General features: G+C 44.4%; 3 protein-coding genes across 3 annotated transcripts; 2 read left to right on the top strand and 1 right to left on the bottom strand.

Moving 5' to 3' along the window:
• The first annotated feature begins 4,245 nt into the window (after positions 1-4,245).
• Positions 4,246-27,805, top strand: LOC106596891 (noelin-3). The gene is made up of 7 exons (XM_014188145.2): positions 4,246-4,368; positions 4,482-4,643; positions 11,241-11,384; positions 12,707-12,862; positions 13,626-13,845; positions 23,474-23,580; positions 26,095-27,805. Exons 2-7 carry the CDS (start codon positions 4,575-4,577, stop codon positions 26,770-26,772), a joined length of 1,374 nt encoding a protein of 457 aa, XP_014043620.1. The 5' UTR covers positions 4,246-4,368; positions 4,482-4,574; the 3' UTR covers positions 26,773-27,805.
• A 23,687-nt stretch (positions 27,806-51,492) lies between these two features.
• Positions 51,493-68,353, top strand: LOC123741582 (macrophage mannose receptor 1-like). Its single transcript, XM_045714340.1, has 6 exons — positions 51,493-51,989; positions 52,927-53,104; positions 53,222-53,369; positions 62,211-62,299; positions 62,922-63,105; positions 68,344-68,353. The coding sequence occupies exons 1-6, from the start codon at positions 51,900-51,902 to the stop codon at positions 68,351-68,353; spliced, it is 699 nt and encodes a 232-aa protein (XP_045570296.1). The 5' UTR covers positions 51,493-51,899.
• On the bottom strand, positions 66,257-126,892 carry LOC106596853 (rho GTPase-activating protein 29). Its single transcript, XM_045714450.1, has 24 exons — positions 126,174-126,892; positions 124,617-125,057; positions 120,705-120,848; positions 110,985-111,081; positions 110,432-110,504; positions 110,115-110,190; positions 95,210-95,359; positions 93,522-93,586; positions 92,198-92,308; positions 91,061-91,141; positions 90,443-90,598; positions 89,266-89,403; positions 88,956-89,128; positions 86,476-86,636; positions 84,348-84,440; positions 83,446-83,609; positions 80,006-80,187; positions 77,922-78,066; positions 77,467-77,786; positions 72,623-72,755; positions 71,096-71,275; positions 70,201-70,368; positions 69,877-70,038; positions 66,257-69,706 (listed from the first exon to the last, which is right to left on the bottom strand). Exons 2-24 carry the CDS (start codon positions 124,939-124,941, stop codon positions 68,366-68,368), a joined length of 4,638 nt encoding a protein of 1,545 aa, XP_045570406.1. The 5' UTR covers positions 124,942-125,057; positions 126,174-126,892; the 3' UTR covers positions 66,257-68,365.
• Between the last annotated feature and the right edge of the window lie 17,287 nt (positions 126,893-144,179).

Here is a 144,179-nt window from a genome sequence, read left to right as displayed (position 1 = left end):
GAGCAGAGACTGAAACTTAACATTCAGAAGAACATGGCTGATCAGAGACTGAAACTTAACATTCAGAAGAACATGGCTGACCAGAGACTGAAACTTAACATTCAGAAGAACATGGCTTGAGCACGAAACTTCCTGACTCTTGTGTGAACGATTCCGTAAAGGTCCAATGCAGTTGTTTTTATCTCAATATCAAATCATTTCAACAGCATACCACCCTGCTGGATTGCCTCTGAAGGTAAGCAGAGTCGGTCCTGGTCGGTCCCTGGTTGGGAGACCAGGTGCTGCTAGAAGTGGTGTTGGAGGGCCAGTAGAGGGCACTCTGGTCAAAGGTATTTGGTATTTTATTAGGATCCCTATTAGCTGTTGCAAAAGCAGGAGCTATCCCTCCTGGAATACACACAAAACACAAAACATGACAAAGTACAGAACATTAATAGACAAGAAACGCTCAAGAACAGAACTACATCAATGTATAAATGACACACGTAGCCTACATATCGATACATACACACAAACTATCTAGGTCAAATAGGGGAGAGGCAAGGTGTTGCTTTATCTGTTTTTTGAAACCAGGTTTGCTGTTCATTTGAGCAATATGAGATGGAATGGAGTTCCATGCAATAATAGCTCTATATAATACTGTACACTTACTTGAATTTGTTCTGGATTATGGGGACTGTGAAAAGACCCCTGGTGGCATGTCTGGTGGGGTAAGTGTGTGTGTCAGAGCTGTGTGTAAATTGACTATACAAACAACTTGGAACACATTAGAGTTTCTTCTAAAAAAGAAGAAGTGATGCAGTCAGTCTCTCCTCAACTCTCAGCCAAGAGAGACTGGCATGCATAGCATTTATGTTAGCCCTCTGATTACCATGAAGAGCAATACGTCCCACTCTGTTCTGGGCCAACTGCAGCTTAACTAGGTCTTTCCTTGCAGCACTCGACCACACGACTGGACAATAATCAAAACTAGAGCCTGCAGCGTGTTATAAAAGTTTCATAAAACCAGAGAAGATCCCAATGCCCCAGGGCAGTGAAGGGGACATTGCCCTGCGTCGGGTGCCGTCTTTCGGATGGTACATTAAAATGGGTGTCGTAACCTGAAAACTAGCTGTTTATTGGCAGAGAGGTTTGGAACTCTCTTTGTTATTGGTCTATTAACTTACACCATCTGGTGATGTTGCCAGGTGATCCAAAACCCTAGGCATGCGAAACAAGCTGACTTTTTAAAACAGCTCTTACACTAAAAGGGCATTTTCACAATTTCACAGTATTTTTCCAACCTCATAGTGTGAAAATATAAATACATTATAAAACACAGGGAAATTACATTTTTGACAAGACTGTCCCTTTAAGTTGGACGTATGACTAGTGTAACTAGTCACTACCACCCCCAAGCCACCCTCTTCTTGTGGAGTGGGCCTTGCAGAAAGACAGCCAGGGCCTTGGAGACCAGAGGGGAAGCAAGCTAGATCTGCTCACGGTTTTCTAAAGCTAGCTTCCCATTCCAGGTCAGGCTCATCCATACTACGACAAAGGATATTGCTCATCCGCCTGCCACTAACTCTAGCGTGTCGCACAGTGGCTAGTGAAAAGCCGAACTATTCATTGAAACAATGCTGAAACATCAGCCCACTATGGTGTGAAATAGACCTTTACAGGTGCTGTCTTTATTTTATTACTTTGGGTTTGTGGTTGTCAATAAATGAGCACCTTTTTTCCCCACTCCTAGTCCCGTGTGGCTCAGTTGGTAGAGCATGGTGTTTGCAACACCAGGGTTGTGGGTTTGATTCCCACGGGGGACCAGTACCTAAAAAAAAAATGTATGAAATGTATGCATTCCCTACTGTAAGTCACTCTGGATAAGAGTGTCTGCTAAATGACTAAAATGTAAATAAAATATGTGTGTTACAGTAAGACATACAACATTTTTACTGTGCATGAAGTTTCAAATTAATTAGTCATTACTAAATTTGTAATGTGATAGGAATTTTAACATTACTATTTTTAACACACAAAAAAAACACATTTGATTAATAACATTTTCAATCAGTTGTCTTCCTCAAATGACGAGGATGATGACGCAATCTTTGCTCAGACACGAACTCGGCTAGCCGGACTCTCGCATACTCCTAAAGTTGATGTCCGTGCCCCCGCTGAAATCAAATTAGCATGATAAAAAAAAAAAATCCCCATAAAAATGTGTCAGTTTAAACTAGAGAGATGCGTCTCAATCCACCGCATCCGTCTATGTAACACTTCCGCATCTGACAGAAATGGTGCGATGTTTGTCAGACCATGAGACATCCCAAAAAATTCTCACTAAATCGTCTGTAACGTCTGAACGGTTTGGCTTTACACACCCATCTATGGAAAGATGAGACTCTGACGAAGACGATGTTGTTCTCCATTTTGCTCTACAAACCCCCACAAACGTCTTGGGACTCGTATGAAGTCGATACAGCCGATCTGCCAACTTCTGTCTGCTGCATCCAAACAGACTAATGTGAACCCTCTGTGTAAAGGTGAGACTCTCTAGGATGCCCACAGGCCTCAAAAGAACTCCTCTGAAAGTCCTGTGATACCAGACGAAAACATTTATGGAAGTATATATGGAGACTGTTTAGTCCCAAAAATAAGGGGTTAAATACATTTAAAAAAAATCATAACAATAATAATAATGTTTCCTGATCTTTCTTATGCCTCTCAGACATATGAAAGACATTTCAGAACAAACTTCGTTTAGATTTTTTGGTGTTCCATGTAGTGAATCTGTTATTCATTGCGTTTGTATGGGTTAATAGCAGTAATGCCACAAAAACATTTTTATCAAATCATTTTCTTATATATTTTTGGGATACTTCAAGTGGTATTAAAATTCTAAATCTATTAGCAAATTGATCTTTGATCCCCCCCCTTCCAATAGTCTTGTTTGTCCATTTTGAGACACCTTAGTCAGTATACATCTAAGATAACTCAAGAAATTTTACATTTTACAATATTCTTTCAATTAAAAAATGTGCATGAAAACGATTGGTCTCTTGTTGACAACAAAGACTTTATTGAAGAATCCCTACTGTTGACCAATCACCGACGGAAAGGGGCGTAGACTTCCGCTCTGAACTTTGGCTTGCGTTCCGAAAAAATGTTGTGTGCCCGAACAGACGAAAAAAAAAACTAAACTGAAGTCCCAAAACGAACAGAAACGTCACAAAATGTCGTCATAATAGATGAACGAACTCTAGCAAACTATTAGATCGGAAGGATTCGTTGCCATATAAATGTACCTGGCTAAAAGGTGAGCCACGTTCATCCTAATGGAGAGTGGGGTAAATTGAGCCAAAGCGGTAAATTGAGCCACCCTTGTTTCTGGGGGGAAAACAATATACAAAAAGAATGGTAGTGACCAAAGTTAAATTCATAATGTAGAGGGCTCCACCAGGGTTAGGCTCAATTCAGAACGTTGGAATTCACTCCCATTTAACTCATGAGTTGAAATTCGAATTGAATTGGCCACATCCCCACAGGATGTACAGTATAATTAGAATTTGAGTTTGAGTGACAGGAAGTAGATTTTAATTCAGTACAATTCAAAAAAAATTAAAAAAATCCATTCTGTCGTAGAGAACATGAGACTTTCATTGAATCTGACAGGTCACACTTTTAGATAACAAAGAATATATCACTTTTCTCTGGAAACAATACTCATATACCTTTTAACCTTAGTGTTTAGAATAGACCGTTCTATTTCCACCAACCATTTCATTTGTTTGGCTTCTTTTTTGAAGGCTTTATGGCCAACTTGAGGGTTAAACTAATGCATTCAGGGAAATGTTGTATTTTCCCATATTTAACAAAATGTAAGTGATTACTTAAGTATAATAACTTAGAATATTTGCATACAGCTTTTCCTTTCCATCGATATCTTATATGCATGTATTTAAATATCTTTCTCTCAATTCAATTTAAGGGCTTTATTGCCACGGAAAACATGCTTACATTGCCAATGTCTGTCTGTCTGTCTGTCTGTCTGTCTGTCTGTCTGTCTGTCTGTCTGTCTGTCTGTCTGTCTGTCTGTCTGTCTGTCTGTCTGTCTCTCTCTCTCTCTCTCTCTCTCTCTCTCTCTCTCTCTCCAGTGTATAATATTTATCACAGATTCACAATTGAGCCTTTATTGATCATATTAATTAATCGGGCCGATGAGACGAGTATCCCTAAATTATGTCATATCCGCTTTGCAGGTCCCTGTACATTGCTGATGTTCCACCACCCCTTCTGCTGCCACAAACTTTTCCACCTCGTACTCAGTCACGAGCGGCTGGTGTTGTCTCTCGCGCTGCCTGCATAGCATGCGCGTTCGGAGCAGTGGTAAATGTGATGACTAGTCCGCTGGCATTGATCTACCCTTCGTCTCTTTCTCCGGAGTCGTTAAATAGACGGGCATTTGACCGTTTTTTTTTTTTCTTTCTTCTTCTCAACAGGCACAATCACCAGTCATCTTCCACACTGACTGAGCGACGTGCTTGAAACATACCGAGACAGAGGAACAGGAGGCGACCCCGTTTGTGGGCAGAATGCGGGCGCTGTCCGTGGTGCTGAATCCGCTGCTGTTTCTACTGCTGTTCAGCTATTGCCCTTCTGTGGTGAGTTGAGTTCCACTGACTGCCCTTTTCATCGGCAAGACACTGCGTGAGGAGTTAGACTATTAGCTAGATTAAAAACCAACTGCATAATTATACTTTTAGACAGATAGACTGATACAATGTTGGGATTTGAAGTTCGTATTACAACGGGGTGGTGTTGGAACGATGTTGAGAACACAAATACAAGCTTGAATCGCTTTGTTTGTTTTTCATTGTTTGAAACATCTGTAAGCCATTCAGTGGATACAGTATTGTAATGGATACAGTATTGTAATGCTTTCCCCTCTTAACTGTTGCGTTGGTGTGTTTTGAATTCATTTTTTTTTATACATTTAAGGGAAAATTTAGCAGAACACCCTTAATAAATATATTATATATAATTTTGAAGTACCCTAGTCTACAGTGTTTAAATTGAACTGATTAATGACTGTTAAGACAAAGAGAAACAGACAGCTGCATTTGACTTGTTATGGCTGTCAGACAGATTGTTCAGTCTCCACCACCACCACCCCCCCTCTCTCTCTGTCTCATCCCCTCTGTCTCTCTCTCCCCTTCTTTTTCCCTCTCCCTCCCCCCTCTCTCTCCCCCTCCCCCTCTCTCTCTCTGCCCCCCTCTCACTCTCTGCCTCCATCCCCTCTGTCTCTCTCGCTCTCTCTTTTTCTCTCTCTCTGCCCCCCCTCTCTCTCTGGCCCCCCTCTCTCTCTCTCTCTCTCTGCCCCCCTCCCTCTCTGCCCCCTCTCTCTCTCTCTCTCTCTCTCTCTGTCCCCCTCTCTCTGCCCCCTCTCTCTCTTTCTCTATTCCCCCTCTCTCTGCCCCCCCCTCTCTCTCTCTCTCTCTCTCTTTCTCTCTGTCCCCCCTCTCTCTGCCCTCTCTCTCTCTCTCTATTCCCCCCTCTCTCTGCTCCACCGTCTCTCTCTCTCTCTATTTCCCTCTCCCTCCCCCCTCTCTCTCTCTCTATCCACCCCTCTCTCTCTCCCTCTCTCTCTCTCTATTCCCCTCTCCCCCCTCGCTCTCTCTGCCCCCCTGTCTCCCCACTCTATTTCCCTCTCCCTCCGCCTCCCCTCTCTCTGCACCTCCCTCTCTCTCTCTCTCTCTCCCCCCACTCTATTTCCCTCTCCTCCCCTCTCTCTCTCTATTTCCCTCTCCCTCCCCCTCCCCCTCTCTCTGCACCCCGCTCTCTCTCTCTCTCCCACTCTATTTCCCTCTCCTCCCCTCTCTCTCTCTGTCCCTCTCTCTCTCTCTCTCTCTCTCTCTCTCTCTCTCTCTCTCTCTCTCTCTCTCTCCCCCACTCTATTTCCCTCTCCTCCCCTCTCTCTCTCTCTGTCCCTCTCTCTTTCTCCCTTTGCCAACATCACTGTATATGGTTGTATTCTGATATTGATTCTTGGAAGTTGCCAGAGAAGTAACTATTTTTTAATGTTGGGTTCAATCATTATACAACACAATTACACTGGCCAATTTCCTAATGGTTCTATTAGAAAGAGCATCTAAGACAGCGATGGGCAACTTCATTTGGAATGGGGGGCACAAAAAAAAAATCTGAACACGTCATGAGGGACCACAGTGGCTTGCGGGTCTGTGTACCCACATCCATGCCCACACATGGAGGCAGAGCCGGCCCTAGCCTTTTGGGGGCCTTAAGCAACATTTAGTTGGGAGGCACCTCCACACCTTGAGAGCAAAACATTTTAACAGGGTCAAGAGAAAAAAGCATACGTTTTAGAGCTAATTTCATGCAATTCTAACACATTTTGCCGCATGGTGGAGAGAAATGTTTGCCATTTTTAATATGATATCTGAGCGAGAGTGAATAACAAAAATCAATGGGGGTCCCCTGGTCGGTAATTCCACCTCGATTACTACACGTTGAGATAGCTGGAGTTTTAGCCTGCCTAGTGACATCACCAGGTGGTAAATGAGTTAATAAACCAATAAGAAAGAGAGTTCCAAACCTCTCTGCCAATAACAGCTAGTTGTCAGTTTTCCCCTCCCCACTCAGACCACTCCCAGACAGTCTGAGCAAAATTCTTGCTTGAGAAATTGCTTCTTTGCTAAGAAACTATTTTTTGTTTCTTTTTGACCATTTTAATTTAAATCAATTACTATAAGGAACTTAATTGTTACCCAGAAATGATTTGATAATGAGATTTAAAAAAAATGGCTGCATTGGACCTTTTTAAATATACATTTCGATTTTTTTTTTAAGTCAAAAAATCTTTATCGTCAATTATCTAAAAACCCGTCTATGTGTTGTAGATTATCTAGATTAGACCCTGTAGATTAGACCCTGTAGATTAGACCTTGTAGATTAGACCTTGTAGATTAGACCCTGTAGATTAGACCCTGTAGATTAGGCCCTGTAGATTAGACCCTGTAGATTAGACCTTGTAGATTAGACCCTGTAGATTAGACCTTGTAGATTAGACCTTGTAGATTAGACCCTGTAGATTAGACCCTGTAGATTAGACCCTGTAGATTAGACCTTGTAGATTAGACCCTGTAGATTAGACCCTGTAGATTAGACCCTGTAGATTAGACCCTGTAGATTAGACCTTGTAGATTAGACCCTGTAGATTAGACCTTGTAGATTAGACCCTGTAGATTAGACCCTGTAGATTAGACCTTGTAGATTAGACCTTGTAGATTAGACCCTGTAGATTAGACCCTGTAGATTAGACCCTGCTTCACATCATCTGAGGTTTTTTGTGTTGTACGCGCCATTGTTTGAAACACAACATGCTCTTGAATCCCCGGATGGGTGTCATTTCAATCATAGAATGGACCTATACCTTCAGACCACTGAAATTTCAATTGAAACGATAACTTCTTATTACTATCTAGAAAAAAGAAACGCACACCTTTAAAGGCGAGGTGCTGGCTAGCGGAGTAGAACACTAGAAAATAAAGGAAAGCCGCACACTCTAAGAGCTCAGATGCAAAAATATAATAACCAACGTTTCGACAGCGAAGCTGTCTTCATCAGGGTATCATCACAAACACTGCGAGATGAGTCGTTTATATAGTGTCAAGAGACACACAGGTGTTTGTAATCATGGCCAAGTATGGCCTAATATCATTGGTTAACTCAAATATTTTAAAAAATGGCATACAAAGAACATACAAAAAGACAAACAAATGGATAGCATACGATCATAGCATTTGTAGTCTAAAATGTATCTAACAAACAATTACAATGGCAAAATCACAATAATCACAAGAATGGCTTCAGATCAAAGTCTATGTTGAGACCGAAGGGAGCAAGGGTCTTTAAATTAAAGATCCAGGCAGCCTCTCGTTTTAACAATAAATTATCAAGGTCACCCCCTCTCCTCGGGAGGGTGACATGTTCGATACCAATATAACGCAGAGACGAAATCGGATGGTTTGCTTCCAAAAAGTGGGCCCCAACTGGGTAAGTTAAGCTTTTGCACCTAATGGTGTTACGATGCTCTGAGATACGTACTTTTAATTCACGCTTTGTTTTACCCACATCATTTTTACCACAAGAACAAGTTATAAGATAAATAACTGCCTTAGTGGAACACGTAATAACACCTTTAATTGGGATAGATTTCCCTGTTTGGGGGTGTTTGAAGGATCTACATTTATAAGGGCCATTGCATTGAGCTCAGCCGTTACACTTACAGTTTCCATCCAGTAGGGGGCGCAAATAGACGTTGTGATCAGGAATATCTTGGGGTGGTAAATCAGAGTTTACCAATTGGTCTCTGAGATTTCTGCCCCGCGAGAATACGACCAGGGGAAGATCAGAAAACACATTAACGAGACTATCATCATATTTCAGAATGTGCCAACTTCTTATTATTACCACAAAGATGGCCGCCGGTCCAGCCCACCATCGAATGTCAACTTAAATGGCCACATCTATCGTATTACCTATAGTTCTATGATTTCAATAGGTTTCCTCTTGGAGGATTGACAGTATTATTTTAAAACAACTGATATTCCCATTCAAGTCAACGTTGTCTGATGTGTGGAACTCCAACCATCTTTGTGGTACCGTTTGAAAATACATTTATCTGCCAAAACTTGACACTTGACCCTGTATTCAAAAGGATGATGGCGGACACAACATGAAACCTCCTATTATGTAAAATAGGTTCGGCTACAACATATGCGAATATGAAAATAATCGTTGTCTATGCATTTTTAGATAATATACATTTAAGATTAAAAGATTACATACATAAAATAAAAATAAAAAACGTATTTTAAGAAATTATAAAATAGTTAGACAACACTGTTTGTAAGCATTTAAATGATAGCAATCTCAAGTGTTTATCGTTTCCAGTGATGGTATGGTGGGGTATGCAAAATAGATCAACTCAGAACACCTTTATCTCTTGAATTGTTGGCATTCAGGTCCAAAAAGACTCTGTATGGAAGCTTTCCTTCAAATCAAAAGGGATTCTGTATAAAACAAAAGGGATTGAATTGAAAGAGATTTACCCGCTGGTCCTTCAAGGCTTCCGGAGTTGAAATGGAGTGTGGAGAGACAAGGGGTATCGACATCACCTTCACATAATTTTAGACATAACCATAACCACACAGATACTGTTAACCAGACAGATACTGTTAACCAGACAGATACTGTTAACCATACAGATACTGTTAACCACACAGATACTGTTAACCACACAGATACTGTTAACCACACAGATAATGTTAACCACACAGATACTGTTAACCACACAGATACTGTTAACCATACAGATACTGTTAACCACACAGATACTGTTAACCATACAGATACTGTTAACCAGACAGATACTGTTAACCAGACAGATACTGTTAACCACACAGATACTGTTAACCACACAGATACTGTTAACCACACAGATACTGTTAACCACACAGATACTGTTAACCAGACAGATACTGTTAACCAGACAGATACTGTTAACCATACAGATACTGTTAACCACACAGATACTGTTAACCACACAGATACTGTTAACCACACAGATACTGTTAACCAGACAGATACTGTTAACCATACAGATACTGTTAACCAGACAGATACTGTTAACCACACAGATACTGTTAACCAGACAGATACTGTTAACCACACAGATACTGTTAACCATACAGATACTGTTAACCACACAGATAATGTTAACCAGACAGATACTGTTAACCATACAGATACTGTTAACCAGACAGATACTGTTAACCATACAGATAATGTTAACCAGACAGATACTGTTAACCACACAGATACTGTTAACCACACAGATACTGTTAACCAGACAGATAATGTTAACCAGACAGATACTGTTAACCAGACAGATACTGTTAACCATACAGATACTGTTAATCACACAGATACTGTTAACCACACAGATACTGTTAACCAGACAGATACTGTTAACCATACAGATACTGTTAACCACACAGATACTGTTAACCACACAGATACTGTTAACCACACAGATACTGTTAACCACACAGATACTGTTAACCACACAGATACTGTTAACCACACAGATACTGTTAACCATACAGATACTGTTAACCACACAGATACTGTTAACCACACAGATACTGTTAACCACACAGATAATGTTAACCAGACAGATACTGTTAACCACACAGATACTGTTAACCATACAGATACTGTTAACCACACAGATACTGTTAACCACACAGATACTGTTAACCAGACAGATACTGCTAACCACACAGATACTGTTAACCAGACAGATACTGTTAACCAGACAGATACTGTTAACCAGACAGATACTGTTAACCACACAGATAATGTTAACCAGACAGATACTGTTAACCACACAGATACTGTTAACCACACAGATACTGTTAACCAGACAGATACTGTTAACCATACAGATACTGTTAACCAGACAGATACTGTTAACCATACAGATACTGTTAACCATACAGATACTGCTAACCACACAGATACTGTTAACCAGACAGATACTGTTAACCAGACAGATACTGTTAACCAGACAGATACTGTTAACCATACAGATACTGCTAACCACACAGATACTGTTAACCACACAGATACTGTTAACCATACAGATACTGTTAACCAGACAGATACTGTTAACCATACAGATACTGTTAACCATACAGATACTGCTAACCACACAGATACTGTTAACCACACAGATACTGTTAACCAGACAGATACTGTTAACCAGACAGATACTGTTAACCACACAGATACTGTTAACCAGACAGATACTGTTAACCAGACAGATACTGTTAACCATACAGATACTGCTAACCACACAGATACTGTTAACCAGACAGATACTGTTAACCAGACAGATACTGTTAACCAGACAGATACTGTTAACCATACAGATACTGCTAACCACACAGATACTGTTAACCACACAGATACTGTTAACCATACAGATACTGTGTTAGCCGATGGCCACATGACGGGACTCTTGCATTGGTTAATTATTGTCAGGAGGAATATCCATCAGAGACCATTTTACTGTTTAATGAGCTCACTTGAACATTGTGTGTGTGTGTGTGTGTGTGTGTGTGTGTGTGTGTGTGTGTGTGTGTGTGTGTGTGTGTGTGTGTGTGTGTGAGTAGACAGTCAAGCCTAAGGAAGGCTGGCAGGTGTACAGCTCGGCCCAGGATTCAGAGGGGAGGTGTATCTGTACAGTAGTGGCTCCTGAACAGAACCTCTGCTCCAGAGATGCCAAGGAGGGACAGCTCCGACATCTACTGGAGAAGGTACTGGACACACACACACACACACACACACACACACACACACACACACACACACACACACACACACACACACACACACACACACACACACACACACACACACACACACACACACAGAGATGCACTCTCACACTCATTATGAACCAACGTCACTAGTATTACTCTCATCTATGATAATAATCTATGAAACATGGGCCTTTAATGTATTCTGTCTGTATAGCAAGCCAGGGGGTTTCTCTATCTTATTCACTGTGGTCCAGTGTGGTAAAGTTAACACTAATGTACAAACATGCCTTAGGGCAGTTTCAACCAGGCCATTTCAGGATCCCACCATTGGAAACAGAGGAGTGTGGGTAATGTAGCACAGAGTTTGAGTTTGACGTAGTGGTGATTTTGTTGATTCTTTTCTGTAAAAGTCAAACACAATGGAGGAAGCATTGTAACTAACTGTTGGCTGAACTTGGTCCAGACCCGTTCCACACCAATTGATGAGCTATAAAAAATGTAATAAAAATTAACTTCAAATTAAACCCACCACTGTTGTCCCTATCCATTAAAAATTAAAAATTAAAATAAAAAATATATATATATATGAAAACAAAATGTTACAAAATAAAATCAAAACATTTGAATCTTGTGGGTGCAGAAAACCAATGTTGTGTCTTCTTCTCCTCTTTCATTGAGGTGCAGAACAACTAATGTGATGCCTCTTCTCCTCTTTCGTTGAGGTGCAGAACAACTAATGTGATGCCTCTTCTTCTCTTTCATTGAGGTGAAGAACAACTAATATGATGCCTCTTCTTCTCTTTCGTTGAGGTGCAGAACAACTAATATGATGCCTCTTCTTCTCTTTCATTGAGGTGAAGAACAGCTAATATGATCCCTCTTCTTCTCTTTCATTGAGGTAAAGAACAGCTAATATGATGCCTCTTCTTCTCTTTCGTTGAGGTGCAGAACAACTAATATGATGCCTCTTCTTCTTCTCTTTCGTTAAGGTGCAGAACAACTAATGTGATGCCTCTTCTTCTTCTCTTTAATTGAAGTGCAGAACAACTAATGTGATGCCTCTTCTTCTTCTCTTTAATTGAAGTGCAGAACAACTAATGTGATGCCTCTTCTTCTTCTCTTTAATTGAGGTGCAGAACAACTAATGTGATGCCTCTTCTCCTCTTTCATTGAGGTGCAGAGCAACTAATGTGATGCCTCTTCTTCTCTTTCGTTGAGGTGCAGAACAACTAATGTGATGCCTCTTCTTCTTCTCTTTCGTTAAGGTGCAGAACAACTAATGTGATGCCTCTTCTTCTTCTTCTCTTGTACTGTAGGTCCAGAACATGTCCCAGTCAATCGAGGTGCTAAACCTGCGGACTCAGAGAGACTTCCAGTACATCATGAGGATGGAAGGCCAGTTCAAAGAGCTAAGGTCAAAGTTCAGACAGATAGAGACCAACAGGAAGACACAGGTCAACAGGAACTTCCAGGTCAGTCTGTTTGATAGGTGTCAAGGTTGTTGCCGGTGAATGAGGACCAAAACGCAGCAGGTACGTGAATGCTCATCTTGATTTTTAATTATCTTCAAAATGAACGTACAAAATAACAAAACACGAACGATCAACAAAAACAGTCTGGTAAGGCACAAGGCGAAACACAGAACAATCACCCACAAATCACACACACAAACACACCCTAATATATGGGACTCTCAATCAAAGGCAGATAGACAACACCTGCCTTCAACTGAGAGTCCCAACCCCAATTAACCAAACATAGACATACACTCACTAGACTCCACATAGAACTACCTAGACATAAACCAAAACCCGAAAATACTAAATCAAACACCCTTTACACAAACACACCACCCCGAACCACATAAAACAAATACCCCCTGCCACGCCCTGACCAAACTACAAAACAATTAACCTTATATACTGGCCAGGACGTGACAATAGGAAAATTAGAGGAACATTTGCAGGGACATACAATACCCTTTGACACAAGCTACCAAGCTTTCAAATTAACATATTTTGTGACATCATGGTCAGGTTGTCAACTGATTTTTTTTTTCTTCTAATCTTGTTATGTGATTTATCTGCAATCAGAAAACTCCAGGATGCTAATGATTGATGTTCCGGGATTATAATGATTGATGCTCCATGCAACATTTTGTCCTCTGGAATTGTGTTTGTCCTTCCCCAGGAGTTGAACTGAATTTAATTTAACCCTGTGTTTCCCTCCCTATAGGAGTTGAAGGGTAAGATGGATGCCCTACAGCCTCTGATCCCTGTGTTGGAGCAGTACAAGACAGATGCCCAGCTCATCTCCCAGTTTAAACAGGAGATCAGGAACCTCTCCATGGTGCTCACAGCCATCCAGGAGGAGATAGGAACCTATGACTATGAGGAACTACAACAGAGGGTCCTGAATCTGGAGAGCAGGCTACGCAACTGCATGAGCAAACTCAGTGAGTCACAAGCAAACACACGGACAGACACATCAGTGGCGGTTTGTGACGTTCAGGATTCTTTTTCTGAGCATGGTTTCTATTATAGCATATTGGATGACTGTCATTCATATTCTATTCACCCAGCTCAATGTAACAGCGATAGGTTTAGGCTACTACAGTGGCTTGCGAAGGTATTCACCCCCTTGTCATTTTTCCTATTTTGTTGCCTTACAACCTGGAATTAAAATTAATGTTGGGGGGGGTTGTATCATTTGATTTACACAACATGCCTACCACTTTGAAGATGCAAAATATTTTTTATTGTGAAACAAACAAGAAATAAGACAAAAAAACTGAACTTGAGCATGCATAACTATTCAATAAGTCAATCTTTGTAGAGCCACCTTTTGCAGCAACTACAGCTGCAAGTCTCTTGTTGTATGTCTCTTTAAATTTGGCACATCTAGCCACTGGGATTTTTGTCCATTCTTCAAGGCAATCCTGCTCCAGCTCCTTCAAGCTGGATGTTTTCCTCTGGTCTACAGCAATCTTTGTCATACCGCAGATTCACAATTGGATTGAGGTCTGGGCCATTCCAAGACATTTAAGTGTTTCCCATTAAACCACTCGAGTGTTGCTTTAGCAGTATGCTTAGGGTCATTGTCCTGCTGGAAGGTGAACCTCTGTCCCAATCTCAAATCTCTGGAAGACTGAAACAAGTTTCCCTCTAGAATTTCCCTGTATTTAGAGCCATCCATCATTCCTTCAATTCTGACCAGTTTTCCAGTCCCTGCTGATGGAAAAACATCCCCACAGCATGATGCTGCCACCACCATGTAAACATGTAAAAAACAAACGTAAGCAGAATCCATCTGGATGAGGCAAGGTAGACCAACACAAGATGTGACTGGTCTGGGCCACATCTGATCTTGTGAAGGCTACTGGACACGCACATGGGTTAATCATACATAGACAACATCGGCCTGAACTTGTGAAGATATTTGGACAAGAACATTAGCTAATCAGTTATAGGCACCATTAGACCTGCAGTAGGAGTGTGAAGAAGCTGGATGTAGAGGTCCTGGGCTGGCGTGGTTACACGTGGTCGGCGGTTGTGAGGCCAGTTGGACGTACTGTCAAATTCTCTAAAACAATGTTGGAGGTGGCTTATGGTAGAGAAATTAACATTCAATTCTCTGGCAACAGAACATTCCTGTAGTCACCATGCCAATTACACACCTCCTCAAAACTTGAGGACATCTGTGGCTTTGTGTTGTGTGACAAAACTGCACATTATAGAGTGGCCTTTTAGTGTCCCCAGCACAAGGTGCACCTGTGTTATGATCATGCTGTTTAATCAGCTTCATGATATGCCAAACCTGTCAGGTGGATGGATTATCTTGACAAAGGAGAAATGCTCACTAACAAGGATGTAATCAAATTTGCGCACAACATTTTGAGCGAAATACTGTAAGCTTTTTGTGTGTATGGAAAATGTCTGTGATCTTTTATTTCAGCACATGAAACATGGGACCAACAATTTACATGTTGCGTTTATATTTTTTGTTCAGTATAATTAGCTGCATTGGCTAAGTAAGTGAAAGGTAAACTAAGAAGAAATGAATTTGTTCAAATCTGTTCAACTATTGTCTTTCTCTCTCTACACAACAAGACTGTACATTTGTTTAATCCATGTGTAACTCTGTGTTGTTGTTTTTGTCGCATTGCTTTGCTTTATCTTGGCCAGGTCGCAGTTGTAAATGAGAACTTGTTCTCAACTGGCCTACCTGGTTAAATAAAGGTGGAATAATAATTAAAAGAAAATGTTATGCACTGCAGTGCTATGTAGCTATAGTTTAAGCTTTCAGTACTAGATTCATTCTCTGATCCTTTGATTGGATGGACAACATGTCAGTTCAGTGCTGCAAGAGCTCTGATAGTTTGGAGGACGTCCTCCAGAAGTCATAATTACTGTGTAAGTTTATGGAAGGGGGTGAGAACCTTGAGCCTCCTAGGATTTCTATTGAAGTCAATGTACCCAGAGGAGGGCGGAAGCTAGCTGTCCTCCGGTTACACCATGATGCTACCCTACAGAGTGCTGTTGAGGCTACTGTAGACCTTCGTTGACCTTCAATCAGTTATTTGATGACGTGAATATATTTAGTATAGTTTTATTTAAAAAGGATAACTCTTTAAAACGTTTCACTATTTTTTTTATTTTTGTGAGATTCACTGAGTAAGATAGTCCTCCCCTTGCTCTTCTGAGGAGCCTCCACTGCCACGCACGCAAACACACGCACGCACGCACACGCGCACACACACACACGCACGTTTTAGAACACCTACTCATTCCAGTTTTTTTAAACTATTTTCTATGTTGTAGAATAATATTGAAGACATCAAAACTATGAAATAACACATATGGAATCATGTAGTAACCAAATAAGTGTTTAACAAACGAAAATATATTTTATATTTGAGATTCTTCAAATAGCCACCCTTCCCTTGATGACAGCTTTGCACACTGCTACTACAACTGCTAAAACTGCTGCTATTACTACTACTACTACTGCTAATATTCCTACTACTACTGACACTACTACTACTGCTACTACTACTACTACTGCTACTACTACTACTACTACTACTATTCCTACTACTACTGACACTACTACTACTGCTACTATTCCTACTAATACTGACACTACTAATACTGCTACTACTACTACTACTACTACTATTCATTATACTACTGCTACTACTACTACTACTACTACTATTCCTACTACTACTGACACTACTACTACTGCTACTATTCCTACTAATACCGACACCACTACCACTGCTACCACTACTACTACTACTACTACTACTACTACTACTACTACTACTACTACTATTCCTACTACTACTACTACTACTACTACTACTACTATTCCTACTACTACTACTGCTAATATTCCTACTAATACTGACACTACCACTACTGCTACTACTACTACTACTATTCATACTACTACTACTACTACTACTACTGCTACTAATGCTACTACGACTACTGCTACTACTATTACTACTATTCCTACCACTACTACTGCTACTACTACTACTACTACTACTACTACTACTACTACTACTTCCTACTACTATTCCTACTACTACTACTACTACTACTACATTCCTACTACTACCACACTACCACTATCCCACTACTATCACTACTACCACTACACACCACCTATCCCACCACTACTACTACCACTACTTCCTACCACTATTCCAACCACCACTACTACTACTACTACTACCGCCACCACCACCACTATTCCACTACCACCGACACCACTACTACCACTGCCACTACTACTACTACCACTATCCATACCACCACCACTACCACTACCACCACACACTACTACCACCACCACCACTACTGCTACCACTACTACTGCCACCATGCTACTACGACCACTGCTACTACTATTACCACTATTCCCACCACTACCACTGCTACTACCACTACCACTACTACCACTATTCCCACCACTACCACCGCTACTACTACTACCACTGCTACCACCACTACCACCACTACCACTACTACCACTACCACTACCACCACTACCACTACTGCTACCACCATCACTACCACTATTCCTACTACTACTACTGCTAATATTCCACTACTACCGACACCACTACTACGGCCACTACCACTATTACTACTACTATCTCATACCACCACTACCACTACTACCACCACTACTACCGCTACTACTACTACTACTACCGCTACTACGACTACCGCTACTACTATTACTACTATTCCTACCACTACTACTGCTACTACCACTACTACTACCACTACCACTACTATTCCCACCACTACCACTGCTACTACCACTACTACTATTCCTACTACTACTATTCCCACCACTACCACTGCTACTACTACTACCACTATTCCCACTACCACTACTCACTACCACTACTACCACCAATACTACTGCCACTACCACTACTACTACCGCTACCAATGCTACTACGACCACTGCCACCACTATTACCACTATGCCCACCACCACCACTGCTACTACCACTCCACCACCACCACCACTACCACCACCACTATCCCACCAACACCACTGCCACCACCACTACCACCACTACCACTACCACCACTACCACCGCCACCACTACCACTATTCCTACTACTACCATGCCAATATCCCACTACTACCGACACCACTACCACGGCCACCACTACCACTATTACTACTACTATTCATACCACTACCACTACCACTACCACCACCACCACTGCTACCACCACCACCACCACTGCTACATGCACCACGACCACTGCCACCACCATTACCACTATTCCCACCACCACCACTACCACTACTACACTACCACACCACTACCACCACTACCACACCACCACTACCACCGCTACCACTACCACTACCACCGCCACCAATGCTACCACGACCACTGCCACCACCATTACCACTATTCCCACCACTACTACTGCTACTTCACCATCACCACCACTACCACTACCACCACTATTCCCACCACTACCACTGCCACTACCACTACCACTATCTACCACTACCACTACCACTACCACCGCTACCACTACCACTATTCCCACCACTACCACCGCCAATATTCCCTATACTACCGACACCACCACCACCGCCACCACCACCACTACCACTATTCATACCACTAGTACCACTACCACCACCACCACCACTGCTATTACTACTACTACCACCGCCACCAATGCCACTACGACCACTGCCACCACTATTACTACTATTCCTACCACCACCACTGCCACACATACTACCACAATTACTATACTACTACTACTACTATTCCTACTACTACTACTGCTAATATTCCTACTACTACCGACACCACTACTACTACCGACACCACTACTACTACTACTATCCATACTACTACTACTACCACTACTACTACCACCACCACCACCGCTACTACTACTACTACTACTGCTACTAATGCTACTACGACCACCGCTACCGCCGTTACTACTATTCCACCACTACTACTGCCACTACTACTACTACAACCACTACTACCACTATTCCCACCACTACTACTGCTACCACTATACTACTATTCCCACTACTACCACTACTACTGCTACTACTACAACTATTCCTACCACTACCACTGCTAATATTCCCACCACTACCGACACCACCACTACACCACTACTACTACCACTACTACCACTACCACTACCACCACCACCACTGCTACCACTACCACCACCACCGCCAATATCCCACCACTACCGCCACCACCACTACCACCGCCACTAGTACCACTACCACTATTCATACCACTACCACTACTACTACTACCACTACTACCGCCACTACCACCACTACCACTGCTACTAACGCAACTACGACTACCGCCACTACCATTACCACTATTCCCACCACCACCACTGCTACCACCACTACCACTACCACCGCCATTACGACCACCGCCACCACCACTGCTACTACCACCGCTACTACCACCGCCAATATTCCCACCACTACTACTATTCCCACCGCTACCACCACTACCAATGCCACTGCTACTATTCCCACTACCAATACCACTACCACTATTCCCACCACCACCACTGCTACTACCACTACTACCACTATTCCCACTATTACTGCTACCACTACTACCACCGCTACTACTACTACTACTACTGCTACTATTCCGACTACTACTACTACTACTACTATTCCTACTACTGCTACTACTAATGCTACTATTCCTACTACTACTACTACTACTACTAATCCCCTTCCTACTACTGCTACTAATGCTACTATTCCTACTACTACTACTACTACTACTATTCCTACTACTACTACTACTATTCCTACTACTACTACTACTACTCCTACTACAACTACTACTACTTCTACTACTAATGCTACTGCTACTATTCATACTACTACAACTACTACTACTTCTACTACTAATGCTACTGCTACTACTACTACTATTCCTTCCACTACAACTACTATTCCCACTACTACTACTACTACCATTCCTACTACTAATATTGCAACTGCTACAACTACTACTATTCCTTCTAATACTACTACTAATGCTACTGCTACTACTACTACTATTCCTACCACTACAACTACTATTCCCACTACTACTACTACTACTACTACTAATACTAATACTACTATTCCTACTACTACTACTGCTACTACTACTACTACTACTATTCCTACTACTACTGCTACTATTCTGACTACTACTACTACTACTACTATTCCTACTACTGCTACTACTAATGCTACTATTCCTACTACTACTACTACTACTACTACTACTACTAATCCTATTCTACTACTACTACTACTACTACTAATGCTACTGCTACTATTCCTACTACTACTACTGCTAATATTCCTACTTCTGCTACTACTACTACTACTATTCCTACTAATACTACTACTACTACTGCTACTAATGCTACTGCTACTATTCCTACTACTACTACTACTACTACTACTATTCCTACTACTGCTACTAATGCTACTGCTACTATTCCTACTACTACTACTACTACTACTACTACTATTCCTACTACTGCTACTAATGCTACTGCTACTATTCCTACTACTACTACTACTACTACTACTACCACTATTCCCACTACCACTACCACTAATGCTACTATTCCCACTACTACCACTGCTACCACTAATCCCATTCCTACTACTACTACTACTACTAATGCTACTGCCACTATCTCCCACTACTACCACTGCCAATATCTCCCACTTCCGCTGCCACCACCACTACCACTACTACTACTACCACTACCACCACTACCACTATTCCCACCAATACCACTACCACTACTGCTACTAATGCTACTGCTACTATTCCTACTACTACTACTACTACTACTACTACTATTCCTACTACTGCTACTAATGCTACTGCTACTATTCCTACTACTACTACTACTACTACTACTACTATTCCTACTACTACTACTACTATTCCTACTACTACTATTCATACTACTAATGCTACTGCTACTATTCCTACTACTACTGCTACTTTTTTTACTACTACAACTACTGCTAATATTCCTACTACTGCTATTCCTACTACTACTAATACTACTACTATTCCTACTACTACTACTGCTACTATTCTGACTAATCCTATTCCTACTACTACTACTAATGCTACTGCTACTATTCCTACTACTACTACTGCTAATATTCCTACTTCTGCTACTACTACTACTACTACTACTACTACTACCACTACTGCTATTCCTACTACTACTACTACTACTACTGCTACTAATGCTACTGCTACTATTCCTACTACTACTACTACTACTACTACTACTACTATTCCTACTACTGCTACTAATGCCACTGCTACTATTCCTACTACTACTACTACTACTACTACTACTACTATTCCCACTACTACTACTACTATTCACCACTACTACTACTACTACTAATGCTACTGCTACTATTCCTACTACTACTACTACTACTACTACTACTACTACCACTACTACTAGTCCTACTACTACTACTACTGCTACTAATGCTACTGCTACTATTTCTACTACTACTACTACTACTACTACTATTCCTACTACTGCTACTAATGCCACTGCTACTATTCCTACTATTCCTACTACTACTACTACTATTCCTACTACTAATGCTACTATTCCTACTACTGCTACTAATGCTACTGCTACAATTCCTACTACTCCTGCTACTATTCTTACTACTACAACTACTGCTAATATTCCTACTACTGCTACTACTACTACTACTACTACTACTACTACTACTACTACTGCTACTATTCCTACTACTACAACTACTACTACTTCTACTACTATTGCTACTGCTACTATTCATACTACTACTACTACTACTAAGGGATTAATTGTCATTGTAGTTTGGTCAGGACGTGGCAGAGGGTATTCGTTTTATGTGGTTCGGGGTGGTGTGTTTGTTGAAGGGGCATTTGATTTAAGTATTCCGGGGTTTTTGGGCACTGTTTTATTTTCATGTATTCTATGTTGAGTCTAGTATGTCTGTTTCTATGTTTGGTTAATTGGGGTTGGGACTCTCAGTTGAAGACAGGTGTTGTCTATTTGCCTTTGATTGAGAGTCCCATATATTAGGGTGTGTTTGTGTTTGTCATTTGTGGGAGATTGTTCTGTGTTTATCCTTGTGCCTTGCCAGACTGTTTTGTTGATCATTCGTTCTTTTGTTATTTTGGTGTTCATTTTGAATTTATTAAACGTCAAGATGAGCATACACATACCTGCTGCGTTTTGGTCTCATCACTACGACAACTGTGACAACAACGGAGTTTGGAGTATCTGTCCATAGGACCACTTTAAGCCGTACACTCCACAGAGCTGGGCTTTACGGAGGAGTGGCCAGAAAAAAATATGCAAACATGTTTGGTGTTCGCCAAAAGGCATGTGGGAGACTCCCCAAACATATGGAAGAAGGTACTCTGGTCAGATGAGACTAAAATTTAGCTTTTTTGCCATCAAGGAAAACGCTATGTCTGGTGCAAACCCAACACCTCCCATCACCCCGAGAACACCATCCCTACAGTGAAGCATGATGTTTTTCATCGGCAGGGACTGGGAAACTGGTCAGAATTGAAGGAATGATGGATGGCTCTAAATACAGGGAAATTCTTGAGGGGAAACCAGTTTCACAGATTTGAAATTGGGACAGAGGATCACCTTCCAGCAGGACAATGACCCTAAGCATACTGCTAAAGCAACACTTGAGTGGTTTAATGGGAAACATTTAAATGTCTTGGAATGGCCTAGTGAAAGCCCAGACCTCAATCCAATTGAGAATCTGTGTTATGACTTCTTTACACCAGCGGAACCCATCCACCTTGAAGGAGCTGAGCAGTTTTGCCTTGAAGAATGGGCAAAAATCCCAGTGGCTAGATGTGCCAAGCTTATAGAGACACACCCCAAGAGACTTGCAGCTGTAGTTGCTGCAAAAGGTGGCTCTACAAAGTATTGACTTTGGGAGGGGTGAATAGTTATGCACGCTCAAGTTTTCTGTTTTCTGTGTTATTTCTTGTTTGTTTCTCAATAAAATATTTTGCAACTTCAAAGTGGTAGGCATGTTGTGTAAGTCAGATGATACAAACCCCCCTAAAAATCAATTTTAATTCCAGGTTGTAAGGCAACAAAATAGGAAAAATGCCAAGGGGGTGAATACTTTCACAAGCCACTGTACATGTGGAGGTCTGAAAACTGATCAACTTTGATGTTGGAGTGAACTGTGACGGTCTCTTTTGCACTAGTTTTGACCAGAGCTTTATGGGAATAAGGAATAGCGTTCCATTTGGGACGCAGCCCTGGTCACAGATTAATTTGATAACAGGTGGAGTGTTCCAGTTGTCAGAGTCATGAAATGAGCTGTTAAGAACTAACACAGTCAGGGGAGATCTATTCTGAGTTGTGTGTGTGTGTGTGTGTGTGTGTGTGTGTGTGTGTGTGTGTGTGTGTGTGTGTGTGTGTGTGTGTGTGTGTGTGTGTGAACAGCATGTGGTAAACTGATGAAGATCACTGGACCTGTGACGGTGAAGACCTCTGGTACACGGTTTGGAGCTTGGATGACTGATCCACAGGCCTCCCCTAGAAACAACCGGGTGAGTGGAGGGAGGACCGACCGACCGACAGACCGACAGATATATAGATAGTTTCTTAGACCAGGGGGTTTGATCTAAACACAGACACAAGTGTGATACCTCAGTTTCAAGGGTGTTTATTTAAACCAATAAAGAAAAAGAAAATTAACCGGTCTCCTCCAGCAGACCTCCTCCGGGAGACCTGCTCCGGGAGACCTCCTCCAGGAGACCTCTTCCAGTAGACCTCTCCCAGGAGACCTCTTCCAGGAGACCTCCTCCAGGAGACCTCTTCCAGGAGACCTCTTCCAGTAGACCTCCTCCAAGAGACCTCCTCCAAGAGACCTCTTCCAGGAGACCTCTTCCAGTACACCTCTCCCAGGAGACCTCTTCCAGGAGACCTCCTCCAGGAGACCTCTTCCGGGTTACCACCTTCTGGGCTCCGGGGAATGCTGTCTCCTCTGGGGTAGAACACCGAGGCCCTCGGTTCTAGCTGACCATGAGGACGTATATCAACCTTTCACCTCTTCCAACCTCCCCCTCCTGGCAGCTTTATGGGCCCCATACGGCTGGTGAGCAATCAGCCCCTAGATTACTCTCCAGCCTCAATCAGCCCCAATTAGTCCTGGCTGGTGGACCCGTCCAGACCTGGCACGTCCAGCAGAGGTAGCCACCACCGCGTGATGTAGACTCAGTCTTTCACCAGGCCTCGACGAGACTCCCTCTGGTGGCTAGTCCGCGGTACGCCACAATAGATAGATTAGACAGATAGATAGATGTAGTTCATGGGTGTTATATCTATGAATAATTATAAACTGGGTGGTTCGATCCCTGAATGCTGATTGGCTGACAGCCATGGTATATCAGACTATATATTATGGGTATGACAAAACATTTATTTGTACTACGCTAATTACATTGGTAACCAGTTTATAATAGCAATAAGGCACCTCAGGGGTTTGTGGTATATGGCCAATATACCACGGCTAAAGACTGTGTTCAGGCACTCTGCAATGTGTCCCGCAATGTGTCATGCATAAGAACAGCCCTTAGCTGTGGTATATCTGTAACGGCAGTCGTATAGAGGGGACCAAGGCACGGCAAGGTGAGTGCTCATGATTATTATTTAATGGAAAAATGAAACACTTTACAAAGGAACAAAAACGACAGCAAACAGTTCCGTCAGGCAACAACCACAAAACGGAAAACAACTACCCACAAAACACCATAGAAAACCCCCAACTTAAATATGATCTCCAATTAGAGACAACACGAACCAGTTGCCTCTAATTGGAGATCACCCCAAAACTCAACATAGAAATAGAAAAACAAGAACTAAACATAGAAACAACAAACATAGACTGCCCACCCATATCACCCCCTGTCCTAACTACACAGAGAAAAAACAGCTCTCATAGGTCAGAGCGTGACAATATCGGTCATATACCACAACCCCCTGGTGCCTTATTGCTTAAATATACTTTTGGGCTGGTCTAACTACATCATACTGCTGCTGCTTTCAAAGTGATGGAAAGGCATTTGAGACAAAGAGCTGATGTGGCTTTGTCCAACCTTCTGTTTTGGCTGTATGTGGGTCTTTCCACGAAAAGAGGGCCTTTTGGGTCCCTTTGATATTTTAAGTAGAAATTGTGCACCAATATTGAATTTTATAAACTTGTTATATTACACAAAGTGCACTTTAATACAGACTACATGGATAATTCAGTAATTCAGATTTGTTTTATATGAATAAAGACTTGCTAAAGTGCCAAAATTCAGTATTTTGACCCTCTGTCAACCCTGTGTCACTTCTAGGAATATTTTAACCCAATTAATCCCAAAATGTATCGCAAGTTTGCACCATCATTGCAAAGCCCTAGTTATTTTTGTTTCTTTGACAAAGTCATTTATAAAGATAATAGTGATTCAAAATAGTGTCCCTCATTTTATGGTCAACACTTTTACGTGAACTGAATTCTCCTTTTAATATGGTAAAACTATTTATTTTCAGAATATTTTTTTTCTAAAGAAACATCTAATAGTAAAATAATAGCGTTAACGCAGGTGAGCTGGTTACACTCTTTTTGTCAATTTTTCAGGTGTTTTGTGGTGGAAAACTGAGTGGAACGAGCATAACACGTAAACCCTGTACTAATAGATAGACAGACTAGAAATGTAAAATGTATACATTTTTTTTTATGTGAAGCTTGCATTCAATTGTCACTCCCTGTTTCATACAACACGCTTCCATTCCTCCTGTCACAAGGGAATTTATGGCTGATCCAAGATGAACCCTGTTACTTTATTTGATACTTAATATGCACTTATTACTATAGTATGTATTGTTATTTAACCTCTTGAGATGGGAAAACAAGTTTAACGTACTTTTTATGACAATGTTGAAATTCGGTATAAAATAGTTACAGTACACTTCAAAAGGATTGGTGGAACGACCCATGTGCTATGTTGTGACTAATGTACGTACAGAGTAGACCTTTAAATTGCTTATGTTCTCTTGTACTTGTGTTCTAACCACAGGTCTGGTACATGGATAGCTACACCAACAACAAGATCGTCAAAGAGTACAAGTCCATAGCAGACTTTGTTTCCGGGGCCGAGTCTCGAACCTACAACCTGCCGTTCAAGTGGGCCGGGACCGATCACGTGGTGTACAACGGCTCTCTGTACTACAACAAGGTCCAGAGCAACATCGTGGTGTGTTACCGCTTCGAGACGGGCCGCGTTGTGACCCAGAGAGCCCTGGAGAACGCCGGCTTCCACAACGTCTACCCTTACACCTGGGGAGGCTTCTCCGACATAGACCTCATGGCCGACGAGCTGGGCCTGTGGGCCGTCTACGCCACCAATCAGAACGCAGGAAACATCGTCATCAGCCAGCTCAACCCCGACACGCTACAGGTCCTCGGAACCTGGAACACGGAATATTCCAAACGGAACGCCGGGGAGTCCTTTATGATCTGTGGAACACTCTACATCACCAACTCTCACCTGACTGGTGCTAAGGTTTACTACGCATACTCCACCAAGACCTCTAACTATGAGTACACAGACATTCCCTTCCATAACCAGTTCTTCCACATGTCCATGCTGGACTATAACGCCAGGGACCGGGCGCTGTACGGCTGGAACAATGGACACCAGGTTCTGTTCAACGTCACGTTGTTCCATATCATCAAGACAGAGGACGATTCGTGAGGAGGAAGAACCGCCGAGGAACTCAAAGGATTCCACTGACTAACATTCCTGGTGTTCCGGTGTTCCGTCAGTCATTGTGGGAGTTCTATTGTTGGGTCTCTAAATGGTATTTTTTTGCTATCTTCTTTTGACAATCCATCTTCGGATCTATTGGCTTCCCTTTCAAATTCCTAATGCAAGAATTACTAAAGATGTTGGCCTCTGAACTCTGAACTGTCTCCCAATGTCATGACAGAGTCATGATATTCTATGGTAGTTCTACCTAGCAACCCCAATTTTAAATCATCTGGCCCTCTAACGATGACATCATGCCCTGACAGTCTTCCTCTTGGTTTTTTTTAAATTCATTTTCCTCTCTTTTGACACAAGCCTTTATTTTCACTTTATCCCTTTCCTTTCAGCTACTCTACACTGGACTCTATGAGAGATTGTCTGGGCTGGGTAACATGCCTCTGATTGGCTGGGCTTGGGCAACATGCCTCTGATTGGCTGGGCTTGGGTAACATGCCTCTGGTTGGCGGGGCTTGGGTAACATGCCTCTGGTTGGGTGGGCTTGGGTAACATACCTCTGATTGGGTGGGCTTGGGTAACATACCTCTGATTGGGTGGGCTTGGGTAACTTAGCTTTTGTATCCATTGCAACAGTGTCAATAGGAGTATGCCTTATTCAGTGCAGTCTGTTCTGTAAGTCCATAGGATAACAGGTGTCCTGTCCTGCATGAATGTCTATGATAGCATGTCTAGCTCTCTGTGATTTGCATCCAAAATGGCACCCTAGGTCCCAAAGGGCTCTGGTCAAAAGTAGCACACTATATAGGGAATAGGATGCCATTTTGGATTCAACGTATGGCTGTCCTGATAGCATCTATAACTCTGTCTGTGGACTCTCTCGGCAACCATCTCTCTTTCCCATTGTAACACAATTAATGATTATTGTCTGATTATACTGTATATGGATAAACAGGAAAATACACATTTATATACATAATTACTGTTACATTATGGAAATAAAGTTATTATTGTTCTTGATTAAGTTTTGTAGCCGGAGTATTGATTTGCTCAGAATATTAGTTTGTGTCGAACTGCAATGTTACTACGATGTAGTATCTTTATTTTGTAACTTGATGAGGGAATCGATTGTCTGTGATAACACATTATGCAAACAGTGATCTCTATGGGCCCTATTCAGACTTAAGATAAGTTCACTTAATATGGACTTAAGTCAAACATTTTGCCTTAAAGATGGAATGCGCCGAATGGGGAAACAGCGCCACTGGGCACCTGGTAAAAAAAAAAAGTAGAGTACATATTGCGTTGTTCTATCACGTGTACAATGATGTCAGAGCAATGATGTCAGAGCAATGATGTTAGAGCAATGATGTTAGAGCAATGATGTCAGAGGGTAAAAAAACAGTGTTGGTTGTTTGCTGTGACTTCTTTGTTGTTGTAATATCACCAACGGACGAGGCAGTTTCACCATTAAGGATTCCAGCTTTACTTCCATGTTTTAATGACTTAAGTCCAAGTTTCCAGTGTGAATCGGGTCACAAGAACATGTGATATATTCGCATTTGTTAGTGATCTCTATCAGAAAAAACTGAAGCCTTTCTAATCAGAATTTCAGGAGAATAGCAGAGTAAATGAGCTCCTATGGTGATTACCACTCTATCAGGTCTGACCTGAGTGTTGTTGCCATTGTGTGTGTGTGTGTGTGTGTGTGTGTGTGTGTGTGTGTGTGTGTGTGTCCAGACGACCATGCACCAAAACACCCTGACCTCCCCACCAGAATCCCTACCCACCACCAGTTCCAGAATCCCTACCCACCACCAGCTCCAGAATCCAGAATCCCTACCCACCACCAGCTCCAGAATCCAGAATCCCTACCCACCACCAGCTCCAGAATCCAGAATCCCTACCCACCACCAGCTCCAGAATCCAGAATCCCTACCCACCACCAGCTCCAGAATCCAGAATCCCTACCCACCACCAGCTCTAGAATCCAGAATCCCTACCCACCACCAGCTCCAGAATCCAGAATCCCTACCCACCACCAGCTCCAGAATCCAGAATCCCTACCCACCACCAGCTCCAGAATCCAGAATCCCTACCCACCACCAGCTCCAGAATCCAGAATCCCTACCCACCACCAGCTCCAGAATCCAGAATCCCTACCCACCACCAGCTCCAGAATCCAGAATCCCTACCCACCACCAGCTCCAGAATCCAGAATCCCTACCCACCACCAGCTCTAGAATCCAGAATCCCTACCCACCACCAGCTCTAGAATCCAGAATCCCTACCCACCACCAGTTCCAGAATCCCTACCCACCACCAGCTCTAGAATCCAGAATCCCTACCCACTACCAGCTCCAGAATCCAGAATCCCTACCCACCACCAGTTCCAGAATCCCTACCCACCACCAGTTCCAGAATCCCTACCCACCACCAGCTCCAGAATCCCTACCCACTACCAGCTCTCTCTCCTAAACCAGACAATACCAGAGACATACAGTACCAGAAGCTGTGGTTCAGCTAAGACCAGAGACATACAGTACCAGAGACATACAGTACCAGAGACATACAGTACCAGAGGCTGTGGTATAGCTAAGACCAGAGACATACAGTACCAGAGACATACAGTACCAGAGACATACAGTACCAGAGGCTGTGGTACAGCTAAGACCAGAGACATACAGTACCAGAGGCTGAGGTATAGCTAAGACCAGAGACATACAGTACCAGAGACATACAGTACCAGAGGCTGTGGTTCAGCTAAGACCAGAGACATACAGTACCAGAGACATACAGTACCAGAGACATACAGTACCAGAGGCTGTGGTACAGCTAAGACCAGAGACATACAGTACCAGAGACATACAGTACCAGAGGCTGTGGTACAGCTAAGACCAGAGACATACAGTACCAGAGGCTGTGGTACAGCTAAGACCAGAGACATACAGTACCAGAGGCTGTGGTTTAGCTAAGACCAGAGACATACAGCACCAGTCAAAAGTGTGGACAAACCTACTCATTCCAGAGTTTTTCTTTATTTGGACTATTTTCTACATTGTACAATAATAGTGAAGACATCACAACTATGAAAAATCACATATGGAATCATGTATTAACCCAAAAGTGCTAAACAAATCAAAGTATATTTTATATTCTTCAAAGTAGCCACCCTTTGGCTTGATGACAGCTTTAAACACTCCTGGCATTTTCTCAACCAGCTTCACCTGGAATGCTTTTCCAACAGTCTTGAAGGAGTTCCCACACACACTACCGGTCCAAAGTTTTTGAACACTTACTTATTCAGAGGTTTTTATATATTTTTTACTATTTTCTACATTGTAGAAAAATAGTGAAGACATCAAAACTATAAAATAACACATATGGAATGATGTAGTAACCAAAAGAGTGTTAAACAAATCAAAATATATTTTATATTTGAGATTCTTCAAATGTCAACCCTTTGCCTTGATGACAGCTTTGCACACTCTTGGTATTCACTCAATCAGCTTCATGAAATAGTCACCTGGAATGCATTTCAATTAACAGGTGTGTTTTCTTAAAAGTTGATTTGTGGAATGTCTTTCTACAGTGTAGAAAATAGTAAAAATAAAGAAAACCCCTGTAATGAGTAGCTGTGTCCAAACGTTTGATTGGTACTGTATGTGAAGAAATAAAACTTATTCAGACTTGCCTGTGCTAATGGTTTTCACAGACAAAGTCAAATGATCCAAATCACTTTGCTCGTGATGCATGCCCCTCAAATGATCCAATTGACTTTGCTCGTGATACGCGCCTCTCAAGTGATTCAAATGTAACAACAGCCTGAGAACACTGGAGTTAAAACAACCCCACAGATGTAACCATGTGACATGTTTACTGTTTTATCTGACCTCCACTAGTGCTCCCAAGTCAACAGTCCAATGTGCATTCTACAGGTCACGTTTATCAGTGAGTGATTATATTATCAAGATTAGGATACATTTTTTTGGCACACCTGAGAGTTCCTCAAGGCACACCTTTTGGGAACAACTGCCCAGAACTAGGATCAGCTGTCCCCTCACCTAAACCATTAGTGTGGTTTAGGGCTGTTTAACACCAAGTTTTACAACACCAGGGCTGGTTAACCCCACGTTTTAGAACATCAGGGCTGGTTAACACCCATTTGGACACACCTACTAAACCAGGATACCACATTTATATTTTACCTTTATTTAACTAGGCAAGTCAGTTAAGAACAAATTCTTATTTTCAATGACAGCCTAGGAACAGTGGGTTAACTGCCTTGTTCGGGGGCAGAACAACAGATTTGTGCCTTGTCAGCTCGGGGATTCGATCTAGCAACCTTTCGATTACTAGCCCAACGCTCTAACCACTAAACTACCTGCCACCCCACCTCTGAAGTTTCTCCTGAACCAGGATACCACATCTCCTGAAGTTTCTCCTGAACGAGGATACCACATCTCCTGAAGTCTCTCCTGAACCAGGATACCACATCTCTGAAGTATCTCCTGAACCAGGATACCACATCTCCAGAAGTCTCTCCTGAACCAGAATACCACATCTCTGAAGTATCTCCTGAACCAGAATACCACATCTCTGAAGTTTCTCCTGAACGAGGATACCACATCTCCTGAAGTTTCTCCTGAACGAGGATACCACATCTCCTGAAGTCTCTCCTGAACCAGAATACCACATCTCTGAAGTTTCTCCTGAACGAGGATACCACACGAAGTCTCTCCTGAGAAACCAATTCTCTCCTGAACCAGAATACCACATCTCTGAAGTTTCTCCTGAACGAGGATACCACATCTCCTGAAGTTTCTCCTGAACGAGGATACCACATCTCCTGAAGTCTCTCCTGAACCAGAATACCACATCTCTGAAGTTTCTCCTGAACGAGGATACCACATCTCCTGAAGTCTCTCCTGAACCAGAATACCACATCTCTGAAGTATCTCCTGAACCAGGATACCACATCTCCAGAAGTCTCTCCTGAACGAGGATACCACATCTCCTGAAGTCTCTCCTGAACCAGGATACCACATCTCTGAAGTCTCTCCTGAACGAGGATACCACATCTCTGAAGTCTCTCCTGAACCAGGATACCACATCTCTGAAGTCTCTCCTGAACGAGGATACCACATCTCTGAAGTCTCTCCTGAACGAGGATACCACATCTCCTGAAGTCTCTCCTGAACCAGGATACCCCATCTCTGAAGTCTCTCCTGAACCAGGATACTGCATCCCTGCGCCGGAGACCAGGGTTTGCTTCCCGGTACAGGCTGACCATTTGTGATCTGTCTCCCCCCTCTATATTCTACTGTCTGAATATAAAAATGAATGATTTTTTTTAAATCTTCTCTGCTATTCAACAACAGTCCTGCCCTAAAGTGATGTTGTTCAGAACACCAAATGTTGCCTTCTCGTGATTAATGATGGAACAGCTGTTTCATAGCCATCTCACCCTGTGCGTACAGCACTTTACATTGAACCCGATCAATAGATGTGATTGATGTCTTACTAATGAGACGCCATACTGTCCTCAGAGGATTTCTGCATCCCAAATGGCATCCTATTGCCTCTATAGTGCACTACGTTTGACCAGAGCTGGTCCAAAGTAGTGCACTATACTGTATAGTGAATAGGGTGCATTTTTGGGGTTGAAGACCTGGTCAGCAAACAGCTGATCTGTTGCTCTGGTCTGACGTCAATCAATCAATCAATCAAATGTATTTATAAAGCCCTTTTTACATCAGCCGATGTCACAAAGTGCTTGTACAGAAACCCAGCCTAAAACCCCAAACAGCAAGCAATGCAGATGTAGAAGCACGGTGGCTAGGGGAAAAACTCCCTAGAAAGGCCAGAACCTAGGAAGAAACCTAGAGTGGAACCAGGCTATGAGGGGTAGCCAGTCCTCCTCTGGCTATGCCGGGTGGAGATTATAACAGTACAAGATCTTCAAATGTTCATAGATGACCAGCAAGGTCAAATAATAATAATCACAGTGGTTGTAGAAGGTGCAACAGGTCAGCACCTTAGGAGTAAATGTCAGTTGGCTTTTTCATAGCCGAGCATTCAGAGTTAGAGACAGCAGGTGCGGTAGAGAGCGAGAGTTGAAAACAGCAGGACCGGGACAAGGTAGCACGTCCGATGAACAGGTCAGGGTTCCGTAGCCACAGTTAGAAGAGTTGAAACTGGAGCAGCAGCACGACCAGGTGGACTGAGGACAGCCAGAAGTCATCAGCCCAGGTAGTCCTGAGGCATGGTCCTAGGGCTCAGGTCCTCCGGGAGGGGAGGGAGAGGGAGAGAGAATTAAAGGGAGCATACTTAAATTCACACAGGACACAGGATAAGCTAACTCTCTCTCCTCTGCTCTCATCCTTCTAGACCTATCTGCTGCCTTTGATACCGTGAACCATCAGATCCTCCTCTCCACCCTCTCCGAGCTGGGCATCTCCGGCACCGCGCACGCTTGGATTGCGTCCTACCTGACAGGTCGCTCCTACCAGGTGGCGTGGCGAGAATCTGTCTCCGCACCACGTGCTCTCACCACTGGTGTCCCCCAGGGCTCTGTTCTTGGCCCACTCCTATTCTCGCTATACACCAAGTCACTTGGCTCTGTCATATCCTCACATGGTCTCTCATATCATTGCTATGCAGATGACACACAATTAATCTTCTCCTTTCCCCCTTCTGACAACCAGGTGGCGAATCGCATCTCTGCATGTCTGGCAGACATATCAGTGTGGATGACGGATCACCACCTCAAGCTGAACCTCGGCAAGACGGAGCTGCTCTTCCTCCCGGGGAAGGACTGCCCGTTCCATGATCTCGCCATCACGGTTGACAACTCCCTTGTGTCCTCCTCCCAGAGTGCTAAGAGCCTTGGCGTGACCCTGGACAACACCCTGTCGTTCTCCACCAACATCAAGGCGGTGACCCGATCCTGTAGGTTCATGCTCTACAACATTCGCAGAGTACGACCCTGCCTCACACAGGAAGCGGCGCAGGTCCTAATCCAGGCACTTGTCATCTCCCGTCTGGATTATTGCAACTCGCTGTTGGCTGGGCTCCCTGCCTGTGCCATTAAACCCCTACAACTCATCCAGAACGCCGCAGCCCGTCTGGTGTTCAACCTTCCCAAGTTCTCTCACGTCACCCCGCTCCTCCGCTCTCTCCACTGGCTTCCAGTCGAAGCTCGCATCCGCTACAAGACCATGGTGCTTGCCTACGGAGCTGTGAGGGGAACGGCACCTCCATACCTTCAGGCACTGATCAGGCCCTACACCCAAACAAGGGCACTCCGTTCATCCACCTCTGGCCTGCTCGCCTCCCTACCTCTGAGGAAGCACAGTTCCCGCTCAGCCCAGTCAAAACTGTTCGCTGCTCTGGCACCCCAATGGTGGAACAAGCTCCCTCACGACGCCAGGACAGCGGAGTCAATCACCACCTTCCGGAGACACCTGAAACCCCACCTCTTCAAGGAATACCTGGGATAGGATAAAGTAATCCTTCTAACCCCCCCCTTAAAAGATTTAGATGCACTATTGTAAAGTGGTTGTTCCACTGGATATTATAGGTGAATGCACCAATTTGTAAGTCGCTCTGGATAAGAGCGTCTGCTAAATGACTAAAATGTAAAAAATGATAAGACAGGATAAATACTCCAGATATAACTGACCCTAGCCCCCCCCGACACATAAACTACTGCAGCATAAATACTGGAGGCTGAGAATAGGAGGGGTCGGGAGACACTGTGGCCCCATCCGACGATACCCCCCGGACAGGGCCAAACAAGCAGGATACCACCCCACCCAAAGCACAGCCCCCACACCACTAGAGGGATATCTTCAAACTTACTACCCTGAGACAAGGCTGAGTATAGCCCACAAAGATCTCCCCCATGGCACGAACCCGAGGGGGGCGCCAATCCGGACAGAAAGATCACGTCAGTGACTCAACCCACTCAAGTGACACACCCCTCCTAGGGACGGCATGGAAGAGCACCAGTAAGCCAGTGACTCAGCCCCTGTAATAGGGTTAGAGGCAGAGAATCCCAGTGGAGAGAGGGGAACCAGCCAAGCAGAGACAGCAAGGGTGGTTTGTCGCTCCAGTGCCTTTCCGTTCACCTTCACACTCCTGGGCCAGACTACACTCAATCATAGGACCTACTGAAGAGAGGAGTCTTCAATAACTTCTGATGGACACCTGCTTTAAATGTGCCTCAGTCAGTTTCAAGATGGCTGTGACTATATATAAAATCTATATCAGAGCATGTGTCCATTTGTCTGGATGGGTAGACAGTCAGAACCTCTTGCAGGGCATTGAGGAGTATACACTCTAAAAATGTATGGTTCAACAAGGGTTATTCTATGATCCTCAAAGTTCTTTGAAGAACATACAATTTTTGGCCCTGATACATGGCACCCAAAAGGTTATTCTAAGAACCCCATAGAAGGTGGGGTTCATCGAGGTGCCTCCTTAGTTGGTGGGGGTTCTTGCAGGAACCTAACTGCCCAACTGAAACATTTTTATTTGAAAGGACAGCAGGTGCAAGCACTTAACTGAAAAATGTAAAGAACTTCATAATTTAAGGTAAGGTTTTTCACTTAAATGATTTAAATGTAGATTTTTTCATGATGATACCGTCTATCTTTTCATATTTGTGCAAATCTTTCTAAAACAGAAAATGGACACAATTCAATGGATATCAATCAACAAAGAGGTAAGAATATGTAGGCTATAAGAATATGTTGAAGGCAAGATGTATTGTGGGAAAATGACTGAACGGCTCACTTTGTGTCTGTGTAACCGATGTGAAATGGCTAGTTAGTTAGCGGTGGTGTGCGCTAATAGCGTTTCAATCAGTGACGTCACTCGCTCTGAGACCTGAAGTAGGGTTTCCCCTTGCGTTACAAGGGCCGTGGCTTTTGTGGCGCGATGGGTAACGATGCTTCGTGGGTGTCAGTTGTTGATGTCTGCAAGGGTACCTGGTTCGAGCCCAGGTTGGGGCGAAGAGAGGGATGGAACCTACACTGTTACATCTGCAGGTATACAGATGAGATGGTATTGGTATGTTATGCAGATCACATTTACCATCCTCCTTCCTCCCTGACCTCTTCAATCAATATCCCATAGGCCTCTACAGTATGGACAAGGTATGTGTATGAATACCATTATCAAAACAGCTTTTTATTCACATTTACCACAAAAAAAACCTATGTATGAAGAATGTCGTGTATGTTTTGTTAATTACTGTATAATTGTATAATTACAATTTTTGGAGGGGATTCACACCCTCTCTACACATCTGATGAATATAACAGGAAACCTGTTTGATCACCATGCACTGCAAAATCATTCTGGCTATGGATACGGAGAACATCAACACACCAGAGGATATACTCATTGGACTTGGGGCTCTGCAGGTAGGAACACACCCACACATTCAATACAGGTAGAAACACACCCACACATTCAATACAGGTAGAAACACACCCACACATTCAATACAGGTAGAAACACACCCACACATTCAATACAGGTAATAAACACACCCACACATTCAATACAGGTAGAAACACACCCACACATTCAATACAGGTAGAAACACACCCACACATTAATACAGGTAGAAACACACCCACACATTCAATACAGGTAGAAACACTAACACACATTAATACAGGTAGAAACACTAACACACATTAATACAGGTAGAAACACTAACACACATTAATACAGGTAGAAACACTAACACACATTAATACAGGTAGAAACACACCCACATATTCAATACAGGTAGAAACACACCCACACATTAATACAGGTAGAAACACACCCACACATTCAATACAGATAGAAACACACCCACACATTCAATACAGGTAGAAACACACCCACACATTCAATACAGGTAGAAACACACCCACACATTCAATACAGGTAGGAACACACCCACACATTCAATACAGGTAGAAACACACCCACACATTCAATACAGGTAGAAACACACCCACATTAATACAGGTAGAAACACACACACACATTAAATACAGGTAGAAACACACCCACACATTCAATACAGGTAGAAACACACCCACACATTCAATACAGGTAGAATCACACCCACATTAATACAGGTATAAACACACACACACATTAAATACAGGTAGAAACACACCCACACATTCAATACAGGTAGAAACACACCCACACATTAATACAGGTAGAAACACACCCACACATTCAATACAGGTAGAAACACACCCACACATTCAATACAGGTAGAAACACACCCACACATTCAATACAGGTAGAAACACACCCACACATTCAATACAGGTAGAAACACACCCACACATTCAATACAGGTAGAAACACACCCACACATTAATACAGGTAGAAACACACCCACACATTCAATACAGGTAGAAACACACCCACACATTCAATACAGGTAGAAACAATAACACACATTAATACAGGTAGAAACACACCCACATATTCAATACAGGTAGAAACACACCCACACATTAATACAGGTAGAAACACACCCACACATTCAATACAGATAGAAACACACCCACACATTCAATACAGGTAGGACCACACCCACACATTAATACAGGTAGAAACACACACACACATTCAATACAGGTAGAAACACAAACACACATTAATACAGGTAGGAACACACCCACACATTCAATACAGGTAGAAACACAAAGACATTAATATAGGTAGGAACACACCCACACATTCAATACAGGTAGAAACACACCCACACATTCAATACAGGTAGAAACACAAACACATTAGTACAGGTAGGAACACACCCACAAATTCAATACAGTTAGAAACACAAACACATTAATACAGGTAGGAACACACCCACACATTCAATACAGGTAGAAACACAAACACATTAATACAGGTAGAAACACACACACACATTAAATACAGGTAGAAACACACACACATTCAATACAGGTAGAAACACACCCACACATTCAATACAGGTAGAAACACACCCACACATTCAATACAGGTAGAAACACACCCACACATTCAATACAGGTAGAAACACACCCACACATTCAATACAGGTAGAAACACACCCACACATTCAATACAGGTAGAAACACACCCACACATTCAATACAGGTAGAAACACACCCACACATTAATACAGGTAGAAACACACCCACACATTCAATACAGGTAGAAACACACCCACACATTCAATACAGGTAGAAACAATAACCACACATTAATACAGGTAGAAACACACCCACATATTCAATACAGGTAGAAACACACCCACACATTAATACAGGTAGAAACACACCCACACATTCAATACAGGTAGAAACACACCCACACATTCAATACAGGTAGGAACACACCCACACATTCAATACAGGTAGAAACACACACACACATTCAATACAGGTAGAAACACAAACACACATTAATACAGGTAGGAACACACCCACACATTCAATACAGGTAGAAACACACAACACATTAATATAGGTAGGAACACACCCACACATTCAATACAGGTAGAAACACACCCACACATTCAATACAGGTAGAAACACACCAACACATTAGTACAGGTAGGAACACACCCACAAATTCAATACAGGTAGAAACACACAACACATTAATACAGGTAGGAACACACCCACACATTCAATACAGGTAGAAACACAACACACATTAATACAGGTAGAAACACACCCACACATTCAATACAGGTAGGAACACACACACATTAATACAGGTAGAAACACACCCACACATTCAATACAGGTAGAAACACACCCACATATTCAATACAGGTAGAAACACACCCACACATTCAATACAGGTAGAAACACACCCACACATTCAATACAGGTAGAAACACACCCACACAATCAATACAGGTAGAAACACACCCACACATTCAATACAGGTAGAAACACACTCACACATTCAATACAGGTAGGAACACACACACATTAAATACAGGTAGGACCACACCCACACATTCAATACAGGTAGAAACACACCCACACATTCAATACAGGTAGAAACACAAACACATTAATACAGGTATGAACACAAACATACATTAATACAGGTAGAAACACACCCACACATTCAATACAGGTAGGAACACACCCACACATTCAATACAGGTAGAAACACACCCACACATTCAATACAGGTAGAAACACACCCACACATTCAATACAGGTAGAAACACACCCACACATTCAATACAGGTAGGAACACACCCACACATTCAATACAGGTAGAAACACACCCACACATTCAATACAGGTAGAAACACACCCACACATTAATACAGGTAGAAACACACCCACACATTCAATACAGGTAGAAACACACCCACACATTCAATACAGGTAGAAACACACCCACACATTCAATACAGGTAGAAACACAACCCACACATTAATACAGGTAGAAACACAACACAAATTAATACAGGTAGAAACACAACACACATTAATACAGGTAGAAACACACCCACACATTCAATACAGGTAGAAACACAAACACACATTCAATACAGGTAGAAACACACCCACACATTCAATACAGGTAGAAACACACCAACACATTCAATAGAGGTAGGAACACACCCACACATTCAATACAGGTAGAAACACACCCACACATTCAATACAGGTAGAAACACAAACACATTAGTACAGGTAGAAACACACACACAAATTAAATACAGGTTTAGAAACACACCAACACATTCAATACAGGTAGAAACACACCCACACATTCAATACAGGTAGAATCACACCCACATTAATACAGGTATAAACACACACACACATTAAATACAGGTAGAAACACACCCACACATTCAATACAGGTAGAAACACACCCACACATTAATACAGGTAGAAACACACCCACACATTCAATACAGGTAGAAACACACCCACACATTCAATACAGGTAGAAACACACCCACACATTCAATACAGGTAGAAACACACCCACACATTCAATACAGGTAGAAACACACCCACACATTCAATACAGGTAGAAACACACCCACACATTAATACAGGTAGAAACACACCCACACATTCAATACAGGTAGAAACACACCCACACATTCAATACAGGTAGAAACAATAACACACATTAATACAGGTAGAAACACACCCACATATTCAATACAGGTAGAAACACACCCACACATTAATACAGGTAGAAACACACCCACACATTCAATACAGATAGAAACACACCCACACATTCAATACAGGTAGGACCACACCCACACATTAATACAGGTAGAAACACACACACACATTCAATACAGGTAGAAACACAAACACACATTAATACAGGTAGGAACACACCCACACATTCAATACAGGTAGAAACACAAAGACATTAATATAGGTAGGAACACACCCACACATTCAATACAGGTAGAAACACACCCACACATTCAATACAGGTAGAAACACAAACACATTAGTACAGGTAGGAACACACCCACAAATTCAATACGTTTAGAAACACAAACACATTAATACAGGTAGGAACACACCCACACATTCAATACAGGTAGAAACACAAACACATTAATACAGGTAGAAACACACCCACACATTCAATACAGGTAGGAACACACACACATTAATACAGGTAGAAACACACCCACACATTCAATACAGGTAGAAACACACCCACATTTCAATACAGGTAGAAACACACCCACACATTCAATACAGGTAGAAACACACCCACACATTAAATACAGGTAGAAACACACCCACACAATCAATACAGGTAGAAACACACCCACACATTCAATACAGGTAGAAACACACTCACACATTCAATACAGGTAGGAACACACACACATTAATACAGGTAGGACCACACCCACACATTCAATACAGGTAGAAACACACCCACACATTCAATACAGGTAGAAACACAAACACATTAATACAGGTATGAACACAAACATACATTCAATACAGGTAGAAACACACGCACACATTAATACAGGTAGGAACACACCCACACATTCAATACAGGTAGAAACACACCCACACATTCAATACAGGTAGAAACACACCCACACATTCAATACAGGTAGAAACACACCCACACATTCAATACAGGTAGGAACACACCCACACATTCAATACAGGTAGAAACACACCCACACATTCAATACAGGTAGGAAACACACCCACACATTAATACAGGTAGGAACACACCCACACATTCAATACAGGTAGAAACACACAAACACATTGAATACAGGTAGAAACACACCACACATTCAATACAGGTAGAAACACTAACACACATGAATACAGGTAGGAACACAAACACACATTCAATACAGGTAGAAACACAGCACACATTAATACAGGTAGGAAACACACCCACACATTCAATACAGGTAGAAACACACCCACACATTCAATACAGGTAGAAACACACCCACACATTAATACAGGTAGAAACACACCCACACATTCAATACAGGTAGAAACACACCCACACATTCAATACAGGTAGAAACAAACACACACATTAATACAGGTAGAAACACACACACACATTCAATACAGGTAGAAACACACCCACACATTCAATACAGGTAGAAACACACCCACACATTCAATACAGGTAGAAACACACCCACATTAATACAGGTAGAAACACACACACACATTAAATACAGGTAGAAACACACCCACACATTCAATACAGGTAGAAACACACCCACACATTCAATACAGGTAGAATCACACCCACATTAATACAGGTATAAACACACACACACATTAAATACAGGTAGAAACACACCCACACATTCAATACAGGTAGAAACACACCCACACATTAATACAGGTAGAAACACACCCACACATTCAATACAGGTAGAAACGCACCCACACATTCAATACAGGTAGAAACACACCCACACATTCAATACAGGTAGAAACACACCCACACATTCAATACAGGTAGAAACACACCCACACATTCAATACAGGTAGAAACACACCCACACATTAATACAGGTAGAAACACACCCACACATTCAATACAGGTAGAAACACACCCACACATTCAATACAGGTAGAAACACTAACACACATTAATACAGGTAGAAACACACCCACATATTCAATACAGGTAGAAACACACCCACACATTAATACAGGTAGAAACACACCCACACATTCAATACAGATAGAAACACACCCACACATTCAATACAGGTAGGACCACACCCACACATTAATACAGGTAGAAACACACACACACATTCAATACAGGTAGAAACACAAACACACATTAATACAGGTAGGAACACACCCACACATTCAATACAGGTAGAAACACAAAGACATTAATATAGGTAGGAACACACCCACACATTCAATACAGGTAGAAACACACCCACACATTCAATACAGGTAGAAACACAAACACATTAGTACAGGTAGGAACACACCCACAAATTCAATACGTTTAGAAACACAAACACATTAATACAGGTAGGAACACACCCACACATTCAATACAGGTAGAATCACACCCACATTAATACAGGTATAAACACACACACACATTAAATACAGGTAGAAACACACCCACACATTCAATACAGGTAGAAACACACCCACACATTAATACAGGTAGAAACACACCCACACATTCAATACAGGTAGAAACACACCCACACATTCAATACAGGTAGAAACACACCCACACATTCAATACAGGTAGAAACACACCCACACATTCAATACAGGTAGAAACACACCCACACATTCAATACAGGTAGAAACACACCCACACATTAATACAGGTAGAAACACACCCACACATTCAATACAGGTAGAAACACACCCACACATTCAATACAGGTAGAAACAATAACACACATTAATACAGGTAGAAACACACCCACATATTCAATACAGGTAGAAACACACCCACACATTAATACAGGTAGAAACACACCCACACATTCAATACAGATAGAAACACACCCACACATTCAATACAGGTAGGACCACACCCACACATTAATACAGGTAGAAACACACACACACATTCAATACAGGTAGAAACACAAACACACATTAATACAGGTAGGAACACACCCACACATTCAATACAGGTAGAAACACAAACACATTAATATAGGTAGGAACACACCCACACATTCAATACAGGTAGAAACACACCCACACATTCAATACAGGTAGAAACACAAACACATTAGTACAGGTAGGAACACACCCACAAATTCAATACAGGTAGAAACACAAACACATTAATACAGGTAGGAACACACCCACACATTCAATACAGGTAGAAACACAAACACATTAATACAGGTAGAAACACACCCACACATTCAATACAGGTAGGAACACACACACATTAATACAGGTAGAAACACACCCACACATTCAATACAGTAGAAACACACCCACATATTCAATACAGGTAGAAACACACCCACACATTCAATACAGGTAGAAACACACCCACACATTAAATACAGGTAGAAACACACCCACACAATCAATACAGGTAGAAACACACCCACACATTCAATACAGGTAGAAACACACTCACACATTCAATACAGGTAGGAACACACACACATTAATACAGGTAGGACCACACCCACACATTCAATACAGGTAGAAACACACCCACACATTCAATACAGGTAGAAACACAAACACATTAATACAGGTATGAACACAAACATACATTCAATACAGGTAGAAACACACGCACACATTAATACAGGTAGGAACACACCCACACATTCAATACAGGTAGAAACACACCCACACATTCAATACAGGTAGAAACACACCCACACATTCAATACAGGTAGAAACACACCCACACATTCAATACAGGTAGGAACACACCCACACTTTCAATACAGGTAGAAACACACCCACACATTCAATACAGGTAGAAACACACCCACACATTAATACAGGTAGAAACACACCCACACATTCAATACAGGTAGAAACACACCCACACATTCAATACAGGTAGAAACACACCCACACATTCAATACAGGTAGAAACACTAACACACATTAATACAGGTAGAAACACTAACACAAATTAATACAGGTAGAAACACTAACACACATTAATACAGGTAGAAACACACCCACACATTCAATACAGATAGAAACACACCCACACATTCAATACAGGTAGAAACACACCCACACATTCAATACAGGTAGAAACACACCCACACATTCAATAGAGGTAGGAACACACCCACACATTCAATACAGGTAGAAACACACCCACACATTCAATACAGGTAGAAACACACCCACATTAATACAGGTAGAAACACACACACACATTAAATACAGGTAGAAACACACCCACACATTCAATACAGGTAGAAACACACCCACACATTCAATACAGGTAGAATCACACCCACATTAATACAGGTATAAACACACACACACATTAAATACAGGTAGAAACACACCCACACATTCAATACAGGTAGAAACACACCCACACATTAATACAGGTAGAAACACACCCACACATTCAATACAGGTAGAAACACACCCACACATTCAATACAGGTAGAACACACCCACACATTCAATACAGGTAGAAACACACCCACACATTCAATACAGGTAGAAACACACCCACACATTCAATACAGGTAGAAACACACCCACACATTAATACAGGTAGAAACACACCCACACATTCAATACAGGTAGAAACACACCCACACATTCAATACAGGTAGAAACACTAACACACATTAATACAAGTAGAAACACACCCACATATTCAATACAGGTAGAAACACACCCACACATTAATACAGGTAGAAACACACCCACACATTCAATACAGATAGAAACACACCCACACATTCAATACAGGTAGGACCACACCCACACATTAATACAGGTAGAAACACACACACACATTCAATACAGGTAGAAACACAAACACACATTAATACAGGTAGGAACACACCCACACATTCAATACAGGTAGAAACACAAAGACATTAATATAGGTAGGAACACACCCACACATTCAATACAGGTAGAAACACACCCACACATTCAATACAGGTAGAAACACAAACACATTAGTACAGGTAGGAACACACCCACAAATTCAATACGTTTAGAAACACAAACACATTAATACAGGTAGGAACACACCCACACATTCAATACAGGTAGAAACACAAACACATTAATACAGGTAGAAACACACCCACACATTCAATACAGGAAGGAACACACACACATTAATACAGGTAGAAACACACCCACACATTCAATACAGTAGAAACACACCCACATATTCAATACAGGTAGAAACACACCCACACATTCAATACAGGTAGAAACACACCCACACATTAAATACAGGTAGAAACACACCCACACAATCAATACAGGTAGAAACACACCCACACATTCAATACAGGTAGAAACACACTCACACATTCAATACAGGTAGGAACACACACACATTAATACAGGTAGGACCACACCCACACATTCAATACAGGTAGAAACACACCCACACATTCAATACAGGTAGAAACACAAACACATTAATACAGGTATGAACACAAACATACATTCAATACAGGTAGAAAACACACGCACACATTAATACAGGTAGGAACACACCCACACATTCAATACAGGTAGAAACACACCCACACATTCAATACAGGTAGAAACACACACACACATTAATACAGGTAGAAACACACCCACACATTCAATACAGGTAGAAAAAACACCCACACATTCAATACAGGTAGAAACACACTCACACATTCAATACAGGTAGGAACACACACACATTAATACAGGTAGGACCACACCCACACATTCAATACAGGTAGAAACACACAAACACATGAATACAGGTAGAAACACACACACATTCAATACAGGTAGAAACACAAACACATGAATACAGGTATGAACACAAACATACATTCAATACAGGTAGAAACACACGCACACATTAATACAGGTAGGAACACACCCACACATTCAATACAGGTAGAAACACACCCACACATTCAATACAGGTAGAAACACACCCACACATTAATACAGGTAGAAACACACCCACACATTCAATACAGGTAGAAACACACCCACACATTCAATACAGGTAGAAACAAACACACACATTAATACAGGTAGAAACACACACACACATTCAATACAGGTAGAAAAAAACACCCACACATTCAATACAGGTAGAAACACACCCACACATTCAATACAGGTAGATACACCCACACATTCAATACAGGTAGAAACACACCCACACATTCAATACAGGTAGAAACACACACACATTAATACAGGTAGGATCACACCCACACATCAAATACAGGTAGAAACACACCCACACATTCAATACAGGTAGAAACACACCCACACAATCAATACAGGTAGAAACACACCCACACATTCAATACAGGTAGAAACACACCCACACATTCAATACAGGTAGGAACACACCCACACATTCAATACAGGTAGCAGCACACCCACACATTCAATACAGGTAGAAACACACACACACATTCAATACAGGTAGGAACACACACACATTAATACAGGTAGGACCACACCCACACATTCAATACAGGTAGAAACACACCCACACATTCAATACAGGTAGAAACACACACACATTAATACAGGTAGAAACGCACACATTCAATACAGGTAGAAACACAAACACATTAATACAGGTATGAACACACACATACATTCAATACAGGTAGAAACACACGCACACATTAATACAGGTAGGAACACACCCACACATTCAATACAGGTAGAAACACACCCACACATTCAATACAGGTAGGAACACACCCACACATTCAATACAGGTAGGAACACACCCACACATTCAATAGAGGTAGGAACACACCCACACATTAATACAGGTAGAAACACACACACACATGAATACAGGTAGACACACACACACACATTCAATACAGGTAGAAACACACACACACATTCAATACAGGTAGAAACACACACACATTAATACAGGTAGATACACACACACACATTCAATACAGGTAGAAACACACACACATTAATACAGGTAGATACACACACACACATTCAATACAGGTAGAAACACACACACACATTCAATACAGGTAGAAACACACACACATTAATACAGGTAGAAACACACACACACATTAATACAGGTAGGAACACACACACACATTCAATACAGGTAGAAACAAACACACACATTAATACAGGTAGGAACACAAACACACATTAATGCAGGTAGAATCACACACACACATGAATACAAGTAGAAACACACACACATGAATACAGGCAGAAACACACACACACATTAATACAGGTAGGAACACACACATTAATACAGGTATGAACACACACACATTAATACTATAAGGGCACAAGGCGAGACCCACATGTAGACACAGGAGGCAGATGGTTGAGCTCCGATATTTATTATAAGTAGGCAAAAGCAGGTCGGGGACAGGCGAGAGTTTATAACCAGGTCAGAGTCCAAACAGTACCAGGCGATAGGCAGGCTCGAGGTCAGGACCGGCAGGGGTCAGAAATCAGATCAGAGTCCAAAAACAGTACAAGGGAATGGGCAGGTTTGTATTCAGAAGAGGCAGAGTGGTCAGGCAGGCGGGTTCGGAGTCAGGACAGGCAAGGGGTCGAAACCAGGAGGACTAGAAACAAACAGAGACTGGGAAAAATAGAAGCAAGGAAAAACGCTGGTTCACTTGGCAAACAAGACGAACTGGCACAGAGAGACAGGAAACACAGGGATATATACACTGGGGAAAATAAGCGACACCTGGAGGGGAGGAGACAATCACAATGACAGGTGAACCAGATCAGGATGTGACAAATACAGGTAGGAACACACACACATGAAATACAGGTAGGAACAAAAAACACATTAAGTTAAGGTAGGAAGACACACATGATACACAGGTAGGAAGACACACATTAAATACAGGTAGGAGCACACATTAACACACACAGTAAATACAGGTAAGAATAGGTCTACCTGAAGACCTAGGTCTACCAAAGAACAATGTTCTTTGACTTCTCCAGTGCTTTCAATACCGTACAACCCCACCTGCTGGCCCAAAAGATAAAGGACATACAAGTAAATCTACACACAATCAAATGGATTGTGAACTACCTGACCACAGTTCGTAACACTGAATCAGGTAGTATCAGATCGGATATATACAAACACAAGGGCACCGCAGTGGACAGTCCTTTCAACATTTCTGTTTAACTTTTCCACAAATGACTTAACAAACACAACGGTGAACTGAGCCACTTACAGAAATGATCTGATGACTCTGCTATAGTCAGCTGTGTGATGAGAGGAGACTGCTCATCACAGGGATATAACAGAGTCCTTTGTGAAATGGTTTGAGGCCAAATTCCTTGGACCTGAATTTATTTTGAAGACCAAGGAGCTAGTGGTAGATTTTAGGGAAAAGAAAGATGGTTTTTTTTTATCCCATTTTTTTTTTTGTATTAATGGTGAGGAGATTGGCACTGTTGACTCTTATAAGTTCCTGGGTGTAATAGTGGACAACAGACTGAACTGGAAGGAGAATCCTCACCATGTCTACAAAAAAAACCCAATCCAGATACTATGATGCATATTATTTGATCACGTGTTGGTCATTGTTGCGTGTCCCGTCATTTGTAAGTCATTGATGATGCATGCTGCGATAAAACAATTCTCCAAGTTGGAATAAATAAAAGTAACACTTTACTCTAATCTTTCATGCCAGCGTCCCGGGTTCACTTCTCTGCACCACCGTTCACTTCAAAACTATTTCTCATTAAAAACGAAAAAAAATCTTAACACACCTGAAAACTTGGTTGGATATTGAGAACAAATTCTTAGATAGCATAAAAGTACACAGCTCTGAAGTCAAATTCTGTGTTCTTAAAGGGTTGGTACTGGGCCCTGCTGTTTCTGTATACACTGTATCTATTTATGCTACTGGGACCTGTTTGGTCTGTAGGTTCCAGTAGGATAGTAGACCTAGCTGTAGGTCTATAGGTTCCAGTAGGATAGTAGACCTGGCTGTAGGTCTATAGGTTCCAGTAGGATAGTAGACCTAGCTGGTCTATAGGTTCCAGTAGGATAGTAGACCTAGCTGGTCTATAGGTTCCAATAGGATAGTAGACCTGGCTGTAGGTCTATAGGTTCCAGTAGGATAGTAGACCTAGCTGGTCTATAGGTTCCAGTAGGATAGTAGACCTAGCTGGTCTATAGGTTCCAGTAGGATAGTAGACCTAGCTGGTCTATAGGTTCCAGTAGGATAGTAGACCTAGCTGGTCTATAGGTTCCAGTAGGATAGTAGACCTAGCTGGTCTATAGGTTCCAGTAGGATAGTAGACCTAGCTGGTCTATAGGTTCCAGTAGGATAGTAGACCTAGCTGTAGGTCTATAGGTTCCAGTAGGATAGTAGACCTAGCTGGTCTATAGGTTCCAGTAGGATAGTAGACCTAGCTGGTCTATAGGTTCCAGTAGGATAGTAGACCTAGCTGGTCTATAGGTTCCAGTAGGATAGTAGACCTAGCTGGTCTATAGGTTCCAGTAGGATAGTAGACCTAGCTGGTCTATAGGTTCCAGTAGGATAGTAGACCTAGCTGTAGGTCTATAGGTTCCAGTAGGATAGTAGACCTAGCTGTAGGTCTGTAGGTTCCAGTAGGATAGTAGACCTAGCTGGTCTATAGGTTCCAGTAGGATAGTAGACCTAGCTGTAGGTCTATAGGTTCCAGTAGGATAGTAGACCTAGCTGGTCTATAGGTTCCAGTAGGATAGTAGACCTAGCTGGTCTATAGGTTCCAGTAGGATAGTAGACCTAGCTGGTCTATAGGTTCCAGTAGGATAGTAGACCTAGCTGTAGGTCTATAGGTTCCAGTAGGATAGTAGACCTAGCTGGTCTATAGGTTCCAGTAGGATAGTAGACCTAGCTGGTCTATAGGTTCCAGTAGGATAGTAGACCTAGCTGGTCTATAGGTTCCAGTAGGATAGCAGACCCAGCTGTAGGTCTATAGGTTCCAGTAGGATAGTAGACCTAGCTGGTCTATAGGTTCCAGTAGGATAGTAGACCTAGCTGTAGGTCTATAGGTTCCAGTAGGATAGTAGACCTAGCTGGTCTATAGGTTTCAGTAGGATAGTAGACCTAGCTGTAGGTCTATAGGTTCCAGTAGGATAGCAGACCTAGCTGTAGGTCTATAGGTTCCAGTAGGATAGTAGACCTAGCTGGTCTATAGGTTCCAGTAGGATAGTAGACCTAGCTGGTCTATAGGTTTCAGTAGGATAGTAGACCTAGCTGGTCTATAGGTTTCAGTAGGATAGTAGACCTGGCTGGTATTTGTCTTCCATGGCACTCAGCCAGTTGCTTCCTGTGTCCTGGTGAATCACGTCCCCTCTGTCCTTCCTCTCTTCGAGGGGGCGGGGTGATGGAGGCCACCTTCTCCTTTTAGACACAAACACACACACTCTCTCTGTGTGTGCTCAGGGATGAATCAGAGCTGTCAGCATGACATTTTTTCACAACAGACTAGTTTCTATCCCTCCCTGGGCTCAGGGTCAAGTGTGTGTGTGTGTGTGTGTGTGTGTGTGTGTGTGTGTGTGTGTGTGTGTGTGTGTGTGTGTGTGTGTGTGTGTGTGTGTGTGTGTGTGTGTGTGTGTGTGTGTGTGTGTGTGTGTGTGTGTGTTCCAATTGACACTGAAGGGTAGAGTATACCAATCACTCTTCCTGAAAGAGTGGTGATCATTAAACAGAAAGCTAGTCATTAGCCAGATGTAGTCTGACAGCTAGCCGTTAGCCAGGTATAGTCTGACAGCTAGCCGTTAGCTGGGTGTAGTCGGACAGCTAGCCGTTAGCCAGGTGTAGTCGGACAGCTAGCCATTAGCCAGGTATAGTCTGATTGCTAGCCGTTAGCCGGGTGTAGTCTGACAGCTAGCCGTTAGCCAGGTATAGTCTGACATCTAGCCATTAGCCAGGTGTAGTCGGACACCTAGCTGTTAGCTGGGTGTAGTCGGACAGCTAGCCGTTAGCCGGGTGTAGTCGGACAACTAGCCGTTAGCCGGGTGTAGTCGGACAACTAGCAAATGTAAATGTTGGCTAATCGAAGGTGTTTCAGGGGTCCCTCTCATTCACAAGAAAAGGTTACTAGTGTTGAAATGTCTCATGACATTTGTTAATGGGGGGAAAAAAGATGTCATGTCAAGAAAAGATGTCACAATGTGCTCTGGACAAGTCCGGTCCTGGAGTGTCTTAACAAAATTAAACCAAAATATTTAGTCTGACTTCATCCAGTGTCCAGAAAAATAGATTTGCGGGATATGCAAAATTGTTTGTGCATATTTATTGAGATCACCTCATTTGCATATATTAATAACATATTTCAGAGAGAAAAAAATATATGCCTAAACAGTATTATATTTAGTGTTTACATTCCACTGGTAAAAGTTGATTGTTATATGATTTAAGGGGATAAAAACAGCCTATGAGGGTATGGTGCATGGCCTTAAAAGGATTTAGGTAGCCATACAACAGAGTTATATAGCCCTATAACAGTGTTATGTAGCCCTATGACTGTTAAAAAGCACTTATGAAAGAGGGTTCAATTAAAGTGTTCAAATGTTTGCCTATTATGTCAATGCTGGTTAGTGATTGTTGTAATTTATCTTTGTAGACGGTCCCTTCAATCTCTTCAATGCAGACAGTGGCATTAGACAAGGGCTGGCATGTTGGGTGTCAGAGGGACGTCTCTACTACACCAACATTAGGAAGTGTGCTGGGGTTTCTGGGAAGACAGAGGGTAGTACCCTGGTGAATTCTGACTGTGATGAGAACAGCCACCTTCAGCAGTGGGAGTGTAGTAACAACACACTGCTCGCCCTGAAAGGACAGACTCTGTACCTCCACGTCAACGACAACAATGATCTGGTGCTGTCCAGAGACACTGGGCCTCGGAGTCGCTGGATCATCTCTGGTACAACCGACGGCCCCTACTCAAGGACCCACAGAGGTACGGGATTAGAATGGCCAGTTTCTCGTTTATTAGGATTGTAAAGTGAATTTTACACTAAGTCTCAAAACACTTCACAACAAGCAAGGTTAAAAAAATAAGTTTTTAAAAAAGCAGGAGAAAGATCCAGGTTACATAGAAGTAAATCTGACAGTATATTTCTATCGAAAAAAAACAAAAAAACAAAAGCAAATAGTAACACAGAGACAAACACACATCTCCGTATCTTGCATTACTCATCTCATATGTATAAACTGTACTCTATACTATTTTACGGTATCTTAGTCACTTTAATTGTGTGTAAATATTTCATCACCCATCTCATATGTGCAGTTGAAGTCGGAAGTTTACATACACCTTAGCCAAATACATTTAAACTCAGTTTTTTTTACGATTCCTGACATTTAATCCTAGTAAAAAATTGGTCCGGTATGCTCTGGTGTGAATCACGTTGTACAAACTAGCGAGAGCTTTCCGAGCTAAAGGTTAGCCGATGACCGCTTGTAATGGTTAGCTGACTACTAGCTAGTAGCTAGTTAGCTAGCTAGCTTCTGTTGGGGGATTCCGGTTTCCGAGGTAAATAGAAATACTTTAGAATAAAAACAGATCCACACCACATTGGGTGAGGCGGGTTGCAGGAGAGTATTTAGAAGTTGAGGTTTAGAAAAATATTTTTAAAAAGATAAGCGAAGAAATATATATATATATATAAAAGTATATATAATAAGATATATACACGGGACACGACAAGACGAAGGACAAAGACGTCTGACTGCTACGGATTGATCAGTGTGTTTATTGTAGCACAGTATTTCTACAATGTGTTTATTGTAGCACAGTATTTCTACAATGTGTTTATTGTAGCACAGTATTTCTACAGTGTGTTTATTGTAGCACAGTATTCTACAGTGTGTTTCCCTGTGTTGGTGATCAACAGAAGAGACAGGTTTCTGCTCCAGTCCATGGATTCCCTACGCTAACAGGTGCTTCCTCCTCCAGCGTACTAAGAAGACCTGAACCGAGTGCTCAGACAGAATGTCGCAAGGACGGAGGCGACCTGGCCAGCATACACAACACTGAGCAGCACAGCTTGGTGATGTCACAGCTGGGACATGGTCAGTGAAACACCGACACGCTCGAGCTCACATGTTAGACAGTGAGTGAAAAGGTTAAGTCTAACCCTCCCCTCCTTTCCTTTCCCTTCCCTCCTCCACCCCTCTCCTCTGTTCCAGAGGAAGCTGACGAGCTGTGGATCGGGATGAACGACATCAAGATGCCTCAGCTGTTTGAGTGGAGCGACCAATCCGCTGTCACCTTCACCAGGTGGGACGAAGCCATGCCAAGGGAGGGCAACTGTGTCTTGGTCAGAGGAGAGGTACGGTATACTCCCCACTGTACCATCCCCCTCCTCCACTCTGCCCTCTAACCCTAACACTCCCTAACAACCCTTAACCCTGGCCCTAACACTCCCTAACAACCCTTAACCCTGGCCCTAACACTCCCTAACAACCCTTAACCCTGGCCCTAACACTCCCTAACAACCCTTAACCCTGGCAATAACACTCCCTAACAACCCTTAACCCTGGTCCTAACACCCATTAACACCCCCTAACCCTAACACCCCCCTAACCCTAACACCCCCCTAACCCTAACACCCCCTAACCCTAACACCCCCTAACCCTAACACCCCCTAACCCTAACACCCCCTAACACCCCCCCTAACACCCCCTAACCCTAACACCCCCTAACCCTAACACCCCTAACCCTAACACCCCCTAACCCTAACACCCCTAACCCTAACACCCCCTAACCATAGCCCTAACACCCCTAACCCTGGCCCCTAACACCCCCTACCATGGCCCTAACACCCCCCAACCCTAACACCCCCCTAACCCTAACACCCCCTAACCCTAACACCCCTAACCCTAACACCCCCTAACCCTAACACCCCCTAACCCTAACACCCCCTACCCTAACACCCCCTAACCCTAACACCCCCTAACCCTAACACCCCCTAACCCTAACACCCCCTAACCCTAACACCCCCTAACCCTAACACCCCCTAACCCTAACACCCCTAACCCTAACACCCCCTAACCATGGCCCTAACACTCCCTAACCCTAACACTCCCTAACCCTAACACCCCCTAACCCTAACACCCCTAACACCCCTAACCCTAACACCCCCTAACCCTAACACCCCTAACCCTAACACCCCCTAACCCTAACACCCCCTAACCCTAACACCCCCTAACCCTAACACCCCCTAACCCTAACACCCCCTAACCCTAACACCCCCTAACCCTAACACCCCCTAACCCTAACACCCCCCTAACCCTAACACCCCCTAACCCTAACACCCCCTAACCCTAACACCCCCCTAACCCTAACACCCCCTAACCCTAACACCCCCTAACACCCCCTAACCCTAACACCCCCTAACCCTAACTCCCCTAACCCTGGCCCTAACACCCCTAACCCTAACACCCCCTAACCCTGGCCCTAACACCCCCTAACCCTAACACCCCCTAACCCTAACACCCCCTGACCCTAACACCCCCTAACCCTAACACCCCCTAACACCCCCTAACCCTAACACCCCCTAACCCTAACACCCCCTAACCCTAACACCCCCTAACCCTGGCCACATTATGTCTCTCTGATAAGCTACCCAGGAAAGGGCTGTAAATAGCCCATATTAATATATGTAGCCTTAGAAATAAGGTTCATGAAATCAATAACTTGTTAACATCAGATAACATTCATATGTTAGCCATTTTCTTAGACTCACTTAGATCATTCATTTGATGATACATCAGTAGCAATACAAGGATATAACATCCATAGAAGAGACAGGAATGCTTATGGGGGAGGAGTTGCTGTATATATTCAGAGCCATATCCCTGTAATACTTAGAGAAGATCTTATGTCAAGTGTTATTGAAGTGTTGTGGTTGCAGGTTCAACTGGCACAAGCCTTTTCTTTTGTGGTGTTGCTATAGGCCACCAAGTGCTAACAGTCAGTATCTAAATATAATGTGTGAAATGCTTGATAGTGTATGTGATGTAAACAGAGAGGTCTACTTTCTTGGGGACCTGAATATTGACTGGTTTTCATCAAGCTGTCCGCTCAAGAGGAAGCTTCTTACTGCCCAGGAGTGTGAAGGTGACCGGAAAGGCACTGGAGCAACAAACCGCCCTTGCTGTCTCTGCCTGGCCGGTTCCCCTCTCTCCACTGGGATTCTCTGCCTCTAACCCTATTACAGGGGCTGAGTCACTGGCTTACTGGTGCTCTTCCATGCCGTCCCTAGGAGGGGTGCGTCACTTGAGTGGGTTGAGTCACTGACGTGATCTTCATGTCTGGGTTGGCGACCCCCCTTGGGTTGTGCCGTGGCGGAGATCTTTGTGGGCTATACTCGGCCTTGTCTCAGGATGGTGGTTGGAGATATCCCTCTAGTGGTGTGGGGGCTGTGCTTTGGCAAAGTGGGTGGGGTTATATCCTGCCTGTTTGGCCCCTGTCCGGGGGTATCATCGGATGGGGCCACAGTGTCTCCCGACCCCTCCTGTCTCAGCCTCCAGTATTTATGCTGCAGTAGTTTATGTGTCGGGGGGCTAGGGTCAGTCTGTTATATCTGGAGTATTTCTCCTGTCTTATCCGGTGTCCTGTGTGAATTTTAAGTATGCTCTCTCTAATTCTCTCTCTCTTTCTTTCTCTCTCCAGGAGGACCTGAGCCCTAGGACCATGCCTCAGGACTACCTGGCTTGTTGACTCCTTGCTGTCCCCAGTCCACCTAGCCGTGCTGCTACTCCGGTTTCAACTGTTCTGCCTGCGGCTGTGGAACCCTGACCTGTTCACCGGACGTGCTACCTGTCCCAGACCTGCTGTTTTCAACTCTCTAGAGACAGCAGGAGCGGTAGAGATACTCTGAATGATCGGCTATGAAAAGCCAAATGACATTTACTCCTGAGGTGCTGACCTGTTGCACCCTCGACAACCACTGTGATTATTATTATTTGACCCTGCTGGTCATCTATGAACATTTGAACATCTTGGCCATGTTCTGTTATAATCTCTTCCTTGCGGAGCGGCCTTTCAGGATTGGTTGACTTAGGACTCGTTTTACTGTGGATATAGATACTTATGGACCTGCTTCCTCCAGCATCTTCACAAGGTCCTTTGCTGTAGTTTTGGGATTGATTTGCACTTTTCTCACCAAAGTACGTTCATCTCTAGGAGACAGAACGCGTCTCCTTCCTGAGCGGTATGACGGCTGCGTGGTCCCATGGTGTTTATACTTGCATAGTATTGTTTGTACAGATGAATGCGGTACCTTCAGGCATTTGGAAATTGCTCCCAAGGATGAACCAGACCTGTAGAGGTATACAATTCCTTTTCTGAGGTCTTGGCTGATTTTGTTTTGATTTTCCCATGATGTTAAGCAAAGAGGCACTGAGTTTGAAGGTAGGCCTTGAAATACATCCACAGGTACACCTCCAATTGACTCAAATGATGTAAATTAGCCTATCAGAAGCTTCTAAAGCCATGACATCATTTTCTGGAATTTTCCAAGGTGTTTAAAGGCACAGTCAACTTAGTGTATGTAAACTTCTGACCCTCTGGAATTGTGATACAGTGAGTTATAAGTGAAATAATCTGAGATGTGTGCAAATCTGGTGGCCAACTACAAGAAACGTCTGACCTCTGTGATTGCCAACAAGGGTTTTGCCCCCAAGTACTAAGTCAAGTTTTGCAGAGGGGTCAAATACTTATTTCCATCATTAAAATGCAAATTAATTTATAACATTTCTGATATGCGTTTTTCTGGATTTTTTTTATGTTATTCTGTCTCTCACTGTTCAAATAAACCTACCATTAAAATTATAGACTGATCATTTCTTTGTCAGTGGGCAAACGTACAAAATCAGCAGGGGATCAAATACTTTTTTCCCTCACTGTAAGGTCCCACTGTTGAAAGTGCATGTCAGAGCAAAAACCAAGCCATGAGGTCGAAGGAATTGTCCGTAGAGCTCCGGAGACAGGATTGTGTCGAGGCACAGATCTGGGGAAGGGCACCAAAACATTTCTGCAGCATTGAAGATCCCCAAGAACACAGTGGCCTCCATCATTCTTAAATGGAAGAAGTTTGGAACCACCAAGACTCTTCCTAGAGCTGGCTGCCCGGCCAAACTGAGCAATCGGGGGAGAAGGGCCTTGGTCAGGGAGGTGACCAAGAACCCGATGGTCACTCTGACAGAGCTCCAGAGTTCCTCTGTGGAGATGGGAGAACCTTCCAGAAGGACAACCATCTCTGCAACTCTCTACCAATCAGGCCTTTACGGTAGAGTGGCCAGACGGAAGCCACTCTTCAGTAAAAGACACATGACAGCCCGCTTGGAGTTTGCCAAAAGGCACCTAAAGGACTCTCAGACCATGAGAAACAATATTCTCTGGTCTAATGAAACCAATATTGAACTCCTTGGCCTGAATGCCAAGCGTCATGTCTGGAGGAAACCTGGCACCATTCCTACGGTGAAGCATGTTAGTGTAATTATGATATTTCAGTTTTGTATTTCTAATAAATTAGCAACAATTTCTAAACCTGTTCTTGCTTTGTCATTATGGAGTATTGTGGGTGATTGAAAAGAAAAAACAACAATTGAATCCATTTTAGAATATGGCTGTAACGTAACAAAATGTGGAAAAAGTCAAGGGGTCTGAATCATTTCTGAACGCACTGTATACCTGTATATAGAAGCAGATCCTATTTACATATGTGGAGAGGTTAATAGTCTTATCGGGAGGTTAGATGGGAGGTTGGATGGGAGATTAGATGGGACGTTAGATGGGAGATGAATCGGGAGGTGAATCGGGAGCTTAGATGGGAGCTTAGATGGGAGCTTAGATGGAGATAAGATGGGAGAAGAATCGGGAGGTTAGATGGGAGCTTAGATGGGAGCTTAGATGGGAGCTTAGATGGGAGGTTAGATGGCGATAAGATGGGAGAAGAATCGGGAGGTTAGATGGGAGCTTAGATGGGAGAAGAATCGGGAGGTTAGATGGGAGGTAGATGGGACGTTAGATGGGAGGTGAATCAGGAGGATAGATGGGACGTTAGATGGGAGGTTAGATGGGAAGTTAGATGGGAGGTTAGATGGGACGTTAGATGGGAGGTTAGATGGGAGATGAATCGGGAGGTTAGATGGGAGGTTAGATGGGAGGTGAAATCGGGAGGTTAGATGGGACGTTAGATTGGAAGTTAGATGGGAAGTTAGAAGGGAGAATAGATGGGAGATGAATCGGGAGGTTAGATGGGAGGGTAGATGGGAGGTTAGATGGGAGGTTGGACGGGAGGTTAGACGGGAAGTTAGATGGGAAGTTAGAAGGGAGGTTAGATGGGAGGTGAATCGGGAGGTTAGATGGGAAGTTAGAAGGGAGGTTAGATGGGAGGTTAGATGGGACGTTAGATGGGAGGTTAGATGGGACGCTAGATGACTATATACATTATATTGATGATATTCCATTGCGTGTTACTCTGAATGACTTAATCATCATAGGAAAACCCTTTAAGAATTTACTCTAAAAGGTGTATCATTAATGGTAGGATATGCCCCTTAAGGCTTAAGCGATAACTATGCATTCATATCTGGCAAAGGGAAAAGCTGTGGTGGACTATATAGTTACCCTCCACGACTGTCTATAAACTTGTTTGGAATTTAAGGTTTTACCCCCCTACACAGATGGTTGAAGAATGTGGATGTTTTGACTTAATTGGAGAAGAAAGTAGACTTCCTGATCATTCTCTTTTTTTATTTATGATATTTTCTGTTGGCCATGAACTTTCTCAACCAGGTATTACTGTGCATCACACGGGGCAAAATATACATACCCCGTATAGGACTAAATGTAAGAACAGAAACGGGCCAAATGACTTTCTATGTTCTGAATTAGCATGTAGAGCTCTGGTGGAAATCATTGAACATCTGCAAAGAAACAACATTTTGATTTAGACGTGTGGTATGAAACATTTAGTGATATTATATATTCTGAAACAGGGGGGGGAAAGGATGTGAATAAAGAATGCACCACCAAACCAAACCTTTATTAAAATGATGAGTTAATGATGAGTTAATGAGTTAACGGACTTGTAGTTTGTAATGCACAAGTCTGAGTACTTATTTATACAGTGTAAAGACAAATACAAGAGGACATTTTAGGAAGGAATTTAAGAAAAAACAGCAAGTGTTTGATAAAAAGACTATTTAAAACGGAGATGTCAGAGAGGGCTGTTATTACACCTCGAGCAGATACAGACAAGAAATCCTCAACAAAATGAGCCAAATCAATAAGTTGGTACCAATACGACATAAGAAAATTCCAAATGGAAATCAGAGAAGAGCAGGAAGGGGGGGGGGGCTGAACTCTGACATTATACAGGTACTTAAGAAGTGGGAGAAGGGGTTTGTTCTCAGGAAACGAAAATGAGGCATATTTTAAGGAATCACTTTTATAAAGACATATGTTCCCTGCAAGCTAAACTGGAAGATACTATGTTAGAACCCTCTTATATATTGTAATGAAACATTCTAGAACCCTCTTATATATTGTAATGAAACATTCTAGAACCCTCTTATATATTGTAATGAAACATTCTAGAACCCTCTTATATATTGTAATGAAACAGGCAGGGAGCATTGGGTTCGGTCTGGAACCCTCGACCTTCTAGCCCGAAGTCAAGCACGCAAAAGCATGCTCGAGCGACAGAGTCGATATCCGCGCTTATAAACCCAGGGTCTTGTCACGAGCGGAATGAACAGTTTAAGGAGTGAGTCAAACGCAGGAGACTGAGGTCCGTTGGAACAATCTTAATTTAATAAATCCACGGGTAAGTTTCACATACGGCTGGGAGCATAACAGTCAGAAAAATGGACAAAAAGAAGCTCCGTTCAAAAGGCAGACGGGGCGCAGCCCGGCAACCCTAATGCCTAGATAATAAAAGTAACACCACACGTAACAACGAACAATCCCGCACAAAATCCTAGCTAAACACAGACAGACTAAATAACCCCCCCACTAATGACAAAACACAAAACAGGTGCAAACAAACACCAGACATAACTAATAGACACTGAAACACAGATCGGTGGCAGCTAGTAGGCCGGCGACGACGACCGCCGAGCGCCGCTCGACCGAGGAGAGGCGCCCCCTTCTGTGGATGTTGTGACAGGTCGTTACACTATGTAACCCATATTTAATTGAGGAGCTGTCTGTGGCAGAACTCAAGGTGATTGATGCCCGAAAAAAAAAATTGAAAAAGCATTTGGCATTGATGAACTACCTAATGAAGTTTTAAAATCCCCTAAATTAATTGACGTCCTATATAATTTGCTCCAAATGTGTTTTGAGTACAGTATACTAACATCCACTTTGGTATAAGTCTATAGGGAATCCCATTCTCAAATCTTTAAAAAAAAATTGACCCGAGAGTGCCACTGAACTATAGAGGCATAAGTTTATTAAGTACGGCCTATAAAGTACGGTCATCTCAGTGCAAGCGGCATCACTACAGACCCTGGTTCGATTCCAGGCTGCATCACAACCGGCCGTGATTGGGAGTCCCATAGGGCGGTGCACAATTGGCCCAGCGTCATCAGGGTTTGCCCGGGGTAGGCCCGTCATTGTAAATAAGAATTTGTTTTTAACTGACTTGCCTAGTTAAATAAAGGTTAAATAAAGGTTAAATAAAGACCTTTTTGGAGGATCAAAACATTCTGGTGGAAGAACAAAATGTTTTTTTTTGTAAATCCAGAGCCTGTATAGATCATACCATTTGCACACACTCTATATAGATTTTTCTATTGTGTTATTGACTGTACTTTTGTTTACTCCATGTGTAACTCTGTGTTGTTGTTTGTGTCGAACTGCTTTGCTTTATCTTGGCCAGGTCGCAGTTGTAAATGAGAACTTGTTCTCAACTGGCCTACCTGGTTAAATAAAGGTGAAATTAAATACAAATAATAAATATCTTCTGGGTCTATACAACAGTCAGAAATAGATGACAAGAAGAGAAGCCTACTTTTGCGTGTTTCGTTGATTCCCAGAAAGCTTTTGATTTTGTACATTGGGATCTTTTAGCCTGTATTTTGTTAAAGACAGGGGTTGATGGGACATTTTATCACATAATCCAGTCTCTTTACAAAGTACCAATTTGCTTGTGTGCGTGTTAATGAATATCGTACAGATTGGTTTCCCCCACACACTCAGGTGTAAAACAAGGAGACACCTTATCACCTACTTTGTTTGCTATGTTTATTCATAAATTCCCTGTGGCTCAGTTGGTAGAGCATGGTGTTTGCAACGCCAGCATGGTGTGTGCAACGCCAGGGTTATGGGTTCGATTCCCACGGGGGCCAGTACCAAAAAAAAAAAAATGCATGAGAATGAAATGTATGTATTCACTACTGTATGTCGCTCTGAATAAGAGCGTCTGCTAAAATGTAAATTAAACATTAAGATATGAGGAAATGCTAAGTATCCTTTTATCCTATATACTGATGATATTATTTTGATGGCAGAAACTGAACAAGACCTGCAGAAAATGTTGTTATATACAGTCAATTGGTGCATAAGATGGAGACTCACGATCAACCAGACAAAAACACAGATAATGACATTTAGAAAACCAGGTACTAAGAGAAGTGTTTTTCCGTTTCTGTGAAGACCATTCTTGAGTTTACTAGCAATGATAAATATTTGGGTCTTTTTAAATCGATGAACATCTGCCCTGGTCCGACTCAGCAAATAGAGCTCTTGGGGGGGAGTTATGGGAAACTAACCCACTTCAAAATATTGGTTATGCTACATATTCCAAACTGTATCAAACACGGAGTGTTCTGTTCTGGACTATTCAACAGGAGTGAAGGGGTGCTAAGAGGTCTCTCAAAAACACATTTTTCAGGATTTATTTATCTGTATATGATATGTATGTATATGTGTTACTGCTGGATATAATTATTGTTTGCTATTAGGTATAGATGTTATTTCACTCTCCATGCTATGCGTACTGCAGAGAACACTAGAAGAAGAACTATCACTGAATTACAACAGTGAATTATTGTAATGTTTGTTTATGTGTCAATTAATCCCATAAGGGATGAGTTGCCAATTGGCGAGATTGACACAAAAATAAATATAATTCATACAGATGTTGTGTTTTTTTTCCAGACGCAAGGCTACTCAGGTGGATGGACGGATGGTCCCTGAGCCTGGCCCAAGACGAGCCAAACAGAGACTGGCCCTGTGTCTACCTGGACGTGGAAGGCACCTGCAAGACAGCCCTTTGTAACCACACCTACCCCAGGTGACAGTCACCAACCCCAGTGTGTTAGTAGTCACCAGGTGAGACAGGTACATAACCCAGTGTGTTAGTAGTCACCAGGTGAGACAGGTACCTACCCCAGTGTGTTTGTAGTCACCAGGTGAGACAGGTACATAACCCAGTGTGTTAGTAGTCCCCAGGTGAGACAGGTACCTACCCCAGTGTGTTAGTAGTCACCAGGTGAGACAGGTACCTACCCCAGTGTGTTAGTAGTCACCAGGTGAGACAGGTACCTACCCCAGTGTGTTAGTAGTCCCCAGGTGAGACAGGTACATAACCCAGTGTGTTAGTAGTCACCAGGTGAGACAGGTACCTACCCCAGTGTGTTAGTAGTCACCAGGTGAGACAGGTACCTACCCCAGTGTGTTAGTAGTCACCAGGTGAGACAGGTACCTACCCCAGTGTGTTAATAGTCCCCAGGTGAGACAGGTACCTACCCCAGTGTGTTAGTAGTCCCCAGGTGAGACAGGTACCTAACCGTGTGTTAGTAGTCACCAGGTGAGACAGTCACCGATCCCTGTGCAGTGCCGTAATCCTATTGGTTGGTTCCCCCATAGCCGTCCCGCCCACGGCCCCATCCCAGTACCCCGAGGAGTGTACACAGGAGGAGGAGGAGGAAGAGGAGTTCAGTTTTTGGAACAGCCCTAGGTTCTGGTTGCCCTTCAGAGGGCACTGCTACAGCTTCGTCACTAACCACGCGGAGTGGGCCGATGCCTCCGTCTTTGCCGAAGCGGATCCTCTGTTTGGTCCACCACCCAGGACAATGGATCGGACCCAGCCGGCGACCCAAAACAACGGCACCGCAGAAGGGGCAGACGGAGCGGTCTTCTGGTCAGGCTCCGTAGACAGGCACATCGCACACCGCTCCCGAGCATACTACTCGCCAATGTCCAGTCTCTTGACAACAAGGTGGACGAAATCCAAGCAAGGGTTGCCTTCCAGAGAGACATCAGAGATTGTAACGTTTTTTGTTTCACGGAAACATGGCTCACTCGGGATACGTCAGTCGGTACAGCCACCTGGTTTCTTCACGCATCGCGCCGACAGAAACAAACATTTCTCTGGTAAGAAGAAGGGCGGGGTGTATGCCTTATGATTAACGAGACGTGGTGTGATCATAACAACATACAGGAACTCAAGTCCTTTTGTTCACCTGACCTAGAATTCCTTACAATCAAACGCCGACCGCATTATCTACCGAGAGAATTCTCTTCGATCATAATCACAGTCGTGGATATCCCCCCCCAAGCAGACACATCGACGGCCCTGAAAGAACTTCACTTGACTCTATGTAAACTGAAAACCACATATCCTGAGGCTGCATTTATTGTAGGTGGGGATTTTAACAAGGCTAATCTGAAAACAAGGCTCCCTAAATTTTATCGGCATACCAAATGCGCGAACCAGGCTGGCAAAACACTAGATCGATGTTATTCTAACTTCCGCAACGCATATAAAGCCCTCCGCCGCCCTCCTTTTGGAAAATCTGACCACGAGTCCATTTTGTTGCTAGACAGAAACTAAAAACAGGAAGCGCCCGTGCCCAGGTCTGTTCAACGCTGGTCTGACCAATTGGATTCCACGTTTCAAGATTACATCGATCACGTGGACTGGGATATGTTCCATTAGTGTCGAACAATAACATTGATGAATACGCTGATTCGGTGAGCGAGTTTATTAGCAAGTGCATCGGTGATGTTGTACCCACAGCGTCTATTAAAACATTCCCCAACCAGAAACCGTAGATTGATGGCAGCATTTGGGCAAAACTGAAAGCGCGAACCACTGCTTTTAATCAGGGCAAGGTGACCAGAAACATGACCGAATACAAACAGTGTAGCTATTCCCTCCACAAGGCAATCAAACAAGCTAAGCGTCAGTATAGAGACAAAGTAGAGTCGCAATTCAACGGCTCAGACACGAGAGGTATGTTGCAGGGTCTACAGTCAATCACAGACTACAAAAGGAAAACCAGCCCCGTCGCGGACCATGATGTCTTGCTCCCAGACAAAGTAAACAACTTCTTTGCTTGCTTTGAGGACAATACAGTGCCACTGACACGGCCCGCTACCAAAACCTGCGGGCTCTCCTTCACCGCGGCCAACGTGAGTAAAACATTTAAACGAACCCTTGCAAGGCTTCCGGCCCAGACGGCATCCCTAGCCGCGTCCTCAGAGCATACGCAGACCAGCTGGCTGGTGTGTTTACGGAGATATTCAATCAATCCTTATCCCAGTCTGCTGTTCCCACATGCTTCAAGAGAGCCACCATTGTTCCTGTTCCCAAGAAAGCTAAGGTAACTGAGCTAAATGACAATCGCCCCGTAGCACTCACTTCTGTCATCATGAAGTGCTTTGAGAGACTAGTCAAGGATCATATCACCTCCACCCTACCTGGCACCCTAGACCCATTCCAATTTGCTTACCAACAGGTCCACAGACGATGCAATCGCAATCACACTGCACACTGCCCTATCCCATCTGGACAAGAGGAATACCTATGTAAGAATGCTGTTCATCGACTACAGCTCAGCATTTAACACCATAGTACTCTCCAATCTCGTCATTAAGCTCGAGACCCTGGGTCTCGACCCCGCCCTGTGCAACTGGATCCTGGACTTCCTGACAGGCCGCCCCCAGGTGGTGAAGGTAGGTAACAACATCTCCACCCCGCTGATCCTCAACACTGGGGTCCCACAAGGGTGCGTTCTCAGCCCTCTCCTGTACTCCCTGTTCACCCATGACTGCGTGGCCATGTACGCCTCCAACTCAGTCATCAAGTTTGCAGACGACACTACAGTTGTAGGCTTGATTACCAACAACGACGAGACGGCCTACAGGGAGGAGGTGAGGGCCCTCGGAGTGTGGTGTCAGGAAAATAACCTCACACTCAATGTCAACAAAACAAAGGAGATGAACGTGGACTTCAGGAAACAGCAGAGGGAGCACCCCCCTATCCACATCGACGGGACAGTAGTGGAGAAGGTGGAAAGTTGTTTAAGTTCCTCGGCGTACACATCACGGACAAACTGAAATGGTCCACCCACACAGACAGCGTGGTGAAGAAGGCGCAGCAGCGCCTCTTCAACCTCCGGAGGCTGGAGAAATGTGGCTTGTCACCTAAAACACTCAAACTTTTTACAGATGCACAATCTGTATCAGGCTGTATCACCGCCTGGTACGGCAAAGATGGAGACAACGTCCTCGGCACTTAAGTTCCAGGTAGCACAGGCCATTCGGATAGGGTTAGATGACAAGTCCCAGGTAGCACAGGGACAGATAAGTCCCAGGTAGCACAGGCCCATTCGATTATGGGATACATCCATCAGGCCCAAGCAGCGTCCAGCAACAGGATTTTCACCCTCAACAGTTTCCTGTGTGTATCAAGAATGGTCCACCACCCAAAGGAAATCCAGCCAACTTGACACAACTGTGGGAAGCATTGGAGTCGACATGGGCCAGCATCCATGTTGAATGCTTATACAGATAATTGTATGTGTGGGGTACAGAGATGAGGTAGTCATTCAAAAATCCTTATTATTGCACACAGAGCGAGTCCATGCAACTTATGTGACTTGTTAAGTAAAAATGTTAGTCCTGAACTTATTTAGGTGTGCCATTACAAAAGGGGTTGAATACTTATTGACTCAAGACATTTCAGATTTTCATTTAGAATTAATCTGTATAATATATATATATATATATAAAAAAACATGAATTGACAATGTGTGTAGGCCTGTGTCAAAAAAAAATCTATATTTAATCCATTTTAAATTCAGGCTGTAACAAAATGTGTAAAAGTCAAGGGGTGTGAATACTTTCTGAAGGCACTGTATGTTAATTGTTAATGACTTAATTGGACATTTGCTAATAACAAAATGTCAACACTCAGGTAAAGTTTCAACTATACTTTTAATGTGATGCAAGATGTTTTTGCATGTCTTTTTGTATGGTCACAAGACGTTGACAAATAATTCACTGCAACAAAACGTTCCGTTTGGAAGTAACGGATATAAAACGTAAACAGGTAAACACAAAAAAAAGTGACATGAAGTATCAGATGCTAATCTGAACAGGATTATGGGTAAAAAAAATAAAAAAAAATTCTATCCATTCACTGCACAATAAAAATACAATAAAAAAGCTTGTAAAAACATTGAACCTGAATTAAGTAAGTAAGTGCATCACGAGGATAGAATCAAATCCCGACATCCAGAACAGGAACAAATGACAACATTTCCTGCACTGTATAATTAATTGTACAAGTAAAAACAACATTTTTATTTAATTCCCAATAGAACTAATTAATTGTTTCTCTCTAACATGACTACAAGAACTGATTACATGATTTCATTGAGAAAACGAACTTAATTTAAGTTACAGTTCCATTTTGGAACCCCCCCCCCCCCAAAAAAAAAAAAACATAGTTTGTGATGAGATGGCAGGTAGAATATATTTGTAACTAATTCAAACATGTAACAGGCAGTGTTGACCAGGACAACAGATGTAACAAGCAGTGTTGACCAGACAATCAGATGTAACAGGAAGTGTTGACCAGACAATCAGATGTAACAGGAAGTGTTGACCAGGTGAACAGATGTAACAAGCAGTGTTGACCAGGACATCAGATGTAACAGGAAGTGTTGACCAGGTGAACAGATGTAACAAGCAGTGTTGACCAGGACATCAGATGTAACAGGAAGTGTTGACCAGGTGAACAGATGTAACAAGCAGTGTTGACCAGGGTATCAGATGTAACAGGAAGTGTTGACCAATCAGATGTAACAGGAAGTGTTGACCAGACAATCAGATGTAACAAGCAGTGTTGACCAGGACATCAGATGTAACAGGAAGTGTTGACCAGGACAACAGATGTAACAGGAAGTGTTGACCAGGCGAACAGATGTTACAGGCAGTGTTGACCAGGACAATCAGATGTAACAGGAAGTGTTGACCAGGATAACAGATGTAACAGGAAGTGTTGACCAGGAAAACAGATGTAACAGGAAGTGTTGACCAGGACAACAGATGTAATAGGAAGTGTTGACCAGGACATAACACAATATTGACACAGAATTCAATGAATTGCAGATGGTGGGATTCTGTATAGTGCTTTGAGAAGTATATTTGATTAGGATGGACCGGCCTCTGCTTATGCATTTATTTGTTCTGAATTCATCATAGAACATAGAAAGGGGGGATACCTAGTCAAGTTGTACAACTGAATGGATTCAACTGAAATGTGTCTTCTGCATTTAACCCAACCCCTCTGAATCAGAGAGGTGCCGCGGGGGGCTGCCTTAATCAACATCCACATCTTCAGCGCCTGGCGAACAGTGGGTTAACTGCCTTGTTCAGAGGCAGAACGACACATTTTTACCATGTCAGCTCGGGGATTCGATCCAGCAACCTTTTGGTTACTGGCCCAACACTATAATATATTAAAACACATGTAGGTAACACTTTCCTGTTCTACCTTTCACACACCTTCTGACATCAAAATAATAGTTATTTTTCCCAATATACAATCTGGTACAGAGATACACACTATAGAAATGATTTACAGACACACACACACACACACATATATAAAAAAAGGTTTTTGGCTGTAAAAGTAGACTCGGCAATATGACATCATCCACAGTGGGGAGACTTCCTGCTTACAGACAGACGTCAACAGTAATTCAAGACTGCCACTGTTGGGTTTTCCCCCAATAATCGCCCCTGTTCCCTAGAGCCACGCAAAAGGGAGGAAAGAGATTGGTTGATGTAAAGTAATGACTGCCTATGGTTGTGTGCCACGTCACGGACTGTGCAGTTGGGCATCAGACGGCTTATATCATATGACGTGGTTAGCTGATAGTACCTGTTCGGGCGTCGTCAGATCTGGCACACATCTGCACTGTCGTCGGGCAGGAACGTGACCATTATCACGGCAGTCTTTTGCCGATGTTGTTGTCGTTGTTTTCTGTGTCCCCAGCTGCGTGTGATGACATCACTGTTCAGACAAAGTGGGCCTCGCCAGGAGCGCTGGGTTTGGGCCGAGGTCTCAGTCTTTGGTGCAGCGGTTTGGCCTCAGTGGGGCTGAGGTCCTCTGAGCTGCTGGGGGGAGGGGACTGGGGAGGTGAAAGGTCAGCGGAGGTCTCAACCTCAGGGTCAACGCTAACAGAGCTGTCCACCGAGTGCTGTGGACAGTGTATGGGAAGGTTTGAGGTCTGAAGGGTGGCGGTGGTAACCATAGGGGTAGAGGAGAAAGTAATGGTGGAGGAATGGGAGGAAGCGAGGAGGAGAGCAGTAGGGGAAGTCGGGGAAGAGGTTTTAACAGTAGGAGAGGTCGGGGAAGAGGTTTTAACAGTAGGAGAGGTTGGGGAACAGGTTTTAACAGTAGGAGAAGTCGGGGAAGAGGTTTTAACAGTAAGAGAAGTCGGGGAAGAGGTTTTAACAGTAGGAGAAGTCGGGGAAGAGGTTTTAACAGTAGAAGTCAGGGAAGAGGTTTTAACAGTAGGAGAAGTCGGGGAACAGGTTTTAACAGTAGGAGAAGTCGGGGAAGAGGTTTTAACAGTAGGAGAAGTCGGGGAAGAGGTTTTAAAAGTAGGGGAAGTCGGGGAAGAGGTTTTAACAGTAGGAGAAGTCGGGGAAGAGGTTTTAACAGTAGAAGTCGGGGAAGAGGTTTTAACAGTAGGGGAAGTCGGGGAAGAGGTTTTAACAGTAGAAGTTGGGGACATATTGATGGGGCTAGAGGTCCCAGAGGTACTTGATGATGGCCAGCCTCTCGTGCATGAAGAACCAGGAGGCTTGTAGAAGGTTCCGGGCGGAGGCTGCAGATTCCTTGGTTGTCTGAACACTATGGGGGAGTTGGTAGAGGTTCTAGTCTCCCCACCACCACCTCCAGCAGCAGAGTTAGGCCTGTCCTTAGTCTCCTCTCTGCCTCTTCTGGACGTCTGGCCAGCCTTCACCGACAACGTGTAAGGGCTGTTGGGGAATATGGTGTCGACACTACCACTGGATGGGAGAGCAGAGCTTGTCGGCCCAGATACGGACGGTTGTGTCGACATCGTCGGCTGCTTCCCTGTCGGCTGTGTTCCGGGGCCAGTACCGGCAGGCGGTAAATTAGCCACGATCATGGCGGTGCGTGGCGTGACATTGTAGTGTTTGTACTTCCTGTCCCAGGTCTTACGCTGCACGGCCTGGGGATTGAAGGGTGTGATAAAATAGGTACTGACCCTTGACCCCTCACCAATCCGAGGCTTTTCCTTCTCTGGCTCGGCCGACTCCATGATGGAGTCAGCGGTAGGATCCAACATGGCGGCGTCGTTGGTGTTCTGGCTGTTTCTCTCAACGACCTGAGAGATGAGATTGTACTTTATTAATCCCCATGAAGGGAAATACTGTAGGTTTATCATACTTACAGCCACAGTAAAAAAAATAGCAATACTAGACAACATTAAAAACCATCAGAAGACAATTCCATTATATTGTCCTAAAAAAAAATATTAAAGTGATGGGTGTTGACCTGGCAGGGGGTGGGGAGGGGCTGGCGCTCCAAGGGCATGCTGATTGGTCGGAACAGTATTCTAGATCGCTGGGAGCGAAGTTGGACCCGAGGGGCCGTAGAGGAGGTAGAGGAGGAGAGGTTGATGCTGGGACGGCCAAACACAAGGGTAGACCTCTGCACCTATGGGACAGAATAGACAGAGAATTAGCTTCCTTGCTGATTCCTAACTCTTGACACTTTAGCAATGATGTTGAACCTGTTGATGTTGCTACGATGATTAATATGCACTGTCCCTGTCAAATACATTTCATAACTAACTGACTATCTCACTCAGAAACAAACCTTGGGAGCACCAGCAGTAGCAGAGCCAACGCCGTTGAGTCTCTCCAGGGCTGTTAACTCTCTGTCTGGTCCTGTCCTGTCTGGTCCTGTCCTTCCTGTCTTCACCTCATCCAGGATATGAGAGGATGGGATGACCGACGAGTGTCTCTTGCAGACTTTGGTGCTCTGCTTGGAAACAAGCAAAAGGGTTAGGAACGACAAAGACCCACAACAAAGCCAAACAGTCAATTGATTCTTATCAAGGTGGTCAATCGTTAAATACAACCTTACCCGCACAGTACAACCTTACCCGCACCGTACAACCTTACCCGCACCCGTACAACCTTACCCGCACCCTTACAACCTTACCCGCACCCGTACAACCTTACCCGCCCCGTACAACCTTACCCGCCCCGTACAACCTTACCCGCCCAGTACAACCTTACCCGCACCCGTACAACCTTACCCGCTCCGTACAACCTTACCCGCTCCGTACAACCTTACCCGCCCGTACAACCTTACCCGCCCCGTACAACCTTACCCGCCCGTACAACCTTACCCGCACAGTACAACCTTACCCGCCCCGTACAACCTTACCCGCACCCGTACAACCTTACCCGCTCCGTACAACCTTACCCGCTCCGTACAACCTTACCCGCCCCGTACAACCTTACCCGCTCCGTACAACCTTACCCGCCCCGTACAACCTTACCCGCACAGTACAACCTTACCTGCACCGTACAACCTTACCCGCCCAGTACAACCTTACCCGCCCAGTACAATTGCCACCTTTGATTAATATAATAAATAACCCCTAAAGTGATGTGTGTTTCCTCAGACTCCAGTTCATCTCCTCTGCAATGGGTCTGACTTTGCAGAAATGATTGAATCATTCAAGACACTTGGACCTCCTCACCTCCTTGATGTCGAGCAGGGAGGTGGAGTGACGGCTGAGTCTCTGCTCCTCCTGAAGGCTGAGTCGGGTGGAGGTCTGGTCCGCCGTGGAGGTGTTGGTGGGTGAGGAGGAAGAGGAGACGGTGCTGGCAAAGTCAAAGATCATCTTGAAGTGACGTACCAGCAACTCCACCATCAGTGCCTGGGAGGATAAAAGTCATCAGTAAATAAAGGAGCAAAAAACTAAGGTGATCATTTTGATTTGTAAAGGTCACAGGCAACAAATTTAATTTATATAGCGCTTTTCATTACAAGAGTTATTGATAGGTCATAGACTGGATAACGAAATGATAAGTCTCCAGGTACACACCTGGTAGGGTTAGTCTCCAGGTACACACCTGGTAAGGGTTAGTCTCCAGGTACACACCTGGTAAGGGTTAGTCTCCAGGTACACACCTGGTAAGGGTTAGTCTCCAGGTACACACCTGGTAAGGGTTAGTCTCCAGGTACACACCTGGTAAGGGTTAGTCTCCAGGTACACACCTGGTAAGGGTTAGTCTCCAGGTACACACCTGGTAAGGGTTAGTCTCCAGGTACACACCTGGTAAGGGTTAGTCTCCAGGAAGACACCTGGTAAGGGTTAGTTTACAGGAGCTCACCTGGTAAGGGTTAGTTTACAGGAGCTCACCTGGTAAGGGTTAGTTTACAGGAGCTCACCTGGTAAGGGTTAGTTTACAGGAGCTCACCTGGTAAGGGTTAGTTTACAGGAGCTCACCTGGTAAGGCTTAGTTTACAGGAGCTCACCTGGTAAGGGTTAGTTTACAGGAGCTCACCTGGTAAGGGTTAGTTTACAGGAGCTCACCTGGTAAGGCTTAGTTTACAGGAGCTCACCTGGTAAGGGTTAGTTTACAGGAGCTCACCTGGTAAGGGTTAGTTTACAGGAACTCACCTGGTAAAGGTTAGTTTACAGGAGCTCGCCTGGTAAGGGTTAGTTTACAGGAGCTCACCTGGTAGGGTTAGTCTCCAGGTACACACCTGGTAAGGGTTAGTTTACAGGAGCTCACCTGGTAAGGGTTAGTTTACAGGAGCTCACCTGGTAGGGTTAGTTTACAGGAGCTCACCTGGTAGGGTTAGTTTACAGGAGCTCACCTGGTAAGGGTTAGTTTACAGGAGCTCACCTGGTAGGGTTAGTTTACAGGAGCTCACCTGGTAAGGGTTAGTTTACAGGAGCTCACCTGGTAAGGGTTAGTTTACAGGAACTCACCTGGTAAAGGTTAGTTTACAGGAGCTCACCTGGTAAGGGTTAGTTTACAGGAGCTCACCTGGTAGGGTTAGTTTACAGGAGCTCACCTGGTAGGGTTAGTCTCCAGGTACACACCTGGTAGGGTTAGTTTACAGGAGCTCACCTGGTAAGGGTTAGTTTACAGGAGCTCACCTGGTAAGGGTTAGTTTACAGGAGCTCACCTGGTAGGGTTAGTCTCCAGGTACACACCTGGTAAGGGTTAGTTTACAGGAGCTCACCTGGTAGGGTTAGTTTACAGGAGCTCACCTGGTAAGGGTAATCAACCAGAGAAGACAGGGAAACCTCTGCATCAGTCTGTCGTGGTTTGACCAGCGTAGGGCCGAAAATAATGCCCAGGTTACTGGCTGTCATCTTGTTTTCCTCCGCCTGCTCTGTCACTCTGAGAGAAGAGGTACATATTAATACAATATTAACAGATTAAGAATAATAAATATATAAAATAATATTTACAGATGAAGGATATGATTTCCTAATATCTGTCTCTGGGGGAGGGGAGAGATTGGTGTCGACTATATACAGTCAGAAAGGGATACTGCTTGATGTATTCCACGTTACAGCCGTTTCCTTACCAATCTACATACTGGGATAGTGCTCTACAAAAAAAAAATATTTAAGCTCTGTCAAGTTGTATTGTTGATAATTTCTTGACAGCCATTTTCAGGTATTGCCATAGATATTCAAGCCAATTTAAGTCAAAACTGTAACTAGGCCACTCGAGAAACATTCAACATCGTCTTGGTAAGCAACTCCAGTGTATATTTGGCCTTGTGTTTTAGGTTATTGTCCTGCTGAAAAGGTGAATTCATCTCCCAGTGTCTGGTGGAAAGCAGACTGAACCAGGATTTCCTCTAGGATTTTGCCTGTGGGTTTGAGTAAATTATAGATCTTTCCAATGTCTTGTATAAAATTGTTTAGTCCTTCATGATGACAAGCATACCCATAACATGATGCAGCCACCACTATGCTTGAAAATATGAAGAGTGGTACTCAGTGATGTGTTTTGTTGGATTCACCCCCAACACTTTGTAAAGTTAATTTCTTTGACACATTTTTTGCAATTTCACTTTAGTGTCTGATTGCAAACAGGATGCATGTTTTAGAATATTTTCATTCTGCACAGGCTTCCTTTTCACTCTGTCAATTAGGTTAGTATTGTGGAGTAACTACAATGTTGTTGATCCATCCTCAGTTTTCTCCTATCACAGCCATTAAACTCTGTAACTGTTTTAAAGTCACCATTGGCCTCATGGTTAAATCCCTGAGCAGTTTCCTTCCTCACCTGTGTTGAATCTGTGTTCGAAATTCATTGCTCGACTGAGGGACCTTACAGATAATTGTATGTGTGGGGTACAGAAATTATGGATTTACTGAGTGACTTGACAATCAATTCAAATTCTGAGCGAATCCCACCACTATGGGGGGCGTGGCTCCAAATCGAGCTGGAAAAGTGTTTTATGGCAGGAACACCTGGCCCCAGAGTTTCTAAACCACTGAGGTAGCAGGAACACCTGGCCCAGAGTTTCTAAACTACTGAGGTAGCAGGAACACCTGGCCCCAGAGTTTCTAAACTACTAAACTACTGAGGTAGCAGGAACACCTGGCCCAGAGTTTCTAAACTACTGAGGTAGCAGGAACACCTGGCCCCAGAGTTTCTAAACTACTGAGGTAGCAGGAACACCTGGCCCCAGAGTTTCTAAACTACTAAACTACTGAGGTAGCAGGAACACCTGGCCCAGAGTTTCTAAACTACTGAGGTAGCAGGAACACCTGGCCCCAGAGTTTCTAAACTACTAAACTACTGAGGTAGCAGGAACACCTGGCCCAGAGTTTCTAAACTACTAAACTACTGAGGTAGCAGGAACACCTGGCCCAGAGTTTCTAAACCACTGAGGTAGCAGGAACACCTGGCCCCAGAGTTTCTAAACTACTGAGGTAGCAGGAACACCTGGCCCCTGCTACCTGGCCCCAGAGTTTCTAAACCACTGAGGTAGCAGGAACACCTGGCCCCAGAGTTTCTAAACTACTAAACTACTGAGGTAGCAGGAACACCTGGCCCAGAGTTTCTAAATCACTGAGGTAGCAGGAACACCTGGCCCCAGAGTTTCTAAACTACTGAGGTAGCAGGAACACCTGGCCCAGAGTTTCTAAACTACTGAGGTAGCAGGAACACCTGGCCCCAGAGTTTCTAAACTACTAAACTACTGAGGTAGCAGGAACACCTGGCCCAGAGTTTCTAAATCACTGAGGTAGCAGGAACACCTGGCCCCAGAGTTTCTAAACTACTAAACTACTGAGGTAGCAGGAACACCTGGCCCAGAGTTTCTAAACCACTGAGGTAGCAGGAACACCTGGCCCCAGAGTTTCTAAACCCCTGAGGTAGCAGGAACACCTGGCCCCAGAGTTTCTAAACTACTGAGGTAGCAGGACACCTGGCCCCAGAGTTTCTAAACCACTGAACCACTGAGGTAGCAGGAGCACCTGGCCCCAGAGTTTCTAAACTACTGAGGTAGCAGGAACACCTGGCCCCAGAGTTTCTAAACTACTGAGGTAGCAGGAACACCTGGCCCCAGAGTTTCTAAACTACTGAGGTAGCAGGAACACCTGGCCCCAGAGTTTCTAAACCACTGAGGTAGCAGGAACACCTGGCCCCAGAGTTTCTAAACTACTGAGGTAGCAGGAACACCTGGCCCCAGAGTTTCTAAACCACTGAAGTAGCAGGAACACCTGGCCCCAGAGTTTCTAAACCCCTGAGGTAGCAGGAACACCTGGCCCCAGAGTTTCTAAACTACTAAACCATCTTCGATATCACCGTTCATACTAATAGTTAGTCAGCGTAACTCTTGCTAGTCGTCCTGTAACCCGATGTACACCGTCTTCAAATAGAAAAAGGTAAGACATGCCATCGAAGGCAGAATGATGTCGTGGTTGTGCAGAACACTATCCCAATAAAAAGTGCAAGCTCTGTCTTTTCAGCACCAATGGCAACGATTCAGAACGCTACGACTACTGTAAAGAACTGGAGGAGCGAGTTGGACCCATCTCTGTGGGAGATGGCTTGCCACTGGCAGTTTGTGAAAAAGTTTTGGACTCTACCACAAACGCAGCTGTGAATTGGGGAGAATAGGAAGTTTATTATCGAGAAAGAAAATATTCATATTGCACGAGCTAACCGAGTTGCACACAAACACAAAACCATACTGGCCCCTGGATGCAGCACACTAAAGGGGAGGTTCTAAGGGTTGTCCTAGATAGTGATGGACAGAGCGATCAGCCAATTAAAACTATACTGGCCTCTGGATGCAGCACACTAAGGGGGAAGTTCTAAGGGTTGAGCTCGATATTGATGGACAGAGAGAGATCAGCCAATTAAAACCATCGGTTGTTTTATCCACTCCTGCCATTGGCTCCCAGTCGAGTCCCGTTCGACAGAGGCTGGTGGGCGAGATTATGGCTATTAAGGCAATCTCCATTTTGAAGTAGCCCATTTTTATTTTCCTACAACTTCTATGAGTTGGTAAACAAACCTGAAAGGGTGCACACTGCCACCTAGAGGGTGTTGTCTGAACAGGTATAAAGCCAAGGTTAGTGATTTACTGCCATCTACAGTTATGGAAAGTTTTCTCACCAGTATATTTCATTGGCTGATCCCTCCTGATGACCTGGATGGAATTATGTGATCCTTCCTTAACCCATAAGAAGTCCCACCCAGTTGACTACTTCAAAATGGTGAAAGTCTTCAATGGTGCTGCCCATGCTAAAACTGGCTTTGGGCACTAGAGTCCTCTATATATCTCTATGGTTCCAGCAGGCACGTCTTGTCTGCACAAGTTCCTGCAGTCAGTCAGAACAGGGCATAGATATATATTGAGATTACAACATTGTATCTGTGCCATTATGACAACACCACTGAGACTACCTTTACAAATAAGTACATTTCCTTATTTTTATGTTTGAAAAAGTCTAAAACTAATATCGGTGACATACTGTCGCCTGCAGTGCTGGAGGACTAAATCAAATCTTGTGTCATTAATTTATTGTAGCCACTAGATGGCGGTGATATAGCTTAAAGACATTTACAAACTAGGCTTCAACCAACTTGAAGAAGACAATGTTCTCTGATCATTGGCTGATCACTCCCAACCCATAGGAAACCCCCACTACTTTAAAAATGGTGGAAGCCCTCAATAGCAAAAACGGGTTATTTCCATATAATGATCTCTTATACATCTCTAATGGAACAGGGAAGAGAGTCACTGCCTTATCCAGTGACGTCACGGCCTTATCAGCTTGCTACCCTAGCGTCAACATCCCAGGCAGACACAAACTAGTAGCTAGCTAGCTAGAGGGAGAACGCAGAAGTTATTTCTAATTAGGTACATTTTGCAAGTGACTAGTTTACATCATCTACCTTCACTAAAACCACTGCAAAAGGTTTTGCATCGGGAAATGTCCAAGAGAATCCGACATCTTCCCCAAAACACATAAATTACTCAGAACCTCCCATGCAGAAGCTACTTTCTGCCTCTAACACAACAACTGAAATTAAATTATAGAACAAAATGAAATAGGAATATTTTTATCAAAAATAAAAATAAAACTAGTAAATCAAGTCGGAAAACTAACAAACTAAAACTTGGAATAAAAAACAAAAACAATTAGAAATACAAACAAATATAAAAACACAAAACTACAATAACCTTGGTTTGGTGTGTGTGTGCCTTTGTGCATGCATTTCTACCCATATCTTACCTGTGTAGGTGAGCTATGAAGAAAGGCTTCTGTAGTGTGTAGGTGAGCTATGAGGAAAGGCTTCTGTAGTGTGTAGGTGAGCTATGAGGAAAGGCTTCTGTAGTGTGTAGGTGAGCTATGAGGAAAGGCTTCTGTAGTGTGTAGGTGAGCTATGAGGAAAGGCTTCTGTAGTGTGTAGGTGAGCTATGAGGAAAGGCTTCTGTAGTGTGTAGGTGAGCTATGAGGAAAGGCTTCTGTAGTGTGTAGGTGAGCTCTGAGGAAAGGCTTCTGTAGTGTGTAGGTGAGCTCTGAGGAAAGGCTTCTGTAGTGTGTAGGTGTCCGTGTATATACCCATCTTTTACCTGTGTAGGTGTGCGACGAGGAAGCGTAGGGTCTTGTAGTTTGCAGGAGGTAGCTGTCGTAACAGGTCTCTAATCTTAAAGATGACTCGATTGAGTTTGATACTGGGCTGGTCTCCTCCAGGCTGGCTGGTTTTCAGGGGAGGCTGCTCTCCCTCTACCCCAGGCTGGGTGCCTCCTGGTCGGGGTTGTTCTCCCCCTGGCCGCCCCTGGTCCTGGAGGGCCCTGGCTGCAGCCTTCTCTTCGATGATCACCCTCTGGCTCTCCTTGGCCAATCCGATGAAGTCATTATAGTAACGGTACAGGATCAGCGGCTCTGGTAACTACAGAAGATATAAAATCAATCAAGTAATCAATCAATATCTTTGGGAAATGTGTTGTACATTATTATATTAGAATGATTTAGCGGTGTAAAACAAGGATGCTCTTTATCCCCATTTGAATTTAGACTGTCCCACCTGTCTCAGGTAGAGTTTGAGCACGTTGCCGATGTCGTGGGGTGAGAGGTCAGAGAGCTCAACCAGGTCCTTGCCGTTCTCAAACGCCTGACACAGCTTCTCCACACGAGACTTAGCCCCGTTCACACGGTAGATTCCCTGGACAAGAACACACAATATACCAGCTCATCAACATCACAGCCATGACAGACACCGTCAGGCACATATACCCTGGCCAGATACCATCACGCATACCCTGGCCAGATACCATCACGCATACCCTGGCCAGATACCATCACGTATACCCTGGCCAGATACCATCACGCATACCCTGGCCAGATACCATCACGCATACCCTGGCCAGATACCATCACGCATACCCTGGCCAGATACCATCACATATACCCTGGACAGATACCATCACATATACCCTGGCCAGATACCATCACGCATACCCTGGCCAGATACCATCACGCATACCCTGGCCAGATACCATCACAAATACCATCACATATACCCTGGCCAGATACCATCACATATACCCTTGCCAGATACCATCACAAATACCATCACATATACCCTGGCCAGATACCATCACATATACCCTGGCCAGATACCATCACAGATACCATCACATATACCCTGGCCAGATACCATCACAGATACCATCACATATACCCTGGCCAGATACCATCACGCATACCCTGGCAAGATACCATCACATATACCCTGGACAGATATCCTGGCCAGATACCATCACGCATACCCTGGCCAGATACCATCACGCATACCCTGGCCAGATACCATCACATATACCCTGGCCAGATACCATCACATATACCATCACGCATACCCTGGCCAGATACCATCACGCATACCCTGGACAGATACCATCACATATACCCTGGCCAGATACCATCACGCATACCCTGGCCAGATACCATCACGCATACCCTGGCCAGATACCATCACAAATACCATCACATATACCCTGGCCAGATACCATCACGCATACCCTGGCCAGATACCATCACAAATACCATCACATATACCCTGGCAAGATACCATCAGATATACCCTGGCCAGATACCATCACAGATACCATCACATATACCCTGGCCAGATACCATCACAGATACCATCACATATACCCTGGCCAGATACCATCACGCATACCCTGGCAAGATACCATCACACATACCCTGGACAGATATCCTGGCCAGATACCATCACACATACCCTGGCCAGATACCATCACATATACCCTGGAAAGATACCATCACATATACCCTGGACAGATACCATCACATATACCCTGGACAGATATCCTGGACAGATACCATCACAGATACCCTGGACAGATACCCTGGCCAGATACCATCACACATACCCTGGACAGATATCCTGGCCAGATACCATCACATATACCCTGGAAAGATACCATCACATATACCCTGGACAGATACCATCACATATACCCTGGACAGATACCATCACATATACCCTGGACAGATAGTCATTGCTCTAACATAGTGTTTCTTAATCCTGGTCCTGGGGACGTAAAGGGTTCACATTTTAGTTGTTGACCGAGAAACTACACACACCTGATTCAAAATCATCAAATATGTTTGACGAGTTGATTAGTGGAATCGTTAGTGTATTGCTCGGGCAACAACTAAAATGTGAACCCCTTTTATGGTCCCCAGGACCAGGATGAAGAAACAGCTGCTATTGCAGATGCCCATTATGAAGGAAGATGTCCTGAGCGCTAGCTAACTTCCCTACATTATTTTAACACACATTTAGAAATCAAAGTTACACCGCAGGCTGTTTTTTCTCTGTCTCTCTGTCTGTCTCTCTCTCTCTCTCTCTCTCTCTCTCTCTCTCTCTCTCTCTCTCTCTCTCTCTCTCTCTCTCTCTCTCTCTCTCTCTCTCTCTCTCTCTCTCTCTCTCTCTCTCTCTCTCTCTCTCTCTCTCTCTCTCTCTCTCTCTCTCTCTCTCTCTCTCTCTCTCTCTCTCTCTCTCTCTCTCTCTCTCTCTCTCTCTCTCTCTCTCTCTCTCTCTCTCTCTCTCTCTCTCTCTCTCTCTCGTTTTTACCTTGAGGTTGGAGTGCTCTGCCCTCGATCTCAGAGGTACACTTCCTGATGATGAAGGGGATTCCGTCTGGGCTGTTCTTAGCTGCCTGGGTAAAGTCTATCCCAAACAGATGTAATCTTCCCTGCAGCTTCTTATGACCACACTGGATGGCCAGAGTCTCCAGACACTTCTTATGACAGGCCAGGGAGCACTGGGACAGGAGACGGGGAGAGACATGGGGAAGGTGACTGGTACAAACCACACTTTGGAGCATAGATTATTTATATCTTCTACTTTGAACCCCAGTAGCCCCCCCCCTAGCAGCCCTAGCCAGTAGCCCCCCCCCAGCAGCCCTAGCCAGTAGCCCCCCCTAGCAGCCCCAGCCAGTAGCCCCCCTAGCAGCCCCAGCCACTAGTCCCCCTAGCAGCCCTAGCCAGTAGCCCCCCAGCAGCCCTAGCCAGTAGCCCCCCCAGCAGCCCTAGCCAGTAGCCCCCCAGCAGCCCTAGCCAGTAGCCCCCCAGCAGCCCTAGCCAGTAGCCCCCCCAGCAGCCCCAGCCACTAGTCCCCCCAGCAGCCCTAGCCAGTAGCCCCCCCAGCAGCCCTAGCCAGTAGCCCCCCCAGCAGCCCTAGCCAGTAGCCCCCCTAGCAGCCCCAGCCACTAGTCCCCCCTAGAAGCCCTAGCCAGTAGCCCCCCAGCAGCCCTAGCCAGTAGCCCCCCAGCAGCCCTAGCCAGTAGCCCCCCCTAGCAGCCCTAGCCAGTAGCCCGTCCTAGCAGCCCCAGCCACTAGTCCCCCCTAGCAGCCCTAGCCACTAGTCCCCCCTAGCAGCTCTAGCCAGTAGCCCCCCTAGCAGCCCCAGCCACTAGTCCCCCTAGCAGCCCTAGCCACTAGTCCCCCCTAGCAGCCCTAGCCAGTAGCCCCCCCAGCAGCCCTAGCCAGTAGCCCCCCAGCAGCCCTAGCCAGTAGCCCCCCTAGCAGCCCTAGCCAGTAGCCCCCCCTAGCAGCCCCAGCCACTAGTCCCCCCTAGCAGCCCTAGCCACTAGTCCCCCCCAGCAGCCCTAGCCAGTAGCCCCCCAGCAGCCCTAGTCAGTAGCCCCCCAGCAGCCCTAGCCAGTAGCCCCCCCTAGCAGCCGTAGCCACTAGCCCCTCCTAGCAGCCCTAGCCAGCAGCCCCCCCAGCAGCCCTAGCCAGTAGCCCCCCTAGCAGCCCCAGCCACTAGTCCCCCCTAGAAGCCCCTAGCCAGTAGCCCCCCAGCAGCCCTAGCCAGTAGCCCCCCAGCAGCCCTAGCCAGTAGCCCCCCCTAGCAGCCCTAGCCAGTAGCCCGTCCTAGCAGCCCCAGCCACTAGTCCCCCTAGCAGCCCTAGCCACTAGTCCCCCCTAGCAGCTCTAGCCAGTAGCCCCCCTAGCAGCCCCAGCCACTAGTCCCCCTAGCAGCCCTAGCCACTAGTCCCCCCTAGCAGCCCTAGCCAGAACCCCCCCAGCAGCCCTAGCCAGTAGCCCCCCCAGCAGCCCTAGCCAGTAGCCCCCCCTAGCAGCCCTAGCCAGTAGCCCCCCTAGCAGCCCCAGCCACTAGTCCCCCCTAGCAGCCCTAGCCACTAGTCCCCATAGCAGCCCTAGCCAGTAGCCCCACCTAGCAGCCCTAGCCAGTAGCCCCCTAGCAGCCCTAGCCACTAGTCCCCCCTAGCAGCCCTAGCCAGTAGCCCCCCTAGCAGCCCTAGCCACTAGTCCCCCTAGCAGCCCTAGCCAGTAGCCCCCCAGCAGCCCTAGCCAGTAGCCCCCCAGCAGCCCTAGCCAGTAGCCCCCTAGCAGCCCTAGCCACTAGTCCCCCCTAGCAGCCCTAGCCAGTAGCCCCCCCTAGCAGCCCCAGCCACTAGTCCCCCCTAGCAGCCCTAGCCACTAGTCCCCCCCAGCAGCCCTAGCCAGTAGCCCCCCAGCAGCCCTAGTCAGTAGCCCCCCAGCAGCCCTAGCCAGTAGCCCCCCCTAGCAGCCGTAGCCACTAGCCCCTCCTAGCAGCCCTAGCCAGCAGCCCCCCAGCAGCCCTAGCCAGTAGCCCCCCTAGCAGCCCCAGCCACTAGTCCCCCCTAGAAGCCCTAGCCAGTAGCCCCCCAGCAGCCCTAGCCAGTAGCCCCCCAGCAGCCCTAGCCAGTAGCCCCCCCTAGCAGCCCTAGCCAGTAGCCCGTCCTAGCAGCCCCAGCCACTAGTCCCCCCTAGCAGCCCTAGCCACTAGTCCCCCTAGCAGCTCTAGCCAGTAGCCCCCCTAGCAGCCCCAGCCACTAGTCCCCCTAGCAGCCCTAGCCACTAGTCCCCCTAGCAGCCCTAGCCAGAACCCCCCCCCAGCAGCCCTAGCCAGTAGCCCCCCCAGCAGCCCTAGCCAGTAGCCCCCCTAGCAGCCCTAGCCAGTAGCCCCCCTAGCAGCCCCAGCCACTAGTCCCCCTAGCAGCCCTAGCCACTAGTCCCCCTAGCAGCCCTAGCCAGTAGCCCCCCTAGCAGCCCTAGCCACTAGTCCCCCCTAGCAGCCCTAGCCAGTAGCCCCCCCAGCAGCCCTAGCCAGTAGCCCCCCCAGCAGCCCTAGCCAGTAGCCCCCCAGCAGCCCTAGCCAGTAGCCCCCCCCTAGCAGCCGTAGCCACTAGCCCCTCCTAGCAGCCCTAGCCAGCAGCCCCCCAGCAGCCCTAGCCAGCAGCCCCCCCTAGCAGCCCCCCAGCAGCCCTAGCCAGTAGCCCCTCAGCATCGCCAGCCCCCCCCAGCATCCCCAGCCCCTCCAACATCCCCAGCCCCTCCAGCATCCCCCCAGCCCCCTCCAGCATCCCCAGCCCCCTCCAGCCCCCCTCCAGCATCCCCCCAGCATCCCCAGCCCCCTCCAGCATCCCCTCAGCAGCAACCCCCCCAGTAGCCCCCCCTAGCAGCCCTAGCCACTAGTCCCCATAGCAGCCCTAGCCAGTAGCCCCACCTAGCAGCCCTAGCCAGTAGCCCCCCTAGCAGCCCTAGCCACTAGTCCCACCTAGCAGCCCTAGCCACTAGTCCCCCTAGCAGCCCTAGCCAGTAGCCCCCACCAGCAACCCTAGCCAGTAGCCCCCCAGCAGCCCTAGCGAGTAGCCCCCCAGCAGCCCTAGCCAGTAGCCCCCCCTAGCAGCCGTAGCCACAGCCCCTCCTAGCAGCCCTAGCCAGCAGCCTCCCCAGCAGCCCTAGCCAGCAGCCCCCCTAGCAGCCCCCCAGCAGCCCCTAGCCAGTAGCCCCTCAGCATCGCCAGCCCCCCCAGCATCCCCAGCCCCCTCCAACATCCCCAGCCCCTCCAACATCCCCAGCCCCCTCCAGCATCCCCCCAGCCCCCTCCAGCAACCCCAGCATCCCCCCAGCCCCCTCCAGCATCCCCAGCCCCTCCAGCATCCCCAGCCCCCTCCAGCCCCCTCCAGCATCCCCCCAGCATCCCCAGCCCCCTCCAGAGCTTGTGTGTACTATCGGTTTATTTCTACCTCTTCACATTCTGCTCCGTGGAACACCACCAGACTGTCACACTCCCTGCACTTAGACGGCGCTCGGAGTTTCCTCAGCTTGTGTGTCTGAGACGCCTTGGACATCTGGGCGTTACGAAACGGACCAGGGGAAGCGTCTGCCTCGGTCACCATCTCACCCAGACCTGAGGGGAGAGAGAGAGAGAGAGAGAGAGAGAGAGAGAGAGAGAGAGAGAGAGAGAGAGAGAGAGAGAGAGAGAGAGAGAGAGAGAGAGAGAGAGAGGATCTCAGTATTGTATTTTTACAGATCAAGAGTCCTTAGAAATAGAACTGTCTGTAAACAAATGGGCCATATCACTTCTGCTAATCTTCACACAACACACACACACACACACACACACACACACACACACACACACACACACACACACACACACACACACACACACACACACACACACACACACACACACACACACACACACACACACACACACACACACACACACACACACACACACAGAATAATTGGTTGTGTAAATTACACAAGTATTACAACAACCTATATTGGTCTAATCAGATCCATTCCTTAAACCAGAAAATCCACAATAATAAAGCACAGAATTAGAGTTGTATTGAGTTGGTTAAAACCTGTGCAGAGCCCCTGATGCCTCGAACAACAAAGAAAAAATAACACATTCTCCTGTAGAGAGAGAGAGAGAGGTCAGGCTAAAGACAGGAACTAGCTAGCTGGGGACGCAAGCCAAAACCAACACACCTCATCTCATTCACTACAGCTGAGTAAAAAACATTTGGTCTGAGGGTTACATGCAGAGATACACACAGGCACATGCAAGCAGACACACCAAAACAACTTCAGACCTGGTCTCTTTAGACTGACTGACTGACTGACTCTCTCTTACCGTTGTCTGAGGGTGGTTGTCTCTCGTCCAGGTCATCTGCTGAGGACATGGTGCCAGTGGAGGGGGTTCTGGGTAGTCTGCGTTTAAAGTCACCTGACAACAGGAAGTAAAAAAAAAAAAAAACTTCCTCAAAACTCACATTAAAAAATAGCAACGTCATTTAACATTGTTTAGATCAGACCATTCTCTTTTTCTGTAGAATTGTTTTTAGTGAATTGATAAACATACACATTTGCTATAACATGACAGATAACCATCACATTTTTTTAACAGCGTATATATACACACAGTATTATACTCAGCAAACATGTCCACATTGGCACGATTGTGGGCAAAAATATTGGCCAGTGTGGAGCTGATGAGCCAAGGCGGTTGGCTTCACTTCTCCTGAAATAAACCTTTAGGATCAGCTGCCTGTTACACTTCAAAAGTTTATCATATTGGTCACATGCACTTCAAAGTCATTTTTGACTAACTTCCTTATTGGCAGTGTACAAGATCAACTGGAATGTCACAGTAACGGTTAAATCAAAATAACTTGTGACCTCAGAACTACAGGGTTTAATCTGAAGAAAAATATATATTCTGAGATATTTGGCTTTAAAGTTCCTCAACTCTCATCGGATTAAATGGTGTCAGCAATTTTTTTTATCTTACATTCTGTTTTTAACTTAACAACATGAATTGGGGTATAAAACCAAAGATTCTAATGGCACCCCTCCTATACATTATGAAGCAGCTGGCCCGTGTTGGGGGCGCTGGCCCGTGTTGGGGGCGCTGGCCCGTGTTGGGGGCGCTGGCCCGTGTTGGGGGCGCTGGCCCGTGTTGGGGGCGCTGGCCCGTGTTCGCTTGGGCGCTGCCCCCCCGTTTGGGGCGCTGGCCCGTGTTGGGGGCGCTGGCCCGTGTTGGGGGCGCCGGCCAAATCCGGACAACACCGGCCAAATCAGGACGACACTGGGCCAATTGTGCGCCGCCCTATGGGACTCCCAATCACAGCCGCATGTGATACAGGCTGGAATCGAACCAGGGACTGTAGTGACGCATCTAGCACTGAGATGCAGTACCTTGAGACCACTGCGCTACTCGGGAACCCAATACTTCTCAGATACTCTAAGATCATAAGATCCTGTCTGTCTCACTTGTCTTTTCCTACTAGCTCTGACTTTGCTGATAGCTACTTTAAAAATGAGGAGAAATGTCTCACCTAGCTAGTTTAAGATTAATCCACTAACTAAGTCGCTCTGGATAAGAGCGTCTGGGGGTTAGGTGATCATTTGTGATTGGGCAATCGAGTTATGAACAGGTAACTCCCATGTGTATATATATATATATATATATACACACACACACACACACACCACTATATATACACACACACCACTATATATACATATATATATATACACATACACACACACACACTAACGGTGTACTCCACCACACGAATATACTATACTGTACCACTGGTGTACTGTACCACTGGTATACTGTACTAATATATTATACACAGTGTACTGTACTACAAAACTATTATACTGTGCTGTATTATACTGGTGTACTCCACACAATCTCAATCCCACCTGGAAAAAAGGAACACCTATGTGAGAATGCTGTTCATTGAGTACAGCTCAGTGTTCAACACCATAGTACCCTCAAAGCTCATCACTAAGCTAAGGACCCTGGGACTAAACACCTCCCTCGGCAACTGGATCCTGGACTTCCTGAAGGGCCGCCCCCAGGTGGTAAGAGTAGGCAACAACACGTCTGCCATGCTGATCCTCAACACTGGGGCCCCTCAGGGGTGTGTACTTAGTCCCCTCCTGTACTCCCTGTTCACCCACGACTGCGTGGCCAAGCACGACTCCAACACCATCGTTAAGTTTGCAGATGACACAACAGTGGTAGTGCCCTCACCATAGTAGGCCTGATCACCAACAACGATGAGACAGCCTATAGGGAGGTCAGAGACCACACCTTTTCCCGCTCAGGAGACTGAAAAGATTTGGCATGGGTCCCCAGATCTTTTTTTTACAGCACTGTACTACTGGTGTACTATACTGTGTTGTACTATACTACTGTACCTTGTATGCATGTCTGACTGTGTACTTTTATGTCTGTCTGACTCTACCTTGTATGTCTGTGGCGCTGTTGGACCTCTTCCCAGGTCCCGACCCCAGGGGACTGTCCACCTCGTCCCCACTCAGGACGTCATCGGAGGTCAGGGACACCTGGGACAAGTTACCATGGGAACTGGTGCTGCCCAGCGAACGCTTGCTGAACAAAGCAAACCTGGACGGGGGAGACAGAGACACAGTCAATATTTTTGAATACTAACTCGAAGCGCAAGCTTAACTGCCATTTTTGAGACAATCCCATGCTTGAGACTTCCCTGGTTTATATGGTGGCAGCAGCAATAACAAGGGGATTAGGACTTCCCTGGTTTACATGCTGGCAGCAGTAACAACAAGGGGATGAGCACTTCCCTGGTTTTCTTGCTGGCAACAACAACAACAAGGGCATGAGGACTTCCCTGGTTTACATGCTGGCAGCAGCAACAGCACAGGGATGAGGACAGCATGAAGCCTACTCTGAATCTAGTCTAAATGATGAAAGTGATTGTGAATCAGTGGCTGAAGGTGTTAACAACAACCACTGCATAGAACAGTGAGCAGAGTAGAGGTTAGCTGATAAAAAAAAAAGACTCTCACGAGGCAACACTTATGTGCTCGTTTAAAAAAGCACAGGGAGAATCTCACGCTCACAATCTCCTCTGCTGCATTCAGCGCTCGCCACAGATATTTCCTCAGGAAGGGCATGAATTCAACGCACACTTTTTCCTCTTACAAACTTTCTCTCTCCCTAAATATCGCTCTGACTCTTTCAGACTGTCATTCAGTCTCCCATCACACTTTGGCTCTTACCATATCCCTCCCTCCCTCCCGCCTCTCCCTTAAGGCTTCCCGCATGTTTCGTTTCGGCTGGCGATTCGGGTAGGCGAATTGTACGAGTGTGCTCGTTTGTAAAGACCTTCGCTTGAAAAATGATGAAAAAAAAAAAAAGAAGTACTGTTTGTCCATCTACTCAGATTTAACCAAAGATCACTCAAGAAATCTGTCCTAAATTTTTTTGATTTTGCATGTGTGATCTTATTCGCACAATTTTACATCTAACTAGGATGTTTGGTGCAGTATTTCTCAAGTGAAAAAATGTGCATGAAAAGGAGTCGTTTATATTTGAATGACAACAAACACTTCTGTTGACCAATCACAGACGAAAGGTCATAGACTTCGGCTTCAGAACTTCGGCTTCCCTCGAGAGAAAAAGGTGCACACAAAGAGCAGAGAAAACCCGAAGGCCTAAAACAAACAAAAACGTCAGAATATGTTGTCATAATATAACTGTTCTGAAGTGTTTTGGACGGGAAGCATGCGGACACCTTTACTCACACCGAATCTTACTCCCTCTCTCACCCTGACTCGCCGTGCCTCACCCTGACTCGCCGTGCCTCACCCTGACTCGCCGTGCCTCACCCTGACTCGCCGTGCCTCACCCTGACTCGCTATCCTCTTTCTGAGCAGTCAGCAGATTTCTACAGTAGGGTTACAGTACATAAGATAGAAGTTTACAAGAGAAAGCTCCACCTGTCAAACTAAAAGCAGGATGGTTAGTCTCTAGCAAACATCAAACTATAATCAAAAACACCTGTATCAACATTATTACTTGACCAAAAACAAGGATTGAAAAAAAAAATAAAAAAAAAAACATTGCTTTTGGTTGTTGTTCCAAAATGGTGGCCAAATTACTGTTTGCTTGTATTATTCAATACTCCATGGACTGCCACCTTGTCGTGCAGGAGGAGCTTGTGAGTTCCAAAGATCCTGAGAGATATTTGTCTGTCTGACACCTAACTCATCCTTCCTGAGTGGTTTCTGCCAGGCTAGAGAGATATGGGACTATTCTAGAAGGAAGTACGTAAGGACAGGCCTCTATAATATAGTGCACTACTATTGGCAGGGCGTGGCAGTGGGCGTGGCCAATGGCTCGGTCCCGACCAAACATTTTAGAGGCCCACCTCTGAGTCGCAGAGACAAAATGTTGCTGTTTTAAAAGAAAATGTTCTGAAATTCCACACCTTTTGCATTAGTGTTTAGAGAAAATGTGCCTTTTTAAAGCTAATTTCCTGGATTTCAACATCTTCTGCCATGGCTAATGCCATGTTCTTATGCTTTCTGAGTGACTCAAACATTTACAACAAAATCCCCATTCCATGACAAAAATATTCCTGAATGCAATTTTTTTTTTTTTTATTCTCCCTGACTGTCTAGCTTTTATTTTGGTGATTGATAGTTCTCAAAGATGATCTCATTTATAAATATCATATTTTATACATACTTTAGATCTGGTTTATGTTGTTTTAAGTTTTCACTAAAAACCTTTTACCATCCCAAAAATGTGTGTCTTGGGTGGGCCGCCCCAATACTTTTCTATGCAGAAGAAAAATCCTTTATGGGCCCTGGACAAAAGTAGCGCACTATAAAGGGAAAAGGTACCAGTTGGGTGACGGCCTGTATAAACCACAGCCTGTATAAGGAAGTGTTATTGACTTACCGTCCATCAATGGAGAAGGACTCCATGTGTATCTGATCTTTGGGTAGATTTCTGACAAACTCAGCGTATCTCTGTCCAGGCTCGTACATTTTAGCGTTCTCACACAGGGCCTGGTAGTGGACGGGGAGAGACGAGGTTTGGGCCTGCTGCAGCTGGAACCAGTTGACTGTCACCTGGAGGGAAGGGGATATACAGTTAGAGAGAGAAAGTCAAGTCAATAAGTCACCCAAACTCTGACGCTATGCTCATGTTGTGTACGGTCCCTGAACCCTGATCCATCAATAACTATATCCTGTGGATTACAACTCACAGCTTTGAGTGTGAGGTCACACTGAGCCAGCAGTTCTCTGATCTGAGTGAGGATGACTGTCTTGGTGCTGGCCAGCTCTGCCCTCCTGACTCCTGCATCAGCTACACACGATCTGTAGTGGTCCCTCGCATCCTCAGCCTGGGAGACAGGGAGAGAGGAGAGGAATAACACAGTCTGTACTGGTCCTTCGCATCCTCAGCCTGGGAGACAGGGAGGAGAGGAGAGGAATAACACAGTCTGTACTGGTCCTTCACATCCTCAGCCTGGGAGACAGGGAGAGAGGAGAGGAATAACACAGTCTGTACTGGTCCTTCACATCCTCAGCCTGGGAGACAGGGAGAGAGGAGAGGAATAACACAGTCTGTACTGGTCCTTCACATCCTCAGCCTGGGAGACAGGGAGAGAGGAGAGGAATAACACAGTCTGTACGGGTCCTTCACATCCTCAGCCTGGGAGACAGGGAGAGAGGAGAGGAATAACACAGTCTGTACGGGTCCTTCACATCCTCAGCCTGGGAGACAGGGAGAGAGGAGAGGAATAACACAGTCTGTACTGGTCCTTCACATCCTCAGCCTGGGAGACAGGGAGAGAGGAGAGGAATAACACAGTCTGTACTGGTCCTTCACATCCTCAGCCTGGGAGACAGGGAGAGAGGAGAGGAATAACACAGTCTGTACTGGTCCTTCACATCCTCAGCCTGGTAGACAGGGAGAGAGGAGAGGAATAACACAGTCTGTACTGGTCCTTCACATCCTCAGCCTGGGAGACAGGGAGAGAGGAGAGGAATAACACAGTCTGTACTGGTCCTTCACATCCTCAGCCTGGGAGACAGGGAGAGAGGAGAGGAATAACACAGTCTGTACTGGTCCTTCACATCCTCAGCCTGGGACACAGGGAGAGAGGAGAGGAATAACACAGTCTGTAGTGGTCCTTCACATCCTCAGCCTGGGAGACAGGGAGAGAGGAGAGGAATAACACAGTCTGTAGTGGTCCTTCACATCCTCAGCCTGGGACACAGGGAGGAGAGATATATAGCGGGAGAGACCTGGCAAATGGGTCAGATTCACCTACTGCTGCTGGGCCCTTGAGCAAGGAACTTAACATAACAGATTTTCTAATTGGGACAATCAAGCATAGCCTATTGACAACAGTTAAATGGAGTAAACTTCCTCTATACCTTCTGTAGCGCCTCCTGCTCCAGTTTCTTCTTCTTCTCCAGCTGTCTGGGCTGTTCCTCCTGGGAGCGGCTGGCTGACGACTGGGCCTTCTGGTACTCGTCTGTCCTCTGGGTCTGGGTCCACTGGGCCTTACGCAGAGCCGCCTCGGACTCTTGCTGCACGGGAGATCACACACACACACACACACACACACACACACACACACAGGTGAGTGAAGTAACACACACACACACACACACACACACACACACACACAGGTGAGTGAAGTAACACACACACACACACACACACACACACACACACAGGTGAGTGAAGTAACACACACACACACACACACACACACACAGGTGAGTGAAGTAACACACACACACACACACACACACACACACACACACACACACACACACACACAGGTGAGTGAAGTAACACACACACACACACACACAGGTGAGTGAAGTAACACACACACACACACAGGTGAGTGAAGTAACACACACACACACACACACACACACAGGTGAGTGAAGTACACACACACACACACACACACACACACACAGGTGAGTGAAGTAACACACACACATAGAGAAAGGCAGAGGGACAGAAGTCTCACAGACCATTTTCTTCTGTTCTCTCTGCCACTGCTCGTTAAGGTCTTTCCTCAGTTTGTCCAGCTCAGTCTTTCTGGACAACAGCGGCTACAGGACGCACAAAGAGGCACAAAATACAGGATTGTGTACATTGCACTTTATTTATTTTTTTTAAATGTTAAACCCAAATGAAAAATGTTGCCTTGTCAGAGGTCAGATCACCATCGATTGCTACATTATTGAGTCTTGAAGGTTTGTTAGTGTCAGTCCTACCTGTTATAGTGTGTTATAGCGTGTCAGTCCTACCTGTAATAGTGTGTTATAGCGTGTCAGTCCTACCTGTTATAGTGTGTTATAGCGTGTCAGTCCTACCTGTAATAGTGTGTTATAGCGTGTCAGTCCTACCTGTTATAGTGTGTTATAGCGTGTCAGTCCTACCTGTTATAGTGTGTTATAGCGTGTCAGTCCTACCTGTTATAGTGTGTTATAGCGTGTCAGTCCTACCTGTAATAGTGTGTTATAGCGTGTCAGTCCTACCTGTAATAGTGTGTTATAGCGTGTCAGTCCTACCTGTTATAGTGTGTTATAGCGTGTCAGTCCTACCTGTAATAGTGTGTTATAGCGTGTCAGTCCTACCTGTTATAGTGTGTTATAGCGTGTCAGTCCTACCTGTTATAGTGTGTTATAGCGTGTCAGTCCTACCTGTAATAGTGTGTTATAGCGTGTCAGTCCTACCTGTAATAGTGTGTTATAGCGTGTCAGTCCTACCTGTTATAGTGTGTTATAGCGTGTCAGTCCTACCTGTTATAGTGTGTTATAGCATGTCAGTCCTACCTGTAATAGTGTGTTATAGCGTGTCAGTCCTACCTGTACTAGTGTGTTATAGCGTGCCAGTCCTACCTGTTATAGTGTGTTATAGCATGTCAGTCCTACCTGTACTAGTGTGTTATAGCGTGTCAGTCCTACCTGTTATAGTGTGTTATAGCGTGTCAGTCCTACCTGTACTAGTGTGTTATAGCATGTCAGTCCTACCTGTTATAGTGTGTTATAGCATGTCAGTCCTACCTGTACTAGTGTGTTATAGCGTGCCAGTCCTACCTGTTATAGTGTGTTATAGCATGTCAGTCCTACCTGTACTAGTGTGTTATAGCGTGCCAGTCCTACCTGTAGGAATTTGTTGGTCTGCAGGGCAGTGGCAGTCTGCAGGAGGAGTTGGCTGTACTCTGTGTCATTCTTAAATGTAGAGATATAGGTATCCCTGAATGGCATGTAGTCCTGTGGGCCAGACAAAACAGACACATAGAAACATATCATTAGTCATATCCTCTTCTGCACTTCAAAAGAGCGACTGAACACACCGATTCCTCGTTTTTCTGTTGCTCATTTAAGAAAAACGAGATTTCAGGTTTTTTTTGGGGATGTGGTTTTGATGAGGCAGTTACTGAGGTTCTTTCCCCCGTGAGACAAATTAGGAACCAAATGAGGGATCGCTTCCTCAAAATAGTCAGAATCTCTAAGGTAAACTCATGAAATCTTTCATTCATTTTGACAAGGTTTAAGTCGAGCAATTTTACATCTAGCTAAGATGTTTTTTTGGTGAAGTATTTCTCAAGACACAAAATGTCCGACGTGTCATCTTATTTAAACTATGTCCGATCCACTGCGCTGCTGGGCCGGTCTGTCTCACTGTCTGTTCTGCAGTAGGATTGGATAGAGAGCAATGACTGTAGCTGTTTATCACGTGTTAGTGGGCATTGTCGCAAAAACATTTTTTTTTTTTTTTTAAATATATAAACCCAAAGTCATAACGAACTCACTTACAAACCTCTGTTTTGGACAAGACTGACTTTATGAACAAAATTATCTAATTTATACTTTGTAGTTAATTTTGACACTAGAATCAAATGTTGGACTAATATCGATGCACATAGGCTGTTTTCTATCAGTGAAGTTGTTCACTGCCATCAGTTTAAGAGGGTAAGCTATGTTTTAATCTGTTTAGCTGCAGTTTTAAAGTGTACAAAACATTAGCAACACCTGCTCTTTCCATGACAGACCACACCAGGTGAATGTAGATTAAATTCACTTCAAATCAGTGTAGATGAAGGGGAGGAGACAAGTTAGAGAAGGCTTTTTAAGCTTTGAGACAATTGGGACATGGATTGTGTATGTGTGCCATTCAGAGGGTGAATGGGCAAGACAAAATATTGAAGTGCCTTTAAACAGGGTATGGTAGTAAGTGCCAGGTGCACCAGTTTAAGAAAAAAACAGCCAACTTCACACAACTGTAGCAAGCATTGGAGTCAACATGGGCCAGCATCCCTGTGGAACACTTTCAACACCTTGTAGAGTCGAATTGAGGCTGTTCTGAGGGCAAAAGGGGGGGAGAGGTGGTGCAACTCAATATTAGGATGGTGTTCCTAATGTTTTGTACACCCAGTGTATATCCGTGCTTGTGTTAAATTATTGTTAGACAAAAACATATTACCTGTTGACTCGCAAGCATCTTTGCAGATTCTGCCATTTTGGCACAGCTCTTGGCACATTCGATGTCTGGGGGGGGGAGATATAGCAGATAAGTCAGTGTTGATGTGTTGTTGACAGGGTTCATAAATTAGTAAGCACGTCCGTCCACTACCATGGACGTCTAATACACTACATGACCAAAAGTACATGGACACCTGCTCATCAAACATCTAATTCCAAAATCATGGGCATTAATATGGAGTTGGTCCCTCCTTTGCTGCTATAACAGCCTCCACTCTTCTGGGAAGGCTTTCCACTAGATATTGGAACATTGCTGCGGGGACTTTCTTCCATTCAGCCACAAGAGCATTAGTGAGGTCGGGTACTGACGTTGGACGATTAGGCCTGGCTCGCAGTCGGTGTTTCAATTCATCCCAAAGGTGTTTGATGGGGTTGAGGTCAGGGCTCTGTGCAGGCCAGTCAAGTTCTTCCACACCGGTCTCGACAAACCTTTTCGGTTTGGACCTCACTTTGTGCACGGGGGCATTGTCATGCTGAAACAGGAAAGGGCCTTCCCCAAACTGTTGCCAAAAAGTTGGAAGCACAGAATCGTCTAGAATGTCATTGTATGCTGTAGAGTTAAGATTTCCCTTCACTGGAACTAAGGGGCCCGAACAATGAAAAACAGCCCCAGACCATTATTCTTCATCCACTAAACTTTGCAGTTGGCACTACGCATTCAGGCAGGTAGCGTTATCCTGGCACCCACCAAATCAAGATTCTTCCGTCGGATTGCCAGATGGTGAAGTGTGATTCATCACTCCAGAGAACGTGTTTCCACTGCTCCAGAGTCCAATGGCGGCGAGCTTTACACCACTCCAGCCCGACGCTTGGCATTGCGCATGGTGATCTCAGGCTTCTGTGCTGCCGCTTGACCATGGAAACCCATTTCATGAAGCTCCAGACGAACAGTTGCAACCGAGCACAGACGATTTCCACTTCACAATAAAAGCCCTTACAGTTGACCGGGGCTGCTCTAGAAGGGCAGAAATTTAACGAACTGACTTCTTGGAAAGGTGGCATCCTATGACGGTGGCACGTTGAAAGTCACTGAGCTCTTCAGTAAGGCTATTCTACTGCCAATATTTGTCTATGGAGATTGCATGGCTTTGTGTGCTCGAATATATACACCAGTCAGCAACAGGTGTGGCTGAATTAGCTGAATCCACTAATTTGAAGGGGTGTCCACATACTTTTGTATATATAGTGTATGTCCACTAACATGGATGTCTAGCTCAGTTTAAGCAGTTCTGCATTGAAGAGTGGGCCAACATTTCCTCCACAGTGACGTGAGAGACTGATCAACAGCTACAGGAAGTGTTTGGTTGGAAACATTACAGCTAAAGGTGGCACAACCAGTTATTGAGTGTAAAAGGGGGCAATTACTTTTTCCACACAGGGGAATTGGGTGTTACACATAACGTGTTAATTAAATGAATGAAATGAGTATCAACATTTTGATTCCAATTATTTAATTAGTAGGTTTTGACTAAAGATCTGAGGTAAATACTTTCACTGCACTATATGAGTTGGGCTTGGGGTATTTTCTAGCCAGGTGTGTATGTGTGAGTCGTGTATGTGTATGTGTGTGTGTGTGTGTAGGTCATGCGTGTGTGCATGCTTGCAGGTGAATGCATGCGTCTAACTAACCCAGTCCCAGGCGTTTGTCGACCCAGGCCAGTAGATCTTTGGTGTACTTAGACCAGGTCTTGGCATAGAGCAGAGCTGACTCCACCCCGCTGTCGTTCCTCTGCAGCGTCAGGTCAACATCCTCCTCCTCAGACAGCGCCACCTCTGGGCCTGGAGATGTAGTACAGGAGGAGCATCTATCATACAGTTTCTACTGTTGTTTCTACACGACTGCTTTTCACAGGGGAGGGGGGGTTCCTAACCACATGACCTAACAGATACAGTGAATCAGAGGAAGAATTATTCACACAGTTAAATGGGCAGTCCGCGATAGGTAAATTCATTTTTACCTATAAATTTGAGTGGTTAAATTTCCAGCCCCATTACCTCAGCTGTTTACCAAAACAGTGGCAGGGTGCCCGACCGGTGCTTTGATAATTGAGATTGCCCGGTTAAGCTGCTCTTTCAGTCCCATAGAGTCCATATGTATTCATGTGAGTTGACTAGGATAGTCTTAGACTGGGCTCTAGACTGGAGACCCACCCTACACTAAGCGATGAGAAAGCTAGGACAGGTATGAATGACACATTCAGTACACCTAGAAGTGTGACATATAGCAGCGTAAATTAACTTTTTTATTTAACTAGGGGAGTCAGTGATGAACAAATTCTTATTTTTCAATGACGGCCTAGGAACAGTGGTTTAACTGCCTTTGTTCAGGGGTAGAACGACACATTTTTTTACCTTGTCAGCCTGGGGATTCGATCTTGCAACCTTTCGGTTACTAGTCCAAACGCTCTAACCACTAGGCTACCCTGCCGCCCCAGAATGCAGGTATGAATGACAAAAAAACACTCCTATATAGTAAAAGCACAACATATAGCTTTATATGGCCTAGTTTTAAATTCTATGCTATGCGTGCATAGCGATGTCATAAAACCCTGTCATAACTTCTGACCTCACATCCTAGCTGCCTTCCATATGATTCAATACAGGCTTCAGCATTACAGAGCTAACACAGTCACCCCTCCCATCCATCTGCTTGGTATCTGGTTCTACAGAAACCCCATGCTGCATCCCCTATGGGCCCTGGTCTAAAGAAGTGCACTACCCCTATGGGCCCTGGTCTAAAGAAGTGCACTAACCCTATGAGCCCTGTGAGCCCTGGTCTAAAAGAAGTGCACTACCCCTATGAGCCCTGGTCTAAAGAAGTGCACTACCCCGATTGGCACTGGTCTAAAGTAGGGCACTACACAGAGACCAGGGGCACTACGCAGAGACTAGGGGCACTACACAGAGACTAGGGTGCCATTTGGGACTTGATCCATGTGTTTTGCATCACACAGAACTACTTCTACAACAGCCAAAGAATGTCAGCCATTTGGTGGTAAAAAGCCACAGCCCAGGCTGAACACCATCTGTAGCAGAATTAACAAGGGTATGTGCTAAAGGCTAAGGGTGGGGTCCACCACCATTAAAGGAATCTGAAGGTCTATATCATTTAGCTGCTTAGCTGACACTCAGTCAGCCCTAAGCTACTCACGATCTATGGAGATCTGCATAGCGGTAATGAGTTATTATTAATAGTACATTACAATAGTGGACGGACACATTTTACACATTTATCATTTAGCTACAGGTGATCTTATGTATGGGCTCCGCGTACATAAAGGACACCTGTAATGGATTACACTGTACATTCCAATAGGGTTGTTTCTTACACTTAGAAGCGTTATGTGTACAAGAGACAGTTCCTTCAGAAACTATTACAAAGTAGGATTCAACGATCTACACAAAATAATACAATGTCAAAGTAGAAGAAAAATTCTAACATTTCAAATGAAATGTATGGAAAATAAAACACTAATATATATTGATTAGATAAGTACCCCCCCGAGTTAATACATGTTAGAATGACCTTTGACAGCGATTACAGCTGTGAGTGTTTCTGGGTAAATCTAAGAGCTTTGCACACCTGGAGTGCACAATATTTGCCAATTATTCTTTTTTTTTTTTCTCATCTTCAAGCTCTGTCAAGTTGGTTGTTGATCATTGCAAGACAGCCATTTTAAAGTCTTGCAATAGATTTATAAGCCAATTTAAGTCAATACCTTTTACAAAAAAAAAAAAAAATCCCTAGTTCTTGACAATGACAAGCATACCCATAACATGATGCAGCCACCACTATTCTTGGAAATATGAAGAGTGGTATTCAGTGATTTGTTGTGTTAGATTTGCCCCAAACATAACACTTTGTATTCTGGACAAAAAGTGAATTTCTTTGCAACATTTTTTTGCAGTATAACTTTAAGTGCCTTATTGTAAACAGGATGCATGTTTTGGAATATTTGTATTCTGTACAGGCTTCTTTTTCACTCTGTCAATATGATTAGTATTATGGCATAACTACAATGTTGTTGATCCATCCTCAGTTTTCTTATCAGCCATTAAACTCAAACTTTTAAAATCACAATTGACCTCATGGTGAAATCCCTGAGCTGTTTCCTTCCTCTCCAGCAACTGAGTTAGGAAAGACACCTGTCTCTTTGTAGTGACTGGGTGTATTGATACACTATCGAAAGTATAATTAATAACTTCACCATGCTCAAAAGGGATATTCAAGGTGGTGGGCGTGGTAGGGGAGTGACAATAGGTGCGGTCAGCCCATCAGCACAACTAGATGTTTTATTGGAGGCCCAATCTTGGCGGTGTGGAGAAATTTGTGAATTTTTAAGCCAATTTCCAGCAATTATATACATTTCCACATGGAGGTGAGACATTTTTGCAGTTTTAAAGCTAATTTCCTATAATTCTACACAGTGCCATGGAGCTGAGAGAAATGTTGCAGTTTTAAAGCTAATTTCAGCAATTCTATGCCTTTTGCCTGACTAATGTTCAGAGCTGGGACGAAGAAAACACCCTTCTCTTACGGAAGCAATTTTACTTATGTCGACAATTTCTGTGATTAGGCTACACAACATTCCTGTAGATTTTTTTGGGGTTCTAAAACCATTATTTGGTCAACAGTAACGTACAGTAACCTGCAATGGTAGTATCTGCCCTGTCGCCGTGTCGCCGCTGACTCCCTCTCCCTCTTTGTACACAGATGCATTCTGATGAGCAAGCATTACTGACAGTTGAGCAACATTTCAAAAATGTAAATTGTGGGAAAGACAACGTTTTTAAAACTACAGTTTCTGTTTATGAATTATTATTTTTTTTAAATAGGAGGTTCTCAGCTTTATGTGAGTATTAACAATTATTTCTCATCTGTTAATATAGAGGACATAACACCACTTTACAAACAGAGAAAGTAATTGAGATGATCCGCCAGCGGAATGGATGTAAAAAAAAAAAAAAAAAGTTTATTGTTCGATGAATTGCATGGATATCTACCAACAATATCATATTTCAAGTTAGCAAACTAGCTAATGTGTTTCCCACTTTCTCAGGTGGTAAATAATGTAGCATATAGCCTAGGCCAAAAGAACATTCAAAATAATCTCTAAAGAGTCAAAAATAACTCCCTACTGTTGACATCAAAATATCCACCATTCATTCCCTGAACACGTAAGAGAAAATAGCCAACATCATTCATGTCTTACTTGGCACTAGAAAAATTCAGTCTAGAGCCCTGCCACTAACGGAAAGTAACTGCCCATTAAAACATATTGGTGTATTTATCATTATCAAGCAAAATGGGTCAATTTATGGCCGTATGACTGTTTGTCCATATCACCTAGATCTACTAATGTGTAACTTTGCGCAAACATAATAACAAAATCAATACTGCTAAATTAAATAGTTTTTTCAATTTTTTTACTCCCTGATGGTCTAGCTTTATTTTGGTGTTCCTTCTTAAAGATGACATTCTTAAAATATACAGTGCATTCGGGAAAGTATTCAGACCCCTTGAATTTTCCACATTTTGTTACGTTACAGCCTTATTCTAAAATTCAAATCGTCCCCCCCAATCTACACACAATACCCCATAACGACAAAGCATAAACAGGTTAAGACATTTTTTGCAAATGTATAAAAAAATTAAAAACAGAAATACCAGATTTACATAAGTATTCAGACACTTTGCTATGAGACTTGAAATTGAGCTCAGGTACATCCTATTTCCATTGATCATCCTTGAGATGTTTCTACATCTTGATTGGAGTCCACCTGTGGTAAATACAATTGATTGGACATGATTTGGAAAGACACATCCGTCTAAATATGGTCCCACAGTTGACAGTGCATGTCAGAGCAAAAACCAAGCCATGAGGTCGAAGGAATTGTCCGTAGAGCTGCGAAACAGGATTGTGTGGAGGCACAGATCTGGGGAAGGGTACCAAAAAATGTCTGCAGCAATGAAGAACCCCAAGAACACAGTGGCCTCCATTCTTAAATGGAAGAAGCTTGGAACCACCAAGACTCTTCCTAGAGCTGGCCGCCTGAGCAATCGGGGGAAAAGGGCCTTGGTCAGGGAGGTGACCAAGAACCCAATGGTCACTCTGACAGAGCTCCTCTGTGGAGATGGGAGAGCTTTCCAGAAGGACAACCATCTCTGCAGCACTCTAGCAATCAGGCCTTTATGGTAGAATGGCCAGACAGAAGCCGCTCCTTAGTAAAAGGCACATGACAACCCGCTTGGAGTTTTCCAAAAAGGTACCTAAAGGACTCTCAGACCATGAGAAACAAGATTCACTGTTCTAATGAAACCAACATTGAACTCTTTGGTCTGAATGCCAAGCATCACATCTGGAGGAAAGCTGGCACTATCCGTACGGTGAATCATTGTGGTGGCAGCGTCATGCTGTGGGGATGTTTTTCAGCAGTAGGGATTGGGCTCCCGAGTGGTGCAGCGGTCTAAGGCACTGCATCTCAGTGCAAGAGGCATCACTACAGTCCCTGGTTTGAATCCGGGCTGTATCACATCCGGCTGTGATTGGGAGTCCCATAGGGCGACACAAGATTGCCCAAAGGTTGTCCAGGTTTGGCTGGGGTAGGCTGTCATTGTAAATAAGAACTTGTTCTTAACTGACTTGCGTAGTTAAATAAAGGTTAAATAAAAAAATGTTAGGTCAGGATCAAGGTAAACGGAGCAAAGTACAGCGAGATCCTTGATGAAAACCTGCTCCAGAGTGCTCAGGATCTCAGACTGGGGCGAAGGTTCACCTTCCAACAGGACAACGAGCCTAATCACACAGCCAAGAAAATGCAGGAGTGGCTTTGGGACAAGTTTCTGAATGTCCTTGAGTGGCCCAGCCAGAGCCCGGACTTGAACCTGAATGAACATTTCTGGAGAGACCTGAAAATAGCTGTGCAGCAACGCTCCCCATCCAACCTGACAGAGCTTAAGAGGATCTGCAGAGAAGAATGGGAGAAACTCCCCAAATACAGGTGTGCCAAGCTTGTAGTGTCATATCCAAGAAGACTTGAGACTGTAATCGCTGCCAAAGGTGCTTCAACAAAGTACTGAGTAAAGGATCTGAATACTTATGTAAATGTGATATTTCCATTTTATATGTAAAAAAAAACTGTTTTTGCTGTGTCATTATGGGTTATTGACCATGGTTACTGATCAAAACCTTAGAAAAACCTTACCAAAAGTACAGGCTCAGTGAGCACAGCCTTGTCATTGAGAAGGGTAGACACAGGAAAACCTGGCTCCCTGTAGAGGAAAGGCTGTGCAGCCACTGCACAACAGCAGAACCTGAGACAGAGCTGTATTTCCTGACAAAATGTAAAAAATATAAAACAATTAGAGAGTGTCATTTCCCCAAATTTGAAACCCTCATTCAAGGTTTCAAAAGATCTCTCTGATGAGAATAGACTACCCATCCTGTTGGGGGAAGACGCAGAGAGCTGTGGGTTGGCAGCGCACTACATTGCTGCCTGCCATAAGATAAGGGACAGTGTCTGACAGACCTGTATGCTTATTGTTCAATGTATGGTTATTTTGACCCTTGGTTATTGTTACTGTTGTCCCGTTGACAGTTTTGAACTCTATTCAATCAGAATAGAAAAAAATATATATATACACTTTACGCCTCAAATTAAGAAGTTGACTCTCGCTAGCTAGCTACACAACAAAAACCTAGCTAGCAGGCTAACAAGCAAAAAAAAGCTAGAACAAACCTTTATTTATTTTATTTATTTATTTCACCTTTTATTTAACCCGGTCGGCCAGTTGAGAACAAGTCCTTTATTTAACCAGGAAGGCCAGTTGAGAACAAGTCCTTTATTTAACCAGTTCTCATTTACAACTGTGACCTGGCCAAGATAAAGCAAAGCAGTTTCGACAACATACAACAACACAGAGTTACACATGGAGTAAAAACAAACATACAGTCAATAATACAGTGGAAAAATTAAGTCTATATACAATGTGAGCAAATGAGGTGAGATAAGGGAGGTAAAAGGCAATAAATAGGCCATGGTGGCGAAGTAAATGTCGTCTGCGTAGAGGTGGATCAGAGAATCACCAGCAGCAAGAGCGACATCATTGATATATACAGAGAAGAGAGTTGGCCCAAGAATTGAACCCTGTGGCACCCCCATAGAGACTGCCAGAGGCCCGGACAACAGGCCCTCAGATCTGACACACTGAACCTTGTAAGGGGAGTTACATCAAATGACCAAACTGAGTGAGTAAAGCAAAAAGGAGCACGGACTCTTAACTTTAAACATATCTTCTGTTTTTTTTTGTGTGAATATTTCACTATTTTTGCTGGCTTTTGAGCTTGCTAGGTAGCAACAGCAGAAGACAAACAAAATGGGTTGCCATGGCAACGGCGCAGCAGGACAGAGCAGCAGCAGAGCCCAGAGGCACCATGTCCCCACTCCCCCTCAACGTCCATTATCCACCTCCCAGAGGCCAAAAATGACACAACGAGGAAAGCTTTTAAAACAGAAACTACTAAAGTGGAGGCCAGAAACTCTTTTTTGCAGACCTACACAAAAAAACTGTGATAGGAGTAACCTCATCTTTCTCACTGACCAGCCAAACGCATGGCGCTCAGCGGTCTGTAATGGGTGGAAGCTGAAAGTCAGACAACCCCCTGACAGCACCATGATAACAATCAACCTCTACAAGACTGGGACTGTCATGGTGTCAGGTGACAGACTGGGACTGTCATGGTGTCAGGTAACAGACTGGGACTGTCATGGTGCCAGGTAACAGACTGGGACTGTCATGGTGTCAGGTGACAGACTGGGACTGTCATGGTGTCAGGTAACAGACTGGGACTGTCATGGTGCCAGGTAACAGACTGGGACTGTCATGGTGTCAGGTAACAGACTGGGACTGTCATGGTGCCAGGTAACAGACTGGGACTGTCATGGTGCCAGGTAACAGACTGGGACTGTCATGGTGTCAGGTAACAGACTGGGACTGTCATGGTGTCAGGTAACAGACTGGGACTGTCATGGTGCCAGGTAACAGACTGGGACTGTCATGGTGTCAGGTAACAGACTGGGACTGTCATGGTGCCAGGTAACAGACTGGGACTGTCATGGTGCCAGGTAAGACTGGGACTGTCATGGTGTCAGGTAACAGACTGGGACTGTCATGGTGCCAGGTAACAGACTGGGACTGTCATGGTGCCAGGTAACAGACTGGGACTGTCATGGTGCCAGGTAACAGACTGGGACTGTCATGGTGTCAGGTAACAGACTGGGACTGTCATGGTGCCAGGTAACAGACTAGGACTGTCATGGTGCCAGGTAACAGACTGGGACTGTCATGGTGCCAGGTAACAGACTGGGACTGTCATGGTGCCAGCTAACATCAGGCTGTTTGAAACAGACTTTCAGACTATTAAGGAGAGAGCGGAGAGAGAAGACACCACCAGTGACATGCCCTCCCACCAGCACCACCCTCACCCCTACTCTCCCCACCCAAAAAAGGCACATCCAGCACCTCTCTTCCCACCATAGTGGAGGACACACCCCAGGAGGAGAGCGACCCCCCTCAGTGCAGAGCAGGCTCAGGCCCTCCTCACCACCATGGCTGCCATGAGGGATGAGTTCACCAGACTGGAGGGGGGAGGTGGTCCTGCTCAGTGTGAGAGCAAACAGCCACCAGATATCCACACCTTAGAGGAGCTCCTAACCAAGGTACGGACAGAGCAGGACAGCAGCCTTGCAACACAGCTGAAAGAGGTTCAGCAAGAGAGACGGACTCAAGAGAGCTGGCTGATCTAACAAAGGAGGTGAGAGAGCTCCTAAAGGACAGGCAGAGCAGTAATAAAGAGCTGACCACACTAAGAGAGGACAGGCTGCAGGAGCAGCTAGATCACCACTCTATGACCTGCCCTCACACAGCAGAGGGGCCCACCTCAACCAGCCAGGTCTCCCCAGCCCTGCCCTAACACAGCAGAGGGGCCCACCTCAACCAGCCAGGCTTCCCCAGCCCTGCCTGCTGCACACCTTCCCAGCCCACAGAGACAGAGACTCAGGGGGAATGTTAATATGGTATAAAACTGAACTAACTCAATCAATCGAATTGATCAAAAATCAACAAGGAGGCTAAATTATAAAAACATCCTCCTCTGTGCCACAAACAGTTGAAGTCGGAAGTTGACATACACCTTGGACAAATACATTTAAACTCAGTTTTTCACAATTCCTGACATTTAATCCTAGTAAAAATTCCCTGTTTTAGGTCAGTTAGGATCACCACTTTATTTTAAGAATGTGAAATGTCAGAATAATAGTAGAGAGAATGATTTATTTCAGCTTTTATTTCTTTCATCACATTCCCAGTGGGTCAGAAGTTTACATACACTCAATTAGTATTTGGTAGCATTGCCTTTAAATTGTTTAACTTGGGTCAAACGTTTTGGGTAGCATTCCACAAGCTTCCCACAATAAGTTGGGTGAATTTTGGCCCATTCCTCCTGACAGAGCTGGTGTAACTGAGTCAGGTTTGTAGGCCTCCTTGCTCGCACACAATTTTTCAGTTCTACCCACAAATCTTCTATCGGATTGAAGTCAGGGCCACTCCAATACCTTGACTTTGTTGTCCTTAAGCCATTTTGCCACAACTTTGGAAGTGTGCTTGGGGTCATTGTCCATTTGGAAGACCCATTTATAACCAAGATTTAACTTCCTGACTGATGTCTTGACATGTTGCTTCAATATATCCACATAATTTTCCATCCTCATGCCATCTATTTTGTGAAGTGCACCAGTCCCTCCTGCAGAAAAGCACCCCCACAACATGATGCTGCCACCCCGTGCTTCACGGTTGGGATGGTGTTCTTCGGCTTGCAAGCGTCCCCCTTTTTCCTCAAAACATAACGATGGTCATTATGGCCAAACAGTTTATTTTTGTTTCATCAGGCAAGAGGACATTTCTCCAAACAGTACAATCTTTGTCCCCATGTGCAGTTGCAAACAGTAGTCTGGCTTTTTTATGGCGGTTTTGGAGCAGTGGCTTCTTCCTTACTGAGTGGCCTTTCAGGTTATGTGGATATAGGACTCGTTTTACTGTCGATATAGATACTTTTGTACCCGTTTCCTCCAGCATCTTCACAAGGTCCTTTGCTGTTGTTCTGGGATTGATTTGCACTTTTTGCACCAAAGCACGTTCATCTCTAGGAGACAGAACGCGTCTCCTTCCTGAGCGGTATGACGGCTGCGTGGTCCCATGGTGTTTATACTTGCGTACTATTGTTTGTACAGATGTACGTGGTACCTTCAGACATTTGGAAATTGCGCCAAAGGATGAACCAGACTTGTGGAGGTCTACAATTTTTTTTCTGAGGTCTTGGCTGATTTCTTTTGATTTTCCCATGATGTCAACCAAAGAGGCACTGAGTTTGAAGGTAGGCCTTGAAATACATCCACAGGTACACCTCCAATTGACTCAAAGTCAGTCAATTAGCTTATTAGAAGTTTCTAAAGCCATGACATAATTTTCTGGAATTTTCCAAGCTGTTTAAAGGCACAGTCAACTTAGTGTATGTAAACTTCTGACCCACTGGAATTGTGATACAGTGAATTATAAGTGAAATAATCTGTCTGTAAACAATTATTGGAAAAATTACCTGTGTCATGCGCCAAGTAGATGTCCTAACCGACTTGCCAAAACTATAGTTTGTTAACAAGAAATGTGTGGAGTGGTTGAAAAACGAGTTTGTGAAATGTGAACTTCCAACTTCAACTGTATGTTCCACCCCTCAAAGTCACCCTACTTTAATGAAGAGAGTTTCTCCATTCTAGAGGGGGAGATGAGTCACTTTCAGGCCCAAGGCAACATACTGGTCTGTGGAGACCCGAATGCTAGAACAGACACTATTAACAGTCATGGGAATAAACACCTACCAGGAAGCAACAACCTTTCCCTCCCCACATACCCCCTCCCCAGAAACAACTATGACAAAGTGAAAAATTAAAATGGAGTACAGCTCGTGAAGCTCTGTCGAACACTGGGTCTGTACATAGTCAATGGTAGGCTGAGAGGGGACTCTTTTGGTAGGTACACCTACAGCTCATCCCTTGGCAGCAGCACTGTAGACTACTTCCTCACCGACCTCAACCCAGAGTCTCTCAGAGCTTTCACAGTCAGCCCACTAACACCTCGCTCAGACCACAGTAAAATCACAGCGTATCTGAGAAAAGCGGAACCCAACCATGAAGCATCACGGCCCAAGAAATGGTACTAAAACAGACCACTAGATACAGAAATCTCAAAAACAAAATTGTAGCCAAAAAATACAATCCGTCCTGGACAACGTTTTAGTCTTAACATTCTGCTGCAACAATGAAGGTGTAAACTTGGCCGTTTGGAACATACACTTCATATATGACAAATTAGCCTCCTTGGCTAATCTACAGAAACATAAGAGGAAACCGCCCCAAAAAATACATCTAAATCAAAAACAGAGAACCACACAACCAAAAAATATACACCTTCAATAAGGCGGGAAGCAATACAAACACACCCTAAGAACAAAAAAGGAACAGCACATTAGAAATCAGCTGGATGGAATTGAGGAATCCATAGAATCAAACCACTTCTGGGAGAATTGGAATAAATTAAACAAACCTCATCATGAGGGATTGGATATGTGAAGAAACCACTTAGCAAACCTCTACAGCAATATAACAAAGAGCCCAGAAAAAAAATATATACAAGAAACATTACAAATCCTTGAAATCAGCAGTCAAAGATTATTTCAGAATCCTGTGGATACCCCAATTACAGAATAATAATTATTGGAAAAACTATGCACTCTCTCCAACCCAAAAAAGCCTGTGGTGCTGATGGTATTTTAAATGAAATGATCAAATATACACACCACAAATTCAAATTTGGCTATACTCAAACTCCTCAACATTATCCTCACCGCAGGTATTTTCCCCGATATTTGGAACCTTGGATTGATCACACCAATCTATAAAAATGGAGACAAATTTGACCCAAATAATTACAGAGGAATAGCAGACTACATAATTTCCTTGATGAACACCACCTGAGCAGAAGATTGGATTTAAAAAATATTATCGTACAACTGACCACATTTCCACCCTCCACACTCAAACAAGTTAACCAAAACAAAAGGTACAATCTACTCCTGTTTTGTAGACTTCAAGTAATAATTTGATTCAATTTGGCACAAAGGTCTTTTTATAGACTAATAGAAAGTGGTATTGGAGGGAAAATGTGATATTATGAAATAACACTAAAAATAAAAATAAATATTAAAATTGGCAACAAGCAAACAGACAGGGCAGCTCAAGTCCAACACTATTTAACGTCTACATTAATTAATTGGCAAAAACATTAGAAGAATGGGCAGCACCTGGTCTCACCCTAAACAACACTGATATCAAGTGTCTGCTGTACACAGATGACCTGGTGCTGCTGTCTCCCACTAAGGAGGGTCTGCTGTAGACAGAGGACCTGGTGCTGCTGTCTCCCACTAAGGAGGGTCTACTGTAGACAGAGGACCTGGTGCTGCTGTCTCCCACTAAGGAGGGTCTACTGTAGACAGAGGACCTGGTGCTGCTGTCTCCCACTAAGGAGGGTCTGCTGTAGACAGATGACCTGGTGCTGCTGTCTCCCACTAAGGAGGGTCTGCTGTAGACAGATGACCTGGTGCTGCTGTCTCCCACTAAGGAGGGTCTGCTGTAGACAGATGACCTGGTGCTGCTGTCTCCCACTAAGGAGGGTCTGCTGTACACAGATGACCTGGTGCTGCTGTCTCCCACTAAGGAGGGTCTGCTGTAGACAGATGACCTGGTGCTGCTGTCTCCCACTAAGGAGGGTCTGCTGTAGACAGATGACCTGGTGCTGCTGTCTCCCACTAAGGAGGGTCTGCTGTAGACAGATGACCTGGTGCTGCTGTCTCCCACTAAGGAGGGTCTGCTGTAGACAGATGACCTGGTGCTGCTGTCTCCCACTAAGGAGGGTCTGCTGTAGACAGATGACCTGGTGCTGCTGTCTCCCACTAAGGAGGGTCTGCTGTACGCAGATGACCTGGTGCTGCTGTCTCCCACTAAGGAGTGTCTGCTGTACGCAGATGACCTGGTGCTGTTGTCTCCCACTAAAGAGGGTCTGCTGTAGACAGATGACCTGGTGCTGCTGTCTCCCACTAAGGAGGGTCTGCTGTAGACAGATGACCTGGTGCTGCTGTCTCCCACTAAGGAGGGTCTGCTGTAGACAGATGACCTGGTGCTGCTGTCTCCCACTAAGGAGGGTCTGCTGTAGACAGATGACCTGGTGCTGCTGTCTCCCACTAAGGAGGGTCTGCTGTACACAGATGACCTGGTGCTGCTGTCTCCCACTAAGGAGGGTCTGCTGTAGACAGATGACCTGGTGCTGCTGTCTCCCACTAAGGAGGGTCTGCTGTAGACAGATGACCTGGTGCTGCTGTCTCCCACTAAGGAGGGTCTGCTGTACACAGATGACCTGGTGCTGCTGTCTCCCACTAAGGAGGGTCTGCTGTACACAGATGACCTGGTGCTGCTGTCTCCCACTAAGGAGGGTCTGCTGTACACAGAGGACCTGGTGCTGCTGTCTCCCACTAAGGAGGGTCTGCTGTAGACAGATGACCTGGTGCTGCTGTCTCCCACTAAGGAGGGTCTGCTGTAGACAGATGACCTGGTGCTGCTGTCTCCCACTAAGGAGGGTCTGCTGTAGACAGATGACCTGGTGCTGCTGTCTCCCACTAAGGAGGGTCTGCTGTAGACAGATGACCTGGTGCTGCTGTCTCCCACTAAGGAGGGTCTGCTGTAGACAGATGACCTGGTGCTGCTGTCTCCCACTAAGGAGGGTCTTCTGTACACAGATGACCTGGTGCACCTAGATCATCTGCACAGTTTCTGTCAGACCTGGGCTCTGACGTTAAATCACAGTTTCTGTCAGACCTGGGCTCTGACCGTTAAATCACAGGTTCTGTCAGACCTGGGCTCTGACCGTTAAATCACAGGTTCTGTCAGACCTGGACTCTGACCGTTAAACCCCCCCCTCCAAAAAAAATGAATATAATGATATTACAAAAAAGGTCAGGAAATCAGGATGAAAAATATAAATTCTATTAGGACACAGTTCTATTAGAACACACTAAAAACGTCAAGTATCCAGGACTAAATATCAGCAACACAGGTAGCTTGTGTGAATGAGTGAACGAGCTGAGAGACAAACTAAGAAGAGCATTCTATGCCATTAAAAGGAACATTAAAAATCTAAATTCCAATTAGAATCTGGCTCAACATTTTCCAATTAGTTATAGAACCAATTGCTCCTCTACATGGCAGCGAAGTACGGGTCTGTTGTCTAATAAAATAAAGCAGGTAGAGCAGAATGAGGCCAACAACCCCCTCTTTATTCAAATAGGGAAAAAAAGAGCCATCACATTTTACAGCCATCTAAAAACAAGTGACCCCAAAACATTCCATCACACAGCTCTACAATGTCATGAGATGAAACAAGAGTCCCCTCAGCCAGCTGGTTCTGAGGCTCAGTTCACCAACCCAAACCAACCCCGTAGAGCCTCAGGACAGCACTCAGAAAATATGGCCCAACCAAATAATCACAAAGCAAAAATAAAAATATATCACCTATTGGAAAGACACCATAAAGAAATCTAAGTAAACGTCAGTACTATTTGTCTCTAAACAGACTGTACCTGGTGGCAGAATATCTGACCACTGTGACTGAGAGAAAACTGAGGACAGTCTGGCTATAGAGACCGGTCGTCACAGACAAACCTGGCTGCCCAGAGAGGACAGTCTGGCTATAGAGACCGGTCGTCACAGACAAACCTGGCTGCCCAGAGAGGACAGTCTGGCTATAGAGACCGGTCGTCACAGACAAACCTGGCTGCCCAGAGAGGACAGTCTGGCTATAGAGACCGGTCGTCACAGACAAACCTGGCTGCCCAGAGAGGACAGTCTGGCTATAGAGACCGGTCGTCACAGACAAACCTGGCTGCCCAGAGAGGACAGTCTGGCTATAGAGACCGGTCGTCACAGACAAACCTGGCTGCCCAGAGAGGACAGGCTGTGCTCACTCTGCTCCAGGGGAGAGGTAGAGAGAGAGCTGCATTTCCTATTACACTATGACTAAATACTCAGACCTAAGAGAATATTTCTTTCCCAAAATTATCATTCAGTACAAAGAATTTGAAAAAATATAAAAGATGAAATATTTATTGGGTGAAAAGCCACAATTGTGCAGTTTTGGCAGCCAAATATATGTCCCCCGGCCACCACCTAAATGACAGCCAGTGAAAAGTGCAATGTAATGTCAATTAATATTTCCCATTTCGTTTTGTCTTTCATACCAGGTCATGTGTCTTCTCAGTCAGGTTGAGACTGGTCTACTACTATTGCTGTAATGTATTATTATTCTCATTAATATTGTTGGAAAAAGGAAACAGAAGAAAAAGGGAGAGAAGAAATAACTAAATGAGACTCTTACCCACTAGGTCATTCTTCCACCCAGAATCCTTCTCTGGAACACATCTCCCAGAATCCACAGAGAGATTCTCAGAAGACTAGAAATAACACAACATGGAGACATTTCTTCAATATAGTTGTCTGCATTTGTCATTTTGGAACTGTTTTGCAAAAAAATAAATACATTTGATCACAAAAAAACAACCAAAATATTTATATATTTTTTTCCACTTGTATCTACTTTACTGAAAACGTTCTGTAAACCGAACATTCAACACAATTCAACAGGGTTTAGACTACATTTAGAATCGTTCACAGAGTCAGTGTCTGATGGCATACCCTGCTTCTCCTGGTAGGTGGGATCCCCAACCCTGATTGGCTGTCCACATCTCCCATAAGAAAGTCAGACACTCTGAGGAGGAAGTCAGGAAGAAGACGAGTCAGCATTATCAAGTGAGCAAGACTAGCAAAGCTAAGTATCCCAGACTAGAGGTTTAAATATAGTTGATTTGAATAAATAGGCCTAACAAAAAGACAAGTGAGCAATACTGAGAAAACTAAGTGATCCAAGACTAGGAGGTTAAAACATATTTATTCAATCAAATAACAAAGAGTCCAAGGCTAGAGGTTAAAGATAAGTGTCCAAGTTAAAAAAAAAAAGGGTAGTTACATATTTATGTAGACCATTACCTAACAATGTTCAGTGTGGTTTAAGTGAAATGTTCATGTGGACATAGTTAACATGAGCCTATTCATCATTTGTACTATTACAATCAAGACTTGTTCTTTTGACTGTTAGCAGAAAATATATAATCTCTGGCCAACTGACAAGAGGTTACTAAAAAGCCAACAACAGTGTTGAAAAAAGGTAAACAAAAAAAGTCGTACTCACACATTGCCAAATGTGAATGCCAAAGTGTCAATGGACGCGTGTATCTCGCCAAATATAGCGGTTTTGTTTTCTTGGTTTACCTCCTTGAAGTTAATTCCTGTTGGAAAGTGATAAAAACCACATGAGAACATCAACCAGAGACCAAATTACATTCAACAAGCCAGCAAACAGGCAACAAAAAGCAGTCAGAGTTAGCCTGGTCATAGAATTAGCCTGGTCATAGAGTTAGCCTGGTCATAAAGCTAGCCTGGTCATAGAGTTAGCCTGGTCATAGAGTTAGCCTGGTCATAGAGTTAGCCTGGTCATAAAGCTAGCCTGGTCATAGAGTTAGCCTGGTCATAGAGTTAGCCTGGTCATAAAGCTAGCCTGGTCATAGAGTTAGCCTGGTCATAAAGCTAGCCTGGTCATAAAGCTAGCCTGGTCATAGAGTTAGCCTGGTCATAGAGTTAGCCTGGTCATAAAGCTAGCCTGGTCATAGAGTTAGCCTGGTCATAGAGTTAGCCTGGTCATAGAGTTAGCCTGGTCATAAAGCTAGCCTGGTCATAGAGTTAGCCTGGTCATAAAGCTAGCCTGGTCATAAAGCTAGCCTGGTCATAAAGCTAGCCTGGTCATAGAGTTAGCCTGGTCATAGAGTTAGCCTGGTCATATAGCTAGCCTGGTCATAAAGCTAGCCTGGTCATAAAGCTAGCCTGGTCATAGAGTTAGCCTGGTCATACAGTTAGCCTGGTCATACAGTTAGCCTGGTCATAAAGCTAGCCTGGTCATAAAGCTAGCCTGGTCATAGAGTTAGCCTGGTCATAAAGCTAGCCTGGTCATAAAGCTAAATAATGGATCTGTATGTTGTCAGCATGACAACACACACACACACACACACACACACACACACACACACACACACACACACACACACACACACACACACACACACACACACACACACAACACAGTAAGATGGCTGTCATGTTAGATCAACACTATAATGGCTTCATTAATTGGGCTGATTTAATTCAATTTAGTCATTTCATTCATTAGGGCCTACAGTAAATGAAGCACTTAAGAAATAAGCTACATGTAATAACTTCCTAGTTTCTGTAGATGCAGATAGTAAGGCAACTGTGTATTAGGATTTATATATATATATATTTTTTTTTTTCATGGACTTTGGAAAAGGTGTTGACACTAAACATGCCAAATCAGTGTGATAGCTCTTTCAGAACCATTAACTCACACAATATGACCACGACATGTTGAAAGCACCGAGCTGTCTGTTCAAATGATTAGCACACAGCTCAGACATCCATGTATACCCCAAAAAACATGCCACCAGAGGTCTTTTCACAGTTCCCAAGTCCAGAACAGACTATGGGAAACACACAGTACTACACAAAGCCATGACTACATGGAACTCTATTCCACATCAGGTAATGCAGTCAAATTAGATAAATAAAATACACCTTATGGAACAACGGGGACTGTGAAGAGACACACACACACACACAGTAATATTGTTGTATGGTGATATTATACATGTTGTATTGTACATATGTAGTGGTGTAGGGATGTTATATGATGTGCTGTTTTATCTTTTGTTTCATATGTAATGTAAGTAAGTGCCTTAATGTGTTTTGGACCCCAGGAAGAGTAGCTGCTGTCTTGGCAGGAACTAATGGGGATCCATAATAAACCCCAGGAAGAGTAGCTGCTGTCTTGGCAGGAACTAATGGGGATCCATAATAAACCCCAGGCAGAGTATCTGCTGTCTTGGCAGGAACTAATGGGGATACATAATAAACCCCAGGAAGAGTAGCTGCTGTCTTGGCAGGAACTAATGGGGATCCATAATAAACCCCAGGAAGAGTAGCTGCTGTCTTGGCAGGAACTAATGGGGATCCATAATAAACCCCAGGCAGAGTAGCTGCTGTCTTGGCAGGAACTAATGGGGATACATAATAAACCCCAGGAAGAGTAGCTGCTGTCTTGGCAGGAACTAATGGGGATCCATAATAAACCCCAGGAAGAGTAGCTGCTGTCTTGGCAGGAACTAATGGGGATCCATAATAAACCCCAGGAAGAGTAGCTGCTGTCTTGGCAGGAACTAATGGGGATCCATAATAAACCCCAGGAAGAGTAGCTGCTGCCTTGGCAGGAACTAATGGGGATCCATAATAAACCCCAGGAAGAGTAGCTGCTGTCTTGGCAGGAACTAATGGGGATCCATAATAAACCCCAGGAAGAGTAGCTGTTGCCTTGGCAGGAACTAATGGGGATACATAATAAACTCCAGGAAGAGTAGCTGCTGTCTTGGCAGGAACTAATGGGGATCCATAATAAACCCCAGGATCCATAATAAATACAAACAGCAACCTGGGCAAAATTGTCACAAATACAGACATACTGTAAATGGATACTAACAGGAACACAGTCAGGGATGTCCATCTGGACCGGAACAGTCAGGGATGTCCATCTGGACCGGAACAGTCAGGGATGTCCATTTGGACCGGAACAGTCAGGGATGTCCATCTGGACCGGAACAGTCAGGGATGTCCGTCTGGACCGGAACAGTCAGGGATGTCCATTTGGACCGAAACAGTCAGGGATGTCCATCTGGACCGGAACAGTCAGGGTTGTCCATTTTGGACCGTTTTTCTGTGTCTAAAAAAATGTATTGGAAATCTTCTTGAAGCGCAGGAGAAGAGAATGGTGTAACCAAAGCATCAGATTATTATCAGGTGGTTTTCATACACTTTAATATGTACGTTTCCAATTCATATGTACTATCAGGTCAGACTCACTGAGCCGGTCAAGACTACAGCCATATTCCCTTTCCTGTGAGCAGCCCGAAAATACACTGTCCAAATGCTTTGAAGGAATATTGAGGACACAGAGTTTCGACGATTCTTCGAGAAGACAGCGGCGCACACGTTCGCTTTCTTACACAGGAAACAGTTCAGATCAGTATGCGAGACACAGAAGCCAGGTTGAGGAAGCCCAATAAAACATGCAGAGAGAGAGAGAGAAGAGGAATCAGACTTGACATAGTAGCTTCCTGTCTCTCCGCCACAGGAAACGACTCAGGCAGCTTGAATTCTCAGAAAACCTTTAAAACAACCACTGCAAAAAAAACTTACCCACTCCGTCTCTCTGTCTAGTCAACGGTCTGTCCGGTCAATTGGAGAGAACACTCCAAAAACCTCCTAGCTCTATTGTCTATGCTCTCCTCTGCCCTCCCTGTACAGAAGAGCAGTCTTCTCTTCATAACACTTTCTTGACACTTGAACTTTGTCCTGATGATGCAGTAGAGCCGACAAAACCAAAAAGACACAAAACTGAAACAAAAAGTCAAATTTCCGGTTCCCTTCAGGAGGGGGGTGTTGGAGAAGACGGGATCTCCACAGCCCACGTTCCAGGCCAGGGCAGCACCTCAGGAGGCCGAGGGGGTGATAGAGGTGTAGAGCGTGCCTCCCTGCCGTGAACGCTAGACAGCTGTTTGTTCTGCGCTCTGCTGCTGTGCTCTACTGGCCCCTGTAGAGGCAAGAGTGCGGAGCGTCTTCCTCAGGACATCCTGCAGTCCTACAACAATGATACCACCGCTGGCTGCCACCAATCGCAACGCGCCAAATATGGGAACTGCATCATTCACGCCCAGGCCAGGACGCATTGTGACTTTCCGTTCTTAAGAGCATGACAACACTGTCTGTGATCACAATGAGCCTGTTGCAGAGAGTTTCTTAGTGTGGTAGTTCTGCTGTCATTCTGTCTGTGATCACAATGACACACTATATTTTTCTTGACAGAGGACGACAATTTATGGGCTCATTGGTGTATGAAAAAAATAGATGGCTAGAATAGGATCGAGAGAGAGAGAAACTGTTTTAGAACACAATTAAACTGTGAAACTTTAAAACTCTATAAACTCAGAACCCATAAAGCACAGTACAACAGCAAGCAGCTGACACTAATTGAAGAGTCTATAAACACAAAAAACTTCTGGCAAAATTGGAAAAAACCTAGGAACATCTAAACAAGAGGAATTAGCGATACAAAAATGGTGACACTACAACATTAAATTGATGCAAACACAGAGCAATGCCAAATTCATGAGAAGTTGAATGGATTAGAAAAAGCTAAAGGACAATCAAAATCCATTGGACTCTCCAATTACTGACCAGAAGCTCTATAAGAAACTTCAGGCCCTCAATTTAAAAATAATCATACAGCCTAAATGAGCTGCTCAAACTCACTAGTGCAAAAATAATTTCTATTGGCTATATTAAAACTGTTTAATTTGATCCTGAGTGTAGGTTATTTCCCTGACATCTGGAATCATAACCCCAATCTTTAAGAACAGAGACAAAATTTGACCCTAACAATTACAGAGGAATTTGTGTGAACAGTAACCTGGGGAAAGGTTTTCTGTAGTATTATAAATGTAAGAGTTCTAAACTTCCTTAATAAAGCACAATGTCTTGAGTAAAAGCCAAATTGGATTTATATCAAAAACATCGCATGACTGATCATATTTATCCTCACACACCCTGATAGATAAACATGTCCACCAGCATTTGATTCTATTTGGCATACAGGACTGCTACAAAGTTACTTAAAGTGGTGTAGGGGGTAAAACATGACATAATTAAATCAATGTATACTGGCAATACGTGCAGCATCAAAATTGGCAAGAAAAGAACAGAATTCTTTAACCAGGGGCGAGGCCTTCGCCACAGTTGCAATCTGAGCCCTGCACTCTTCAATATTTACATCAACGAATTGGCTACTATTCTAGAAAAATCCTCAGCCCCTGGTGTTGGTCTCCACAATTCAAAGTAGCCAGCCTTTTCCTTGACAGCTTTGCACACTCTTGGCATTCTCTCAACCAGTTTCATGAGGTATTCACCTGGAATGCATTTCAATTAACAGGTGGGCCTTGTTAAAAGTTAATTTGTGGAATTTCTTTCCTTCTTAATGCATTGAGCCAATCAGTTGTGCTGAGTTCAATTACAAACCACATTTCCTGTTGCTGCAGGAATATTTTCATGCTTTAGCAAACAGGCTCAAATGAAAATTCTGTATGTAGCATAGCAGATATTTATAATATGGAAAATGTAAATTAAAATTACACAATGAAGTCACCTTAATGAGAAGGACTGGACAGTAACGAACAACAGACTGGCTGTTGTTTAATCTGAATGGAGTAGACAAAGAAAGACAGGGAGTGCAGCAAAATTGCCTCCATTAGCCGTGCTAGCTAGTTGGCTAACTTATCTGGCTAGCGTAGCCATCTTCTTTACATGGATGTGATGCGGTCACATGCATCCAAGCCAAACTGAAATCTGATCAGAAACACGTTGGGTCGTTTTTTCCCCCCCACAGCTTTCCATTTCCTTTACAACCGATCGGACTGATGTCATTTGGACATTTTGCACAGAAAATCGTTTCAAATATTTCTCCCCGGTCCCTAAACATCTTTGCAGATATGACCGAGAACAATTTAGTTGACATGGGTAAAGTTAGTTAGACATTCATTCTATTAGTTATGACATTGTGGTGAACCAGGCTTTATTTAATCTTCTAGGGCAACGTATGACAAAACGGAAAGTTGCCTGTATCTAATTATAGACAAGTTGACTATCAAAAAGCCAAAATGTCAGAAATTATAAAACAGAAACATCTAAATGAGGCAAAAAAATAATCTCAAGTCTGTTCTATGCTGCCTGCAACAGTAAGTATTTTCAGCGCATGCATGACCGACAGTCCCTGGTCGGAGCACCTCCTGAGCGCGTATTAATCCCGCTGTAGAATTAATTGCGGCTAGGTCGAACGACTAAAATGAACGAGTCCTGCCTTACACAGGAAGCGGCGCAGGTCCTAATCCAGGCACTTGTCATCTCCCGTCTGGATTACTGCAACTCGCTGTTGGCGGGGCTCCCTGCCTGTGCCATTAAACCCCTACAACTCATCCAGAACGCCGCAGCCCGTCTGGTGTTCAACCTTCCCAAGTTCTCTCACGTCACCCCGCTCCTCCGCACACTCTACTGGCTTCCAGTTGAAGCTCGCATCTGCTACAAGACCATGGTGCTTGCCTACGGAGCTGTGAGGGGAACGGCACCTCCGTACCTTCAGGCTCTGATCTGTCCCTACACCCAAACAAGGGCACTGCGTTCATCCACCTCTGGCCTGCTCGCCTCCCTACCTCTGTGGAAGCACAGTTCCCGCTCAGCCCAGTCAAAACTGTTCGCTGCTCTGGCACCCCAATGGTGGAACAAGCTCCCTCACGACGCCAGGACAGCGGAGTCAATCACCACCTTCCGGAGACACCTGAAACCCCACCTCTTTAAGGAATACCTGGGATAGGATAAAGTAATCCTTCTAACCCTCCCCCCCCCAAAAAAGATATAGATGTACTATTATAAAGTGGTTGTTCCACTGGATATCATAAGGTGATTGCACCAACTTGTAAGTCGCTCTGGATAAGAGCGTCTGCTAAATGACGGGAAAAAAAAAACGACTCATGCTCTCGAGTCTGTAAACAGTCGTTCAAAAAGAAAGAATGGTTGGCAAACTGCACCTCACTAGGACCCACGAGCTGACTTCCACCGCCAGAACAGTTTTCAACAGAATAAAAAGCCTGCATCCCAGTTTCCTTCAACCATACTGTTGACTGATCAAGAAAGATCCTTTTGACTCTTGACTGCGCTGGGACACATCTGTTAGTTGGGAGTTGGCACCTAGGACTTTAATTGTTTCTGAAAGTTGTAGACGTGAGAATAAATGATTATTGTCAACACAGTGCCACGCTGACAAAAGGAATTCTAAGTTTCTACTTTCTACAAAACCAAGACGTGATCATTCCGCCGAGGGAGAGATTCTTCTCTTGGCTTCAGCACAAGAATGTTCCAGAAGTTTGTAGATCTGCATACCAAATGGCACCCTATTATTCCCTAAATAGTGCAATACTTTTGACCAGGGCCCATAGGGATAGTAGTGCACTACTTTTGACCAGAGCCCATAGGGGTAGTAGAGCACTACTTTTGACCAGAGCCCATAGGGGTAGTAGTGCATTACTTTGGACCAGAGCCCATAGGGGTAGTAGAGCACTACTTTTGACCAGGGCCCATAGGGGTAGTAGTGCACTACTTTTGACCAGGGCCCATAGGGGTAGTAGTAGTGAACTACTTTTGACCAGGGCCCATAGGGGTAGTAGTAGTGAACTACTTTTGACCAGGGCCCATAGGGGTAGTAGTAGTGAACTACTTTTGACCAGGGCCCATAGGGGTAGTAGTAGTGAACTACTTTTGACCAGGGCCCATAGGGGTAGTAGTAGTGAACTACTTTTGACCAGGGCCCATAGGGGTAGTAGTGCACTACTTTTGACCAGAGCCCATAGGGGTAGTAGTAGTGCACTACTTTTGACCAGGGCCCATAGGGGTAGTAGTGCACTACTTTTGACCAGGGCCCATAGGGGTAGTAGTAGTGAACTACTTTTGACCAGGGCCCATAGGGAATAAGCATGATAAGTAAAAGAATAAAGATCTTCTTTCCTGAACGTTCAACAGTACAGAGTTGGAGAAAACCAAGTCATATCTTCGAAGAACTAATCAGAAGTGTGGATGAGGTGGCCTGTATGGTCTGGCGGTTAGAGCCGCAGACCACGGCATATACACCAGGGGAGGACGGCTCATAACAATGGCTGGAACAGAGCTAATAGAAAGGCATCAAACACCTGGGAAGAATGTGTTTGATACCATTCCACTATATTCCGCTCCAGCCATAACAACGAGCGTGTCCTCCCAAAATTAAGGTAGAACCAACCTCCTGTGATATTTACAGTGAGGGAATTAAAATGCAAATCAATTTAGAACATTTTTGACATGCGTTTTTCTGGATTTTTTTGTTGTTATTCTGTCACTCACTGTTCAAATATACCTACCATTAAAATTATAGACTGATAATTTCTTTATCAGTGGGCAAACGTACAAAATCAGCAGGGGATCAAATACTTTTTCCCCCTCACTGTATGATATATACTACTCAAAAAAATAAAGGGAACACTTAAACAACACATCCTAGATCTGAATGAAAGAAATAATCTTATTAAATACTTTTTTCTTTACATAGTTGAATGTGCTGACAACAAAATCACACAAAAATAATCAATGGAAATCCAATTTATCAACCCATGGAGCTCTGGATTTGGAGTCACAGTCAAAATTAAAGTGGAAAACCACACTACAGGCTGATCCAACTTTGATGTAATGTCCTTAAAACAAGTAAAAATGAAGCTCAGTAGTGTGTGTGGCCTCCACGTGCCTGTATGACCTCCCTACAACGCTTGGGCATGCTCCTGGATCTCCTCCCAGACCTGGACTAAAGCATCCGCCAACTCCTGGACAGTCTGTGGTGCAACGTGGCGTTGGTGGATGGAGCGAGACATGATGTCCCAGATGTGCTCAATTGGATTCAGGTCTGGGGAACGGGCGGGCCACTCCATAGCATCAATGCCTTCCTCTTGCAGGAACTGCTGACACAATCCAGCCACATGAGGTCTAGCATTGTCTTGCATTAGGAGGAACCCAGGGCCAACCGCACCAGCATTTGGTCTCACAAGGGGTCTGAGGATCTCATCTCGGTACCTAATGGCAGTCAGGCTACCTCTGGCGAGCACATGGAGGGCTGTGCGGCCCCCCAAATAAATGCCACCCCACACCATGACTGACCCACCGCCAAACCGGTCATGCTGGAGGATGTTGCAGGCAGCAGAACGTTCTCCACGGCGTCTCCAGACTCTGTCACGTCTGTCACATGTGCTCAGTGTGAACCTGCTTTCATCTGTGAAGAGCACAGGGCGCCAGTGGCGAATTTGCCAATCTTGGTGTTCTCTGGCAAATGCCAAACCTCCTGCACGGTGTTGGGCTGTAAGCACAACCCCCAGCTGTGGACGTCGGGCCCTCATACCACCCTCATGGAGTCGGTTTCTGACCGTTTGAGTAGACACATGCACATTTGTGGCCTGCTGGAGGTCATTTTGCAGGGCTCTGGCAGTGCTCCTCCTGGTCCTCCTTGCACAAAGGCGGAGGTAGCGGTCCTGCTGCTGGGTTGTTGCCCTCCTACGGCCCCCTCCACATCTCCTGATGTACTGGCCTGTCTCCTGGTAGCGCCTCCATGCTCTGGACACTACGCTGACAGACACAGCAAACCTTCTTGCTACAGCTCGCATTGATGTGCCATCCTGGATGAGCTGCACTACCTGAGCCACTTGTGTGGGTTGTAGACGCCGTCTCATGCTACCACTAGAGTGAAAGCACCGCCAGCATTCAAAAGTTACCAAAACATCAGCCAGGAAGCATAGGAACTGAGAAGTGGTCTGTGGTCCCCACCTGCAGAACCACTCCTTTATTGGGGGTGTCTTGCTAATTGCCTATAATTTCCACCTGTTGTCTATTCCATTTGCACAACAGCATGTGAAATTTATTGTCAATCAGTGTTGCTCCCTAAGTAGACAGTTTGATTTCACAGAAGTGTGATTGACTTGGAGTTCCATTGTGTTGTTTAAGTGTTCCCTTTATTTTTTTGAGCAGTGTATATATATATAACATAACAATTGAAATCCGCCCCAGTGCCCTTTGACTTGAACTCTCTCCTACCTTTCCTATCTAACGCAAATAAATTTAAAAAAAAGTTTTTTATTTATATAAAATTAAATGAAAATATGAGGATACTAACCTTTGACCTTAGCGATGACGGTCCCAGCAGCCCTGAGGATGTCTACAGAGTTGAGGGTCTGGTGTTTGCCGATGACAGACTTGAGAACACGCAGCAGCTCTCCCAACCTCTCCTGTACCCGCTGAGGGAGAGCGTCATGGGACTCTGGAAGAGGAGGACAAAGAGATCTGTCAAGTAAAATCTTTTAACAGAATAGGGTCGATAACTTCATTACGTAGTTGTCATAGCCGTCCTGGCTTTCGGGGGGAAAGATGAGAAAGAGAAACAGATTAGAGTATTGACATCAATTAAACATCGGAAAGAGATTTGAAACAATAATGATCCCACCACTACCACTGGCAGCTGCATCATTCAAGGCCATAGAAGAAGCCATTGTTCCCCACTGAGAAGCCTATAGGATGTGTGACCACCATCAGCTTGTTAGGTCTAGTGCCGTGTTCACGTGTTGGGGGGGGGTGATCAGAGGAACGGCTTGTTTACTTGAGAGAAACGACTTCCGAGCGTTCACGTGTTCGGAGCTCAGTAAGGAACACAAGAACCATTCTCACCATTGACAGTTGAAATCGCGGCCATGTTTGTTGCTATTTTCAGTGGGGTACGTGACGTCAGAGTTCAGCATGTGGGAAAGATCGGGGTCCAGAGATCATATCAGAGTTTCCATGTTGGAGTGTCGTTCACGTGCAGTAAGAAGGTCATGTTTACGAGTTCCAGACATGACGTGAAAGCGGCATAAGTGCTTTGGAGTGAATTATAGTTCGCATTTTTGACCAGACTAGAAAAAGGTGTTAGCTTGGAATTTTGGCAGTTTGAAATTTTACCACATTAGATTCTAGGTTACATAGCAGCCACGTATAATCTGTAAATTAAAATCAGAATTATGACCCGTTACATTGTGACCCTCAGGTCACCCATTGCAGAGAATGCATGGCATTGTTTTAGTGTTTACTGACGAGACAGCAATAACATAGTTAGTATGTCATTAGATGCAGACAACTGTCACGTTTCTTTCTCTGGACTGGGGTTGTGTAATACAGGAAACTACAGCTGTCGTGGTCAAGAGAAGCTGCAAGGACCGTTTGTGATGCAACTGTCCTGTTCCACTTTAGTCGACAAGTAAAATAAATGGCTTTGTTTTGTTTTAAATTTAAGAAAAGTAAAACAATCTCGCTGTACAGAGCAAAAAGTGACGATTAAGTTCAGTAATGATTGGCCTCATTTGTGCCGAATCAGGTGATAGGCTAGTACTTACACAGACAAAGGGTAGGCTATCACATCTTTCACTATGAACAGTATGACAGATCTCCGAGTTATCATTTCACCATGAACAGTATTAAGGATCACCCCTGAGTTATCCTTTCATTATGAACAGTAAGACAGATCTGCCCTGAATTCTAACAGGGTTGTTGACAGCTACCCAGTGGGCAGAAACAACTGAAAGGGGATGTTTCCTTGTCTCTATGTGGAGTAAATCAGCAGTGGGTCTTGACCTGCGTCCCAAATAGCACCCTATATAGTGCACTAGTTTCGACCAGACTCCATTGGGATCTGTTCAAAACCACTATTGAGAGAATAGGGTTCCATTTGGGATAAGCCCTATAGCTTGGTAAGAGGAGTAATGAGTAGTAGCCTAGTTCTATAGTAATCTGTTGAGGGTCTAGGGACCAGACAGCAGGTAAGCTCATGTCTGAGTGTCTCACCCACAGTTTAGGACTGACTGACGATATGATACAGTGCCTTGCAAAAGTATTCACCCCCCTTGGAGTTTTTCCAATTTTGTTACATTACAACCTGTAATTTAAGTGGATTTTTATTTGGATTTCATGTAATGGACCATACACAAAATAGTCCAAAATAGTTTCAGAAGTCACATAATTAGCTAAATAAAGTCCACCTGTGTGCAATCTAAGTGTCACATGATCTCAGTATACAGTATATATACATGTTCTGAAAGGCCCCAGAGTCTGCAACACCAACAAGCAGCACCATAGAGACCAAGGAGCTCTCCAAACAGGCCAGGAACAAAGTTGTGGAGAAGTACAGATCAGGGTATTATTAAAAAAATATTAGAAACTTTGAACATCGCTCGGAGCACCATTAAATCCATTATTAAAAAATGGAAAGAATATGGCACCACAACAAACCTGCCAAGAGAGGGCTGCCCACCAAAACCCACGGACCAGGCAAAGAGGGCATTAATCAGAGAGGCAACAAAGAGACCAAAGATAACCCTGAAGGAGCTGCAAAGCTCTCCAGTGGAGATTGGAGTATCTGTCCATTGGACCACTTTAAGCCGTACACTCCACAGAGCTGGGCTTTACGGAAGAGTGGCCAGAAAAAGCCATTGCTTAAAGAAAAAAAATAAGCCAACACATTTGGTGTTTACCAAAAGGAATGTGGGAGACTCACCAAACATAGAGACTAAAATTGAGCATTTTGGACAGTCAGTCAGTTAAGAACAAATTCTTATTTACAATGACGGCTTACACCGGCCAAACCCTAACGACGCCGGGCCAATTGTGCACCGCCCTATGGGACTCCCAATCACAGCCAGTTGTGATACAGTCTGGAATCAAACCAGGGTCTGTAGTTAAGCCTCTAGCACTGAGATGCAGAATGATTAAAATAATCATTCTATTTCCATGACTCCAACAGTTCACCAAATAACTAGGCATAGATTTTTACCCATATTATGCAGCTAGCTCTGAGGGGCACAGTGTAGAAATTATGATAAAAGTGCAGAAATGTATAAATAATTTTATTTTGGAGTTGGATTGAAACATAAAACATTGAGAATGGAAAAAGCGCCATTGAAATCACTTATAAATGTATACATGTGTTGCCCCTAGATCATCAAGCATATTTATAACTAAAACAAAATATCATCAAATACCGTTAAAAATATTGTGATATGATATTTTGGCCATATCACCTAGCCCTAAATTGCGGGGGGAGGAGGAGGAGGAGAATGTTTTCAAAGCAACTACTGTTATTCTAGCAACATAGGAGGAGAGTCACACACAGCCTTCTGGGAGTACATCGTTTATTTATCACCTCCTCAATATTGAGTTCACTGCACCATTTTACAACCGGAGTAGGCTATGTAGTATTGTTTTGATGCGACCGCGGAGCAGAGCGTGACGATTTTGGAGGAAAGTTTTTTGTGGGACATTACATTTACTGATAGCCATATAGGCTAATTGATTCATCTATCTAGCAACAGGTATTATATTTAAAGTTAAATCTAGCTAAGTGTTTTGAAGTTCCCAGTTCCTCAAGCGGTTAATAATATAGCTTAGGCCAATATGCAAAGAAGTTGGCAAATTTAAATCTGATCATTCTGGATTATATTTTTTGACACGTTGCATATCAAAATATCAATCAATCATTCCCTGGATATTAGATGAAATAGCTTGTCTAGAGGCCTGCACTAATGAAAAGTAAGTCATTTATTGTTGTATTTATCATTATCGTACAAAATTATTATATTTATCGCAATGTGACGTTTTGGACGCGAGTCTGTGGAATCACTGAGCCAGCGGACAGGATAAGGGGATAGATGGGAGCGCTAAGATAACGTTGTGTCGGCACAGAGGTTGTCAATCTTCTCCAAGAGCTGACACTCAACTGGTTAGCTAGCCTGGCTGGCTCTGACTGGAACAAGCATTTTGTTATAACTTTTGTTATACACAGACAGACAGAAAATACAAACATGACTTATTCTGTGAAACCTTGGCATGAGGTATGCTACTGTAGTTAGCCTAAAAACCATGACAACCAACCAACTAATCACCCACCCTGCCACACACTAGGTACTAGTACTGTAACTTCCTTTCTGGTCTCACCTATAAGTTGCCATTTGGTTCAAAGTAGTGCACTAAGTAGGGAATAGGGTGCCATTTGGCACTGACTCACCTTTAGAGTGGCAGGTTTCTTTAAGGCTGAGCAGTACATCTGCGAACCTCCGCACGTCGTTCAACAGCTGCATGACGTAATCCGGATCCACCCCAGGCGCTCCTACCACGGTGAACCCCAGCCCCATACTCCCCAGAGGGTTAGTAGTCCTGGAGCTCCTGCCCATGTCCCAGGTCTTTGTTGACCCAGCCGACGGTGACCCTGTGTTTGGGTTGGAGAGGCGAGACAGGCCCTGGGTAGAGCTGGAGCGATGCTGTTTGTTCTGTTTAGTATTATTCTCTCCTCCTCCTCCTCCTCCTCCAGTGTCACTGCTCTTCCGTAACATCCCAGCGGGTCACTGCCACTGGTTCTAGCCCGATGAAACTACCTAGAATATGCTACAGACCACTGGGCTGTGTTACACCCCATATGGGTGGTCCAGACCGGTCCCGGTTTGGGGCCCTGAAAAAACAGAGGCTGTGTCCTTTTATTTATTTGTTTGTTTTTACTACATTTCAAATGTTATTTAACTTTCTTTTCTGTCAAAACACATGTTTGTTTTGTGTGTAAATAAATTTATAGATAACTTCTAATTGGAGAATATTGAGCTTGTATTAATAACATTAACATAAATACCTAGCCAATTACCAGGGTTGGGTAGGTTACATTCTAAATGTAATCTGTTACAGTTACTAGTTACTTGTCCAGAATTGTAAACAGTAAAGTAACCTTTGTATTACCCACTCAGTAAATGTAATCTGATTATTTTCAGTTACTTTCAGTTACATTCCCCTTAAGAGACATTAGAAGACAAAAAAAATAATGATCCATCAAACAAACACATTTGGTGTGTTATCATAGTAATCTCGCTCAGGTGGAACAGTACTTAAAACATGCCTCTTTTTTCAATGCTGAATTGAATGTCATTAAGAAAACTTAAGGTGTCATAATGTTTTTTTTTTGTCGTTTTTTTTTCTCTTCCAGCAAACATCCTTTCTGAATTTAAAAAAATCATCCAAAGAGTAATTTATCTAGTTTTTCCAAAAGTATCTGTAATCTGATTACAAAGATGTATTTTTTTTGCTAGTAACGTAACTGATTACAGTTAGTTCTTTGTAATCAGATTACATGTAATCAGATTACATGTAATCGGTTACTCCCCAATCCTGGTAATTACAGTGCAGTTCGTAAACATGTTACATTGTTCTTACAACTGTTAACAACGTTACACCTGTAACGGTTAAATGCATTTTGTTTTTAGGCGACTGTACAACAAACGACAAAATAAGACTACATTTTTACATAGGAGCAGCTGTTACTTTCCTAACGTTAGCAGCCACTCGAACGTCAATTTCATTGTGAAATTAAAAGTAAAATGATAAAACTCTGAAACCAAATTACATGATCGAAAATGCAATTCTTTAAAATAGTGGCTAACGTTAGCTAGTTTAGTTTGAGTTTTGAACAAATCTTAACGTAGGCTAACGGACATCCCAAACACTAACGTTAGCTAGCTCGAATCGTGCGCTAGCCAGTAGCGTTTCTTCTTGCTATCAACAACAAAAACAACAAACTCACCTGACTTGTACTTCAATAACATTGCAACCAAATTCTCAAGAAACTTTTTTCTTCATAAATAAAAAAAAAAAAGGGGGGGGAAAAATGAGAGAAAACTCACATCTTTCGTGAGGAGAATAGCTTCGGTCGCTGTGTGTTTAGCTAAGTGAAGCTCTCCGTTTACCAGCACAGCTACAATCACATGACTCTGGAAACCACTTTCCCACTGAAGGACAGAGATTTTTTTTACATTTACATTTTAGCAGATGCTCTTATACAGAGCAACTTACAGTAGTGAATGCATACATTTCATACATTTTTTTTCTTCTCCGTACTGGTCCCCCGTGGGTATCGAACCCACAACCCTGGCGTTGCAAACACCACGCTCTACAAACTGAGCCACACGGGAACTCAAGAGATGCCAAACGCTTCCTCTACCGTCGCTTTTATCAGCTGTGCTTCTAGTCTTCAACTCTGAAATGTTTTTTTATTTTTACACCGTTAACCGCGACTGTCTGGTGTTGCTATTTTAAATGCCTTTTATTTTTACACCGTGAACCGCGACTGCCTGGTGTTGCTATTTTAAATGCCTTTTATTTTTACACCGTTAACCGCGACTGTCTGGTGTTGCTATTTTAAATGCCTTTTATTTTTACACCGTGAACCGCGACTGCCTGGTGTTGCTATTTTAAATGCCCTGTAAATAAAGTGTGATGTAGAATATTCAGTCATCATTACTGAGTTATATAGCGTAACATAACTGCGGGAAGGGGGTGCTGAGAGTGAAGTCTGAAATTAAAAAATATGAAATAAAAAAATATTATTAAATTAAAGAAAAATAATTCCCAAAAGTACTGGGCCTTTACTAGTCCTGTATTAGCTTACCACCCTATTTTCTAATAACGGCTTTGTGAGTGTGTACGGTAAGTCACTTTAGTAACACTGTCTGTAATCAAATAACGCATTTTAGTGAACCACACAAATAGTATTCTGTAGCCTATTACATGACTGTTAATCAATGTGCCATTTTTGTCAAATGCTCCATGTAGGCCTTTGCAGCTATAATGTTCAAACTAAGTATATCTGTATTTTGTTGCTATGGTAACTACACTGAACAAAAATATAAACGCAACTTAAAGTGTTGGTCCCATGTTTCATGAGCTGAAATAAAAGATCCCAGAAATGTTCCATACGCACAAAAAGCTTTTTTCTCTCGAATTTTGTGCGTACATTTGTATTTCATCCCTGTTAGTGAGCTTTTCTCCTTTGCCAAGATAATCCAGCCACCTGACAGGTGTGGCATTTCAAGAAGCTGATTAAACAGCATGATCATTACACAGGTGCACCTTGTGCTGGGGACAATAGAAGGCCAATCTAAAATGTGCAGTTTTGTCACACAACACAATGCCACAGATGTCTGTGTTGAAGGAGCGTGTAAATCAATTCAAATTGTATTTGTCACATGCGCCGAATACAACAGGTGTAGACCTTACAGTGAAATGTTTAGTTACAAGCCCTAAACCAACGATGCAGTTTTAAGAAAATAGAGTTAAGAAAATATTTTCTAAATTAACTAAAGTAAAAAAAAAAGGAACAATTAAATAACAATAACAAGAGTGGTACACAGGGGGTACTGGTACCGAGTCAATGTGTAGGGGTACAAGTTAGTCACGGTAATTGAGGTAAGTTGGACCGCAAAGTGAAGGAAAAGCAGCCAACAAGTGCTCAGCATATGTGGGAACTCCTTCAATACTGTTGGAAAAGCATTCCAGGTGAAGCTGGTTGAGAGAATGCCAAGAATGTGCAAAGCTGTCATCAAGGCAAAGGGTGGCTACTTTGAAGAATCTCAAAAATAAAATATATTTTGATTTGTTTAACACTTTAACACTTTGGTTACCAAATTATTTATTATGATGTGTTATTTTATAGTTTTGATGTTTTCACTATTATTCTACAACTTATAAAATAGTACAAATTAAGAAAAACCCTTGAATCAATAGGTTTGTCCAAACTTTTGACCAAACTTTTGATATATATATGTAAAGAACGATGTGTAAAGACAGAATGGACAGTATATGAATAGAAAAGGTGTGTACAGCTGTAGTTATATAGGATTTGCCATGACTAGAATACAGTATATACAAATAAAGTGAATAAAACATTATGTAAACATTATTAAAGTGACCAGAACTGATATGGCTGGCAAAAATGGGGTCTACATATAGAGGCGGACCCCAGCCGTGACACAGGTGTACACTGGAGTAAATCTGTAAATCCTCACCTCGGATATATCCATCCGCGGCGGAGTGATACCAATATATTGGAGTGATCCAAATAGCTCACATAACCGTGGTTACAAACGTAACCTTCGTTTCCACGGGTGCTTCATGTTTAAGTTTCTGCTTATAGGAGGGGAGGGGCAAAATGGAGGCGTGATCTGATTTGCAGAAGGGAGGGCGGGGGAGGGCCTTGTAGCCATCCCGGGAAGGGAGAGTAGTAATTATCCAGGGTCCATTTTACGTGTGAAGCACAGCAGATGTGTTGATAGAATTTCGGTAGAAGATTGTCTTTATTAAAGGCTACAATAAATCCGGCCTCAGAATATGTGATTTCCAATTTGCACAAAGTCCAGTGTAGTTCCTTGAGAGACGTTGTTGTGTCGGCTTGGAGGGGGGGGATATACATGGCAGTGATGATAACTCGAAGTAATGCGGTCGGAATTTAATGGGGAGGTATTCCAGATCTGGAGAACAAAAATAAGACATGAGTTAACTAGTACAACCATAGCATCATCCAATATTTATTTGTGCCATAGACATCGGTTGCATATGCCAGAAATAAGATTACATTACTGTCAGGCCTGGTCCCGCTCCCCCTCCCCAGCATTACGCACACCTGTCTTGTTCCATGTCTGTTCCTTATTAAATGTTGACTCTCCGTACCTGCTTCACTACTCCAGCGTCGGTCCTTACAATTACTAAAGTAGGCAAATAATTAGTAAGAAACAACTTTGCCATATTATCATGTTGTTAAATTTACATTAGAAAGATGGTAATGTTGCCATTACTGTTACTAGCTAGCGATGTTTGTAAAAAAAAATAAAAAAAATAGGAACGCTAACTTAGATGGCTTAAGTTATACTGCATCTAAAACCAATCTGGCGACATCACAATCATTACAAAAGTTTTTCCTACTTATTATTTGCCTTTTGAAATGTTATGTTTCCAAGCCAAATCCGAATTGTATTAAGGTAGGCTAACATTAGCCAGCTAGCTAGCTAGTTGGTAGCTAGTTTGCTAATGTCCGCTATGCTAGCTATGGGCAGTCTCTCTTTAACCACTCATAATTAATGCCTAAACTGTTAACCTTTGAGTTGTTTCTGTTTTAACCCTGTAACCATGGAGAGTTAACCTTGTAACCATGGAGAATTAACCCTGTAACCATGGAGAATTAACCATGGAGAATTAACCTTGTAACCATGGAGAATTAACCCTGTAACCATGGAGAATTAACCCTGTAACCATGGAGAATTAACCATGGAGAGTTAACCTTGTAACCATGGAGAATTAACCCTGTAACCATGGAGAATTAACCATGGAGAGTTAACCTTGTAACCATGGAGAATTAACCCTGTAACCACACAGAATTAACCCCCTAACCACGCGGAATTAACCCTGTAACCACGCGGACTTAACCCTGTAACCACGCGGAATTAACCCCGTAACCATGCGGAATTAACCCCGTAACCACGCGGAATTACCCCCTTAACCACGCGGAATTAACCCCGTAACCATGTGGAATTAACCCCGTAACCACGCGGAATTAACCCCGTAACCACGCGGAATTAACCCCGTAACCACGTGGAATTAACCCTGTAACCACACGGAATTAACCACGTGGAATTAAGGGCAGTGGGCCAGATTCCAACCCAGCGGCTGGATTACACAGGCACTGAGGTAACCAATCATGTGTGTGCCGTGGTCAGCGGCTGGATTACACAGGCACTGAGGTAACCAATCATGTGTGTGCCGGGGTCAGCGGCTGGACCCACTGGACCAGACAGGCACTGAGGTAACCAATAATTTATTCTGCCTATTACTTGCCTTCTACATTTAATAAAACAATTTATCTAAAGAAACTGATTTTCCCAAACAAAACCCCCCCCTTACAAATATTAAAATATTTAATAATTTATTACAATCCACATCTGAATTCACAGGAGACATGCTGTAGCCTGCACCTAGCTTACTGCTGCCCCCTGGTGGCCATACTAAATATTTATTCAGATATTCAAATTCACATTCACATTTACGTCATTTAGCAGACGCTCTTATCCAGAGCGACTTACAAATTGGTGCATTCACCTTATGATATCCATCTTCCTGCTGCTGGATTATTTTCCTCCTGCGACGAAAGAGGTCAAATTAAGATCGGACATCTGTAGTGTGTACTCGCTAGTGTTCATGTAGTGACGTAATTCTAGTGGGCGCGGCATGTACCCTCAAGGGCAGTGGGTGCAGCGTGTGGGCGGGTGTGAAGAAGCGCGGTTTGGCGGGCCATGTTTCGGAGGACGCCTGACTTGACCTTCGCCACCCGAGCTGGTTGGGGAGTTGCAGCGATGTGACAAGATCGAAATTGGGGAGGAAAAGAGGGGTGAAATAACAAATGAAAAAAACACACATAGGCTATTGATTATAGTGTCTCAACATGATTAGCTTTATGATGTCTCTAGGGCTGCGTTTACACATGCAGCCCAATTCTGATCTTTTTGACCAATTACATCCGATCTTTTCACACTAGATATTTTTCAACACACACACACACACACACACACACACACACACACACACACACACACTGTAGCTCAGTCAGTGAAACTGTGTAAAACACAGATGTTCTCCCATATATCGTCATGGCAACTGAAGAGACAACATGAGCTGGCTGGTAGAGCTGGTCTAAGGTAGGAACCACTGAAGAAGAGACAACGTGAGCTGGCTGGTAGAGCTGGTCTAAGGTAGGAACCACTGAAGAAGAGACAACGTGAGCTGGCTGGTAGAGCTGGTCTAAGGTAGAAACCACTGAAGAAGAGACAACGTGAGCTGGCTGGTAGAGCTGGTCTAAGGTAGAAACCACTGAAGAAGAGACAACGTGAGCTGGCTGGTAGAGCTGGTCTAAGGTAGAAACCACTGAAGAAGAGACAACGTGAGCTGGCTGGTAGAGCTGGTCTAAGGTAGAAACCACTGAAGAAGAGACAACGTGAGCTGGCTGGTAGAGCTGGTCTAAGGTAGAAACCACTGAAGAAGAGACAAGGTGAGCTGGCTGGTAGAGCTGGTCTAAGGTAGAAACCACTGAAGAAGAGACAACGTGAGCTGGCTGGTAGAGCTGGTCTAAGGTAGAAACCACTGAAGAAGAGACAACGTGAGCTGGCTGGTAGAGCTGGTCTAAGGTAGAAACCACTGAAGAAGAGACAAGGTGAGTTGGCTGGTAGAGCTGGTCTAAGGTAGGAACCACTGAAGAAGAGACAAGGTGAGCTGGCTGGTAGAGCTGGTCTAAGGTAGAAACCACTGAAGAAGAGACAACGTGAGTTGGCTGGTAGAGCTGGTCTAAGGTAGGAACCACTGAAGAAGAGACAAGGTGAGTTGGCTGGTAGAGCTGGTCTAAGGTAGAAACCACTGAAGAAGAGACAACGTGAGCTGGCTGGTAGAGCTGGTCTAAGGTAGAAACCACTGAAGAAGAGACAAGGTGAGCTGGCTGGTAGAGCTGGTCTAAGGTAGGAACCACTGAAGAAGAGACAACGTGAGCTGGCTGGTAGAGCTGGTCTAAGGTAGGAACCACTGAAGAAGAGACAAGGTGAGCTGGCTGGTAGAGCTGGTCTAAGGTAGAAACCACTGAAGAAGAGACAAGGTGAGCTGGCTGGTAGAGCTGGTCTAAGGTAGAAACCACTGAAGAAGAGACAACGTGAGCTGGCTGGTAGAGCTGGTCTAAGGTAGAAACAACTAGAATCACAAGGCAAGACAATACATTTTTCATAACAACAGTGGAGAGAGATCACAACAAACATGACTAGAAATATTGTGATTGCATAGAATGTATATAATTGCATCTAATACTGTAGCCTACCTGTTCTTGTATGTACCAATTTATCACCACACATGAAATTCCCAAGCTGGAAATTAAAGTCAACAGAATTTAATTCGAATTTGAATTGGTCAGAATCGTTCAGAACCCGCTTTAGGTTCAAATGAACAGTAGGGAAAGGTCTGAGCTGTCACCCTTCAACACGTGATGCTGTTATTCCATTCATCAACCTAGAAAGCATGACACTTGATCACATAGGAACAGATGAGTTATTTCAGTTGTGTATATTCTAAGTTGTCTGTCTGTCTGCCTGTCTGTCTGTCTGTCTGTCTGTCTGTCTGTCTGTCTGTCTGTCTGTCTGTCTGTCTGTCTGTCTGTCTGTCTGTTGTCTGTCTCGCTCCCCCTCTCTCTCTCTCTCTGTCTCTCTCTCTCTCCCCCTCTCTCTGGTGTGAGTGTTACTGATAATGGCCAGTAGGAGGCAGAGTCTACTCCATCTCTATAGAAACCTTCACTGGTAAGATCCTCACAGGGTGACGTTTAGAGCCATTATAGGTGTGTGTGTGTGTGTAGACGTGTGTTATTATCAGGATCAGAGAATGACAGCTTTACACCGGCCCAGTCCAGCTACACTCTGATCCTCTGGGGTTTCTGTCTCACTGTAATAGGACAACCTGGCCCTGATTGGGAGAATGGACCTAATGTAATTCACCTGCATTCTAATCTAAACCTCAACTCTAATCTATAATTATCTATAATCTCATCTCTCCATTGATCATGTCTTCCTTCCTCTGGTCAGACTCTGGTATGATGACACCTATAGGACCAGTATGTACTGTCCCCAACCTCAACATCCCAGCTGTGTGTCCCTGAGTTAAAGCCCCTTAGACCCCAGAACCTTTACCCAGTAATCAAACCTTTCTGGGTTGTCAAGAAGCTGCTGTCTCTCTCCACTCCATCTCACACTGGTCAGATCCTCAGACAGGATGTGATCCTCAGACAGGATGTGATCCTCCCTCAGACAGGATGTGATCCTCCCTCAGACAGGATGTGATCCTCCCTCAGAAAGGATGTGATCCTCCCTCAGAAAGGATGTGATCCTCCCTCAGAAAGGATGTGATCCTCCCTCAGACAGGATGTGATCCTCCCTCAGACAGGATGTGATCCTCCCTCAGACAGGATGTGATCCTCCCTCAGACAGGATGTGATGTGGGATGACAGTGTTGGGGTCCAGAATCACAGGAGCTGAACGTTAGATTACAACTGGTCATGATATCAGGACTGACCAGGAGAGAGGGAACTTGTAAATTATTTAAATGTCTTTAATATTTTGAACACTATAGCATATTTTTTATCTATACAAATATAGCGTGTTACCATAACACATTTTTGGCAAAATATCATCGTACATGTTGTCATACTGTTTGCAGGCACATGCACAGATAGGGCTCTACCTGTGAAGATAGGGCTCTACCTGTGAAGATAGGACTCAACCTGTGCAGATAGGGCTCTACCTGTGCAGATAGGACTCTACCCGTGCAGAGAGGGCTCTACCCGTGCAGAGAGGGCTCTACCCGTGCAGAGAGGGCTCTACCCGTGCAGATAGGGCTCTACCTGTCCTGAGAGGGCTCTACCCTTTACAGATAGGGCTCTACCCGTGAAGATAGGGCTCTACCCGTGTAGATAGGACTCTACCCGTGTAGATAGGACTCTACCCGTGTAGATAGGACTCTACCTGTGCAGAGCACATTCCCCTTTGCCCTTCCAGTTGTTCTGAACCCTCTGACCACAAGTAGTCGTTAAATTATCCTCTATGTTTCAGAACAAATACGTTTGCGTGTCTTGATTGTTGACCAATGACCAGTCATCAGCACTGGCGCGCCAAGGCAGGCTCACATATCCAGAGCAGTGACCAGGAAGTACTTGTTTCATCTCCTCCGCTAAAACAGAATAGCCTACATTTATCATCCATCTAAAATGCAGTTTAGTATCCACTACTGACTCATCTTAGCCAGAACAATAGACTACCTGGTGATGTGATTGATCATTTTCATACTTCAGATAGGACTAGTTTGGATAAGCAGCTGTAACAGATAAGCAGCTGTAACATCCTCTTCAATATTATTAGATGAAGAATTAACATGTGAATTTATTAGGATATTTGTGAGGAAAAACATGGCTACCAGGCTGGCAACGGGCACTCTGCAGGCAGGCTGCCCTCCAACGTGATGGTGCTGTTCAGACAGAATATGCCGTCCTTCTGATCCTGCAACCTCCTCTGTTGCAAGAAGCTGTATGATTTAGCTTTCTCTGGACTCCAGAGAAGTGACATGATATATTCCTAGTTGATATTGGCTGCTAACATGATTGACCTTCAGCTTTAATGCAGGTGTAAAACACTGTTAATTTCTGTAGCCTATCTTTTGAAAAAGCATCACCATTTATGATAGGCTACAATTGTGCAGCGGTGCATGAGCGTAGGCAGGGTAGAACGTTTTTGTGCCACTCCTTTTTGGGGGTCACAGGTCAAAATGTTTGGAAACCACTGGGTTATATGATAGCGTCAACACATGGAGTTGGGTTGATATAGACATGGTAGGATACATGATAGTGTCAACACATGGAGTTGGGTGGATATATGGATATAGTCATGGTAGGATAAATTATTTCTGACCATCTTCTATTTTGACTAGAATTGTGTTGGTCAATGTTAATAAGTACAGCATTTATTCCAGTTCAAAATAGTTTTAATAAACTTTACTCAGATTGTGCTGCTTCCCCTTTTCTTCAGTTTGAGCACATGCCTCCAAAAAGGTCTGTGCACCGCCCTGACTCTTTGTCTGAATTCATTAGTGTTTTACCGTTTGTCTGAATTCATTGGTGTTTTACTGTTTGTCTGAATTCAGTAGTGTTTTACTGTTTATCTGAATTCATTGGTGTTTTACTCTTTGGGGTAAAAAAATATCATAAGTTCATCATGGTAAGTAGAATATTACTCACTGTATTTCACAATCCCTGTATCTTCTTTCACACTCTGAACTGCAGGTTGTCCATGTGTTTGTTTTTTGTTATCGTTTATCAGCGCTCTTGACACCAGCTGTGGATCCGGAAAAACATTCAGGAGTCAGTGCTGCTATGGGGTTGGAACCACAGAGAAGAGATAGACAGATCACTTACCTTTTTTACTGTGGCCTTGAAGTTCTGAAAGGGTGGGAAATTCATAAATATAAAAACTGAAATCAAATCAGTCACAATAATGTACTTCTGGTTGAGATAATGGTCCTTACCTGAAGGAATTAGATGTCTTCAGCTCCCAGCTCTTCCTCTTAAAGTGATGATATCTGATAAGGGAATTTATATGTTTAAAGTAATGACTAAAGAATTCCACCCTGAAACGTAATTAACGATGTGAAATGTATTAGAATTATAAGACTATGTGAAATGTATTAGAATTATAAGACTATGTGAAATGTTTTAGAATTATTAGACTATAATCCAATAATGTGTGTGTGTGAGACAAGTTAAGAGTGAGAAATGTGTGGTTGAGAAAACAGAGGACAATTGAACTAAACATGACCTGGTTGGAACTCTGAAAAAACTTACGACAGGAAAGAGGCCCTGTCAAGGCCCCTCTAATCTAGGGAGGAAAGGAACGGCGAGAAACTGCCAAGGCTGGTAGAAAAGTGATAAAACTGTGTGTGTGTGTGCGTAGGTGGGGGGTGAGAGTTATAAAATGACTGTGTATGCATTTTTGACTTCAGAACGTTCTTTGAATAAACCACTACAAACCTTTAGCAGAATCTGAGACTTTGCCTAATTATTATTAAACCCAGGGTCTTACAAACCTCGGGGAATTAGTCAAAGGTTTAATGATTGTTAGTTATCATCATTGGGATTGAACATTCTCGTGACAATATCGCTCTGCTCATCTCTTCAAGCTTCTTCAAATCAAATCAAATTCTATTTGTCACATGCGCCAAATACAACAGGTGTAGACCAGACAGTGAAATGCTGAATACAACAGGTGTAGATCTTACAGTGAAATGCTTACTTACAAGCCCTTATCCAACAATGCAGTTTTAAGAAAATCCACCACCCCCCAAAGTAAGAGATAAGAAAAACAAATAATTAAAGAGCAGCAGTAAATAACAATAGCGGGGCTTTATACAGGGTGTTACGGTACAGAGTCAATGTGGAGGCTATATACAGGGTGTTACGGTACAGAGTCAATGTGGAGGCTATATACAGGGGATACCGGTACAGAGTCAATGTGGAGGCTATATACAGGGTGTTACGGTACAGAGTCAATGTGGAGGCTATATACAGGGGGTACCGGTACAGAGTCAATGTGGAGGCTATATACAGGGTGTTACGGTACAGAGTCAATGTGAAGGCTATATACAGGGTGTTACGGTACAGAGTCAATGTGGAGGCTATATACAGGGTGTTACGGTACAGAGTCAATGTGGAGGCTATATACAGGGTGTTGCGGTACAGAATCAATGTGGAGGCTATATATAGGGGGTACCGGTACAGAGTCAATGTGGAGTCTATATACAGGGTGTTACGGTACAGAGTCAATGTGGAGGCTATATACAGGGGGTACCGGTACAGAGTCAATGTGGAGGCTATATACAGGGGGTACCGGTACAGAGTCAATGTGGAGGCTATATAGAGGGGGTACCGGTACAGAGTCAATGTGGAGGCTATATACAGGGGGTACCGGTACAGAGTCAATGTGGAGGCTATATACAGGGGGTACTGGTACAGAGTCAATGTGGAGGCTATATACAGGGGGGTACCGGCACAGAGTCAATGTGGAGGCTATATACAGGGGGTACCGGTACAGAGTCAATGTGGAGGCTATATACAGGTGGAACCAGTACAGAGTCAATGTGGAGGCTATATACAGGGGGTACCGGTACAGAGTCAATGTGGAGGCTATATAGAGGGGGTACCGGTACAGAGTCAATGTGGAGGCTATATACAGGGGTACCGGTACAGAGTCAATGTGGAGGCTATATACAGGGTGTTACGGTACAGAGTCAATGTGAAGGCTATATACAGGGTGTTACGGTACAGAGTCAATGTGGAGGCTATATACAGGGTGTTACGGTACAGAGTCAATGTGGAGGCTATATACAGGGTGTTACGGTACAGAATCAATGTGGAGGCTATATACAGGGGGTACCGGTACAGAGTCAATGTGGAGGCTATATACAGGGTGTTACGGTACAGAGTCAATGTGGAGGCTATATACAGGGGGTACCGGTACAGAGTCAATGTGGAGGCTATATACAAGGGGTACCGGTACAGAGTCAATGTGGAGGCTATATAGAGGGGGTACCGGTACAGAGTCAATGTGGAGGCTATATAGAGGGGGTACCGGTACAGAGTCAATGTGGAGGCTATATACAGGGGGTACCGGTACAGAGTCAATGTGGAGGCTATATACAGGGGGTACTGGTACAGAGTCAATGTGGAGGCTATATACAGGGGGTACCGGTACAGAGTCAATGTGGAGGCTATATACAGGGGGGTACCGGCACAGAGTCAATGTGGAAGCTATATACAGGGGGTACCGGTACAGAGTCAATGTGGAGGCTATATACAGGTGGAACCGGTACAGAGTCAATGTGGAGGCTATATACAGGGGGGTACCGGCACAGAGTCAATGTGGAGGCTATATACAGGGGGTACCGGTACAGAGTCAATGTGGAGGCTATATACAGGTGGAACCGGTACAGAGTCAATGTGGAGGCTATATACAGGGGGTACCGGTACAGAGTCAATGTGGAGGCTATATAGAGGGGGTACCGGTACAGAGTCAATGTGGAGGCTATATACAGGGGGTACCGGTACAGAGTCAATGTGGAGGCTATATACAGGGGGTACTGGTACAGAGTCAATGTGGAGGCTATATACAGGGGGTACCGGTACAGAGTCAATGTGGAGGCTATATACAGGGGGGTACCGGCACAGAGTCAATGTGGAGGCTATATACAGGGGGTACCGGTACAGAGTCAATGTGGAGGCTATATACAGGTGGAACCGGTACAGAGTCAATGTGGAGGCTATATACAGGGGCTACCGGTACAGAGTCAATGTGGAGGCTATATACAGGGGTACCGGTACAGAGTCAATGTGGAGGCTATATACAGGGTGTTACGGTACAGAGTCAATGTGGAGGCTATATACAGGGGGTACCGGTACAGAGTCAATGTGGAGGCTATATACAGGGGGTACCGGTACAGAGTCAATGTGGAGGCTATATACAGGGGGTACCGGTACCGAGTCAATGTGGAGGCTATATACAGGGGTTACCGGTACCGAGTCAATGTGGAGGCTATATACAGGGTGTTACGGTACAGAGTCAATGTGGAGGCTATATACAGGGGGTACCGGTACAGAGTCAATGTGGAGGCTATATACAGGGGGTACCGGTACAGAGTCAATGTGGAGGCTATATACAGGGGGTACCGGTACCGAGTCAATGTGGAGGCTATATACAGGGGTTACCGGTACCGAGTCAATGTGGAGGCTATATACAGGGGGTACCGGTACAGAGTCAATGTGGAGGCTATATACAGGGGGTACCGGTACCGAGTCAATGTGGAGGCTATATACAGGGGGTACCGGTACAGAGTCAATGTGGAGGCTATATACAGGGGGTACCGGTACAGAGTCAATGTGACCCCTGTATTTAGCCCCGCTGTTGTTATTTACTGCTATTTGTTTTCCTTATCTCTTACTTTTTTTTTTAGGTATTTTCTTAAAATGTTCTCTCGTCTGAGTCTTCCTCTCCTCTTCCTCCCTCAGTGTAGCTAGCCTGGCCTCCTCTTCCTCCCTCAGTGTAGTTATCCTGGCCTCCTCTTCCTCCCTCAGTGTAGTTATCCTGGCCTCCTCTTCCTCCCTCAGGGCAACTAGCCTGGCCTCTTCTTCCTCAGTGTAGTTACCCTGGCCTCCTCTTCCTCCCTCAGTGCAGCTAGCCTGGCCTCCTCTTCCTCAGAGTAGTTATCCTGTCCTCCTCTTCCTCCCTCAGTGTAGTTATCCTGGCCTGCTCTTCCTCCCTCAGTGCAGCTAGCCTGGCCTCCTCTTCCTCAGTGTAGTTATCCTGGCCTCCTCTTCCTCCCTCAGGGCAGCTAGCCTGGCCTCCTCTTCCTCCCTCAGTGCAGCTAGCCTGGCCTCCTCTTCCTCCATCAGTGCAGCTAGCCTGGCCTCCCCTTCCTCCCTCAGAGTAGTTAGCCTGGCCTCCTCTTCCTCCCTCAGGGCAGCTAGCCTGGCCTCCTCTTCCTCCATCAGTGCAGCTAGCCTGGCCTCCTCTTCCTCCCTCAGGGCAGCTAGCCTGGCCTCCTCTTCCTCCCTCATTGCAGCTAGCCTGGCCTCTTCTTCCTCCCTCAGGGCAGCTAGCCTGGCCTCCTCTTCCTTCCTCATTGCAGCTAGCCTGCCTCCTCTTCCTCCATCAGTGCAGCTAGCCTGGCCTCCTCTTCCTCCCTCATTGCAGCTAGCCTGGCCTCCTCTTCCTCCCTCATTGCAGCTAGCCTGGCCTCTTCTTCCTCCCTCAGGGCAGCTAGCCTGGCCTCCTCTTCCTCCCTCATTGCAGCTAGTCTGGCCTCCTCTTCCTCCATCAGTGCAGCTAGCCTGGCCTCCTCTTCCTCCCTCATTGCAGCTAGCCTGGCCTCCTCTTCCTCCATCAGTGCAGCTAGCCTGGCCCTCTCCTCATCTTGTAGAAACTGGTGAAGCTTCTCAAACTCCTCCTTAATCTGCCTCTGTGTGTGTCTGGGCAGGGCTCTGGAGACAGTGAGAGGAATATATGATGATAGAACATCAATCTAATGTTAATTTAATATGCTCTGCTCCTTTATCAACGGGTTTTCTAACTGCATCAGAGAACATCAATCTGATGTTAATTTAAGAAAGATTCTCTCTGATAACCTACATTACCATCTCGTTGTATTTTCATATTCCGTTGTAACATTACACCTCATTCTTACCTTTATATGTTCAGCTGTTTGATCACAAGTTAGTTTAACTTCGTTAAAGACTTCCAGCTTCTACTGGAAGGGCTTCAGGACAGTCTGAAGTTCTTCCTACAGGGGTGGCAGGTAGCCTAGTGGTTGGACTGTTGGACCAGTAACCGAACGGTTGCAGGATTGAATCCCTGAGCCGACAAGGTAAAAATCTGTCTTTCTGCCCTTGAACAAGGCAGTTAACCCACTGTTCCTAGGCTGTCATTGAAAATAAGAATATGTTCTTAACTGACTTGCCTGGTGAAAAAAAAAATATACAGTTCTTCCTACAATTAAACATGAACCCTTTAGTATAGACAGTCTGTATTTTCTTTCAATAGCATCGTATCGCCATCAGTACAGGAGTAAGACATTTCTTAGGCATTGTTTACACACACGCACACGCGCACGCACACGCACACGCACACGCACACGCACACGCACACGCACACACACACACACACACACACACACACACAGACAGACAGCTGTAGACAGGCTGTTGATCCTCCAGACAGAATAGTTTCTCAGTGTGCAGACTGCAGAGCATCACAGACCTTTTCTGCTCTCTTTCTGAAGCAGTCTGACCAGCTATCTGTGACTGTGAGATGGTCTCTTTAGAGAAAAGTTAGGAGGAAAACTATCCTTGGAACATTTCCTGCTCCACACTGGACATTACTGAGAGTCCCTTTGTTTCCAGTATTCCTGCAGACATGTTTTACAGAAGCTGGGGCCACATGACAGGATAACAGGATCATTGTAGATGATCACAGCACAAAGGACAGGAGAAATCCTCTTGGAAAGACGAACCAAAAGCCATTTTCTAAAGAAATCACTGTCACTTATCTGTAAGAGCCTCTGAAGGAAGCAGACAGTGACTTCAGTCCTTTTAAAGTGTTGAGTGTCCCACCGGAGCTCAGGATAACAGGATCATTGTAGATGATCACAGCACAAAGGACAGGAGAAATCCTCTTGGAAAGACGAACCAAAAGCCATTTTCTAAAGAAATCACTGTCACTTATCTGTAAGAGCCTCTGAAGGAAGCAGACAGTGACTTCAGTCCTTTTAAAGTGTTGAGTGTCCCACCGGAGCTCTGATCTTGAAGTTTACCTGACAGAGCAGGTAAAACAACACGGTAACAGTGAAGTACCTTCTGAATGTCTTGATACAACACCAGTTTGACAACCTACTGAAAAACCTGTGTGTGTGTGTGTGTGTGTGTGTGTGTGTGTGTGTGTGTGTGTGTGTGTGTGTGTGTGTGTGTGTGTGTGTGTGTGTGTGTGTGTGTGTGTGTGTGTGTGTGTGTGTGTGTTCGTGAAAGAGAGAGCGAGAAAGAGGGAGAGAGAAGAAAAAAAATCCAGTGTGTTCCCCTTTCCACTATGATAGGTAGATCTAGTATGGTGGCTCTATAATAGGTAGACGTCGTCCCCACAGTGACCGTACGTACATACCCCAACCAGAAGCCATGGATTACAGGCAACATCCGCACTGAGCTAAAGGCAAGAGCTCCAGCTTTCAAGGAGTGGGACTCTAACCCGGAAGCTTATAAGAAATCCTGCTATGCCCTCCGACGAACCATCAAACAGGCAAAGTGTCAATACAGAACTAAGATCAAATCGTACTACACCACCTCTGACGCTCATCGGATGTGGCAGGGCTTGCAAACCATTACAGACTACAAAGGGAAGCACAGCCGAGAGCTGCCCAGTGACACGAGCCTACCAGACAAGCTAAACTACTTCTATGTTCGCTTCGAGGCAATAACACTGAAACATGCATGAGAGCACCAGTTGTTCCGGAAGACTGTGTGACCACGCTCTCCGCAGCCGATGTGAGTAAGACCTCTAAAAAGGTCAACATTTACAAGGCTGCAGGGCCAGATGGATTACCAGGACGTGTACGCCGAGCACAGGCTGACCAACTGGCAAGTGTCTTCTCTGACTTTTTCAACCTCTCCCTGTCTGAGTCTGTAATACCAACATGTTTCAAGCAGACCACCATTGTCCCTGTGCCGAAGAACACCAAGGTAACCTGGCTGAATGACTACCGACCCGTAGCACTCACGTCTGTAGCCATGAAATGCTTTGAAAGGCTGGTCATGGCTCACATCAACACCATTTTCCCAGAAACCCTAGACCCATTCCAATTTGCATACCACCCTAACAGATCCACAGATGATGCAATCTCTATTGCACTCAACACTGCCTTTTCCCACCTGGACGTAAGGAACACCCATGTGAGAATGCTGTTCATTGACTACAGCTCAGCGTTCAACACCATAGTGTCCTCAAAGCTCATCAATAAGCTAAGGATCCTGGGACTAAACACCTCCCTCTGCAACTGGATCCTGGACTTCCTGACGGGCCACCCCTAGGTGGTAAGGGTAGGTAACAACACATCTGCCACGCTGATCCTCAACACGGGGGCCCCTCAGGGCTATGTGCTTAGTCCCCCTGTACTCCCTGTTCACTCATAACTGCACGGTCAGGCACGACTCCAACACCATCATTAAGTTTGCTAATGACACAACAGTGATAGGCCTGATCACCGACAATGACGAGACAGCCTACAGGGAGGAGGTCAGAGACCTGGCCGTGTGGTGCCAGGACAACAACCTCTCCCTCAACATGATCAAGACAAAGGACATGATTGTGGACTACAGGAAAAAGAGGACTGAGCACGCCCCCATTCTCATCAAAGGGGCTGTAGTGGAGCAGGTTGAGAGCTTCAAGTTCCTTGGCGTCCACATCACCAAGAAACAAGCATGGTCTAAGCACACCAAGTCAAAGAGGGCACGACCAAACCTATTCCCCCTCAGGAGAAAGAAAAGATTTGGCATGGGTCCTCAGATCCTCAAAAGGCTCTACAGCTGCACCATCGAGAGCATCCTGACTGGTTGCATCACTGCCTGGTACGGCAACTGCTCAGCCTCCGACCGCAAGGCACTACAGAGGGTAGTGCGTACGGCCCAGTACATCACCAGGAGAAAGCTTCCAGCCATCCAGGACCTCTATACCAGGCGGTGTCAGAGGAAGGAGGAATTGTCAAAGACTCCAGTCACCCTAGTCATAGACTGTTTTCTCTGCTACCACATGGCAAGCGGTACCAGAGCACCAAGTCTAGGTCCAAGAGGCTTCTAAACAGCTTCTAACCCCAAGCCATAAGACTCCTGAAGAGCTAATGAAATGGCTACCCAGACTATTTGCATTGCCCCCCTCCCCCTCTTTTACACCGCTGCTCCTCTCTGTTGTTATCATCTATGCATAGTCAATTTAATAACTCTACCTACTTGTACATATTACCTCAATTACCTCGACTAACATTGACTCTACCGGTACCACCCTGTATATAGTCTCGCTATTGTTATTTTACTGCTGCTCTTTAATTAACTTGTTACTTTTATTTCTTATTCTTATTTGTACTGCATTGTTGGTTAGGGGCTCATAAGTAAGCATTTCACTGTAAGGTCTACACCTGTTGTATTCGGTGCATGTGACTAATAACATTTGATTTGATTTGATTTGAGCTCTAGTATGGTGGTACACTGATAGGTTCGATCTAGTATGGTGGTACTATGATAGGTAGATCTGGTATGGTGATACTATGATAGGTAGATCTGGTATGGTGGTATTATGATAGGTAGATCTGGTATGGTGGTACTATGATAGGTAGATCTGGTATGGTGGTACTATGATAGGTAGATCTGGTATGGTGGTATTATGATAGGTAGATCTGGTATGGTGGTATTATGATAGGTAGATCTGGTATGGTGGTATTATGATAGGTAGATCTGGTATGGTGGTACACTGATAGGTTCGATCTAGTATGGTGTTATTATGATAGGTAGATCTGGTATGGTGGTATTATGATAGGTAGATCTGGTATGGTGGTACTATGATAGGTAGATCTAGTATGGTGGTATTATGATAGGTAGATCTGGTAT

This window comes from Salmo salar, chromosome ssa03 (assembly GCF_905237065.1).
Source record: "Salmo salar chromosome ssa03, Ssal_v3.1, whole genome shotgun sequence".
Classification (NCBI taxonomy): domain Eukaryota; kingdom Metazoa; phylum Chordata; class Actinopteri; order Salmoniformes; family Salmonidae; genus Salmo; species Salmo salar.
This window is presented reverse-complemented; position numbering and strand designations above follow the sequence as displayed.

Bases quoted from the DNA above. Each gene is read 5' to 3' on its own strand.
- LOC106596853 (XM_045714450.1), bottom strand. From the start codon at position 124,941: ATGTTACGGAAGAGCAGTGACACTGGAGGAGGAGGAGGAGGAGGAGAG. The intron at 78,067-80,005 runs ACCTCAAGGTAA...ATTGTGTGTTCT, and splicing joins ATCGAGGGCAGAGCACTCCA to TGTCCAGGGAATCTACCGTG. The intron at 71,276-72,622 runs GTGAGCTCCTGT...TTATCCTCCCAG, and splicing joins TGGTTGATTACCCTTACCAG to GCACTGATGGTGGAGTTGCT.
- LOC123741582 (XM_045714340.1), top strand. From the start codon at position 51,900: ATGATCTGGTGCTGTCCAGAGACACTGGGCCTCGGAGTCGCTGGATCA. The intron at 53,105-53,221 runs GTCAGTGAAACA...CCTCTGTTCCAG, and splicing joins GATGTCACAGCTGGGACATG to AGGAAGCTGACGAGCTGTGG. The intron at 62,300-62,921 runs GTGGAAGGCACC...GTTCCCCCATAG, and splicing joins GGCCCTGTGTCTACCTGGAC to CCGTCCCGCCCACGGCCCCA.
- LOC106596891 (XM_014188145.2), top strand. From the start codon at position 4,575: ATGCGGGCGCTGTCCGTGGTGCTGAATCCGCTGCTGTTTCTACTGCTG. The intron at 4,644-11,240 runs GTGAGTTGAGTT...GTGTGTGAGTAG, and splicing joins TCAGCTATTGCCCTTCTGTG to ACAGTCAAGCCTAAGGAAGG. The intron at 11,385-12,706 runs GTACTGGACACA...CTTGTACTGTAG, and splicing joins TCCGACATCTACTGGAGAAG to GTCCAGAACATGTCCCAGTC.